Genomic DNA, 131,945 nt, shown 5'->3' with positions numbered 1-131,945 from the left:
GAAACTCGTTTGTGCCACCTAATGTCAAGCGCCGAGCACTGTGCCGTGCCCCACGCGGCCGGCACCCCCAGCACAAAGCGGCACCAGAGGGGGGAGGGAGGGAACTTGGACGCTCGTGGGTCGGGGATTGCTCTGAATTTAGGAGATCACTTAAAAATCACAATAACAAGAATCATCACCAAGGCCTGGCACAGCCGTGAGGACTGATGGTGCGCACCCACAGCCACTCACAGTGATGGGAGAGTGATTTAGTGCTGGGATGTCACACCTGCTCCTGCAAGAAGGGGCTGGAAGAAGCATCACTGGTAGTGAGGAATTACACTGCTTCAGGATTCTGATGAACCGTTCAATACCATTAACAGTTTTTGAGGTTAAAGCATCTTTGCTTGCTAAGGTGTTAGAAGAGGACGTGAGGCTCCCTCTGCCCGCAGTGTCTGAATGACCCAAAAGCTGTGCTCCCTGCAGCAGAACAGGGCCAGAGGAGGGTGTGCGCTTGGAAGCAAAGTTATGGAACCACTCAGCACCATGGGCTCACACGGCCCAGCACAGGGATGGGGGTCCCACACCCAGCTGACTCTGACTGAGGATTAAATTGGTTCCTTGGAAGGGTTTTTAAAGTTTGTCTTTGTTTTTAAGCAGTGGCCTTATAAATTAAGGCCAAGTGAACCCCAGCACGTGTCCATACGGGTCCTTCAGCACCGGGTCTGATCCCATGGGCACAACTCATCCCCTCACCCATCGGGGGAGCCTCCACTTAACGCAGGGAGGTGGCTGTGCATGCAAGTCCTTCCTTGTGCCTTCACACATCCCAGAAGGCACAGCCTCGGGCACGGCCCCGCTGCACATCCCCAAACCCAGGGTCATCCCCACACTGCACTGTGCTTTCCCCTTTCCCCACACCGTGGCCTGCAACCAGCAGACCAGAAAGGCTCCACAGCAATTACAGAGTTAGGAGACGTGAGAGCTGCAGTTCAGATTTTAAGGGCTGATTGCAGGATAAAATTTACTTCCAATGTGCAAGAGCCCATTTTTAAACCACGGCCTTTCAGCTGGTTTCCATTACATATATTCTGAAGTATCAAAAGCAATTAGGGTGGACAAAGTCTAAATGGTAAATAATTTCCAAAATGGACTGTTATTAGAGCAAGCAGCATCTATTTTTGTTAGCAGCAAGATACGGAGAGGGCCAAACTAAATAACTTTTGCTTTCACATCATGAAAAGAAAGCAAGGCTTCTGCTTCCACCCTGAGAGCGGAGACATAGGATTTCATGCAAGAAAACAGCTTTGAAAGCCCAAATGCAGTGTCGAGCTGCAGTGCTGCGCTCCCACCTGACCCCAGGCTCTGCAGGTCCGCCCCGCTCAGCACCGTGCCACAAAGCAGCACTGCAAATACTCTGCAAAGCAGGATTTGTCACAACACACATCTTGCAGCAACGCTGAGGAGCGGGCAGCAGCCTCTTGGTGCTGTTGGCACTGCTGAGGAACCCAACGTGACCCCACGTTCCTGCCCCTGGGTTTTTTTCCCTCAGTTGTGCCATCCCTCAGCATCTGCACCTCGAGTACAAATAATATTTACCCAGCCTCCAAATGCCATTTTTGCACTGATGTTGTTTTCCTTTTTGGCTGAGGCGTGAAGTTTTGTTTTGCATCTCTATCTTTGAGAAGGGAAATAATAATAATCATTGAAAACAAGCCGGCAGATTTCATTAACCAGAACGTGGTTATGGCTAATGGCAGTGTCTCAGCTCCTCTGGCCGTGGCTCTGCCTGGAGGATGGGATCTGTGTCACACCACTGCACCCTGGGCCCTGCGATCTGCCTCAACCAGACCGAGTGCTGCCGTCTGCTGCTGGTGCTGGGAGCTCAGTGCAAAGGCTGTGCTGGTGGGGGGGATAAAGTCAAAATCCAGACAAAAACATGATTGCAGGAGGGACAAAGTCAGCCACAGCTTTTTTCCAGCTCCTGCAAATGGAGTTGCTAACACAGAATTACAAACACTGTGATGTTGTGCTTTGCACTGAGCTCCACATGCATTGTATGGACACAGCAGGTCCTTCCGACCTAAGAAATGCTAATTCAGGGCTAGAACGTGGAGTCTGCAGAAACTGTCCTGCGAGTGTCATGGGGGGATTACCCACCCGACAGCAAGATTACAGCTCTGCATACGTTTAGACCCCATTGATTTCAAACTTTATTACCTTTGATGTAGAGAAGCAGCACAGCAGCAAAAGCTCAGCTCAAGGATGGGGACTGCAGGGCAGATCCTCACCATGGGCAGTGCTGCACCGTGCACATGCAGCTCCCACACCCTGCCCTGCACACAGCCAAGGCAGAGCCCAGCTCCCCAAATTATACAGCCATGATACATTTTAACAACAAAAATCAGGGAGTAAGTGATACTGTTGTATAGCACCCACACTACTGTAAAACTGTAGCAGAAATCTGCCTGGGCTCTTCCTTCTAGGTTACCCAGCTGCCCAGAACTCTGCTCTGGGGACGGAAATGGAGAGCAGAACAATTTAACCCCAGCTCAGCAAAGCAGTGCTTGTTGCATTCATCCGAAATCCAGATTAAAAAGGAAAACCTGCCTTGCCTGATATAGTGAGGCTGCTCGCTATGCTGCACACAAACTTCAACTTATTTCCAACTGCACCAAATTTGTGGCCTCCCTGTGTACAAACTCTGTAACGTTCTTCATCCTTGATGACAAAAACACTTCTTGCTATTTCATGCCAAATATCCTGGGCATTTCCCCAGCCCAAACCCCAGCACGGCAGTAACACATCATGTATCCCAAGGGATGTAGCAGCTAGCTGCAATGCTCAGACCATTTGGACACTGGTGCTGTTGGGTGCTCTTTGCTGTAGCCATGCCTCTTGCTGGCAGCAGAGCTCCAGGGGACACGGTGTGGTGGGGGTTGGTCAGGTGCCAAATATTGAAAAGGTTAAAGCCTGTGTTTATGGGTCTAATGTTCATAGTCTTTCACAGACTATACTGGCCATTAAAATTATGGACAGAAAATGGCAAAGCATGAAGCCATTCTCATGGCATATTTTGCAAAGGCAATGCAATGACTGCAAAGTATTAATTCTCCCCTTTGAAACAGCCAGAACAGAAGAGATGATGCCAGCAACCCAACCCACACAGCTCAGCAAGGAGTAACTGTAGAACTCACCAGCATCGCACCTCTGGCACACACAAGCAGCTGCTGACCACAGGGGAATCAGGAGACCTGAGCAGAGACTGGAGCTTTCCTTCTGTCCTCAGAGTTTGTAAGCTAAAATATAGAAAATAAAACTTTTGAGAGACCCCTGACACACACAGTGCTCCTGGTCTCACATCTAAGCCTGCTTGGACCACTACAGGCTATCCATCCCACTTGTACTTGACAATGGGGCTTATAAACCAATTAAACCCTGCCTGTGCATGTATATATATTTTCTTTTTATCTTTTCTAAACATTCTTCATAAGTCAGCTACAGTACATTAACAAGTGCCCATGGAGATGGAAAATGTCTACTCGAGCCAATGCATCCAGCCACAGCATCAGTCCTTCCTGGACCTGATTGTATGAACACATGGGAAGGACCCTACCATGAAGGAAGACCCTACCACAAGCACAGTTTTGGTAACCAAGTGGAAGCAGTTGCACCTGGGTCTTTGTTTTTCCTGAAGGATTTTAGATGGATCATGGCCATTTTGGATCAGCTTTCCAGTCCTACGCTCTATAGAGTCTTGGTTAGGGCAATATGATGGGCACCAGCTAGAACATCTCAGCAGTTTAATCCTGAACAATTTTACCCAGGAACCACAAAGGTGAATTTTAAAGCAAAATTTGAAGATGCTGCTAAAGATGAAGATTTCCTCAGTGTGAGAAGCAATACAGAAGGAAGTAATGGAGAGGGATGGTTCTTTGAAATGCCATGAGCGGTGATATAAAACCATAAATAGATGGACATAAACACAGAGAGAAAAGCAGGACACCAGTAGACACCCCATACATCATCAGACTTTGATGGCCAGGAAGTGGCCAGAAACTGCAATGGAGGAAGAAGAAAAATCCCCCCCCTCCTGGTAGTGGATTGTATGTTTCAATGTTTCTATCAGCAACAGGAGGGCTCAAAGGGAAACTGCAGCGGGTATTATTGTGTGATCCGCAAAATCACAGAGAGCTGCAGGTTTGGTGTTGCTGTGGCTGCCTCCATTCTCCAAAAGTTCTGTGTTATGAAACAATCAGCTATGAATGTGAAAACCAAACATCTCCTACAGCCTGCAACTTAAGTACACCTGCGGTAACACCTCTAATGCCCTCTGACACCATCACTACACAACTGGTTCACTGCTGCTGCCAACATGTATTTTAGAACCAATGTAAGATGAGGATTAAAACACTGATAAAGTCGAGGCACATCTGCTTTACCTGGATGATCCTGGTATTTGCATGGCTGATGTTGCACCAAGAAACCAGAGTGCTGGAAACTTCCCAATGGCTGCTGGTACCTGCAATGGTGATGGAGAGTTAGCAAAGGCGCTGTCAGAATAGGGGTGAGCTAGCACTAAACAAATCCAACTCTGAAATAACCAAAGCTGGAAAGAAAGGAAGAGAACCAGCAGTAGGTGGGGAGAGGTGGGCACACACAAGGACGTGCAAGAGAGATTAATAGGGGTTTGTCACACAACAAGGCCAGTAACGGCATCAACATTTTGGGATGGTCTCCAAAAGGGAAAGAATCATTCTGCCAAAGGATCCCCTCAGAAGTAGAACAGTGTGTATAGTAGCCAAGGAAGCAGGTGAAGAGCCCTTGCTGTTACTCCTCACCAAGACCTGGAGGTGTTACAGAACAAAGAACAACCGTGCCAGCTGGGCACTCCACTGCTTGAATAGAGTGATGGGGAAGGGAAGTATTCACAAAGCCAGGGGTTTTGCAAAACTTCAGGTAGTATTCTTGTTGGAGGAGCCCATCAATATGAACCAAATCCCGCTGCTTTAGAGCAGCTCTCCATGTATCAAAACAATATATAGACGAAATTATAGAAACAAAAGAGTTATTTCCTCTAAAATCCAACTTTTGACTTGCTTTATGTGCATTAATAACCCTCTTGCTAGCATCCAGCTTCAAGGCAGTGATCCCAGTAACTTCCGCATTGCCATCAATGAACATACAAGAGAAGTTCTGAGTGCAGAACTCAGAAACGGAAGAACCTTAAAAAACACTATTTAACAGAGCAGGAGCCAGTCCCAACTATTTTTCCCCAGAGATGAACAGCACGGCGGGCGGTTGCTGCCTAAGGGCCTGGGGATCCTGTGCCCTGTTAAACCTTTGTCACTGCAAGTTGCTGCATTCATACATAAATTCTCCTGGAAAAAGAATAAACTTAATGTTCCTTTTTGTCCATCGTAAATAACAAAGATATCAGGCAGGAAGCAAAAAACTCCCAGTGAAAAAAAAATACCTTGTGTTCTGCTGAGCTCCTCCAAAAGAATGAACTTCCCTAGAGGAGCTTCTGCTTACAAGAAGCCATGAAAAGAAAACATGCAAAATGAGCAGATTAACTCCTACTATGAGCTCAAAAAATATCTAAGGAAAATCAAACTATTCTTTTCTGCTTTGAAAACGTTTCTAATTCTCATAATGGATAATGAAAACAACAGGTCCTTCAAGCGGCAGTTTTTATAAGCACACGAAAGAAGCTAAAACAACATCAAATACAATGATGTCACTGATATTTGTTTTATTGTCAGCAATAGCACTACTGCAATCTTATTTGTTTTACAATAAAGTATTAAAAACCTATATATGTAAAACATCACATGTGGTAAAGGATTAAAAATGCGGTGTGGGCAGAACAGCAGGATTAGTATTACTTAAATGGAGTTACCTGACTTAAGTTAACTAACACACTGTACCCAGCAGGGACTGAGGTACTGACATGGAAGCAGAGAATGAAGAATTGGGGTTACATGAGGAAATTCACTGAAGTGGGCTACTGTGAGCCTGGTGTCATGAGCCTTGATGAAAACCAGACAAATTAAGGGAGTCCCACAAGGTTTCACAGCCATTTAAGCTCAGTTGCAGGAATTCAGCATTATTTCTTGGCCTGCCTCTGTCACTTGGCCATTGTGCTGAAATATTGAGAAATTCCCAATCAGGGCCGGGCTCCCGACATCCCAGCCCAGTGATGACAAGCCCTGATTGACCTCTGAGAGGAGGAAAAGGGGACGGGAAGGAGAAAATGAGCCCCAAAGGCTGCTAGACAAGAGGTTTCCTGCAGGACAGCCTCACTGCGGGGAGCAAAAAAGGAGGAAAATCCCTAACTGGGGCATGGGATGCTGCACGTGGGCAGTGGGAATTCAAAGAGGAAAATAAAACCCCCAAGTTGGATTTTTTTTTTCCAAAGGGTCTGTTGGAAACAAGCAGAGCTGCTCCTTCCCATGCTCAGAGCACAGAGTACTTGGGCTCATTTGAGAGTATCATCTTTTTAATCTGAAAAAAAACCTCGAGGACTCTGAGCTCGTCCACAGAGAAGCTCACGCTGACCATTAATTTTTGCCTGCTTGCATGTGAAAACACTCATGTGACGCATTCCCATAGCAAATCTGCGAGCATACCGGTGTGAATCACAGCAACGACGAGAATCCAGCGGGGTCCTGAATAGGAAGAGCTGCCGAGCCGAGCCGACAAGCCCACGATGAGACAGAAATTGCGCTTAGTAGCGGTGCTTGACACCGCGCAACGCATCTGAGCGGTACATTGTGCAAACATCTGGCGCTCAGCGGCGCGGAGACGGCGGGGACGTGCGATCAAACAGCGCGTCCCGCAGCCCCGCACGCATCGCATCGCATCGCTCCTCGCCGCCCATCCGCCGGGCTGGGGCTGCTCCGGTCCCCCCGCGTTAAGATGAAGCAACTGGGAAATCAGCAAAGCAGCAAGCTGAGCCGTACAAATTGCTCAAAATTATTTAATGCTGGGAGGCTGAGCTAGACACCCCCTGGTAATACTGTCAATTAAGGGTATGAAATTAATATTAATTATCAATAATGAATTGTTTGCAAGTGTAATAATGAATAGAGAAAATACGAAGAAACGCGGCGCATTTCGGATGCAGAACTGTTGGCTGTCTGTGAATATTTCCTCTGAAATGTGTTTTGGTTCCATTAAGAAGTACATTCATAATTATATTTTCTTAGTATTTGAGTTGCAAATCAGCCTAGACAGATCAGCGAGTGCCATAACGCAAATACACACACTGAAATTCTGTCTGATCCACAAAGTTATATTCATTAAAATTAAAAAAAACAACACACCAAAAATCAGAAAAAAGCCCACAGAGATGCTCAGCGAGTGCAGTCATCTTTGGGAAGGAGGAAATCAGCAGCACTTGGCAAATATTTTAACAAGAGAAGCACGTGCTGGAATATCGCTCCCAGCTCATGCTGATGTGCTGGTGCCTATCAACAGATTGCAGTGAATTCCTTCCTAAGTGAAGTTAAAAATAAAACAATAATAATAATAATAATAATAAAGCCAAAAGGAGAAGGTAGATACAACTGCAGGCAAAGAAATCATAGCATCGTTTGAGTTGGAAGGGACACTGAAATGTCACCTAGCACAACTCCCCTGCAGTGAGCAGGGACACCTCAGTCAGGTGCACATCCACCACCTCTCTGGGCAGCCCATCCCAGTGCCTCACCAGCTATTTCTTCATATACATTCATCTCTAGGCCGGCTTCCTTCCACCCTCACCAGGCTCCAAAACAAGCCCACGCAATACCTGGTGCAAGCAGAGCCAAATCCAACAGCACAGTAACTCTTCAGCACCAATTCTATTATTTTTTAAAAACTTACTGATTGATAGACCGCAAAATAATTTGTTGAGGTGAGGAAGAGAGGGCAATACCTGCTTAGCTGAACTGAAATGTGATGCTGGCTTACAGGTTAGCAAAGCATTTGGTATCCAAATCCCAACCAATTGTTATGGGTTTCCCAAGACTGGGCTCCAGTTCTTTGCTTTTTTTCTTTTCTTTTGCTTTGGTTTTACTTAAACTATTTCAGAGCACCAAACAGCAAGTGAGCATTAAATCCAAAGGGCACAATTTTACCCCCAAAAGAAGACAGAAAAGCTGCTGGGAGGGAAGCCCAAGTGCTGGTGTTCTGGCTGAATCCACCACTCAGAAGCTTCAGTCAGAAATCAGTTTACATTACAAGTAGACGAAATCCTTTGAAATTTATGGACTGAAAGAAAGTAATTCCAAATAATACAAAGTCCTTTGACATTCATCTCATATAATTTTTAAAAAATAAATTGGTTGTAGTTTTATTCTAAGCCCAAACCTTCTGCAGCTCACACTGCTGCCCAAGGGAGAAGAAAAGAAACCTTCAGCTGGTGTAAATGTTGTACACTGGAACTTAAAGGAATTGGGAGCATTTATTTCTAATAAAGGCCCGCTCCAGAGTGCTGCTCCAGATCCTCTGAATCCCTTCTCTTTCAGCAGAGGGGCTGCCTGAACGTCATTCACATTGCCCTTTATTTTTATCCATTAGACAAACAAAATGAATGATCACATTTCTGCTGCGGACAGAAAGCAGACCCCACAGGCTATGCGTGGTTAAAAGAGCTCTTTCTACAGAGCAAGATAATACTTGAAAAGGTGACTGAAAAGATTTCAGCAAGGAGGAAAATGTCCCTGTAGGACCCTTCCTCATTCTGAGCTCTTCAGTAACGTCAGCCTCGCTAATCCATACCTAGCTGCGAGTTCAAATGAAAAATTCATTAACTTTGTGTCCTTTAATTTATTAGGTGTAGCAACACTCCTCATCAGTGGAAGGGCTGCAAGGAGGAGGCAATCAGTGCTCTTTTATTCTTTCTGCAGATCTATGGGCTCACAAAGGGGAAGGGCCGGTTCGCAAGGAATTATACTCTCCTAATTAGAACGGCTGCTGGTTGCTCCGGAGGGCCTGCCCAAGGAAATGCTAAAGCTGCACCAAAGACCCAAAATGGCCACGGGGAAAAAACCATGGCAGGACCAGCCAGCAGCAGCACCACGGTGAACATTTTACTGCACAGTTGTACGCACAGAGGGAATACATTAGGAAGAAGAATAACAATTTTGTTGTTTTTTTTAAACAGTAAATCAGAGCTGAAATCTGGACAGCCCGCACTGCAGCAGGACTAGATGCTGAGTTACACCCGCTGGACAAAGCTGCCAGATACCTCTTGCACTCACCCTACGGCACAGCAGAACTACAAATTGCTCCCATTCTATCACAGTGCTGATGTGACAGTGTGGTTCTTTTCACATATGTCGTCCTTAGGTGACCCGCACCGGTGTCCCTTCCCTCCCTCTTTGGAAAGGGATAAACAATTATCCCCATTTTGTGCCAGGAAACACAGATAGCGAGCAGGGTGACATGGACTGCAGCCAGGGCAGAGCCCCAAGCAGAGCCCTGCCTCTTGCCTGCCAGAACCGGGACCTATTAATGCCTAATTAGTGTTTACAGTTTCAAAGCAAAATGTAAACATATCTGCACCAGCCAATGCCAGCTGGGACAGGATAGCGATGTTATCCAAAAGCAATTTCCTTTCTTTTCACAGGGGCATCTCCAGGAGGTAGGAGCACAAAGCGGGATCCGGACCGCGACACTACACGTGGTACGTGCTCAAAGCAATGGTGCCGGATCTCCAGTTAGGAAACGAGACTGGCGACTGCTTAGACTGACAAATATAGGCTAAGTAATGCAGTAGGGAAAAGTACCCGCAAACCAAAAAAAATACCAAGGGTTCAACAGCAGTCAAATACGATTTCAATTATGGAAATGTAAACTGCCCTGATAACCATCTGGATAAACTCTTTGAAGAAACAAATTATTGATACCAGAATTAATTGTTCTTTGGAGCACCAGAGAACTCTGAACAGCTGTAAAAAATGTTCACGATGAAATCTGAGTCTGCTTGAGGTTAATCTGGGTTTAAATTTCTTTACAGATATTAAAATGGAGTTCAGCTGGGTTGGAAGTCCATGAAATCAGCCTGTTTCTCATGCCCATATCTTACTCACAAAAGCAATACAAAGTCTATGGATTTCAGCCCTCCACTATCCAAACTCATGCCCTGTTGACCAAAATGCCAAAGATTTCCCTCTTTTACCATTGGTACCTCCTGAAGGCTGACAGCCAACTTGCCTTGTTCGCTGCAGCCTGAGTTCTCCCTATGCAAGGACCACGTAGATAAACAGTCAGAGGAGAAATTCACGTGACTGGGGATTTTCTGCAGCAATGGCTGAGAAAGCAAATCTGCAAATATCCTGTCACTGATATTCCTAAAATCTCTGTCACGTGGGTGCTTGTATAGCAACTGCCCGCAGTTTCATAGAGGATGGATATGATGGGAAAGGCTAATTTATGCCTATCAATCACCAAACATCTTTCAGGCTTTTTAAAAAATATTGGAAGTAGAGAATCATAACATCAGCAAAAGATGGAGAAAGAGCCAGCCTTCCTTCTCACAGGGTCACTCTTGGAAGGAAATGTTTGAGACCATAGAAGAACAATCATTTGCCACATAGGAAACCAACCATACATGTTACTTTGTGCCATAAACAGAGTCCTTTCAGGATGGTGTAAAATGGCTATTGAGAACAGCAGAACCAACACAGAATATAGCCAACATGTATATGTATACAACAGAATATAGCCATCAGTGCTTTTCTACAACATCCACGCAGGGGTAGGTTGTGTTTACAAGGTACAGTTTCTTCAAGGATGGAGACTTAAACACGTCTGACATAGTATTATCTCTGCGGCTGAAGACAGCTCTCCCACATTTCCCTAAACGGTGCATAACCTAAAACTATAAAAACTAATCTGGTTTCTTGACAAGAATAAGAGATCATTCAGGCTCAAGTGAGCACTGCAGGAAGAAAGCTTGCAAGAGACTATGAGCTATATCAAGAACAGTAAATAACAGTAACATCCTTACTACTTTCTCATTGTATGGTGGAGTTGAGGTCTTGGTACCATGACAACAAAACTTCTGAAAGCAAAGGTAATGGGGAATACAGATGTTGTCACCTTGGCTATATCAACTTCAAATGCAGCCATAAACATATTACATTCTCATGCAATTAAGAACATATTCATGACTCAAATGTATGCCTGATCTTTCTTTGACTTCTCCTTTAGTTTAAAACCCTGCTGACCTCTTGAAACAAGGAGTTCCACATGTTATATGGAACATGGAGCATGCAGGAATGACTGGACCAGCTAAAAACCACAAAGACAGACTTTGCAAAGAATGCCCTAGTGAAACACAAAAAAGGCAGCAGCTTAGGAGAACAAGACAACACGTGGTTATCTTGCACCTGTGAGGAAAGTTGAAAACCTTCATAGCAGCAGCAATTCTTTTTGGAGATTTACTGCTGTTTGCAGATGTTACCAGATTACTGAGGGTGCAGTGTCAGTCTTGCTTGCCTGTAGAATTAAATCTTCCAGGTGATCTTCTCAAATTCAGTTTATTTTGCAGTGCTGAGGTTGGGCGATCAGTGCTTTTTGGAGAGTAGGTCTCATCTAGAGAAGTTTCTGCTGGAAGACAATACCCACAGACCAGCTCAATAGCCTGGGATGCCATCCCTGCCACTGGCTCCACACTGATGCAATGCAAAGTGCTTACTTACTAGCAGGCTGCACCAAGCACAGGAGGTAAATTGTGCATTTGTGAGGGCACAAAGGTGGCAAATTATTTATCAAGAAACACAACTTTGCAAAGGCTTACCCTGACACCTTTGATGTTTCTGAAGAGCACCGCCTGAGCTTGTTTTTGGAATAAAGTAGCTAGCTCAATGATATCTTCATTTCTTGAAGACAGTTGTTCAGTCTCTTTTCTATACTGTATGTTCCACATTAAGTCATTATCTATGCTGTTCACTCCATTAATTCTGCTAGTTTTATTAGCAAAGTTCTGCTGCCTGGTCCTGTAGCAGTGACAAGCATTTCTAAAAGCTAATCTGACAGATAATGACTCCATTAAGTGTTGAATACTAATTGGTTTACATCAGGGGCCTGAAATTAATTGATGTAAATAAATTAGCACCTGAGCATGCATCACCCCAGCTTTGGATTTTCCTAAATACCAATGATTTTTAAAGCTTGTATCTTCAGCAAAACGCAATGGAATATAAACAGACAGGATGAGTAATTAAAATGTGGCAACAAAATAAGACTATCAAGATGAGCTTAACAAAGATTGTTTACCTATTGATGGAAAGGGTAGTGCCTGCCTGTACAGTCTGTTTACACTGTTCTGACTTGTACAAAAGATACTTTTCTGACAGCTTCCAAAAGATATAATTATCATTACTATTAATAACAGTGAAACTGACCCCCACACCATTACTAAGATTTAGCAAAGTTACGTGAAGCACAGTGAATGCATGCTATTAATCACAACAAACGCCTTCCCCTCCTTGAAAGTCAAGCCTTTGATTATTACTGCAAGGAATTAATAAAAGTTATTTTGTTTTAAAAGGATAAAACCTCATTATAGAGGAGATTTATCATAGAAATGACAAAAAATGAACAATTTCTAACACTTAACCATGCAGAGCCATCTGGGAGCAAGGCTGTGTTTGGGGCATTCCAAGAGCAGTCAACAGGTTAAAAGACACCAACAAATACAGTTTATTTTTATAGAGATGCTTACTATATTTTCACTTCTAGAAGGAAAAAAATCAAATCCAATATAAGCCAATAAAAATCAGAGAGAATACACATGACTTGGGAAAGCAGCTATTGTTTGGTGCAGTAAAGCATGTTCACCTCAGGGCGATGCGTGGGCAGTACCAGGCACTGTATGGGCACATGGGTCAGCCACCATCAGTGAGATGTCCCCTTCCTGTCTTTATGGCAGGCAGCCTGTAGAGAGCCTCTGAGGCTGATCAAGAGACACCCTAGAGCTTCCACTTTGGATTAACTCACTAATACTCACACAAATCTGAGACTGAATGTGCAGACCATTTCACGTGCACCAAAGAGCATGTTGTTTCAACAATTATCACCACTGTGAAGATATTAACTGACTTAAGGTTATCTCACAGAGGATACAATCAGAGCTTCTGGAGACTGGCATCACCTTCCTAAGGTGATTCAAAAACACAAGACTATCAAGGAGAAATCTGTTCAGAAAATAACACAAAGCAGCAACCAATCATCACCAACAAGCTATCTGAGCACCACCACAAGCTCAGCCTTCGCATCCTTTGGGGTCAGAGCCATGGGTGGCTTCACCCTACATATCCCTGGGAGGTTGCATCCCTGTGCGGTGCCACTGTCCCCTACCCTGCTCCCATTCCAGCTTCCACCATGCAGTGCTCCAGAACATCCCTGCTGAGCCTTTGCTCTCTGCAATCAGGCCTCTCTCAACCAGAAAACCCTTCTTGGGTTTTTGAGATTTGCCATCAGGAAACTGAAGCTGAACTGCAAGGAACAGGGGTGAGATCTTTAGAAAGCGGCTGTAACAGAACCAGCCATTTCTCCACTGTGTTGCCCCTAAAGATTCTTTATTTCAGAGCCATTAGCTATTTTGAGTTAAAAAATGGGAGTATTAATAACTGTGAAGAAATATAGGAATGAATATCTGCCTCCTTTGACAATTGTAATAATACAACTTAAATATAGCTGTGAGCGATTAAGCAGCTTTTAAACATTGCCTGAAGCTAAATAATACGTCAGAAACATTTAGCAATGCTGTGTTTTCTGGCACATGCCTCCTTCCAAAGCGCTCACCCGACTAGTGCAAAGCTACGCAGAGCATTACACCTCCTGGATAGCTCCAGACAGCTTCTGTCATCATTCAGCCTTTCAGTTTACACCACTTATGTGCATAATAAGGTTTCACATAACAGAGCAGCTCCAAGGCAGAACCCTTGTGCTGGGCACAAGAGGTGCAGTGGGGTCCATCTCTTTTCTCAGAGCATCACCAAGACAGCTTTAACCTCACTCGTGTAATGATTCTGATTTGCTCCACCAGTGCAACATTGGAAAGTCATCAGGAATTAACCAGTGAAAATTAATTACTGGAATAAAACTTGCATAGGTTTCTCCTGTTACCAGCACTTAGGTGTAATGGACAACAGAGCTATTAGGAGGAATAATGGACAACAGAGTTGAAAGTGTGCTGTTTTCTGATAGTCACTGTACATATGTTTAATGAGAATTCAAAGGACATAATGAATTAGGATTCCCCTGTTGGGCACAGAGTATTTCTTCATTAAATTCTAATGAAGTAGGAAGAGCATCAGGTTTGCTCACACGGTGCATTTTCCCCCTTTTCTGTGGTTATGTTTAGATGCATTTAATTAGCCCTCGTCATCCTCCTGACAAAGAAGTACTGAAAGAACGTGTTTGCTAAGAAAGAAAGAAATAGAAATACATGAGGACAGAAAAGGGAGCAGTACAACTTGTCTGAAATAACAGCTGAGGAATTTTTGCTGTGCAAAACCCCACGTTGCCCCAAAGAGCAGTTTGTTTTTCTCTTCAGAGATCACAGGAAGAGATGGAAACCTCCAGTGATACGATTATGACAAATCTCACTCAGTTATCATTTCTATCCAGTAAAACTCCTTTTCCAATTCATGCTGTACACATCACAAAGTAAGAAACACATTGTAGGTGGATAAAGTTGAGAGACTTCCCTCTACTTCTTCCAGAACTAGGACTAATTTGGAAATCAGCTGTTGCCATTCCACCTGCACATGGGTTGGGAGCAGGGTGGCACTGCCTGCAGAGCCAGCACCTCCCGCACTGCTGCCTCCCACACTGAAGTAAAGGGGATTAGAGCACTTGATGTTCTCATTGGCTGCTGGCAAGACTAGCAAAGCAATTAGGTTGTTATGGCAATTTTATGGTGCTTATAAAATTCATTAGCAGCCAATTAATTACATTTTGTCATTAATAATATAATTATTATTATCATTACTTTTAATGTCTTTTCTGCTTGGGCCTCTTTCTATTTATTTATTTTTTTTTCCCCACCTCTTGCTTTACCTTTTTGCATTTGCCTCCTGGCGTGGCCCATTCCAAGGCAGATCAGCTTTTAGGGCTCAGCTACTGCACAGCAGCAGCAGCCAAAGCAGCAGATTGGGTACAGAGAGCAGGGACAGCCCAGCAGGGGCAGCCCAGCAGAGCTAGTAATGCATGGCGGCATCTCAGGGTGCAGCAATTTGTGCCAGCAAGAGGAAAACTCTCCCAGAGATGCTCACCCCTTCCAGCACAAGCCCAACATCCTCCAAAAGAAGTTCCTGAGGATCTTTCTAGTGCTCAAATATCTCCAACTGACCGCAATTGGCAACATACGTTTGTCCAATTTCTGGAAGGAAAAACAAAGTTTCTAAACAAAGCCTCTTTTCCATGAAATGGTGTTCTAGGTCAAAAAAGAAGTTCTTGTTCTCCTCAGATACCTGTAATGTTTCAAAGCAGTGCTATTTGTTTTATTTTCTTTAAACAGACAACGCAGATAAAAATACCTGTGAAGTGGAATCTACCTAAAGAGGTGGGTTTTGGAGAATTATCATCATTCAAGAGTTCGGAATCAGACCACTTGTTCTCTGTGGACACCAGCCAGCTATTCCTTTTTGTTTGAATGTTTGTATTTCAACTCCACATTGGGAATAATCTCTGAGAGACAGTTCCCTAATATTTTACATTAATTTGAGACTGAAGTGTATTTTATTTGTACCGGAGCCAGGATTTTTAAGTCTCCCTCCCAGGCTCCTGTCCTCTTTTGAAACGTCTCCCGAGACTTCTTTGATGCTCCTAGCATGAGATCCCACACCCCACAACGCAAGAGATGGTCGGAGCTGGAAACTTTCCCAGAGCAAGTTTGCTGGTTAAAGGGCTCTGCCTGTGCTGAAACACAGCTCAGTCCACAGCTCTTACCTCCCCTTGGTATTCCCAAATTGTCATCTAAAACAATATTAACCGGTACCGTGCTGGATGTGCTCCTGTCTCCTGTATGAGAGGCCAAAAGACTTGGCTATTTTTGTAAAATTCTTGATTTTCTGGAGCTGGAGCTCGGCACAGTCCTGGTGCAGCACCGCCACCTGCAGCACGGTTGGCAGCACTGCAAAGCAACAATAATAACGCAATGCAGAATGCACGTTCCGCATCAGATGTACCTAGAAGTATATTGGTCAGGTTTGGGGGTTTATAACTTAGTCCTTGCTCAAAACTTCATCAAGCTTGGAAACTTCGTTTAGGTTTATTTTCATAGTTTAGGCAGTGTCATTTGCTATAAATTCAGACCATCTCCCTCAGCACTGATCCTCACCAGCTGTGCCATGTGTTTGTTTGCTGTGCACCAAAGCACCATGTTCCAGTACTGTGCAAAACAATGGAGAAAGCCAATGGAGAAAGCCAATGGAGAAAGCCAATGGAGAAAGCCAATGGAGAAAGCCAATGGAGAAAGCCAATGGAGAAAGCCAATGGAGAAAGCCAATGGAGAAAGCCAATGGAGAAAGCCAATGGAGAAAGCCAATGGAGAAAGCCAATGGAGAAAGCCAATGGAGAAAGCCAATGGGATTTCCACCAGGCTGCAGGAATCTCCAACCTAACTGTCCTGAAGCTCCTACCAAATGAATCAATTCTCAATTAGTTTTGGAAGCACATCCCATGAGCTGAGGTTGCAGATGTTACAACACTGAAGCCAAAGAACTTGGAGAGGTCTTATACAGTGGCAGGGAATAAAAGCTGAAATCAAACACGAATGTACTATTCGGCAAAATCATGTTTCAAAACAACATTTGGATATGATAAACCTGGTCTCATTCTCACACAGGTCATCAAAGCGTATAACACTTAAACGTACAACTTGCCCGTGTCCTGGCTCCAATACACTAGCAACGTGTTTTGGAAGAAAACACTTGGGCAGGACACGTATGTTGAAAATAAAAATAAAAATCACATCATGTAGATGTTCAGCTTTTATCTGTTGGCACAACTACAAGCTCTCACCCATGGCAGCCACCAGAGAAGTCTCCTCTCCACCATCAGACCAGTAATTCAGGAGTCACAATGCTGTTAAAGCACAAAACACGTAACTGTTGCTTTAATAACAAAGTCATCTTTTTGGCTGAAGTCATTTTAATACAGCATGTTGTTAATTTCAAAAATCATTTGTCTTCACAAGTGATGACCCTTTGTCTGTTAAGTCTTCACTCTGTCCTTCTTAAAGATGAAAGCTTTGTTTTTGATGAAAACTGCCCAAAGATTATTACCTTCACCTTTGGCTCTTTTAGGCGACTGAAATGCAGTTTAACTTATCATTAGATAAGACACACAAAGACTTCACCACCCTACATTACTTGCGAAGTAAAATTTTTAGGAATCCAAAACAAGACCTGAGTGACCCAAGATTTCCTGCCACTGTATAAGACCTGAGTGAACCAAGAGAGACCCTATGATTCTAAGATCACTAATGGAAGATCTGGATGAGTGTTGGCAGCACCAGACCGAGCCATATTCACCTTAAGGGAGTGCTGCAGCCACCTCCATCCTTCATTTTGTTATACGAGATTGCACCAAAGGAAGTAATGCGATGAGCCTTCACTGTTATAGGATAAAAATTAAATTTGCCACTATTACGCATTCACACAAACCCTCGTGGAAAAGTTAGCTTCTATTTGCATTAAGCAACTATATTTCATATTGCATTCGTTAATGCCAATGTCTTTAGAGGTCATCAAACTCAACAGTTAAAAAAATTAATCTGAGAATTTACAGCGGTTAAATACAGCTAAATAATTAATGATGAGGAAATTGAACTTCCCATTGAGATTGGATTAGGAGCCAATGTGGGACACCACTGCTGTAGAGCCTCTTTCCCCGGGGAACCTCCCAGCAAAAATCAGCCTCTTTATTGCTTTCCATATCACTAATAAAATATGAAAGCAGAGAATACAATAAGATTTTCATATCATATTAATGACCTTCAGAATGCAATCAGACTAGCAGCTCTCGCTGAGCAATTTGCTAACATAATATAAAATTGTTAATATGATATGAAGGTCACTAAGACAGTACAAAAATTACTGTAATGGCACCAACGAACCCAGGCCTTTCAGCAAGGAGAACAATTAACCGGCACCTTCATTTTTGCAATTCACACCTCACATGCATGCGTCAGATACAACACCAGCATGAAGTAACGCCGAGTTGTTGGGTTTGAGGGACTTCAGTTCTGCAAGCTTCTAGCTTTGCTTGCTCCAATAGGGCCATGTCAAGCTGGTTCTCTGCTAACTGAGTGCCAAGGAGCAAATGCAAAAGTTAAGATTGACTTTAGCTCTCATTTCTCCTTTTGCAGAACAGAGAATACATTTCTAACAGGTCCTGTCACGCTGACCAGGTGCCGTGAGCCCTTGGGAGTGGCAATGCTCCAGCAACATAGAACTTATGGAAGGAAAGCTTAGATATAAGGGGATTTATGGGAAATAAAAGAACAATAGTGATTTTAATGGAAGGATTCGCTTGAAAATGAAAATAATTAAAAACTATTAATTTTCCTCCCGTATAAACCAATATTTAAACTCAATTTTTTGTTAAACTTGAGAACATCCAGCAAAGTATGCTCTGAAAATATTTTATTTGAAAAATCCTTGATTTTAATCTCTTCACTTTTAAGGCACTACTCTGAAGTTGAATAACTTTGCTTTCCACCTTGTAAACACTGCTGAAGTACCACAGAGTGTGGAGAGCAGCAAGCACCTTAAAATTAGTTGCATTATGTCCTCCTGAAAAGTAGACTCAGTCAGAATAGAAATTTCACCTTGACTTGCAGAGAAACGTCTAAGAGCAGGAACTCCACACATCCTTCTGAAATTCCATCATTAACACCAGCTGCACCCCATGACAGAAGCTGCAGAGGGTCAGGCCAATGTCCCACCAAGCCTTGAACATCCTCTATTCCACCAATAGCACTGTGACAAAGTAATGGTGATGATCATCCCAGTGGCGGATGGAAAAGGGAAATCTCTAAGCAGCAAAGGGAAAGGATAAAGGAGAAATCTCTAAGCAGTAGGAACATCAGATCACAGTTCTGCTTCCACAAACTATTTTCATTCAGGTACTTCAGTGTTTTGACTGGCAAATGCAGCAGGAAGTCATTTTTCAGCTGCACAGCGTGGAAGAGGAGAATCTCCTCTTGGAGACTCATTTCATGTTCTGAGTCAAAGCCCTTTTTATTTGTACTTTATATAGAAAACGATTGGTATTTAATTAAACTACACTTTATGCCATAGTCGATCTTTAATTAAATGCATCCTTAAGCATAGAATTTAGAGCATTACCAGAATGACTTTAAGTGCAGGAAGCATTTTTATGTTTTCCTCATAAACAAGAAACGAGGAAAGAAGCAAATAGCTGTTCAAACCAGAGAGCCTCTCCAGCCAAATGCAAAATGTTTGCAGGGAGCCACCGACCTGCAGAAAGCAACTTCTGAATATTTCCTCTTGGGGATATAGATTTACAGAAGGAAAACCTAAAGCGGCAGCAATGCTTTGAAAGAAGAAGATCCTTTAGCTGCTACGATCTCTGTGAACATCAAAGACTTGTGCAGCCTTTGAAGAAGGAATTTCATTACAAAAAAAAAATTAAAAATAGGTATTACCGAAAACTTCCTAACTAAATGTTGTGATTAATTATTACAACATAAGTTGCTAAATGTTGTCCAAATAATACCCAACAATGAAAAATCCTCAGTATGTTACACTGTACAACTAAAGCCTCTCTCTGTGCAAGCCTGAGAATGCTTTTGCTGAAAAATCCTGAGCCTTCTTATAGAAAAACACTGAACCTGAAGAAGTTTGGTGTCAACATATTTTCCATTGCCTTATAATAGGTGGCAAAGCCCTTGTGAATTTAAAGAATATCTAGGGATTGACTACAGCGGCTCTCTAAAACCCAGAAAAATTACATCCCGTGTCATAAAACCGGTGCTTGGTCGTGTAATGATGCAATAATGCTGCATATCCCATCACAACACTCATGGCTTCAAGTCTGCAGGACTGAATTCTGCCGACTGAACGAAACACCAATATGATGGAGGATCTAGAAAAGTAAGTTACAACAAGAAATAGCTTTCCTCACTCTGCTTATAGATCTAAGTTTGCACCTAGGAAAATAAAATCTCGTTTTACAAGAGGTAAGAAAACAAGTGTGTCCATATGCTGTGATTATTTTTTCAAAGAATTATCAGTTTCAGGAAAGGATGGGTGGGCATCCTTCCCTCTGAGGCTGTGTGCATATCACTTAGGACTTCACTACTGTTTTAGTAATGAACTGAATCCTGGAATCCTAGAGATGGCTTAGGTTGGAAAGGGCTCTAAAGACCCCATAGACCCAACATCTGGCTGTAGGCAGGGACTCTGCCCAGCAGCCCAGGCTGCTCAAAGCCTCATACAGTCCTGCCTTAAATCCCCAACTTCAGTCACAGTCTACATTTCTTTCTGCAGGTACGATGAGGAAGTTTATGAAACTTTTCCAGAAGACACGATCCCAGATGAGGCAACAGAAAAAGACAAGAAAGCAGAGAAGGAACCTGAAGATTTAGACGCTAGCAGTAATTCACCCTCCACAGGCAAGAGCAATTATATACTCTGCAGAGCTAACCATGCAGCAGGGAAAAAAAAGTCATGTAATACACCATAACTAACATACTAACATACTATAGTCTGACCTAAAACATAAGAAATAGAATCCGGACTCTTTCAGAGATCAGATCAATTGTCTCAATTATAAATCTGAACTTCCAAGAGTGAGTATTCAAACGACAGCCAAATAACCATCACAGTACAGACTTTGGGCTGACAGCAGCTTCCTCTGCTATGGGACAAGCCCCTTCTGGCTTTGTCTGAGGCTATTAAATCCATTCTCTGCAACACTGCATTTAAATTTCTCTAGTAAATAACACTTATTATAAGTGTCTCAAATTGAGATGAGTTTTATAAAAAGACAGTCAAGCTGCGACAGCAAAAGAAACACAGAAGTTTCCTCTTTTTTAGACCTAGATTCAATTTTTGGGAAGTTGCCACCAAAGTCACTGATCAAGACCAACCTCCTCTTCCCAAAACCTCCACGTCCCGTGACATCGCACAAGGCATCGAGAAGACGTAATCCCCTTTCTATTAAGAAACAGGTAAGCACCCAACACAGGCCTGGTACACTATGCAGAGGAATGCTATTTGGGTTTGCTTGTTGAAAGGAGGTTGCAGTGAGCTGGGGGTCAGCCTATTCTCCTGCATAACTCGAGATGGGACTAGAGGAAGTGGCCTGAAGTTCTACAAAGGAGAGGTTCAGGTTGGACATTAGGGTAAATTACTTCTCTGAATGAATGTTCAGGTGCTGGAACAGGCTGCCCAGGCAGGCGGTAGAGCCATCCTCCCTGCAGGTTTTCAAGGAACTTGTAGATGTTGTCTTGATGTTGGGGAAATGTAGCTGGTAGGTGGACGGTTGGACTAGAGGACCTTGGAAGTCTTCTTCAACCTTGATAATTCTATGAATCTATGACAGGAGGTATTTTGGGGAAGGAGGACAGCATAGGTGGCTGCCCACAGACCCATCTCCCAGCCTGTGCTGTTGAAGGACACGTTTCACAGCATCCAACACACAAACTCCTTGTGCTGCAGAAATTCCCTCCCTAGCAACAGGCAACAGAGTTTTTGATCCATGAGTCTCATTAGGCTCATCGTTGCCTCAGACATGTTTAGAGCTTGCGCTTTTGTAGTTGTAGTAAACATTTTGCAACTGTCAAATACTTGATCACTAATGGTGAAAAGAGACTCATTAAACTGTCTTGAGGCACATATCCCAGCAGTCACCGTTCTCTTTAAGTGAAAATATTGTACTAGGAGCCTCCCGGATACCACTGTGGTCCAATAACACACACGCATTCTTAAGTATCTCTGCAATTTTCTTTGTATGGCAGTAGGAAAATAATCCCTTGAATTTTAAACCCACGACAGCTCAAGTTTCAGTATATTATAATACTCCTCACAGACTTATGTTTTCTGAAATTGAAGATAGTTGTGGCTGGTGATAAAAAAGACCAGGATGCGACAGTGAGTACCCTGAAAACTCCCAACAAAAGACAGTCGGCAAAGAAACACTCGGTGCGTCTCCGGAGTGCTCCTTCCTCCAGCACCACCTCAAGAGCTCCTCTTAACAAGCGCAAAAATCGCCTGTGATAGCACGTAGGCTGAGCAACAACAGCCAGGAGGAGAACATTAACTGGATTGAGCTCTGTATTTCATTTCACTGCTGCAGACTCCCAGAAACACCACCCGCTGGGATACTCTGATGAGCATTCCGCCAAAGTATCTGAATAAAGGAAATAACCCTCCTTTGTGAATGACATTTTTGTGCTCTGATGGGCAGTGTTAACCATATGTGGCTTTGTACGAGGTATATGAGATTTGCATACAATACCAACAAGCAGTGCCAGCAGTGGGCAGGTAATCTCTTCCAGCTTGATCCTTGCTGGGGAGGGATGATTGCTACCCACACAGATTACAATTACTTGACAAATGGAAACTTCTGTTGGTGCTCACTGAGCGGTCAGCAGTGGAGGAAGCAAGAAACACCCACTGTCAACATAAAATGGCTGAAACTACCTCAATCATCATAAACTCTTCATTTAAATGCAGGCAGCTTCCACCTTTTCAGTGGATGAGTGAAGGAAACATGAGTAAATGATATTCTACCCTACAAACCCAGTAAGGCGCTTTTTAAGTAGGTCCAATCATTTCTGAAGGAAAAAAAATAAAATCACATTACCTCACACAGAAAAGAGCCTTCTATATGAGAGCAGCGTATTTCCTGCATTTTCATACACATTTTCTTGAAAAGCCTTTTCTCAGACATCCCATGGGCAACTGTTCAACCCTTTCCCCAGCTGCAGCCTTGCATACAAATCAGGGCAGCCCCAGTGCTCAGGGTGCTGTCAGAGAGGCTTGGCTGCCTGGCAGCAGTGGCATCTCAGCACCAGGCAAACCAACATCCATCTCCCCTTGGTTCATTTCTGTCAGCAGAACACAAACATGAATTCATTGGGAAAAAAATGTAAAGCCCGTCACTAAATTAAGATGAAGCAAAACACCCACCTGCTCACATTATCCGTACCAATGTAAGATAAATAAGGGAACTGCGTATATAAGTCTCTCCATACTGAATATTTCATGTTAACAAAATACTGTATTATGGAACAACCTATTTAAATGGAGGTTTGTCTTTAAATTGGTTCATATCCCCTAATAGGCAGCATTTAAATAACTGTGATGCCCAAGCACTGTTCTGAGCTTATGTTCCGTTTATGATGTCATCTGCCATGGCAATGGTGTGCCACAGGCACCTGCATGTTGAGAAGCAATGCTGAAAATGTCCACAGAAGGAGAGTAAGTACAAACAGCACTCAGTGGTGCCATGCCTTAGGGGAGCAAAAGGAGAAAAATCAAGTTTGGGGCAATACAGTAATTACTGAACACTGCAAATACCAAGTAGGAATCTTGTTGGCCAGAAATACATGACTTGCTAATCTTAGCACGTAGTTCAGTCTATAGTAATGTCATTTTTTTTCCCTTACAAAAAACCCAGCTACCACAACCCACTTCTGTACCTTACTGCAAAAGGGATAATAAATCTGCGTGTACTGGCAGATCACTGCTAAAATCTAGCCCTGTCATAGCTCCATATTGAAGGCTTTCTCCTAGAAAAGCATCTCAAGTACAACCATTTCTTTTCAAAGCATTGTCAAACATTTCTATGGCTCTGGACTTACAGCAGTAGAAGGTTGTGGGCTCTGCTCTCCCTATTTGGCTCTTTACTGCAGACAGAAGGTCTTGTGGAGCAGCTAAGCTTAGGAATAATACTCCATGAAGAGACCCATGGTTCTCTTGGAAAATAAAGTCTGTCTGAACCATCTAAGCAAGATAATGCCTTCCTCCTTCATGGAAAAAGTGCATCTTCCATGGCCCATCTTATCTTTGTTGTAAAAAAATAACAATCAACAGCCTTTCACTCAGGCTGCAGCACAGTGATCTCATCCTACCAGTACCAAACATTTCCTCTCCCTGAATCTGTTTCCTCACATTGGGTCTCCAGCATGAACAACACAAACAACTGCTGTGCACATGCCTGGCATGGGCAGAGTGCAGGTTTTATTGACATCTCTGCAACAAGGCCCAATGTGAAGTACAGACAATGTGCTTCTGATGAGCCTAGAGCTTTTCATGTTGTAGGTGGTGGAAGCCATGTGTGTATTAAGTTAGCAGAAATTTGCTATTGGTAACACACAGTCCTGCAGCAAATCTTACTACCAGGACTCCTCTGCCCTGTGGCAAAGCTCTGATAAAGGAGCCAGAAACTGCCCAACATCTCAGCAACCTCCTGTCTATCTGACCTACAGGTGCTTTTATATGCTGGAAAAAGCTCAGATGCTGATGCAGCGAACCCAGTTGTGTTCCCCACCTCCATCCAATTCAACCCCCTGATTCTTGTCCTGTATTCAGTTTTATATCTCTTCTCCAAGAGGGGCTACAAGAGAAAGCCATTTTTTGGCAGAGATAGCAAAAGGAGAATGAAAACAGTTGCTTCAATGTGAAAAGAAAATAGGTCACAGGTTTAAGTCATTTTTAACAGATTACAACTGTTGACTTGCTTGACATGGTACAACTCAATCCAGACGTTCACGTTTCTAAAATTGAAGGTAACTTACCTCCTGTGCACTCCTCGTTGTTGGTACTTTGACATTTGGAAGAGCTTTGCACCTGTCAAACCACGGGCTGTGTGCCATCACAACAAGCTTCAGGACAGCCTTGTTTTTTCAGAATCACACTGCAGCACAACAAAAGCCTCCCTGCCTGCCTAAAACCAACCTCCCTGACGAGCATCTGTCTGTGCTCATGTTTCAGCCCTTGCAATATATTTAGTTATTTGCTTTGTTTTCGTGATATTTAGGATTAAGTTATTACATTTCCAGATATTTCCCCGTAGACGTTTTCTTAAACAGCTTCCGTTGAAATAGTAATAATCCTTTGGATGGTCCAGCTGATTGTTCACCTTCTTTTCACTGGGGTAGGTCTGTAAATTAGATCTCTCTTCTCCAAAGTTTTATTGGATGAATGGTTTCATTAATAAGAAAGGAAACAGAAATCAATTCAAGCATTCAAAAGGCTCTGAAGCAAAATGATTTCAAAGTAAAAAGAATTTAGGAAATTTCAAAACAGAGCGCAAAAGGAGTTTTTAAACTAGGATTTATGGCAAACAGATAAGGTATGGAAGAAAATACAGCAGATTAAAGAAACTCGCAAAGAAACTTGCCAAGTTAGATATACTGAAGTACACTCTTGCACCGGATTTTTTAGTGTTCCTTCCCTGATGATGCCTTTTTCTCTGACAGCTTTATCCGACAAGCCATTAAGAAACTGTTTGATCTTCTAAATTAAGTTTTCCTTTCTTAGTTTCATCCAAGTACAAAATTGCGACGGCTTTTTATCTTTGCATCCCTAATAATCATCATCTCCCTCCAATGCTCACACCTTTGGAAACCTGCTAGCAAGGATACCTTCAACAGACCTCCAGCCTCACTGAGCACCTGTATTTTTCTCATTTTCAAAGTTTTTCCTCTTTTATTAAGAAGAAATGCTGCTTGTGGTGTGTGGACCGACCTCTATTATTGGGGTAGCGCCTGGTAGGAAAGATGCTGGGCTTGTACATGCACACCTGTATTTCTGCACATACAAGAAAGGAAAAATTTGGCAGGAATCTGTTTTATGGGCCCTGCTGATTAGCAGGATGTTCCTATAACAAACATCACTGGTAGCAAACCATACAGCCCCTTCTAAGCTCCATAGAATTTGTAAGGACATTTGAAGGAACGTAGTAGGGCGTAAATCATTTACAGTACACAACTGATTCATATGATGTTTAAGTTGGTTCGCTCTGAACTCCAAACAATTACCACTGCAGTGATTTTGTAAAACACCTCTTCCCTTGGGAAGAAAGCATCTAAATCAAGCTTGGTTTCGAGCCACAAAAATTAATGACAGGTATTCTCATCTCAAGGTGCAGGAAGCTACGCATATAAATCCATGTGTCAAGATGAGGTTCATATAATCCAAAGCATTAAATCATTTATCCCTGAAATTGTACTATTCCAAAAAGTGTTGGGTTATATCACTTGAGGTGCTACAGTAAAAGCTGTTGCCCAACCAGCCAGCTGGGATTCAGCACAAAACTGTATCAACATCTGTATTGTTTTCTTCTGCTTTATCCATAAGATCTGATGAATGAGCTGGTGGCTAAGAGAAGAGATTAGCATCAGAGGAAGCAACAACACCCGCCTGACGTGGGTCAGAGGGACACCTCAGCTGGAAGCGTGGCCTCACAGAAGCAGACAGGATGGATGTGGGCACCCAGACCCAGCCAGCCTCAGACCGGCAAGCAGGCAGGTGCCTTCCCTCTGCCCATAGACCACCTGTATAAACATCCACTGCAAGGCTCTGCAATGCACCAGGCTGTGCTCTGTTGCAGCTGTGCCCCCTAGGCTCTGCTAGTAAATGGTCTGGAGCAGGAAAGGGTGATGGCTTAACCAGAAATGCAGTTCTAGGCCAATGGAGCATGGTGTTTAAGGGCTGTTAGATTTGCTTACAATATAACACGCACATAACTGTCATTAGCAGTAAGCAACTTGCCACTTGTTTAGAGCACGTTAGAGAAGTTGAGATCAAATATTGTTTGGGTTATTTCTTTTTTTTTGTCACTGATTTTAAAAGCAACAAGAAACACCACGGCACCCAAACACGCCTAGGCGTAATCACTGTGTGCAAGGTAAGGCTTTCTTCATCTATGTTTGTCCCTGTCTGGATTTCAGGTACCACAAATCCCAGCATAGCACAACATCTATGGAAGAACTTTTCCTTGAAGTTCCTCAAGCCGCGCCGGCCAGGGACGAAGCCCCGATCAAAGCCATCAGAACTACAGGCAAATAGTCTCAAGGCTCAGAACCCAAGACATGCAGAGCCACAGGGAAGGCAGCAGCTCCACGAGTCCACGAGAGGAACAGAGATGACTGGTAACACAATGATTTCCACCTCCCACCACCAGGAGCAGGCTAAGCCTCAGGCCAGCCAAGCAGACCCTACTGCACCAGCATTGCTATCCCAAGCTCCAGGCAGCTCCTGCTGCTCTCATAGGCCTTTGGCAGTGAGCTCACAGACACACCAGACCGAAAGCACAGGACAGCAGCCGCTGCTCTTTATCTTCAAGCAGCAAATGCCCCCCCCTGCCATGGCTGCTGGGGGTCCTGCAGAGCTGAAGCGTTCGGCACCTTTAGAAATGGAAATAGTGCCACAGTGCACCCAGCCAGCATCCATCTCCATGCAGCTGACCCCACAAGGGAATTCTGTCCAGCAGTGTTCGCAGCCCCCAGCTCTGCAAAATAAGGGCAAGTCGGCTCCAGTCACCTGCCAGCCTTCCAGGGTCAGGCAAGTGCCAGTGGGAGCCAGCGTTTCCCCTCCCTGCCTGGAGATCATCTCGCTGAAGGAAGGCTTTGCCATCAAAACCTTTCCCAGGTGCAGCCAAAGCTGTTCGCCTGCAGACCCCAACAGAGCCCACACTGAGCCTCTGCCAAGGGCTACCAAGGCACAGAGCACTCCTGCGAGAAGCCGAGCACCAAGGTCTGTGCCCCTGGTAAGGCTGAAAGGAGGAATGAATTCTGGGTTTCCCCAGGGGCAACCCTCACCTACTGCAGTGGTGTCTGGGTGGGAGGGTGACACGTGCCCCAGATCCTCTACCCAGGGAACTGCATCCCAGAGACCCTCAAATGCCAGCTCCCCAAATGATATCTAAGTGTTATCAAATGTTAGTATTAATTGAGAGCTGATCCCAAGCTTGGTGAGGTTCAGCTCCTTCTCCTCTCCTTTGCTGGAAGCAGGAGGCAAGACAGGTGGTGACACTGGGCCATCTAACTGCTTAAAAGCCTGGGCACACTTATCATTTCTCTTCCACAAACCACCAGGCACTAACAATGGTAAATCCCAAAGAACATAATCTGTTAAGAACTTGAAATCACGCTTATGTACCTACCCAAATATTAATGTTGTTAGGAAAAAAAAAACAAACCCTGACTCTTCTTTTACAGCCTGGAGCCGAATGGGTACACAAAATCCTGTAGTGAGAAATCTTCCCCATCCAGCACCTGGTTCCTGTGAGGATGGCACAGCTTGAAGCACACAGCAGCTCTGCTCCAGCCAGTTCATATTTAAGGATGCTTCCCCCCCATTCATTTAATAAACACAATGAATGTTTATTCGGTGTAAAGGCTGAAACATCTGTCACCTGGTTAAATCCATTTACCCAGACTGTGAAAGAGCACCAATGCTCATAGCACCCTTTCCTTCAGAAGTGGCCCAGGCAAGCCAGGAGGAGAAGGAAGAACTTCAGGTGTTGAGAGCAAGCAGGTGGGTGGTTTATCCACTGGGAATGAAGTTCTGAGAAACCTGGAAAGAGGATTTTGTTTGGTTGGGCTTTTGTTGCTGTTTTCATTTTAGAGTGAATATTGCCTTTCCTCTGGATCACATATTGGCTGCTTCCAAGGATATGGTAACTTTAGCTATATACTCTCCAACATCCCAACTCATCAGAATATAAGGACTCCTACAGGACAGGATACTAAAATTCATCAATACACCGTAAACTGTTCAGCTCTCATTATGGCTAAAAACCATCTCCTCTAACTTGATTTGCAAATACTTGTCAAGAACATGGAAAGAGTGTTAAGGGATACTCACAACAGTTAAAAAAAAAAAAAGAAAACACAAAACACAACAATTCACAACTCCACTAAACCACAACCATCCCCTTCAAACCACCCCAAAGCGGCATCTCACAGACCTCGTTTTTAGCTCAGCTTAATGTTGGGGACAAACAGCAGTTCCCAACAGCAGGCATAAAAACACACTTGAAAACTAGTGATGTATCAAGCTAACAAAATTAGGAAGCAGTTTAGCACTGCAATTTAGGTCACGTCCAATGAGCATTTTCCAATCACTCCTAAAGCAAAAGTTCTGAAAACTGAGCGTTCTCCTAAAAGCAGCTGCACTCTTGAGGCTAAGAAATCAGCAACAACAGCCCTTAATAAAAGCAAAATATCTCTAAAACTCCTTTATGTAAAGCAACAAACACCGTGCAAAGCCCTGGAGGGCAGGCAGTGGTGTGTAGGTGCAAGGGCTGAAGGCCCAGTGCTGTGGCAGCACAGCAAGGCCATGAACACAAAGCAATCAGTGGGAGTGCAGGCTTCCTCTTCAACAATTCGGGGCCATTCTTTTTAATTAAATACAGACGCCTTTTCACGTTTCAGAACATTAATCACTTTTGGCATTTATTAGTTATTCCTTTCTGCTTAAAACATGTTTTATCATTCATTTAAACCACCTCAAAAATTAAATCCTTTGCAGCCCAAGGCCCGAAATATGTTGAAGTAAGAAAATTAAGCACAGTAATAAACAGCGAAGAACCCTGCGATATTAATTCGGCCTGCAGCACTCACAGTGTTTATCCGTGATGATTAACTTGAAACCACGCACTCCTCGGCCCCAGCAGCCGCTCAGCACAGGTGGAAATAGGGGAAGCAGCAAAAGGGAGCGAAGGGCCGCACCGCCCCCCGCCATGCGGCTCCGGCGGGGCACTGCCGCCATCTCGCGGCCACAACGGGACCAGGCCCGGCCGTTCCATGCAGTGAAACGGCACCACACAAGCTATGAAGCGAACTTTAGCGGCCATATAAAGAAAGCTACTCAGCTAAAGCAAGCTCATAAGTGCTTCTGAGAGCTTCCCCCAAACACATTTCCCCACCTTCACCCCCCAACGTCTTTGTACCCCATAAAAGAAACAGGTCATAAAGTTTCTGATGAGTCATAGGCAAGACTGAGCTCTCTTCTGAGAAACAACACTTGCAAGAAAGCAAAACTATACAGAACATACCTATTTAACTGAATCTCATCAGCAGTCCAAGTTCTTCTTAATACAGGCCTTGTCTCCTTCCCCAGCAGCAGCCATGTCCCATTGAGTGTGCAATGAACTCTCTGCCTATGGCCTTAGGGATCTCTCACAACTGTCCTGCAATGGGGATTATTTGCTACACAGCAAACTGTTCTGCCACATACAGTGAGGGCATCCCTGCTTGGCTTCGTGGTGATAGCTCATCTACAGGAGATAAGAATGTTAGCAGGCAGAGCTTTCTTCCTCCTACAGCTTTTTATGACCTCACGTGGCAAATGCTGATGCACTTATTTATCTTTGACTGCCTGTGCAGGTCACTGCTTTTCACCTGACTGCTCTCACTTGCAATCTAAACATATCCAGAAGGGAAATTATTCCCTCTCTTACATGTAATCAAAGCTGAATACCTGAAAGACATACGGAAGGTAGTTCATCCCACCCTAAATTAATACATCAATCCTATCAATAAATGTATGTTTTATTGAAAGTGTGGCATAAAACACTTTACTGTGAATATAAATTTATAAACAGCTCTTGGTGTGAGGTTTTTGGCAAGGCTTACCAAATAATGCAACTCACGTCTAATGTAGTACATGTGCTTGGTAATCTTTATAATGCTTGTAAAAAAGAGTTGTTGAACTTTCAAATCAATTTTTGTCAATTATAAAAATCATGAGTTTGCGACCCTTTCCACTCTTAGTACTCAAGGAACTGCCAGCTATTTAAAACTGTACCTTTATCATCATTCACAACGTCTAACAAAAATAAATACAATTCTGAGGTTGTCTTTGGCATGTTGGAATTCAAGGCAATCATATCTTTTAGCAGCACAGAGCAAAGAAAAACAACATACCGTACAATGCACTATTGGATTCAGCCTTACAAAGAGAAGAGAACGTAGTACAATGCAAACTTTAATGTCAATATATACAGAGCTTTAAAGAAAACCTTTAAAATTAAATGAAATAAATACAATATGATACAAAATCCACAATATGCTTAGAGAAAGAAATGACAGTTACAATATCTGATAACGGGGACCTTTTGTATAGTTTCATCTTTTAAGTACCTCAGAGAGCATGTGATTCATTGCACACCATTTTCAATTAATGCCCTTTCGTATACTGAGATTTATAGCCAGTCACGTGCCAGAATAGTTTGTTTCTTTTCTAATCAGAGTATCAGTGCAAGATGCCAAAGTGCTTGGGATATTATGACAACACAATTACTTAGCTGATGCTGCTTATAAGCCTAATGCAAAACACACAAAAATACTTTGTCCTGCAAAGGAGATCCACCTTGAGCATGTTTTTAGTTCTCACACACACAAAAAAACCAAACCAAGATCCGATGTTATTCAAACTCATTACTGGTAATAAGCCATCTCCCAAATCAACCATTAAAGATCATTTAAAGCTTTCAAAGAAAAGTTGTTTTCTTTACATAGAAAAATCTCAAGAAAGCCAACCACTGACTAATTGGAGGGGGCACTTCTAGTTACATAAGTTACTACAATATTCAAGTCAGCTACAGCTATACTCTAGGGTTTTATTTTCTTTATCTTGCTTTCATTCTTTTATTCTCAAAGGAGAATATAGATGTAACAACGAATTAATTGAGGGGAGTACATTTAAGAAAAGACACTGAGGATATGTAACTGAAGAGGCATTAATGCAAAAGGATGGTACATGAACAACAGTGTACGTATGTTACCTGTAGGTAGCAATACATACTCAAGAAAACCGAGTGACCTGTCAGGGAGCAGCATAAATTAAAGAGCTCTGAGAGCATTACATAAGGACTCTTATAATAACTTAAGAAGCCATTTGAAACCTTTGAGAAACCTGCTCCTCCCTTCTCTCCCACAGACATTAGCAAAGTTTTAGTCTAGATAGATCTAAAAAACTTAAGTGCTACACAAGTACACAAACTCCCCTTGATTGCATTGATGTTTTAGTCTAATTGCATTGATACAAACCAATATACTTACTATATTACTGTCTATTTCATTTAACTCAATCCTCATAAGCTCCCCAGCTTTTTTAATTGCAAAATTTGAGGGCAGAGAGATATGTGTCACTGCAAATGACCAGCGCATACTGCATATAACTTCCTATTGTTAAAATTGACTAGATCTAATTTTAACTACTGGACATTTCAATTGATTTCCGCAATACATACATGAAGATTAGCTTTGGAAAGTGAATTAAAATATGGAAGACTACTCAAGCTCTGCATGAGTGATGTGTGTGAGGTTTTGGATGCCTTCTCTGAACGCTAGAAGAACTTTAAAAACCATAGAACATTGGCCTCAACTAGACAGTATGCTTAGACCATTTTAGGCTTTTTACAGGGTCAGAAATAATTTAGTAGTTTCAGGCATAATAGGAAAAATATACACCCTGCTAACAACAGCATTTAGGCAAGCCACAAAACAGTGGCTGAAATCAATTTACCCATGGTTGATTCCATCTGGTTTGGGCACTCTTCATTATGTACCACTGGTGGATGTTGATGCCACTGCACAGCTTTTGAATACAATACAGGAATACAACAGAGCTCCTCACTTCTCATTAAAAGGAAAACTGAAGATAATAATTGCAATATTGAAGGGGTGAGGTGAAGGAGAAGCAGGTACATCAGGTATGTGCTTCAGCTACAGTTTATGTCTGAGGGTTATCTACTCCCCTTCAGCAAGAACTGTATCAGACCCTGTGCTTGAGATCCAGCACTTAACTGCTATTATCAAAGCCAGAGTAGAAGTTGCCTTGCTGGCAGAAAGACACCACACCCAAAATATAAGATCATTTGATAGTAATCAGTTCTGCAGAAATACTTTAAAGTAATATTTGTACTTTTTTTATAAAAAATAAAAAAGTCACTCTTTTACAAAGTCTGTATTAGATCATAAATAGCTCATAATCCTGATCTGTGCAGAGACCATATAAAACGTTACTGACCTTTCACTCCGAGAGCACGTTCAAGTGTTATTCCATTTCACACTGAACTGACAGTGCAGCCTGTTCATGAGCATTAGTAGTTGAACAAAAGTATGAAAAAGAGTATGAAAAATCCCAAAAGAAATATCAGAATTATTGAAATAAACTCTCTTGTATCCCTGCATATATGACATGTTTCAAAACTGATATGCCAAAATATTCACAGCAAGTTCACTTCCCCCTCACCCCAAAAACAATTTAAGGATTAAAATCAGCATACTAGAGTACACGGGTCTCATTAAATACAATAAGGATGTTACTCCACGTGTTTTCCTTGTGATAAGACAAATCTGTAATGCTGTAGTCACTACAACCTTGCTTCTGCCCCAGGAGTACCATTAGCACTACAGGCTAGTAATGATTAAAAATAAACAGACAACTAGAAAGGATAACCTTACAGATGTTTAAAACTCTTTGCTAAGAATCAGAATACCAACCTCATTTGCACATTTCTTCCTCTTATCACCTTTGTTTTGCACACTGCGAAGAACTTAAATTATCTTCAACTGCTTACAACTGCTTTTGTGCAAAATGCTTTTAAGGTGCTTATAATGTGGTGCTTCTAAGCAAGCTAAAAGAAAACGCCAATATAAACACTGTTAAATGATTAATGAATAAAGCCATTAAAGACCAGCTGCTGCCTTGCAGGAATGCTGAAGACAATTCAAATTTGACATTTGTGTTCCAGTCCTTGCATTACCCTCCAGACCAACAGTTTTTACTGGTGCGTTTCAACCCATGTTATACTTGGGCCTCAGCCAAAACAGCTTATTTCTACCCCTATTTTTCCCCTCCATAGAGTGAACTCATTTTTCTGGTAGTCATTTGTAAATTTGCAGACAGAAATTACATACTGTAGATGAGAATTTCACATGCATTCTTTTGGACAAAGGTCTCTAATAGAGGAAAAAAAAAAAAAAAGGATGAGCCAATTGCACAAGGGACAGATCTAGTACTAAATAATAAGCTTTCCAGGAAGCAGTCATGTTCTTTGATAGCTTTCAAGCATTTCAAACAGGCACCTCAAAATCAGGCACAAATGGCCTCAGTAAGACTCCAACATCTACCAAACGCTCAAGAAATTTAGTATGGGGTATACTCTGCATGATACAAATAGCACACCTATGTTTGCTATATTCATAAAGTCTCAAATCTATATATACTCACACCTAACTATTGGGCCAGATAATTTCCATCTTCCCCCACCACAGCAGAAGAAAGCAGCTTATCTAATAGTACTTCAACCTCAAGTACTTCACAAGTATAAGCAAAAATCAGCCAGCACCCCCTGCATTTTAAAATCTGAGTTACTATCATCACTTTTGGAAGTCAGGTCAGAATTTTCCTAAGAGCTTTTCTTTCCTTTCTGTTTCAAATTGCGGAGTTCTGCCATCACAAATGTCTTATAACTGGCTATCAAAGGTGTCAGTCAACAATGGCCTGAACTGCAATTTTTGTCACTTGCATTCTCAGATTGGTAATAACCCAACTGTTGATCAATAATATACTTCCTAATATTTTAAATGCATTCCATCCTACTGCTGTACAATTTTACTGACATAATGTCTACAACATGTGAAAGTATTTTAAGCTTGTTATCTCTGAATGTATTAATTCCTAGTTTACTCGCAGATGCGAGCCAGCACTGGTTTTGAGTCAGAAAACTCCAAGACAATTCTGGCCCTGAGATTTGTTTCCTTTCTATCACAATGTTTTTTAGAACGAGCTGAAGTCATAACATGAAGACAGACAGGAAGAATGAGTGCTGGCAAAAGGATACTGTCAGTAACTTGCCCATAACTGTGAAATTTCTGGGTCACTGAACTGGGTACACTGCAAGGCTTATTTATTTTTCCCAAGCTACCCCTACAGTTAGGCAAATTGAATTTTGTGTTTATGTTCCGTAGTATTTGTACATGCAGCCAGAGATTCAGGTAGAAGCAATATTCTATAAGAAAAACAAATAAATAAAAAAACCCACATGCCAAGTTCGATATAACAAAGTGTCAGTTTGCTTCTTATGCCAAACAAACTTAAGGTTAGTTATATTCAATGGAAACAACTGCTAAGGAATCAGTAACAGCTGCTGTACAAACAGATATACAGTAACAATTGTTTTCAAACAAAACCGGATGACATGATGTTGTAGTACCAATATTATTTCAGTCCTTATTTTTGTCAGCTTATACACGTATTTACCTTCTTCCAGCTCAGCGCCAGACAATGATATTCATGGCAATAACCAGAAGTGTTTTTTTCTTATAAGAGGCCATTTTTCATAAGTGAACAGATTAAGTTTCCAGGTAAAGTGCAGAACCTTACATGTTCCTTTGCTTATATTTTCACCAACTTACCAATTACTGGCACCATGCAAACACAGACCTGCCAAATTAGCACTAATGCATTTAATACTGGCACAATACATTAGTCATCTTTTTATAATTAAAAAGAACAATGAACAAGTTAAATGAATTAAGTTAAATCAATTTAAGTGCCCAATTACCAAATTAAAAACGTGTCCTTCAAAACAGGGTCTAAATGCACGAAGAGAAGATAAAACTGACACTGACACTTTCTTATGTACAACTTGGTCAGTGGCAACGGTCCCCTAAACCTTCTTTATTTTTTTAAATGAACCCACCAAAACTATACAGAACGCAAAGTATTTGCAACAGATCTCTTAAAGGACAGTGTCAAGAAATTCATCATGGTGTACCTGATGTTTAAATTAATTTAACAGATACAACCTGTAAAATAACACAGTATGAACCTGCGGCATTATTTTTTTTTCTTATTTTTTTTTAAAAAAAGGACTTCTACAGAATTCAAGTAGTGTAGCAGGAAACCATAGATGCCTTTTGATCACAGGTCAGGCAACGTAAAGCCACTTATTGGATTTTCTCCTTGCTTTTGTTTGCTAAGGTGTCCCAGTGGATCTATAAGTCTGTTGACGTTAGCTTTTTCATGCTCCGTCGCTGAGCTAAACTTGAGGCTGCAACAGGCTCTAACACTGGCTGAAATGTCTTGTGATTCAGTGCAGAATATGTAGCAGCCATGGCTCCCTGGAGAACAGTGAAATAGATAACAGGTTGTACAAGTCATTTTTAATCACTAAATAAAATAATTCAATATTAAGTTCTTAAAGAGAAAAAGTAAGATTTATGGCAGATCACACATTTTCTAAAGTTGGTGTTGAATGAGAAGGCATTTATTGCTGATTCCTTCAGCAAGGCATGCAATGTTTCTTTTCCTTTTCTCTGTATTTATTTAACATACCAGACTTAGTACCTTCTAAGCAAGAAATAGCATCAATTTATGAAATACAGGCTCTGAAGTGGCTATCCAGGTCCTGACTCACGAATGCAGCACTAAGACTGGCTCTCACTCGTCCTTAATCGATTTTGTTAGATTAAAAAGCAAGTTGTGTAAGCTGTTTATAGTAGAACATGCTTGAGTGTCATAAGTCAGAATCACAGACACAAAATGAATACATAAAACAAGTGCAAAAAACATAGCTTGCTAATTTATATTGGAAATATGATCTGGTCACAGAATACCTGAAGTGGGAAGAAACCCACAAGGACTATTGTGTCCAACTCCTGGCTCCACACAGGACAATCCAAAGCTCAAACCCTATGTCTGAGAGCACTGTCCAAATGCTCCTCAAGCCCCAGCAGCTTGATGCTATGACCATTGCCCTGGGAAGCCTGTTCCAAGGCCTGAATTTCTCAAATAAGAATGACAGGAGATCTGTGGAAGTTCCAGATAACTGAGATATCTGGATCTTATATGGCCAAAAGCTATCTTCATGAAAGCAGAAAAAAATGAACAGAAAAATTTCTTCCCTCATGTACAGGTTAAAAAAAAAAAATTCAACTTACTTGCTTGAATAACTTAAACGAATATATGCATTACTGGCAAAGAAAAAAAACTAAGTACAAAAATTGGTTCTGTCAGTAAACTCTCAAAGTGATCCCAAATCACTGCACATCCATTAACTCAAGCAACATTCAGCCCTCAGGTTATTTTACCTTTACTAGATGTGGTGCATCTTGCCTGTTTAGTTGATAATGGGGCAACTGGTCTCTGCAGGCTATCCATGAATGTTTTAATACTTGCTCTGCTGTATACCTCTGATGTGGATCTACATGAAGCATATGTGATAACAAGTCCTAAACAAAAAGAGATACATGCTATTGAATTAAATCAATTTTAACACAGGCTATAAAATCATTAATTACAGCAGTAATGAAAAAACATGGCAGAGATTAACATAATACAAACAAAAACATCAGTAGATAAATTGGATCATTTTGTGCCTTGACACTACAGAAGTCTGAAAACAATGTGCTGTACTATAGTCAGTTTAACAAAGCAGGCCTTTATATTGTAAATAAACTTGCTGCTTCTGTGTTTCATATTTCAGTTTGCTCACAATTAATGTACTCTATAAAAGACTAGAAAAACTGTTAAAATTTAGCAAAAAGATTTTATGGAAGAAAACTATTGGCAGATATCCATCCACATTCATATTACACACCTGGGATCTGCTGACTACACATTACAGTTGAATTCATAATGGCTATGTATTAGCAAAGTGTTTTTCTTTCGATGAGGTATATAAAGAATAAAATCAAATAAGAATGGACATTTTTCTTTGTCTATTTAGAAGCACTAGTAATAAGCTATGAATTCAATGCTGGTCAAAAGGTGACTTGAATAGGAAAGGCAGAGGAATAAAGACAGGAAGAACTTGAAAGAAAACTAAATGTGAACAAGCTGACAGAACATTCCTTTTGTTTAGGCACAAAATATTAAACATTTATGACTATTCACAAGTTAATTACTTGTGGATAAGACAGAATTAGCAAACAAGTACTCTGAATCACTCCTATTGAAATGCACAGATTATGCAGTTCCAAAAGATCAGGAAGAGACAGTATTAATGCCAAGACTTATAAAAGGTAAAAAAAAATGGTGACTAAGATACATACAGAGCAGGCCAAGACCAAACTCCTAGAACTTACTGCAATTGTAATTCAGTCTTCAAATAACATGACAACATTATAATCAAGCTGATAAAGATTCAACAAGATATTCAAACACACTCAAGTATTAGTTTAATATTTTAAAGTAACAACAAAAACAGGAAAGACCTGACAAATCCAGTGTCAGGTGAACAAGTTAAAAGCATGAATTGAACTTACACTATTGAAATGAACATATTAATACAAAGCAAGTTGCTACTACAACAAAGATAAATGGAAGAATGACTTTACAATTAAGTAATGCCGCATACATCGGTCTTTAGTCCAATAAAAACAATGAATAAAAAGACTAGGAAAGTCTAAATTGGGATCTATCTTTCTTAGAATCTGAGTTAGTGACCTGTGGGAAGTAACAGTGTGTAACTCTGACAGATTTTCAGTGAGAGCTAACTAGAAGTATACAATAAAAGCTGATAAATTGAAGGGCTGACAGCCAGAAGACTGAGAAAAACCAAGAGATGTTCCACAAGAGATGTTACTTGAAACCAGGAGGAGATTTTTCCTCATTTATGCAAAGCTGCCTGGCCAGGTTGTACAAAAAACCTTTGAGGTTTTCAAAATCAGATGTAAGCCCTGAGCTACCAGCTCTGACTATAAGATGATACTGCTTTCGAAACACAGAATCACAGAATTTCTCAGGTTGGAAAAGACCTTCAAGACCAAGTCCAACCACAGCCTAACTATACTACCCTAACTTTAGCAAATCATGTCCCTGAGCACCACATCCAAAGAGTTTTTGAACACCATTCAGGGATGGTGACTCAACCACCTCCCCGGGGAGCCTATTCCAGTGCTTAACACCCTTCTTTACAGTAAGTTCTTCCTGATATCTAAACTATATGCCCCCTAACACAACTAGATAACTGCAGTAAAGTTCGCAGGTAAGAATAGCAAACTACTGTATTAGACTAATCTATTTTAGAAAGCTCAATATGTTTTTTTAATTACTACAAAGTTACGAAGGGAAAAAAAAAAGCAGAAAAATTTATACCTTTGCTGCATCAGAAACTGTGTCCCAGTTGCCTCCACTTAATGAGAATTTTCCACTGCCTATCCGTACCAGGATCTCCTCAGGAGTATCATTAGGACCATTTGCAAATGGAGTATAGCTATTGAAAGGGGGAAACAACAAAAACCATTTGTAGTTAAGAAACTGTAAGAAATTGATAAAACCTCATAAACCATTCTGTGTAAATATTCCACTGACAGAAATATTACACACTATCAATACTTACAGTTTCAAAGATGAAATGCCAGTACATTTGCCCATAATTATAGTTACATAGAATAAGTGAGAAATGCAGATTGAAAAGATGCTTTAACTTCTTATCTTAATAATACATTCTAACTAGTGAAGACAGAAATTAAATAGAAATGATTCATTAAAAAACCAAAACTATGCTAGACAATAAGCCAGACAATTGAAACCCAGAACAGCACATTAACAGAAAGACTAGTAAGGCCAGAGTAAGTGTTGGGGATGTATGAACAAAAAAAAAGAAAGCTAATGTTTCCTCACCCTGCCAACATTGTGTAAAGGAGAACACCCAAACTCCAGATGTCACAAGCAGCATCGTATCCCTGCCGCATGAGAACCTGGGGGAAAAAAAGTGTTAAGAGACTTTTCATTTATTAAAAACACATCAAGGAAAAGCAAAAAACTCCACACCCCACACACAACCCCAAAACACTACCTGTACAGACACAAGCTATGGATGGATAAGTCAATCACAGTATAGTTTGAGGTTTCATCGTTACTTGTTCAATATAAAAGTTACAGTTACTGCCTACAATATTATTTGCTTCCAGAAAATTATCGTAAGATTCAAGCCATCCTTATTTTTGGAAGGTAAATTCTTTTAAATTTAACTGTTTTAAGGAAGGTTTATTATGAACATATAAGTACTTCTTTAAGACTGGCGCATAACTGTATCTAAGGAAAGCTAGCAGTTTGGGTTTATTTATTAATTTTTAACTATTTAGAAAGGTTATATGTTTTTTAAGTAGATGCATCAAAAACAGCACAGAAAACACATGGCAGCTTAAGATACCTCTGGTGCCACAAAGTTCGCAGTGTAGCACGGAGTTAGAAGTAGCCCATTTTCTCCTCGAAGTTGTTTTGCAAATCCAAAATCACAAATCCTGATAGAATCAGCATTATTTGAATCATCCGTATATAAAATATTACTAGGCTTAAGGTCTCGATGCACTACCTTCAAACAAGAAATTTTAGAAGCCATCATTTGGATGATGTACAAACACACGTGCGTGCATATAAAATATAATAAATAAATAAATATAAAATATAAAAAATAAAAAAATATAAAATAACATATAAAATATAGTCTCTGCATTAATATACCTATTAACACTTCTACATTATTACCCAACTTTCAAGTAACGTAGAAATTCTGTTTCAAGTAAACTCAAAGCCTACTTACTCATAATGCAAATACAATTAACATAACCAACTTGCACACAAGCATAGGTGAATAAATAATATTGTCTATTTCACTACATGTACAAATTAGAATGGCTTGCAGAATAATAGGTAGGATGGGTCGTTAATCAATTTCATTAAAAATAAAGCACGAGTCTTTCTTTCTGCCATAAGAAAAGCACTGAAGATGTATTTGTTAATTCAAGGCAATATGAACGAAGCTATGACAAAAGAAATCACTCACTCCTTGGCAGTGCAGGTAGTCCACAGTCTTAGCGATAGTATATAATACAGCACTAGCCTCTCGTTCTGAGAAGAACTTCTGTCTAAGAATTCGATCAAGCAGCTCTCCTCCCTTCATCAGCTCCGTGACGAGGTATATGAATCTACCATCATCATACACCTGAAGTTGAACAAGCACATTTTATATATATTATATATATATATATATATATATATATATATATATATATATATATATATATATATATACATACATATATACACACACACAACCATATCATCTATAATTACAGATCCTAAAAAATCTGGAAATTATAGACTACACCGTTCACCCATTCATGTGCATGAACATTAAGTGCAAACAGCAGGAACTGTCAAATTTAAATCCATAATTCAAAAGCTTTAAAGCCTGAAGTATAAAGAAAGCCTATATGTTATTCTGTGAGAAGCTGAGATAATAAACCATTAATTCATGACTTAGAATGTTACTTCCCCAGTCTAGGAGGTTCTGTTTGCGAATGAAACTAACCCTACCCAGTCCCTACTCCTTTTCCCCTCCACAGATGGTTTTTAGCTGCTGACACTTGGCATATGTGACACATGCAACTGTATTTTCAGATTCAAGTTACTAACACATATTTGAAATAAGAAAAATATGACTTAACAGGTACATCCTTTCTCATTTAAAATTCATTAAACAATCTTCAGAAAATATTAGTATCCAGACAATTTAGAAATAATTGATTCTTAGCCATACAGAGAGATCAGTACATATATTTTGCTACGTTAAAGAAACTTTATAAGCTTCAATAAACTCCCTATACCTATGTTTATTTATTGTGTATTTTGTAACAAAGTAGGAGACAAATGTACTTACATCCTTCAAAGTTATAATGTTTGGATGTTGTCCATAACGCATGAGAATCTCAATTTCTTCTGAGGGATCCCTCTTGCTTTTATCAATTATCTGAAAAGATAACATGAAAAAAATCTTGGTAACAGCTTCAAAAATTGTAAGAGTTTGATGCTAATTTCTAGTGATTAATTTCATCTAATTTCATCTTCCAGCTTCACATCTGTTTACTCAGTTCTTGTTCTATCCTTGCTACCAGTTAAGATTTGTATCATTAATAGTCTATTCTGCTCCAGTGAGGAAATGAACAAACTTAACTGTTTGAAGCATCACTTCCCTGCAGCCCAGCCCCAATCTAGGGGTCTCACCTAGTTTACTTCAGGTGTGTCCATCATGATACAATATTATCAAGCTTCAAAGCCGTATTTTCAAAGCCAATTCCTCAATACCACAACTTCGCCAACAAAAAGAACTACAGAAGCCTATATGCAATTTCACTTAATGAAGAACACTAATTGTTCACATTACATTATCAGCTATAGTAACTGGAGAACCCATGCATTTAAATTAATACATCTGCTACAAAAGAAGGCAATGAAGTCTATTCAAAATACCTTTACAGCAAACTCCATATTTGTAGCTATGTGTATACATCGCTTGCACACAGAGTAGGAACCAACACCAATATCTTCCTTCAGTTCATATACGTCAGTAAACTGTGCACTGTTTCCATGAAGTTGCTTTAAAAACAAACACATACAAGCTGTCATCTAGAACAACTCTTTACAATAGTACTACTTTCAACACCAAACGTTTGTCTACCCTGTTTGTTTTATTATTTTTTTAAAGCTTGCCACTGCATTCCTTTGATTTGCCTCCTCACATCCCCAGTACTGGAGTTAAAATAGGCACTACTGAAATGATTCAACAGAATTTGTTATAACAGACTCCACTATATGAAATAACAAACAGCAAGCATTATGTAATGGCATTTGAAAAAAAAGTTCACAAAAAAAAAAAGTTACCTGTACTATTGGCAGTATGTTGGTGAGCGGTGATATTTTATGATCTTCTACAGAAGTCGTTGCAACAAAACTAAATCCTTTGAAGAGTTGATGTGCATTTGCACTAGGTGGAACTCCTGGAGAATCTAGTTGCACACACATTGATTAGTATGACTAAAACTTTAAGTTATTTTTTACTGCTTGCATGATAGAAGAAAGACTTCAAAGACAGAAGACAAACAAAAGTAGCACTATGTATTGCATAAGATTCCTATCCTATTATTCCTGTGATCTGCCATGTTTTTATTTTTTTTTTCCTTTCTTTTAGCAAAACAAAAGGGAAGCCTGGACAGACAAAATGAAATTAACAGCTATTCTCATTATAACAGAGCTGGTCTTGACTTCCACCTTTTCCTTGTCATCACCTCTAGAGAAACCATAACTAAAAGAAAGAAAAAAAAACCTCACTATATTAATATCAAATGCTACAGTGACTTAAGAAGGTATTGAGTTTACTTGTTTTATGTTTTACATCATAAAATTCATACATCGCCTGTTCATCTCCTATTTTAGCCCACAATGGAAATACCATATTAAAAATAACATTTATTTGACCCCTAGAAACCCATAGTCCTCACCAACTTAAAAAAAACCAGTGGGTGCATATTTACCTTTTGGTGTTTTTGCTGTAAATTCTGGATCGAAACAAAAAGTATCTTCTGGTTTACCAGAAGCAGGTTTAAACGGGGGTTGAATTTCTCTTCTGAACAGTTTCTGTAGTAGGACGACAAAAGTCATAATTATGAGTGAATGAAACTTCCATGGTTGCTGTAATTTCACCAAGCTAACGGCTAAGCAACTCAAGTGTCACTGCTGTATTAGAACAGTTCTCTGAAAAAGTGAATAATACACAGTAATCAGAAAAAAAACACATATGTATGCAAAAAATGGAAGTTATATTTGTATGTCTTTGATTTGAAACATTAGATGAAATGTTACTTAGCAAGTCAAATAGTAGATCTTTTCTTGCTCTTCTGAATCTGCTTTGTTTACCAAGTCTGCTTGTTTTGAACTAGGATAGCAGGCTGCCACTTATCCCTAGATCTTCTCCCGTTTATTCAGATGAATGGTCATAGCACATCTTCTATCACTGTCTCAGGTCTAATTCATTGCTATTTCAAACAGTTGTTACCATCCCAAAATATCCAAGCTGGAAAGATGTGAGATATGGGATACAGTCCTTGCTTTTGTCTGGGACCAAGAATAAAAGCAACTCTCATAAGTAACAGATATATCCCTTTTAGCAAGGCACTGCCAACTCCCAAAGCAACTACTCCAGGTTTTTCCTGACCTACTCAACTACGCCTAATGAGAGAAGGAAAAGGCTCCTCCTTTACTTTTCATTCAATAGCATTCAGAAAAGCTTTGCCAATGGATAACAAGCCAGCAATATAAATCTAGTTTATAGTTACAGAAAATTTCACATTAAATTATGTCAAAACCCCATGCTAAGCTCATGAAGTTCTGAGAACAATTTTTCTTGGCATTTGTCTTGTACTGTCAGACGTCTCTGCAGGTAACATTTCAGGAAAGAATGTACTTCCCCCAAGCCAAAACCAAGAATATACAAGAAAGAGAGACCTGTATTCATCCCAAAGGAAATGAAATAAAACATGGAAGTGTTCGTTGATGTCACCATAGCCAAATAAATACAGGAGTTAGAGCACTAGAAAGTTACTGAATTTGCTTGCTGGTGTTTATTTCCAGCTCAGTCCCCTACCAAAAAAAAAAACACTCGCTAACTTGAGACCATATTAAAAGAGCCTTCTCTCACTAAGTATATTCACATAAAATACTCCCATTGCTTAAAACTCTGCTGGCTAATCTGGACTCTCTATGGAGATGCTGGGTAAACACAGCTAGAAAGCCAACTTCTGAGAAGTAAATAAAAGAGAAGGATAATGACAATAGGCTTTAAAACAGTTAAGCACAGTATTGACTAGCGTTGCAGGTAGCCTAGTCAGCCCAACTACTGTTCCATCTACCCTTTCATAGACATTATAGCAAAGGAGTGTTTACAGAGTATCTTGTTGCAAATGTTTCTGGGCAACCCATCTAAAAAGGCATCACATCAAGGTGCTTGATAAAAGCATAAGCAGCCATGAAGTTGGTCAGTACTCTGATCAACTCAGAGCACCAGAATCAATACTTCAACTGTGTGGAATATGATTAGTAAGACCGGAATGTGCTATGACTAAATACAGTTAAGCCAAAGACAACGAAGTCACAGTGAGGTTTTGTGCCCTGCACAGAAGGCATAAGACATGCTTCAGCTGGATGGACACTTACTCCAGAGAACGATTCTTGCCAACACCCTCTCCCAGCTACAGATGTTGTAAGAGACAGTTTAAAATTCAGAATGTTGCAACTCTAATTACTGAACAATTAAATGCCCACTTCATAATTAATTACTCCACACCATAAACACTACAGCTCCAGATGCCAAGCAAGCTTACAGTAGAAACCAGAATGTAACCGTCAGCAGTACTGCAGTATTTACTGTGCCCTATTCAGATACGAATACCTATAAGCTATAACACATACAAAAGTTAAAAGAGGTTCATCATTCAGATAGTTTTGTACTTACATTCCAGTCGACAGTAGAAAAAAAAGGATGCCTCTTGATTTCTTCAACTCCATCTGAACCGGCTCCTGAACAAAGAAAGCACTCAATTAAAAAACTCTTTTTGGGTAAAGTCTTTGAAAAGATAATTAGTTTTATTTTAAACCTTGCATAGACCATTTTTTTTCCCCCCAGGAACTGTTAAAATCATAAATATTTCAAAGATACAAAATACTTTACTAAGCACATATGTTTCCCTAATGAGATACATGAGAATAAACAAAGCCCATAAATACACAGTGTCGATACTTGGTCAGTTTTATTTTCATTGCTAAAAGAGCCACTGGTTCAAGAAAACAACCGTTCATTAGCCAAACTCAAGAATTTGTGACCTAAGCTGCCAAGAAATGGCACCAGAAGTCAAATTTTACTGATCAACACCAAAGCTTAAAAAATCTCCAGCAGTTGTTTTCCTTAAGTAACAAACTCAGCCCCTTGACTTTCATTTCAATGACCCAAACAAGCTGACCCACCTAATCTATTTGAGGGGTTCCTTTTAAATAACATCCTCAGAAGACTTTGTGCTTCGGGGCTGAGGAACTGAGGCATACCAAGTTTTGCTCTAAAAGAAAACAGAAAAAGTAAGAAAATGAAATTAATCTCAGTGAAACGAGTGGATACAGGCTTCACTTCATTTTACAATACATTAAGGATTTATTCTAAGTTCAATATGCACATTTAACTCATTAGCTTTTCACTTTCACATTATAAATCAATGGTTACCAAAAGCAAACACACACTAAAATTAAATAATATTCTCTCCAAGCCCCCTAAACAAGTTTTATGCTAAAATCAAGCAAAGCAATTATTTTGGAACATGTAAGCAGTTCAAAAACATCTTCAAGTCACCAGAATGTGGTCACCAAACCACCTACTAGAAATAAGGTCTGTGATGAAACTCATTCCAAATTAATTCTGACTAGTTACTAGCCCCTGAAGTGACTGCAAACATTTCACAGTATCACTACAAACTCAAACTACCATGTTAACAGAGCTGCTCCTCCATCCCTTCCTTAACTATCACCCCCTCAAAAGGCCCAAGGCTCAAATTGCGGTCCAAAGGAAATTCTATGTTAACTAAGCAAAATAAAGGTGAGAACGTTTGCCTAACAGCTTCCCTTAGAAGTTACCAGCTTACCCAGTTAGTCCTGTTAGACAACTTGTGTTGCAACTGAGGTAATGTAATATGAAAATGTGAATGCGTAAGTGCACTGTACATATAAATGTACATAAAGAAACACCTGATTAACTACTGCTTACAAAACAAGGAATTCTGTAACAGTAGCAAGAGAATATATAAAACCATGTGTGGCAAGTAATGCTGTTCTAATACACTGCACTGCTATTATTATTACGCACCTACAATGAAAATACAAGTTCTTCCTTATGATTTTAATTCCTGCAGATACTCAGCAGTATTTCGATAGTTTGGGATCTAACTTTATTTCTACTTGCATGAGGGTGTGGGGAGCTTTTGTGTTTCTGTATTACTTTTAATACTCTCAAGCTAGAACTGTTACATGTTTAAATTACCCTTTAGAAAGTCAAAAAGCATAATAAAATATACTTACTTCAGTATCATATTCATAGTTTCATTTCGATCTTTACCTTGAAATGGTAGTGTACCAGTAAGCATTTCAAACTGAAAAGAACAAATGTTAATCTAAATCAACACTTTTTCCTCCCAGATGCTTTAAGTGCTAAGTACTGTACTCTTCCCACTGCTACGTTAGGCAAACTGGTATGAATTTTTAAAGATAGTAAAAAAAAATAAATCTAAAAATCTAAAAATTGCTTTTAATCAGTAGTTTACATGATAGTGGCAATTGTAAGGTAATGATAATGTTGGAATACCTTACATAAGCCACTTTAATTAGAGTAATAAGATGCCTTCTGTAACCTTATTTTTGATGCTGCTGCACTAGGAAAGCAGCAAGAAGAACAAGTTCTGAAACAGTACTTTACTTTTAACATCAATATGTATATTTCACACTGATGCTCTAACACATCCCATCAAACACCGAAGTGCCAGCATTACTGGCTCATGGCTCTGCTGTACTACAATTAGCCTGTTAAGAGTAATGCCTACAAAAACACAATAATACTCCATTTTTCCTGCATGCTTTTAGGTAGCATGCAAAATAAATACACAAACTGAAGTTTCACACTATGACAGCGTTAAGCTACTAAATGGACCACGTGCATGATTTGAGGTTTTTAGCAAGTACTCCTTACAGTGCTAGGCAGCTAAAAAGTTCCATTCAAATCAGTTTCTATTTCAGTAGCACTTCAGTTGTCAACTTTTCTCTCCCTCGGTTAAGTTGACTTAAATCTGGACAAATCTGTTCTAGGCATTATTTCACATTAACTTCAAACATCAACAGCGTATTTACAACCCTTAAGCGAGGTAAGCAGCAAAGCATACAGTACCATAAGAACACCAAAGGACCACCAGTCTGCACTCTGGTTGTGCCCACGCCTGTTTACTACTTCGGGTGCCATGTATTCTACAGTACCACAGAAAGAATAGGCCTTCTTCTCTTGATCTACTGATTCTTTGCTGAGTCCAAAATCTACAACAACAGCATTACAAGAACACAGCCAGTAAAGAACTTTAAGAGAAAGCAATACTGTAAATAGTTCTTCAATTGCTTTGCTATAGGATGAAACAAGAAACTGCAGATATCCACAGACATCAGAAATCTGGTTTACCACATATCAGAGACATTCTATAAAGCAGCAATTAGCCACCAATGTTACTACTACTCAAAACATCAGTAACTCAAGATTTTAAATATTACATACTCAGAGCCTTACAATAAGCAGAAGTTTACATTCCCTACTTACTACCTGCCTAATTCATACACAAAAATGCAACAAATACATGCCTTTTGTATGTAGATTGTATTACTGAATGACAACAAAAGACCTTAACATTCGTTGCTCTCATCACTCCCTTCAATGAAAAGGGAAGGGATTCCTAACAATTTAGCCTTTGCTTTCAGAAGGAAGGAAGAATTAAGATTGAATTTAAGTATATCATGTAGAATTTTAAGAAGATGCCTTTTGTAAGTTTCCACCACCATTATTTAAGTCTTTGAGAATCTGAACAGCTTTTTTCCCCATTCAGAATCTGACAGCAGTATCTATAGATCAAAACATAAAATGAAATGTATATTAGTTTCACTTTAAACATTTAGAAACGTATAGTCACTTATATTTTCCACATATTCAAATCCTTTAGTTTTGTACACATTACATTCTAGATGATATACTTCAATTGTTCCTCATAAAGCATATTACTCCAATTTCTAATGCTATTTTTACAGTGATAAGCCCAAAACATAATAACAATAATAATCATCTAGAAGCCTTTTTACACCAAGAGCACCTCTTTCTTTTAAAGAAAAAAATAAATGGAAAAGTCTCCACCAGCAACTTTTAACCAGACTCTGGCCTCGTACCTCAGTTATTACTTACAGATCTCTCAGGTTTTTAACTAAGCTTACACAGACACATACACAGAAAGTGCTGTACTAATAAATGTTACCTACCTGTTAGCTTGATATGTCCTGCTTCATCAAGCAAAATGCTGAAAATTAAAATTCACATTCACCAATAGACATAAACAGGAATATTTCATGTAACATTTAAAATATAGTAGTTCATAATTATTATTTTTTATCTCCTCCAACATCCATCATTAAATTAACAAGTCAAGGTTACATTTAAGTCACAGATATATTTTACTTAAAAAAAAAATATCAAAATATTTTAAAATTTTTACATCCCCACAGCAGAAAATGCAAAGCAACAAGCAAAAATACACGTAATAGTGGTAAAATACATTTTACTTTACTTTTCTGGCTTCAGGTCCCTGTATACAATTCCCAAGCTGTGAAGGTGATCCAAAGCAAGGGCCAGTTCTGCGAGGTAGAATTTCACATCTTCCTCTGTAAACATAACCTAATAAGAACTGTATAGATTTACCTTCTGATCTTGTCTTCAATTTTTAAAACTGCAATCTAAAAAAAAGAAAAACCTCCTATCTGCCTTAACTTCAAAACAAGTCTTAGCAGTAACTTATGATATGGTAATTCACAAATTTATCTAACAGAAGTTATATGATAATACACCCTAATCATCATGATAATAACCATCAATTAAAAGAACAACAGTGCAGTACTTAAAAATAACTGCAGTTACCACATAGCATTGGCTAATTTTCAAGGTAATTAATTAACTATTGTATTTGGTGTTATGGACCACTAGGTTTCCTTCAGCCAAGATCCTACACATGTTGCTTCCCACTGCATCCTGAATTTTCATATAAGCAGCTATTTTTCTGGCATTCTCACCACGTGTCTCAACTGACATTACAAGTATTCACAAAGAAATTAGACAGAAGTAAAAACATCTTGTGAAAATAATGGATGAGAAAATTAGCGGCAGGATCTGAAGAGCCCAATCTCCTTCCCCCAGGAAAAGTTAAAAGGCCAGAGCGAGACACTGAAGAACCAACTTAGTAGCTACTAAGACTTAATACCACAGTCATTGGGCTTACTGATCTAGTAGTACACCGATCAGTACTCTGAATTACACAATAAATATGTAATCTGTTGCACTAGTAATAAAAGTATTTCCAATGTCCACAGTATCAGTTTCTCATATTGTACGAACAACACAGTTGTTACACAATAAAAACTGCACACAAAACACATCTTTATCTCCAAAAGGGAAAGATATTATTCTTTGGAACAGCCAAAATGCAAATCTCAAAATATAACAATGCTAAGTGGTAATCCACAGCCTTGGAATAATAATTTCATTTAAAACCTGCTTTGCGTTAAATTAAATATAATGCAAGTCAATGTCATTAAATTTTACCAATGAAAACCTCATTAACTACTTATTTAATTTCCACAGTTGAAACTCCCATACCCGCATTAGAACTTCAACACCAACAAAAGAATTTTAATAACCCCACACTAAACCCAATTAACTTAAAATAATCCTCATATAGAAAGGATGAAATGCTGCAGGGAATTTACATTTGTGTGTATTGTCTACTGTCTTTGTATTACCAGGTGTTTTTGAAAACACCTTTTCTTCATAACAGAAAACAGGCACCATTTCCTCTTATATATACAGCAAATGTCTAAAAGCTACCATAACAGGTAACCAAAGTCTTAAAAAAGTAGAAAATCAGTAAGAATAACCTGATAGTTATTAATTATTTTTATCTAAGGGGAGAACAGAGCTGATTCTGCTGCTGAATTGCCTCTCTTATGGATAAACTTGCAACTTGCATCCCTCAATTTAAGTACAGTCAGTAATCCTAGCTGTATTAGTACAGAACAGTTCTACTATACCAGAACACCCTCTATAATCAGACATCCTATGTCAAAACAGAGATAGCCCCCGTTCCTACCTAGCATTCCAGTGACCCTTTCTACAGTAGGTCTATTCCTTTAACAGAGCTTTTAACCTTTATTTAAGAACTTAAAGTTAATAGCGCTCATTTCTTAGACATGACCAATGTTCGACAAAAGCCAGTTTTCTTATATATATATATATAAAAAAAAAATATATATATATATATAAAGAAATATAATAAATATATTTATATGTATTTTTTTAAACATGAATTTTTTAAACGTGAAGTAAAACTTGCTTTTTTTTTCTTTTTTTTTTTAATAGGAAGAGGGTAGAGTTCATGGACTTATGTACTGAGGATACAATCACCTCTATACCATTAAAAGAAAATCAGAGATATACTTTCCTAAATGAGGAAAAAGTAGGTAACTTCCATATTTACATTGTTTTAAAACACTGGAAAGCTCTTTAAATGCAAGGTTGAAATTTTCCATTAAAAATGTAGAGCTTTATGGATGGTTTGTAGAAAGAAAAAAATCTTAAACACGGTAATATAAATACATATATTATAAAAAATACTTTATGACAAATCTAAAGAAGAGGCAGGCTGTGTCACATTTCCTCCTCCATAACTCTCCCCCAAGAAAGCAACATAAATGAAAAATTATAGTTCCAGTTATGTGCTAAAGTTAGATGGCAGAGGAGTGCCTTCAGAAATGCTCAGATTTCATGAGATTAAACACTGGGATTTATTTTACAACGCAGCAGAAATCTCTCAGAGATGCAGATTTCAAGGAGCGTCTATGCTGAAAACAAGCAGAAGAACTATATAACTGCTTTAGTGACTGTGGAATTTTAACTTACTTCACTTGGGTTTCCAAGCAACAAAACATTCTTAGACAAAAGAACTGGTCTTTGTAGATAGCACAGAACAGCTCAGGCTGCTGGCTAACAAACACCTAAAGTTACAGCTTGTTATTCTGCAATATGTAATGAAAACCCAAGCAAGCCCTTGAAAACTTGACCATGACCAGAATAACAAAGGAAACCAGCATGAAAAAAAAACAACAAAAAAAACCACCCAAATACTGTCAAAGCAAACTTCCATAAGACTGAGTTAAGATAAAATTGTAGGTACTTACCTCTTTGGATAATCGCGTGAATACATCTCCTCCCCTGAGAAAATCCAATATTAAATATAGCTTCCCTTCAGTCTGAAAGGCTTTTAAAAAAGATAAAAATCAACAGTTGTGTGTGACAAGGATGATCTACAAAACACCTGAATCATTTTACAACCTGGAGACGTCAGTGAAACGATGCTTTTGTTTTGGAACTGACATAATTCAGTAGACAACATGAAATTTACCCAAGCTGCTAATCAAGGATTTATTTTAATCAACGACTCCTTGCTTGTTTCTTCACAGAACACAATCTTAGTCATAAAAATCGTTAAAACGCTGTTCTTTAATTTCTCCTTTGCCAAACAGGGAAACACCTGTTGATGTACAACCTAATTGCTTTATTTGTTTTTTGCTGTTAAAGTTTCAGGGTTTTTTTTTTTATTTTTAAATCAGTTTGCTGGGTTAAACCACAATATGTATACATATATATACACAATTTCTTCTCTCAGCGTTGCTATTTAAGGTTGCTTAAACCACTTTAGGTAATGAAAAATGGAAGCAAAATAAATAAATACCAACCATAGTGCAGTTTGACGATAAATGGGTGATTTACTTCTACTAATATATCTCTCTCCATTTTTGTACGAACTCTATCCCGAACTGAGGGGAAAAAAAAAGAGCACCAGTAACAAAACTCAATAGGTGTAATACAAACGGAACAGAAATCTAGAACATCTTTACTGTCCAAAATACTTTTAGCTTTTTAACAGCACAAAGCATTGTTACCATATCTAAGTTCTAACTCTTCCATAGAACCTGCTTTCAGAAGTCAAACCTGAGTTTTCTTTATTACCTGTCTCAGCTTCCTGTTTTACCTAACATTAACTCCTGAAATATTTGTACTAAATATATATGTTCCACCTATTAAGATCATTTTATCCCTCTAACTACTAACACATCCCAATTGTATGTGATTGCCTCCATTAAAGTACCTCCGGAAAGCCAAAAACCCTTAAGTTAACTTACTACGGCATGTACAAAAATTAATGACTTAAATTTCAGCCAGAATAGAGTTTAGATTGAATATTAAAGTTCACTAATTCAGTTCACTAATACAAAAAAAAAAAAAAAAAAAAACCCAAAACAACCAGAATTATATAATGCAGTTTTAAGCTCTGATGAAAAGGACATTTTTCTACATAATTAAGCCATCTGGTCAGACTTGAACTCACATTTTTTTATCTTACATCTTTTATCGAAGAAATATTTAGACATTGAAGAGAGACAGATGCACCTAATACCTGTTTCATTTAAACTTCATAAAACAGCAGACATACCTTTTAAAGAAGCTTTTTTCAATACTTTCATTGCATAAAGTTGTCCAGCATCAGGACCAATTATTTTCCTTACAAGGAAGACCTAGAAATAGAAATGTTGCCTTTTAAAATCATAACTAGAAATATTTCACATATATATTAAAATCACCTTTTTAAACCTAATTACTTTTAACTTCATCACTACTGACAGAGAACATATCCCTACTCCCCATCCCATTTCCCAAAACCTCCACAGAATGAAAAGACGAAACATTGGCAGTAAGACTTTTTGCATAAGCAAGCTTGAACTGGAAAACTACCACAAAGCATTTGCAAGCTTCTTACTAGTTCCAGACAACTTTTGGTACCCTTCCCTAAGCATTCACTTCTAAGGAAAGACAATATTGCACTACCTTGGTCAAATTAAAGGCACATTAAAGTTCTCTGACTATACACTCTTCCCTATAGCCAATAAGTATTTATCAAGTAAAATACCTGGATAGCATGTGTTTTTTACTTTCTTGAAAACAACCACAGTGAGACTATCTGGTCTGCCATTGCTCAGCCTAAGAGATTTTTGAGCTTTTAGACTTGAGATTCAAGTACACATCAGGTTATGTTAATTCTGTAAAAATGGCGAGACAAAGGTAAGGAAGCCTCACTATTTGTGATCAAAGTAACCCCTCCCTCTGAAAAAGAAACAGCAACAGGTTTTTCCACTCCTACCAAAGGGGTTTTCACACTATATGCTATATAACCTAACACTAAGAAACTTATGATGTTAATTAGAAAACACACCATGAATACATGCATCTCCACCAACTAATATTCTAATGACTGGATCTTTCAGTTTTATAAAACTGATTAGTAAGTGCTTCTGTTTTTAATAATTGCTATTATAACAACATTTTAGTTCTAAGTAATCTCTCCTCAGTTTTCATATTCAAATAACAAGACAATATGAAGAACCACCTCAAATTGCCTCTGGTAATACTTATACTCAGATTTTCCTTGATGTTTCATTTATTTACACATATGCTTCTTTAGAAGCGATTAAATATCTAACAATTATTAAGAGGTGTGCTCGTAAGCTGTCTCATTCTGGTATCACAAACTGAAACACTGTCAATGACCAAGTTACACAGGGCTGGAAGAAAGGATTTTTTCTAATGAGAGCTTGAAATAAAAAGCCATATCATATTTCCTGGTTATCAAGCTTTTATTGTTAATGCTTTGCCCAGCGATTGACCTACAGCACTGCCCCACATTGATGCTCAAATAGTCAAGGCAGTAACTCAAATATCAGCAAAGATTAATATACTCACAATAAATTATAAATTAAAACATTAATAAGCCTATACAAATATTCTAATGCTTAATAACTAACAGCTTCTGATCACGCAAGTAATTCATGTACTAGTTGCAAATACCAGCTAATAAGGACCTAAAATAGATGCTGTTGTGAAAATTCCTTTAGCACCATTTAATTCATAGGCAAATTTGCCTAATCCCACATCTCTCACAGAGTGCAGTGATTGCTTGTCCAACAGCAAAGGGCAAATTAACATGGACACATTACTCAAAGCAATGAGCATAAGGTAATCAAAGACCATCTTCAGCAGACTGGACACTGAAGTCTCAGAACATTATCAGAAGATGAACTGAGAAGCTCAGTAAGAGAAATGAGGTTTAATCCTTCATTTCAGGTGTTGTAGCAATACACTGGGTCAGAGGAAACAAGCCTTGTGTTTGCTGAATCCAAAAGAAAAGGCCTATGAGGTATGAACTGCAGAGGAAAACCAAGTATCACCGAGGCAGCAGATGCCTATCTTCATTGTTTGGTTTCTCTCTAAAACAGAAAGCAACAAACACTAGATAAAACTAGCCCTGTTCTGAAATGTAACAGTAACCAGAAGGTTCTTAAAGCTGGTTCTTGAACCAACTACTGCCAGGCTTTAAAAAGCTCCTAAATGGACACCTCGCCAAGCTGGAGGGGCTCTGAGCAAGAGCACTCCTAATACTATCAGAAGTCGGAGAACTGTAAAATGAGAAACTACCTGAGTCGGGGATAGAATGTCTGGTACCAAATGTGCTGAACCCTGAGATAGCTTAAGATGTCTCAAGTTCAGAGGAATAAATGCGTGGAGCCACAATGTCTAAAGAGACAAAGCACAAGAAGGAGTTGAAAACCAACTCCCTCAGGTAAAGAAATGTTTTACAGCTTAAGAAATGTTAAGAAACTACTTTAAAGGCTATTTTCTAACCTCTTACTTATTCAAAGGACGCCTCCCTAATTATTTGAATTATTTTTCCCCTCTCTCATAACTCAGAGGTTTGTTCTCGCCACAAGACAAAAACAAAACCAGCAAAAGAACAATCACCTTTATGTATTTTTCCAAAGGAGAAAATACAGCTCACAAGTGTTGCAAAAATCTAGCTTAAAAGTCTGGCTTTAAAATAAATTAGCTATTTATATAATAGGATTAATAGTCTAACAAGTGTTTCAAATTAGCATTTGAGCCACTTTTAATTTCATTTCTGCAATGTAACAGCAAGAAGTACATTACAAAAAAATACCCTAAGAATTGCCACATTTCTCCTATAATCTATTTAAATAACTTTTTATTTAGTGCCCGTAACCGAAGGGCTCTTGACAAATACAGCAAAATAAAGAAAATGAAACATTTCCAAGGTTATTTACTTTATTGTTACTTCAGTTCAAGTTCCAAACTCCCACAATCATTCCTCTGTATCTACATCAATACAGCCTTCTCATTTCTGGAAGAGTCAAACATTTATACTTGCACCCAATTGCATCACTAAAAGATAAATCATCTCCTCTGTACATGTCTATAAACACTTCTTGCACCACTAGTGCCTCCCAAGCATCAATTAGAACTACAGAGAACACAAGATCACTGAGTAGACATTAATTCCAGTCCATAACTAGACACTGCACAAGAGCCCCAAGACAGCTGAAGATACCATGATTTTATTTCAAATGACCATGGCACGGAGCAAACAGAATGGCACAGAGCTGTTGTGTAAAAAGCACCTCTAAGCCTTCAACCCAAGTGCTAAAGTCTTTTGCTATGGTGTCATAGTTTCCGTGTAGCTGCAGACATCAGTTGAGATGAACAGAGGCTTGTTTGCGGCTCAGTCAAAGCAAACCATAACTTTCTGAGGCAGACTTCCTACAGATCTGCTGCTTGTCCTTCTGCCTAGATACTGATGCTGTTGCCTATCTGGATCTGACATGATTTGATGTCCTGCTATAAATAGCTCTCTCTTTACACCTTTAGATTGGAAAAAGATGGGCTTTGTCAGTTTCTTTTTAAATATTACCAGTGACTCAGCTACAGCACTGTCATTCTTCCTCAAGAGCTGTACTTGATCTCATTCTTCCCAAGCTCGAAGTCTGGACTGGTCTGGAGAAAGATGCTGCTTTTCTAGTAACGTACATTCCTACTAGCATTACCACTAACAAGACAAAGCCGGTTTCAGAGGGCATTAGATGAGAACAAGATTTGTTGTCTTACCTTTCCAAATGATCCCTGACCAAGAACCTTTAGTAGTTCAAACTGTGCTGGATCTGCTTTCTCACATCCTTCTTTCACGTGATGGGTAATAGGAATCTCTTTCACACTTCCTTCATCCTATTATTTCAAAGTAAACAAGATACAATAATGAAAAAGTCCCAAATTAATCAACTCTTATTAGAAATCCAAGTAAACACTTGCTTTTCTTTGATTAAGATGTTTGAAATTGTAATAAGGCCTAAAAGAAAGCTGTTCAAATGCGAAGGTTTCCATCCATACTTCCTAAAACAGATGTATGTTTAAAATTTCTAAACCGAAATCAAATTCTCATCCAATTGAATAGCACGTTTCCTTTAGTCGTGAATGTTACAACTAGAGCAAACACGAGTTTTCCTACACAAAAAGAACAAATGCACAGATTCTTAAACCAAGTCTGAGATGATCTTTCTGTGCTTTACCTTTGCCTTAGCTGCCTTTCATTTTCCCAGTGATTGCTCTTCTCATCCTCCCCTTTCCCAAAATAGTCTTAATGAAAGCTAAATTGAATTTCGTCATTTTACATAATTATTGCTTTTTGCAGCAGCAAGTAATAAATATGGTCATCCACTCCTCTAGCTAAAGGACTCCATGTTGTTTGAAGAGCATAAATAATACATGAATCATGTATTCTCATGTACAGATGAAAGGATTCTCAACAGAAGAGGTGCTCTCTGAGGTACAGGGCTCATGGAAAAGCTTCTGAGTGGCGTCCTCCCTCAGAAAGCTGAGGGCAATGCTGAGAGGTAGGTACAGATTTAACGTCCTGTTGACTTATCCCCTGCTGCTGTAGTCTTCAGCAAAGCAGCTACAAATGTGAAGAGAACCACCCAGGATGAAAACAAGGCAGATTAGTTATTGCAGCTCTGCAAAACTTATGGTCTAAGAAGTTGCTGGAAGCCAAACGACTGAGATGTCAAAATAAGCACCCTTCAAATTACATTCCAAAGCCAGCAACAACAACCTGTTGCTGTCTACTTGCAAGTAGAACGGGCACAAGAGTATCCTAACAAAAATAGCAATACACCTTGCATGTGCAGCAAATAAAACCCTATCACATCAGAAAATCCTACAAACAGAAAAGCAGCAGTACTTTGATGTCTTGAAGGTATCCAAGTAACTGTTAGTTGTTCTCCTGTCTTCTCTTCACCTCAAAATCTTTTAAGTAAGGGCAGACCGGGGAGAAAAAAGAAATCATAAATATCCCACCCCCCCAGTTTACAGTGCATTGCTTCAAATGACTTCAAATGACTGCTTCAACAAAAACCATCTTCCTACAGTTGCATTGCTACGGTAAGTCTTGCAGCCTAGGACCATGCATGAGGGCTTACAATCAACATTCTCAGACTTGACTGAAACATATCAAGATGCAGTTCTCTAGGTCATGTGATGAACAAGGTCCAGACAGAAATCTGAACGTCCAAATGTAGATGCATTTCCTTCAATAATGAGAAAAAGCACGGACAGTGACTCTGCAAACTCACAAACCATAGTGCAGGTGTTACTGCTGGAGTCTTTTCCCCTTCCCAGCAGTTCTTGTTTCACTCTCTTTCAGGGCAAAGGCCTGCTTCCCAAGCACAGGCAGGTGCCAACAGAAGGCACCGCTGCATAACAAAGTGACTTCTCAAGTTCACACTCTAAGCTACTTTACTTCCTCTTACTCCACAAAAAAACAGCTGACATACACTAATGACACAGTGTATCCATCCCAATTTTATTCTATTCATCCATCTTGCTGACTGTGCAGATATATTTATGTTAAAGATTATGTATCCTTTTTAAAACAACCCACAACCTTGGATATAAGGCAGTTTGTATCACCTGATGACAGAAAGCAGCAGTTCCTCTGCTATATACCACACTGAACAAGAACATTAACCACTAGTTCTTCCTATGAAGCATGTGAACTCTCTACTCAGAAGTACTTTTTTACCTCATAATCTTAATTTGTACTGCTTAATACCATCAGCCTTTGCATGAGAAAAGATATTAAAGAGTTCCTCTATTCTTCTTTTTATCACCCACCTCCAGTCATTAGCCTGTGATGTCACATTCGGTTGCTGTGGGCACAGCATTTCTAAATGTGACTGAGGAGAAAAATATTTTCAATGCAAATAAAGACTAACTTGAGATGCATAAAATGAATTATTTTTATAGGTAGTTTTGCCTATACAGTATGTATACAATTTTAGCTACTTAACTACCATTAAAGCCCTAGAAATTGACGTGTCTGAGGTTTAAAAAAAATCTCTACATCATCAATGACAAATGAGCAGATAAAGAGTTAAACAGATAAATAAGCCAGTTTCAGTTTCACTACTGGTTTGGTGTCCATCAACTGCAGATTCAGTTCTGATGTGCTCTGCTGCTCTAGCAATAAATGTGCAGGGTTCAGGTACCTGCTCTCAGTGAGCTGCCTTGCAAAAGAGGTATCTATTCCCAGCAGCTTACACAGAAGACAAAGCGCTGAAAGAAATGCCACAATCAGTTATGGCTTTTTGCCATCTTATTAGTTACAGCCTGACTGGTATGTAGCTCCAAGCACCTAACAAACAAGCTCAGCAATATCCTTCTGGTTCATGTACAGTGAAAGACATGACACAACCCACTGCTCATCTTTCTTCGCTGTGTGGAAGATGATGACCAGGCAGAAGGTTTATTTGCTTACTCCATACCAGGAAACAGACAAGCATCACATGTTTATGTCCCTAAGTTGATTCTCTAAATCACTTAATTAAAAATATATTACTGCAACACAAAGCAACAGGCAAGATTTACTTGATACCTTTTTCCACAATCCTGTTAAAAAAAATCAAGGTGAGTATGCTGAAAAACAGCAGAAAGTTTTTCCATGCAAAGGATGATGATCTTTAGCAGCTCCTGAAAATGCGAGTTACTGAGGCACTGTTTAGCAGAAGTCCCGCTAAACAAGGTCTAGCCAGAATATTCCCACATAAATATGAATTTATTGCTACAAAAATGAATTGCTGTCTTCTACATAAATGTTAGCAACCACATTAAAAGAAACACACCATTGTCTGTTCTTCTGTAGCAAGAGAAGCACTAAACACACAGTGTATTAAAGGTTCAAGGTTACACCAAGTATTTTCTGAGCTTGAGAGATCTATGAATGTTCTCTTCATTACAGAAGAACTGCCCTCCATAAAGCACAGCCTTCTCAAACAAGCCTCTTAGGCCCCCACCCAAATGCTGATTTTCAGAATCTGAGATGGAACCTCTTCATATCTGGTAAAATAAAACGACAAGTTCCAAACCCACAGAGCAGGCAACATACACATTTCACTTCAAAAGAAAGTTATGCTAATGAGCGTCTAAGCTGAACATCTATCAAACATACTTACATGGTAGGAATATGGTTCACCTTCTTCCATAGGCTCATCTGCCATTTTAAGGCCATTTAGCTGGAGAGGGATGGAGGACAAAGAAGAACAAATAGTAAGATGAAATACTTTTGAAAAACAAACACAAAACGGTTCATAATTTGACTAATTCACATTTTAGAACACATGGGAAATTCACTGGTCTTCATTCTGTAATTTACAACTTTAGTCTCAAACAAGAACTACTACTGCTTTTTACAGATCCCTTTGTATGCGTCACTTCAGTGTTATTTCATTGGAGTCAGTTTAAAACTCCTTCTCTAAGAACTGCAGATACCACTCATACAAGATGACGCTAACAGAAAATTCTTCTGCACAAACATCTATGTTTCAGATGCTGATCAATTCCATCTCCATGCAGAAAAAAGTTTACTTTATAAACTGAGCTATCAGGTTTAAGGCTTTACTTCAGCAACAAACAATTTGATGATGTTCAACAACTGAAAAAAATATATATAAAAATCAAAGGACATGCTCTGTTTCAGCATGCAAAGTATTAATTCTAAACTGGAAATACCTGATAAAAATGGGTGAAGCCAGTTATGGATTTTGCTAGTGATAATTGCTAATTTGTTTATGTTAAGTGCTCAGCACAACTACCTTCACGCGGCGCAGATCCCACACAAGAAAATACTAAATAGAAATCAGAAAATAAGACACATGAACTCAAAACTACTTTTTTCTTGACAACAGGAGTTGAAGCAAGTAAGTTCCTGACTAGGTGATGACATATTTGTCTTGTACTTCTGAATTTATCTAAAATACGTGCCTAAGATACCAAAATACAGCACAATTTCCAGTATGCGGATGGGTAAAACACAGGATTACAAAGAATCTCGAAACACCGTACAGACCGTGCCTGTTTAAGGACGGAACAGAAAACCTGACTGACGAGTCAGGCTGAAAGGACAGGTTTATGCTGCTGTGGTTGCGACATCTAAGCAAACCCTCAACTACTTGCCCTGCTCCTCCCACAAGGGCTCTTCGTTTCATGCACAGCTTGGAGAGCTAGGTCCTAAATTAATGACTTCGATAACATCAGATCTCCAACTTCTGTATCAAGATGCTAGCGCTTTTAGACTATATTCTCACTGACAAAAGTAATCAGAGGACACAGTATGAGACTTCGGTTACTCCAGCTCTTCTCTGTATTTCCATTTACTTTAACCACAGATAACAAACTGCTCGCATTAACTACAAGTCCAGATGAGTATATAACAGAAGACCCGTCTGCTTAAACAAGAGCCGGCATATTTAGCACTTGTTCGTCACACATACACATTACGCACTGCACCCCTCACCCCTGCAGGGAATTCACAAACCTCTTACACCAGATGCAGAAGCCTTGCACACAATACAGAAGCCAAAGCATTTCTTGTGCTGCATAACTTCTTTTTGCATGTCTTCTTTCAATTAGATACTTGGGGGGAAAGGAACACCCACTATACTCAGTAATGAATTAACTGCATGATGTAAAAGTTCATAGCAGATACAACTGCCAATCTCATTTCAAATGCCTCAGTGCTATCTGATTTACACTCACAGTTTTCATAGAATACATTCAAGCGTAAACTAACATGAAGCCCATCAAAGTTGTCCAAAAGCCAGCAATGAAAAGGGATTCCACTACAGATATTCATAAATATGATAACTCCTCACTCATGGACTCACACCTCATTTACTGTATGTTTTTACTCTCTTTAAATAAGGTAAATATTTATCAAGTTTTGTTACTTAAATTTAAGCTCTGGAACCAATATTACCGGCCACCAGAACTGCAGATACACAATGAAAACAGCAGCTTAACTGCAGATAATCTCACTGTTGCTGCTGGAACGAGCTTATGCATCAAAAACCCGTATGCTATTTGATCTACTCAGTTTCTGAGCATGCCACGCAAGCACACTTTCAGCTTTATGGCAAATCAAATGCAGTAAGTTACTGGATTTTTATGGCAGGTAATCAAATGTCATCTTAATTAATAATTTCCTCTCATACACTTTCCCCCTTCATTGTTGCTTTCCCCCCATCCGGTCTCTTTACAATTAGAAAAACTGGGACTCCTGCCAATCTTGAGTCCGAAGAATTTTATGTTCAAGCACATAAATCTACTTCCACTGCCTGACAGACACACAGACAACTGTACTGCTGCCTTATTTGTTCATAAGTCCTGGTCACCATCCACTTAGAAGAGAAAAACAAACACCTGTCAGATCACCACTCAAGAGCTACTAGCTTGAAGAAACCACAAGTCGGTTAGTTATTCAATTAAAAAGCATCCAATGACAAAAATCAAAACATTACTACCCTGCCTAGTTACTGCTATTGGCCAGGTTTCAGTAACTAGAAGATTCCAACGCTTCCCATATACTACAAGAAAAAAAAATAAATTAATTCTCAGTTCTCACCTTCACCAAAAAAGTACAAAATTCTGCTTCTTCAGACAAGATCACCTTTAGTGACTTCAACACATAATTATAATCAAACACATAAGGGACAGATCTAGTTAAACTTCTAAGCGTGTAATTCCTTTCCGAACGTCTATGAACACAGAAATTGACTTTATTACCGAGAATTAGAAAGCACTCCCTCTTCATAGAGACCAGAGGAAAGAAAGCAAGTCCCAGTATTCCAGAAGACCCTTTCATCCTTGAATTGTTTCACAGTTCAGTACTTCTGAACTTCTACAATTAGCCAAGCAATCTGAAGATTAACTTGCGCTAAGATACCAACTAAACTCAGACACTGAGGCAAAAGTGAATGCTTTCCAAACAGAAAGTATCAAAATTAAATACCCAGCTCTGTTGATCAGTATAAAAGTGAACAGAAGTCACTGCACAGCAAGATGAAAACAAAGCTGAGGTCAGACAAGGTGGCAGGTAAGAGGCTTACCAGAGGTGCGGGCTGGGACCCAGTGCTGCAGTGCCGAGCTCTCTCTGAGTTAACTCAGTGTAACCTGCCTTCTAATTTAACGCAATGGGTCTCATGACTTGTTGGGACTACACCATATTACCTCAGGAGAATATCTAAACTTCTGAAGGCTAGTAATAGGTTTGCACACTATTGCACATGCTTTCCCTCAGACAATTATGGCAGAGCAGAGGAATCCCAGAATTACCAAAGATCCGAGCCATCTAACTCAATATACATTTTTCACACTGAGGACTTTTTAACTGTTTACATGCTGAATGGATCATGGTTTGAGAGGCCTGTAAATTCAGACCAGACAAACGGTCACCAAAAGCACCTCACTGAAATGAAAACCAGCGTGGCACAGGACACACTTCACCTCCCAATTTACAGAAGTATTTCCTGAAATGCTTATGCCAAGATTTTAAGGGAGTAAACTCACATTACCAGCCCCTTATTCTGAAGGCTTTGAAAAAATGACTTAGGAAAAAAAAGTGTTAAGATGACCACTTTTATTCTTCTCTTATTTTGAATTACATCTGCAAAGAGTTTGCGTTGCTAATTTAACTAGCAGTAAACTGGCTACTGAAGTGCATCTCATGAGACTGAACTGAGAAATGTTGGGTTTCTGTGTACACTCCAGCAGATTGACATTTTAATACTGATTTTAAGCACTGTCTAAAAACTTTAGGAACTGAAGCTTAAAGGAACTCGTTCTTACTATAAGACATCCACAACTTCAAAGTGCAATAGTTTATTGTTATTATACATTTTTATTTATATTTTAAACTCTAGGCGTTGTTGTTGTACATGCATGGGGTTGTATTCAGGGCTCTTATGCCCTCAGGAGGGACAAGGCACACACCCCAGGCTGTGCACTGAAGGCCAGCAGGCCTGGATTCCCCTGCCCTGCCACAGAGGCCAGATAACTCACACCCACTTTAAATATATCAATTGGCACAGGGAGATAGAACCATCCACCCTTAAATAAAGTGTCCCTAATTTCATAATTCCCAGGCAAAGTTACAGAGCCCTTCTCCTGTGGAGAATGACATGTACATTCACACGGGCTAACAAACCTTCAGCAACATATAATTACTGATTTTAAGGGAACATTTTGATCCTCCCATTATCAGATGCAGACCTATGCATGTCTTGTACTCGCTATCACTGCAGCAAGCCAAAACCCCGGCCATGAGCACAGGGACTGCCAAGTTCACCAAGGCCTGCAGCCCCTGACACTGCTGCCTGGCAGGGAACAGGCTGCAGCTGCACAGCCCAGCAAATAAAGCAAAAACACAGTCATTTTTAGGTAGAGCACTGTACACAATGTATTTCAAGTTTTATTCTTGATGCAATGAAGTAGTACATCCACATACATACAGAACTTCTATACATCAGAAGCTAACAGGTTGTACAAATCTAGATGGATTGGGAAGATCGCAGGGACTGAGCTGAGCCCCAGCCCCTCTGGAGACTCAGAACTCCTCCACAGCTATGTTCCAAAGCAATATACCAACCACTATTGCAGCACTTTCCAATGCAGAAAGACATTAATTGCTTTCCATTTAGGAGTATTACTGTGCTTACTTCTCCCATCTTCATTTAAGGCACTTAGTTCTTGTGAATCTTTATAAAGACTGGGCATTGCTGCAATGGCTGCAGGCCCTCAATTCACACGTTATGTGCAACTGTGATTACATTTATTTTTTTTCTCCTTAGCACAACACTGCCTAATTGTGGAGATCTCAGAGATACACAGCACTAGGTAGCTGAGTCATCCACGTCACTGCCAGTAATTACTCACAAAGGAGTTATGCAACTCCTAGCACTGACAAAATTCAGTGGCCTTTGACAGACCACGATCTGAACACTCTTGAAAGGATGAGCTAAGAACATGGACCCAAACCAAAGATGTGTTGACTTAAATTGCCATGGACAGACTACATACAACAACAGCAGCAATGCTCAACTCACGAGCCCGCCTTCACCAAGGCTGCAGTGCCCAATGGAGCCCAGATTTCTAGCTGAATGCTTTTATTCCCAGTCACTTTGCTGTTCCAGCCTTGCCATTCTCGTCACTTGCAGACAATTAGGCGATTAACTTTAGAAGTATTTGCTTCAAAGACAAATAATTGAGTACGAGGTCACCTTTATGCAATTCACACTATTTATACACTCCTCATTTCAAATACACGCAACACCACTTCTATTAAATAAGCAGAAAATTCAAAAATCGCTGCATTCTACTAAATTCTGACTACTTTGGCACTTCATTGGCTTGACCAATAAGATGCTATCAAATACCGTCTTGTCCCTTTGTAGGTTGTTGTTATTGCCATAATCCACTCCAGTTGTCAATAATCAACACCTCTGATGTATTCTTTAATGACAATGAAAATACTCAGTAATCCTTTATTTGGAAGGAAACAAGTTGACTCAATATTTCAAGCTTCAATTGCATGACACTACCTCTTTTACCTATGCTTAAGGAATTACCATAGCTACAGAACTGCTTCACCAAGTGGCACTGTGAAACATAAGGAACATAAGAATAGACAACAACTTCCATGGTACACACATCTCAGCCTCAGTGCTACAAAGAAGCCCAAAAAGGACAAAATAATTCAATCTTTAAACTTCCTCCAAAAGTTCATGCTGCTTCTACACCTCCAAGAGTGAAAGGTTGTTTCCTACCTTCGAGATCACATTCTCCCTTTGCCAACTGTTTTTGGTTCATCAAGTTGTCACAAGTGCTTCTTCACTGGAAACGCACTTATTTCTAATAGAGACAATCTAAATTTAGCCAACAAACAGATTCCTTGGAGAGCACCGTTACTCTGATTCTTCCTCCTACAGTAAAACTAATGGAGACCTGTGCTAAGTGCAAGTAATTTTGTCCTTAAAATATAAAAGCAATTTCTCAGTGATACTATTTGACCATAGCTCCAGCAAGTCCAAGGTCACCCAGACCTATCAAATTGCAAACATATGGTTATATGAAGCATTGTAAGCAATACTTCATTTTAGAAACATGAATCAAATCACCTTCGTTAAATCCTCAGAACCAACTAGCATAGAAGTCCAGCAAGCTGGAAGTGCTACATATCCCTGAGATCCACCTGAGATAAAGCGTTATGACAATAGTAATTATTTGCTAATGTAACCCGGGAACTGAAGAAACTGGTTTTTGTATAAATGAATAGAGGTCTTAAATACCTCCAGCCAAATCTAACAAGGACACGATGTCTCCTTTTAATCACAGCACACTGAAACAGTTTTAGTTGGATACTGTTAGGTAAGCAGTTCCTGCACGAGCTGGAGAAAAGTGCAATTCAATAGCAACTGTTGCAAACACTGAGCTGCTGGTCGGACACCCATCACTCCGTGCACCCCCAGATCCTCCTGTCTGGTGTTCCTGCCAACACTGAACTTAAAGCAAATCCTGGGTCTGATGAATGAGCATGAACTCAGTGCTCTGAAAGCAGCACCCATGGTGGTGCAGCAGTATTTGTCCAGCCAGAATCTGCTCTGAGATGGGCAATAACCACGGTTAAGGCTCCAAGTGCAGCACTTGAACTTCAAGTACTTTAAAGCTGAATATATCGCAATACTCTTAAAAAGCAGCTGACTGGTGCCAAGAAAGTTCTCAGATCTGCAGTAAACCTCACGCCTACTATTTTCACAAAGCCCTAATAGTTACAAGTAAGCTTTAATACTCATGGTGACTTTTTAATCCCTACCTGTAGCTTCACCAGCATAATTAGGATGTCTCTATTACTGAGCTACATGGATCGTGTTAATTATGGGATCATTAGAATATTTAAAGTGCAGCACCGTGTCCAGTAATTGCATTGCTTTAACATTGTAGACACAGCAGTACAAAACTAAAATAAACGCAGAATCTTGGGTTTATTCCTGGCTTCATTCCCACTGTGAATTACTGAGTTTTCCTTTTCATGCACATACATTGATGCTAACAGAGAAGCGAATTTCAACCTGATCTTATAAAGGTGAACACATCACTTGTCCCAAAAGTGAAACACAGGCCTACGTCACACGCTTTGCACACAGTGATGGGCTGCTATAGAGCTCTCACTCATGATAAGACAAGACTCCTGCACCGCAGAAAGCAAGTCCAACCAGTTGGGAGCAGCTCCTTTCAGATATCATCTTCCATGCGTCTAGGAGCAATCTTCCACTTGTCATAGCTGACAACACAGCAATGTAATCCCACGCTTCTGATTTACAAATGCCAAAGTTTCAATACCTGAGCGTTGCTTTCTGCTCGATGTAACACACGACCGGAGCACAGAAGCCCGGCCAGCTTTAAGGCTGCACTTGGCTCTGACTCCTGGGCACACACACTGAGCAGTGCCTCTGAATCCGTCCCTCTTAGTGACCTCTTGCTCTTAGTACAGCACAGAGACACCCAGAGCCACCAGTACGACTAAGCAGGAAGTTGGACTAACTTTCCACGGTGGCTGAGACCACAAAACTGCGCCCGATACCAACCAAAGCTCCCGAGCTGCTCCGTACCTGGCACCGCTCCCTACGGGGACACGCAGCACAGCAGCTCCAGGGCAACTCCCCGCGTGCCCTCAGCGCTCAGCCCCGGGCAGCGGAGCTTTGTCACGGCACCGAGCGCCGGGCACGGCTCGGGCCGCGAGGAAGTGGCGTCGGCCGCGGGCGGAGGAAGCGGCGGGGCCGTGCCGGGTGCGCGGGGGCGACAAGGGGAACCGGCTGCGAGGTGCCGCTCCGTGCCGCACCGCACCGCGCTCCGCCCGCCCTCTTCCTCCTCCTCCTCTTCCAGCCCTTCCTCCACCTCCACCTCCTCCTCCCGCCCCCGGCCCCCGGCTCCCACGCGGCCGGGCAGAGCGGAGCAGGTGCCCGCGGGTCCGTCCGCCCCGCCCCGCACTGACCTCTCCGCCGCTCACGTACAGCTCCATTTTGCGGCACGGCTCCGGCTCCTCCGCGTCCTCCAGCGGAGCGCACGGCACCATGTCCCGGCTGTGCCCTGCCCGCCGCTCTCCTCCTCACCGGGGGAGCCGCCGCCTCCAGCCGCCTCCGCGCATTCCCCGCGGCTGGTCCGGAGGGGCGGCTGAAGGAAAGCGGGCCGTAACGGGCCCCGTGCCCACGCACCGCGGCAGAAGCTCGGGCTACCGCTGCTGCCGGCCGGCGGGGGCGGCTCCGCTGTGCGCTGCCCCGCGCACACCCCCCAACATGGCGGGCAGCGGGGGCGGGGACTGCGCGGCACGGGGGTGACGTCAGCGCGGGACGGAGAATCCCAGCATGGCGGCGGGAGGGGGAACGGGAGGAGATGGGAGATGTGAGGAGATGTGAGATGTGAGGTGAAGGAGCGGGATGGAGCCGGCAGTGTGTTGCGGAGCTGCGTTAAATACAGATTTAAAGCAGGCTTGGTCAGCCTTGTCCATCTTAAAGCTGATGCTTTAAGAAGGATCCTATGAACATTGTGTTCCTTCATCCGGCAACTTTTCCAAGTAAGAATATTCTATTCAGGCCGGTTTCTTCCGTTCCCCTCCTGCTGCCAGTTAATGATATGGAATCTGAACCATGCTGACAATGGCAAGTGCAGCGGCTCCACCCTAGAAAGCAAAGCAGACAAAGCAGAGTGACCATGGGATACATGTAAAGTATCCAGCTCAGCAAGATCTATATATTATATATATATATGTAGACCATATAAAAGCAAAGTCTGAGCAAACTGCCCAAGCCAAAGCTGAAGTTTTTATCCTGTGGTGGTTCTTAAGGTGGTTTTGGGGTGGGTACAGTTAATTTTGTAAGTCGAGTCTATTCAAATTCATCATTATTTCACCTTTAATCTTTTGTACAACACAGTTCAACAATACTTGCGCTGTCTGAGCAGTGCAGCTCTTTCTATCGCATGGATGAATTTACGTGGGTACAAAGCCTGCTTCTGTTAACACAACTTTTCCCCTTCGTGTTAGAGAACAGAACTGTCCCGAGACACAGAGAACGTTGAGTTGTGTGCTTGTGTCTGTGCCAGATCTGTACAGGAGCAGGACCTGATTTACACACAGCTCAGGTGCTCTGGAGGGTGTGCTCTCACTCTGATGTCAAAGAGTGCAGTGTTTTCATCCTCAGTCCAGGGTCACCGTTGTATCTGATCAACCTTTACACACAGCATCATTTGATCTGGTTCTGATAAGGTAAATGTTACAGCAAGATTTTCTTATTTCTACAGACTAATATAACAATGGCAAACCTTTCTATATTCCTTGATAAAGTTACGGAAGAGTATAATCAGAAAATACTTAATCAACGTTGAGTTTGTCTGAATATGCAATATAAATGCGAGTCCATAACCCATTCTATTTATACTGATATTTTAAAAACGCAAATAAAGCCAAGCTCACATATGCACTTACAGAGAGATGATATAAAATACATTATAAACATCTTGATGTTGTTAAACAGTTCATTATGTCGTGTGCCCCACCCTACTGAGGAGAGAGAAGTCAATTACGTGGAAAACAGCAAGAACCACTTTTCTACTCAGTTATGGTTATGCTGAATGCACGAAGTGAAGAGGCACTTACTGAATTCCTGCCTCAGCTTTATGATTGTATTTTTACAATTACATCTTCTGTACTTTTGCAGCAAGTTCTCAAAAAGCCTGTTTATGCATAAGAATGCAAACCAATTTAAGTGATGACGGTCATTGTACAACACCCTGAGAAAGAGCCTTTCCACTTGCTATTTCACTCTCATTTCTCAGGCTATTACAGAGGAGTAGCCAAGTAGCCCCATGAGACAAGTCTGGCAGCAAACTTTGCCACTTTTACCCAAAATGAGCTAAAGAAAATTCTCAGAAAACACAGTACATCTCTGCTGGTCTCACTGCATCAACAACAGGGAGTAAAAGCTGTATGGGCACAGCGAGTGAAACTTCAGCTAGACACTTTATGTAAATTTCTTTGTTTCACTTCATACTTTGGAGTTGTTCTTCATTTCAAAATGTGTTTGGAATTCTAATATCCTACAGTATAAATTATTTTATTTTGTTGTTCTTTTTTGCAAACCTGGGCGAGTGCTTTAAATTGACACATCTCAGACAGTCACATTAAAGATCCAGTGTCCTGTTTCTAACAATGGCCAAGAAAGCAGATGCCAGACAGAAAATACAAACAGAGTGAGCAATACCTCACAGTAATTCTCCAGAGTTTGATTTCAGCCTCCACCAATTCAGGTTTCTTGAGCCATGGATGCATATTATGCAGAATTATTCTTGATTGAGATTTCTTCCATGAATTTACCCAAGCTGCCTTGTATCTCTACATTTTATCAACAATAACATCTCACCAGTTCCACATCTGTATCTTATCTCAAGAGGTCTCAGTTTAAGCCTACTGCTTAATTTCATCTGTTGTTCCCCAACTGTACATTGCAAAGGAGAGGGATTAATCACTCTCTTCTCATTGTTCATGACTGTACGTGTGGTGTATCTCCCACCTTCACCATCCTGCGGTGCTCTTCTCTGTTGCCCAGGCTAAGCTTCCTGTTCAGTCAGCCATGAATGGAGGTAGGGAGTTTCTCAGTACACATTTTCACTAGTGATCTGGAAGTCAATATAAAATAGCTACCAATAGTGTGCACAAATTACAAAGAGAAAGGAAAGTAATGAGCAGTCATTAGCTATCAAAGTCCTCTGTGGGATGACAAGCAACTCAAAGCAAATTACAGACTTACCACAAGGGCTGGATAGACAAGCAGCAATCTGGTGAAGAGGGCGTTTGTCCTATGGATAAGCACTACTGCAGAGACAGAGACTCGGGTTTCATGTATAGTTTTGGAGTCTGTGCTTGGAAAAGCAACAAACCACAGAAATACTCCAGCCTCTACTTACAGACTTACTGTGGAAAAACCAAAAGGACCAGCTTTATCAAACCCGTACTCAACAACAAGAATTTATTGGGTAGCACAGTTCCCTTTCCAAGGAAAGAAAACTAGAGCAACTGTATTTATGGTATAAACACCTGAGCTTCGCTGAGGCAAATGCAGGCCAGAGAAAGTATTTAAACATTGAAATGAGTTATGACAACAGTCTGAACACACCAAGAGATGACGGATCTACTACCAGCAGTTGATCCTACTTTTTGAAACTTACTCTGACTTACTTCAGTATTTTCCAAAACTTGCTTTGTTATTTTTTTTCAGACCAGCCCAATCCTTGAAGCTGAAGCCAAACCTGAGAAATCCAGCTCGAATTCACAGCCAGTTTTACCCCAGAGCCCAGAACAAACCATTATGATGTTCCACCATGCAAATGTATCAAAAATGATGAATACTTGAGGAATTTATGGCATCTAAAATCATCATGATCTCAATATCCATGCAAGGTTTTGTGACAGCATTGTGTTAGATGGTCCGGAGCCAAAGCTGTTGCCAGTCCCTAACTTTAGGTAGGAACTTACATATCAGACCACAGGCTTCAAACCAGTATCATAATCATCTCAGGTGAAAAGAAGTGTTCCCATTTTGGAAGATTATAATTAAAGAAAAATGTCTCAACCTGAAAAATTAAATAGGGACTTAGTAGCTGTCAGCAGTCATTTAGTGGTAGTTGTTTGTGACTTGAGGCATAAATAGACAAATAAATATATTAAATTTAGTAATTGCTTTCCCCTTGCTGTGGAACAAAAGGACATGTCTGCATGAGTAATCGCTGTGTTCCTGGTAATGCAGAGTAGGTTGCTGAATACCACTTCAGTCATACCAGTTTAGGTCTTCGGATAATTGCTTTAAGTCATAATTTCAGAACACTCACTCCTGGAGAAAATCAGCTCACCCCCAGCCCACTGCCTTTCTCCTGGCTTCTGCTGGTCAGTAGAACTCGGATTTATTGCTATTTTTTCTCCGCTGTTATCAAGGTTATTTTCAAGCCATCTTGACTTTGCTCCTGTTCCAATTGGGACACAACTTGACTCATCAGTTCTTTATTTGGAATCCACATCACATTTCTTCACTTCATCACTTCTCCCAGTGAGGTCATTTGTTTGTGGCCATTCAATACTTCATTCAAGTGCCGATTTCTCGATTTGATTCATTTTCATACCATCCTGCGCACAGAGCCTTTCTTAAAGGCACAGTTAAGCCAAGTATCTATTTTGCAGAGGGATGACAGGATATAAACATATGGTAAAAGCCAAGGACGTTCTGAAATGCATTTCAGAACATGTATCTGAAGCCCATATTCTTTTTCCATTAAAAATGGTGAACGTATTCATAATAACATGATCATTCTCTAAGTAATTGCCATCAGGAATTTAATTTAAACCTCATTTGACTGACATTTCTTGTTTGCAAGGTATCTATTTTAGGAATAATGCCTCGCTAGTATATCTCTCTTCATCTTAGTCATGACTGATAACAGAATAATCATCTCAACTACTTTCCTTTTCTTTCCCCACATAATGGCTTCACTGCATTTTTACATACCAAACAGACAAGAATAGAAACAATTAGACAAATAACAGTATTATATGCAGATGAGCAGGTAAGTGAATAGATCTTGCCTGAAACTCTATCCCAGCCTATATATCAGGCTGAGACCCCTTTTTAGTCACATACGGTTTGTTTAACAGACTAAGGGAAGATACATATTTTTCTCTGTAGCATGTCTGTAACTCACATTACTTGAAATTGGCATTACATACTTGTATTAAATCCAGAATTCCTACGTGCCTTAACTCCTTACTGCTCTTTACTTGTCCTTCTGCTTTAGCACGCTGCCCTTAAAGAGCTGACTGTACAGTCTGGTCAGTGCTAGCTGCTAACACTACCGGCAAAGTCAGAGCTATTTACCCCACTCACATTGAGCTTTCCCAAGATAAATCTGAAGCCAAATTTACAGCTGTAACTTGTTTTTGAACACTATCTTTCATACAGGGAAATGCCACAAAATGCTTCACTGTTCATTTCGTTGTTTCTTCTCCCACTTTAATAAAGAGCAGTGGTCGTAGGGCAGCTGGATGCTCAGTTTAAAAAGGACATTACTTGTTACTATTTCCAGTTCTTGGTAATATTTGCTCATTTGCCATAAATCTACAAGGACAAGGAACTAGAAAGACTTTTCAACAAGTTGACTTTGACACTGGACGAGCTGCTTCTCCTCCTAACGACAAGCTGTCACTGGCATTGATCAGTGGCCATGGCGGAACAGATGTAAGCAGTAGAAAATGACAGATGAACAGACTTCTTAATGATAAGGAAAAAATACAGTCCAAACCATCTGAGAGGCAGATTCTCATTGGCTTTAGTGGGAGAGGGTTGTTGTTTTTTTTATTTAGTAAATATTGTGTATTGGCTTCAGTGAGAAATGAGAGCACTTAACAAAGGAAGCATCTAATAGAATGAGGTCAGACTTTTAAAGAATGGCTATTACCCAGCACAGCAGAACATCAGCAGGTCGCTGGAGAGTAAACAATAAATAACTTTCTGTGAACAGGAAGAATAATGCTGGCAGGAGGCGCCCTGAGCACCCTAACCAGGCTACAAAAGGCCAGTTCTGGCCTGCTTTAAGTTTGCAGCATTCATGCAGTCAGTGATGCTTCAATAAGAACAAGCAAATTAGAATTGAGCCCAGTATCTGATACAACAAGACTCAAAGGAAGGAGAGTATATAGAGATGTAGAGTCTTGCTGCTAAAGCACTTCTATTACGCAGACCATATTAAAGGGGATGGGAAGGAGGCAAAGGCCGCATCAAAATTAAATCCTCCAGCACTGATCTGGCAGTGCTATTCAGTGAAACCTCAGTAACTTCACAAACGGGATCTCTCCTTCTCTAGCAGTGCAGGCAAGATGTGATTGCATCACTTTCTTGTAGGGGTAAAGCCTTCAGTCTGTGTCTCCATGCTGCAGCCATGGAAGTGCCCCAGGGCTGGTTTTGCACCTTTTCCCCTCCCCAGCCAGATGGGTATTGCATGAATGGATGCTTAACGCTCTACAGAAACACCAGAGCATCTTATGGCTGGTTAAATAAAATCCTACTTTTATTAAGTGCCAGGTTTTTAAACTTGTAATTCTGAGCATCAACGTTTATGTAACAGATGAACAGCTGCTGCTATTTTTTCTAGCAACCAACACTATTTAGCACCAGTTTTGGAAGGACGACAAAAAGCACCAGAGCTGGACTCTTAAAAAGAGAAGGATCTGATTTCTTAATATAAAAAAAGTAATACTTACTGTTAAAATACGTCAACTGTAACATAAGGAAAAAAAATAAAGGAAAGAATGCTGGGTTTGTGTGGGAAGGGAGTATATTTAAATCCAAAGTGAACGATGTACCTTGTAATTACAGGAGCATTTGAAAGAGATAGTCGGAATTAAAAGACTTTATCAATTTATAAAATGTAAGTGTGTATAAGTGCACACAAATGGAGGCAGATGACAAAAGGCTGAAGTTCAGATCGGCCCAAAGAAAGAAATCTGCCCCATTAAGTGAAAGCTGAAGTTGCTGAGCTCAGCAGGAAGGGCTGTAGGCAGGATGCGGCCAGGACAGCAGTTCTGGAACTTGAGATTTAATGCTAAATTAGTATCTGTAGAGCACCATAAGTGCCTCCCAACGATTCCTTCTTAAAGCACACGAACTCTGAGCTCTTAACAATCAAAAACGAAGCGCCCTTCTAAACTCTGAATTACCGAACAATGGATGTTTAAGAGTAATTATGAAGCTTGCAGCAACAGAAGTAACATATTTCTTCTGTTATGACAAAATCCTCATGGCTTAATGCATTTTTATAAGACAGTTATAAAGTATTTTATGGTTTTACACACGTTTTACATCCGTCTATTAATATTGCTTACTTCTCTTACTGGATGGTAGATATTTTCCCTCAGAGATTATTCTATCTGTTTTAACTGCTACAGATAAACCTGTGTCTCCATTTAAAGTAGGGAGATGGCATTTTTCAAGCAAGGAGTGTGCTTATCTAAACATAGAGCTGGCACAAGACACCTACAGATCCATTACAAAATTAGATAGGATTTCAATGGGGCAAACATTGTCTTCTTTTCCAGTAGAGAAGAACGTGTTACCATAAAGCTTTTTACATTAAAAACTTTCCTTCATGAGACATCGCATAGAGTGCTCAGCATTTCCTCCCAGCTCCCCAAGTCACGCTGACAGCCCTGCATAACACAGTGATAGATAGGAGAATTGTTGCTCCTTGTTTGTTCACTTCTTTGTCCAGCACTAACCCAGCACTTCCAGCTCTTTGCAAGTTGCTTTGAGACTCCAAGAATACTTTTTTTTTTGTGCTATTGTCCAAGGGACATCTACACTTCATTGTACCCTATGGAACTGGGGAAAGGAGAGGTCACCTACAGCACAGGCTGCTGTCTGCTGAACCAGCACTTTACCAAATACTGCTGCGAAAGAGGGCGGTTAACTTGCAGGGATTGGTGGTTCAGTTTGAGAAGCACCTGCTGAAACAGCTGCTAATGCATTTCCCTTCAAAGTCCTTTAAATATTTGTGAGAAACAAGAGCTTCTCCATGGCATCGGCTTCTCTGTGCCTTGGAAACCTCCACCTAAAAGCAACACAGGAATGCTGGGCATAGCCCTGCCTGAACAGACCTCCAAGTTCGCTGACAAGTGGACAGGTTCGAGAGCTTGTTTCATCAGCAAATCCTTCTCACCTTGGGAAGGGTTAAGTTGGAGAACATTTCAGCTTCTTGTTCTGTGTGTGGGTGAGCGCGGGGGCTTCTGTTTTGTTTTTGAGCAGGAAGTCGTATTTTGAGCTCTTACCGACTGCTTTAACCCCCCAAATGACAAGCACATTGATTGGCCCTAATGCAATCCCAAGCTCAAGCTCTTCTACACTTTTATCTTCATCCCACTCTGTATGTAAAAACATCTTTCTTCTGCTTTGTCTCCATAGGAGTGCAATGCTTCTCAATTTTTGTCTTAATTTCTTTTCTAGCCTGCTGAAAATGAAGAACATTGCGTGCTACCGACTCAGCTGTTTTGCCTCCAGACCGTCCATCTTTCAGCTGGCATCGATTTCACACAGAGCTGCTAAAACCTTTTTGCGCGATCCTGAATGTTTCCTGAGAGATTCAACTCTCTGGGGACTTCAAGACTCCAGTCTGACATGTGGGTTGTTGAACCGCGGATACCGTGTATCCAGAAAGCTCCCTGACACAGCACCTGGGCACAAACACATGGTGAGAACAGCAGCGCTTCCTTCAGAAATGATGAATAACTTTGCCAAGGGGAGCTGGTCACTGTCCCTTTGTTTTGATGAACAGTCTGGAATTGCACTTAAGCAGCTGTATGTGGTCAGGATGTTAACCAGCTATACACAAGAAAGCCAGCTCAGGAGATGAAGCAGCAACTCGAAGGCCCTGCTGCAATGCTGACAGCACAGTGACTCAGACAGATGCCACCCACCGAACCTCCTCGGATGCTGGGCTCCACCCCGCAGCCTCCTTGGATGAGATGCAACAGATGCACACGCTTCCCTTCCCATGCACACATTTCCAATTCACACAGAGAGCGATGAGTGTGTATATATACACACACACACACATTATACATCGACATTTAAATATAATATACCGCCAGAGTTCTGATTTTTTAAATATCTGAAGGATGTGGTATCTTGGAAACCAATTGCTTCAAGTTGCCCAAATCAATTACAGAGTGAATCAACACATTGCTTCAGCGTGGGAGTAGCGAGCAGCTGGTGATGCTGCTGTCCCCATCCTCGGGGGATGCGGGGCTCTGCCAGCCCCCAGGTGCCCACCCCCAGCCATGCCCAGCACTGCAGCCACAGGGCAACGGGCACAGAGTGAGCAGCTGCAGGGAGTGCTCAGTGTGACACTGTGGCTGGTGCCTTCACTTGGAAGGTGTGAGGGTTAAAGAGGGGATAATCCATTAAACAGTATACAGAGGTGATTTAACTCCTTGATATGAGTATTTGCGCTCAGCTGAATTATTTCATTACCTGACTGCTCAGCAATCAAACCAAAGCAATCCGCCAAGCATTATTTTCTCATATTTTCTCTACTGACGTCATTCAGGCAAATAAGATTCTGCAAATGAAGTCATGTGTGTTTGTCCTATTTCCTAATGAGGGAACATCATAGTGGGCACTGAGTGAGCTCATAGCACACTGACGTCAGCAGGAGATGACATTTCCAGGGCAGCACCTGGAGATTTATGATGTAGATAAATGAACATTTTAACAGAGCTGAAATCAGAAAGCTGTGGTTCTGAAGCGCGATCCTGAGGCACAAGAAAGGATATCCATTCATTTCTGACAGCCCTGAGCTCAGCCGGGAGGCAGAAGGCAGAGCTAGAAGGGAGTCAGCCTCCAATACAGGGGTGGTCACCAGCTCCTTATTGCAATTCTGAGTGTGTTGGTTTTGTTCCCCTCAGATCGGTTTTGCTTTTAACTAATGGTCCAGAACTGGGATTATACAGCTTGGAGAGTGTGGGATGCTGAGAGAAGAGATTGCTGAGCTAAACAGTTGGCAGAATTAAGAGAACCAGAAAGACACGTGGGCATAAAAAAATAATTCACTATTAAACTGCTGGCAGAATTCATGAAGTGTGTTTGCAGTTGAGATCACAGTGAGCCATTTACTCGCTGTTATTGGAAATAAGGCCCACCAGCAAAGGCAGTTTGCTTACAGTGACTTTGCAAATACGACAGAGCAAGAAGCTGGTGGGTCTTGCTGCTCTCATTCTTCTGCATGCTGCGTGTCCGAGAGCTCTCTGGGTAACTGCTGAGTTAAGTGGTGCAGGAGCAGCAAGGATTCACCTCCTGTTTCATCCGCACAGACGTGAGAGATAAAATCCAAGGGCTGATGCTGTTTTCTGGGTTAGGGCTTTACGTACAGCTCCTCTCGCCCTGAAATACTGCTTCCCTTCAGGAGGAGGCAGATGATGCAGCTGGCCTCCTGCCCAAATACTAACAGTGCATTTTTGTTTCCAAGGCCTTCCAGGCCAAAAGACAGCGCTGGTTCTAGCAAGTGCCAGCACAGGAGCCCTCCCACAGCCCCGTCCCTGTTCTGAAGCCAGCTGTACCCAAAACACTGGTGAATTAAGAGATAACAGACCTTGCACTGACTTTCCCATCGAACAGAAAGGAGCACAGAGCTGCAGAAAGGCTGAGAGCAGGAAAAACCTTCCTGCAAAAAAAGCAGGAGCTCCTGCTTCGCAGCAGCACAGAGCGAGAGCCCCATTTGCCAGAGGGTGGCACGAGAGGCCGTGGGGCAGCTTTTACCTTCCTGAGCAGCACCGGGCACCACAGCCACAGCTTCAATACGTCACCTGGAGCAGCTTCCGGGGCACCTACACCTTCACTTCAACTGTGGAAGCGCATCCCTCTGCTGAAGGACAGCACTGACACAAGTTTTCCAGACCTCTTCCTCGGTTACAGCCAGCTTCTTACCCATACAGCACAAGCGTTGTGAACCACAACAGCCAGAAGCATTTTTCCCCTCTTACTGGGAGTTTTCTGCCGCCAGGTGGCAATAGAACCACAGCCAGCATCCCCCACTACTCCAAAATAAAGAAATAAAGAAACGAAATAGAAGCTAATTTCAGCGTGTCCCACAACCCTGTTGTTGTCGGACGTGTTTTCCTCCTGCTCATTTCTCTGCTTTTCTGACTTCCAACATCTCCTCCACATCCCACCCACATAAGCCCATAACGGCCCCTCTGCACCAATGGCTTCTTGTTTGTCGTTTTCTATGGGCACGTGAGGTCGGATTGGGTCTTAATGCCGCATTTTGGATGAATTCAGTCACTTTCATTCACATCCGTTTTGTAGGTAATCGTAATCACACGGAACTGAAGTTTAAAGACCAACAAATGAGGTGAGCACGCGTGTGCCCGCACAGCACAGAACAGCCAGCCGAAGCTCTGCTGCCACCTGCTTGAAATAAAGCGATATAAACTGCACCGGAGCGACTCCTCACACAGCCAACAGCTGCAAACACGAGAGCGTAAAGTAATTCCTTGGTGCCTTTTGGGGTCCCTCCTCACCATCACAGCACAGGATGCTGCTGAGGAAGGAGGTGCCAGGAATAAGGGCGTCCAGCTTTGCACACGTCGGGCGTTAAGGCGACAAACAGAGAAACCAGAGAACGCGGTGTAGGAAAAGGAGTTCGTTCACCTTTATTTCATTTCGCCACAATCCCAAACGTGACAGACGTAGAAAAATATCCTTGAGTCTCGTAGACAAAGTTACCAGCGCTAAATAGCCCTTTGCTCTGACTGGGCGCTACAGATACGTTTGTACAACGTTCCTTCCTCTCTTTCCTACAGAGGAAAAGCCGTCTCTAACCGAACACATGCATACGGGGTATCTTCCAAATGGAACCAAATCAGCATCGGGAAGAAACAAAATCTCATGGTGCACTTGGAGGAGAAAACAACTGAGAACAACCACAGGAAAGGAGTCATTAACCAAAGACATTTCAAAGCAAATCCTGTGAACCGTCTGTGGGTAAGTTAAAGTCTCTGTGGCACAACTTCTCAGCAACAAATTAAGGCAAAGACCGACATCTTATATAAAAATAGCTGAGCAGGCTTCTGGAGAAGGAAACGAGCATCTCTGTTAATACAGCATCATAAATACCCTTACATGGACTGAACAACCACAAGAAAAGAATCAAGATAAACACATGGTGTTATTTCACCAGGCATCCATCTCTCAAATAAGCCAAGATCGAACATCCTGGACTACAGCAGAGGTACATCAGGTCAAGACTGATAGTGGTTTGTTTTGCTAAACATACAGATACAGATAACAGGGATGCAGTACAAACACTAACGTATTACATTGAGCCACTCGGCCTACAAGCCTTGCCAGATCGGCCCAGAAGGAAATCACCCTCATTTTAGGATTGCTTTTAGTTGGTTAATACAGACCAAGGTTTAAACTTCCTGAAGAAAAACGAAACCCAATTGTGAAATTAAAACAGAAATCATCGCGGCAGAAGATTCACCACCTCTTCATAAGTACAGCAGCTTGTTTATATGCCAGGATCGGGCACCTTGGTTCTGCTGCCTCCCCACGTGTTTCATAGACACAGACATGGGGGCAATGATGGGGACTTGCTTCTTTTTAAGATTACATTAAATGTCTGTGTTTACACGGGAGCTGTAGCTTGCCCTTGACCCATTTTAATGTCACGCTTGCTTACAAGCAAATCCAAATAGCTCTTAAAGGTTTTTATATATATGGTTATTAAAAAAATAAATAAAACAGGAAATGAAGACACCAGAAACTAAAATACGAGAGCGTTCTTTCCAGATGTTGTACCTCAGAAAAAGCAAAATCCTGCCCCTTGTCATCACATCACTGAGACTGACCCGTCCCTCTCATCAGTTCATCTGTGGTGCATCAAGAAACATCACATCAGTCATTTGGTACCAGAGTATTTCTAAGTGTAATATTCATTCCTTACAATAGCTGTACCACAACCCGCACAGCTGGGAAGATTCACTGCGCTGCCCTTAAGCATTAATAGAAATATTCACTACCGTTAACATATGCTGATCTTTTTTCCCCCAAAGATCACATCTTCGTTATTTCCCTGTCCACAGACTGAGACAAATTACATGAGAGAAAAACAGAACAAAACCCAAACCGAATGTTTCACACAACTAAAAAACAGGCACAGAGTTGGAGGATGCGTGTTGGAAATAATTTATTGCCTATAAAAGCTTTTTATTTTATTTTATTTTCTTAATTCACATTTTCTGTGTGGTTTTAAAGGTGGTGTTAACGTTTCAGAGGTAGTGTGTGTAAAATGAAATACAGAACTGGAAAAGATTTACTTCATTCAGTAATACAGTAAAACGTTCACCGTAACCAAAGCTCTGACCTGAAACCATTTTCCTCACAGACATTCTTAAGCATCTTTTATTGAGAATGAATGCATTTCTGCCTAAATCCCACACCCACCACTGCCCCTTTCACATCTGCTGCCTTCTGACCACCGTGCCAGCCACCACCTCACAGACACAAACACTCTAGCCAAGAGTGGAACCCTATTTATTCTACCACTGAAAGCGCTTTGCGGTACCGCTTGTTTGATTTGCTCCTAACTTTTAACATTTGGCCCATGTGCCAAAATGTTCAGCACACCATAAAACATCTCCTCTTTGGCCTGGCATCTGACAACTGATCAACTTATTAAGTGTTATGATGATTTGGGGCAGAAAAGGCGGAGCCCTGAAATGAAGGCTGAACGTCAGGCAGCTGCCAGTCCCCCCAATGCCTAAAGCAGCCTCATAGCTCCCAGCTGATCCGAAGGATCTGGGCAGCAGGACTGGAGGTAGTAAATTAAGCTTTTGGTTGCTACGTTATGGATTCTTCATGGTTCAGATATTCTGTGTGCTATTCCATTTATGCATATTATTTCTGTCTTCTGTCACTATCCTGAGACCAACAGTCAGCTATGACTACAGTACCTCTGGAAAAGTCAGTGTTGTGCATTATCATCTTCAACATCACCAACAGGGCAGTGCTATGGAGACCCCACATCAGATAGCTGATGAATTCTGAGCAGTAACTTCTGCAATAAAGATGCTCATGATACGGCTGATTTCTCCTATCGTTTCAACTCTATCAACAACAGTAGATATTGCTGCCTGTTTGGTGAGCAGACCTGATGAGCTGCTTCCCGAGTTTAGAAGATGAAGCTGTAAGTTAATACATTCCTTTCCTCTTCCTCAGAGGACTGCAGAGCCCATGATCTGCTTGTCATTTTCAGACTTTTTATTGCCTTAGCAAAAAAAGAAATACTTGGAAAGATTAAAGTGCAGTGTTGCTTCAAGAACGAAGTACTCAAGAAATTTGACACTTGTACAGTACATCTGTTCACGTACTTTTAAATCTGCCAAAATTTACCTATTAGAATATTTACTATCGCTCACTCCTGCTAGACCTAAAGACTTGACAGAAGCATCATCTGCAGGGAAATGAAAAGAGGCATAGCTTCAGGAAACAGCTTTCTGAAGTATAAGCAAGCTTGATAGCATCAAAGAATTTCAGTGCTCCCTAAGGAAGGGAGAGCATCCCGTTTCTGTTTTTAAGCGTCTCTTCTGAACTACCTTCTTCCACTTTGCTTTCTTCAGAAAGACACACTTAATCATTCATATTCCTACAGATGCATCAGGAATAAAGAACACCTGCAAAGTCGTCTTCCATGGACAAAGCAAATGAGAGCCATAGCAGAGAGACAATAAGAACATCAATATGTGGCACATCTGCTGTTGTCGCTATTCAAGCTGCAGATCCACATCAGTGAGATAGCAGAGCGAGGCTTATTTCTTTCATCATGACACAACACAATATTAACACTCTCTGTCACATAGTCTACACAAATATGTGTTCTGTGGTCATCCTCTGATCAGAGGCAGTAAACACAGACCAAAACCTTAAGCAAGGCCTGGGCCCAGACAGCTATCACCTACATCTTCCATCTGCTAAAGCACCTTCAGAGCAGACATCAGTATCCTAGAATCTGATGCTTGCCAGCACAACTGCTAAGACAAAGCTGGCCAGGAAAATGGATGGCAACAATGGCAAACTCCCTCAACACTGTTCTAAGGCCCAGTTAGATGCAGGAGATCTGGATTTGGACAGAATTTGAGCAGAACACTTGTGTAGAAAATTGTCTGTCAGGGACACAGGCAAAGAAAAAGAAAACCCTAAATCACAAAGCCACAAAGCATATGTGCTGCTAGTCTGATCTGCAGCACTTCGATATGTACTCAAGGATCGCTATGTTTTATGTAACAGAACCTCCAAGCAAGCGTGTAGCTTTTCAGCCACAGTACTGCAAAACTATTGTTGCTGCAATATCAAAAAACAAATAAAACATAACAGCAATGGTCATACATTGTTCAGATCTTTGTTTTACCTCTGACAGGAAACATACACTGATATTGAAAACAAAAACACCTGAACAAGCAGCTGTACAGTGTTATCCCCTGTATCCTACTTTGTTGCACAGGACTATCATTTACACACCTTCTTTCTGAATTGCTGTAATATTGCCAAATGCTTCAGGGTATGAAAACAGGAGTACTGTGCTACATTTTGGCTTGTCACCATACAGGAGAAGAGGCCCAAAGAACAACATGCCCAGAGGCATGATGTGGGCGCTGACTGCAGCCTGAGTCCCAGCTGCACTTCCTAAACAGCAGTTCCACTCCCTTTAGCAAAGGGACTTGCATAAGTGCTTGAATCTGACAGCAGTTCATTCAGAAGCAATTCCTTCAAGTTGTTTGGCACATCAAATAAAAGCAAGGCAGAGCAAATATGAGATATTATCAATCATGATTTTCTTGTATAAAAGTGGACAACTTAACTGACTGTGGAATCAAGTCTATCCTGCCCTTTGCATTGGGAATTCAAGCAAAAACAGTGGGAAAATTGGGTCCAAATAGTGGTAAATCACTTTTTTGTTTTAATTCTAGCAAAGCTCACAGAGGTTTCACTGCCAGTGGCACAAATGTCCTATCTAGAGGGAGCAGTAATGGTGAGTATTGTTAACTCAGCATACAAAACTCTTTATAAAAGATTTTTTTCCAGAGGGAGCAGAATTACAGTTGAACTCCTTCTTACACTGGAAGGTTACTACTGTGATCTTTGCTCTCAAACCTTAATTACTGTTAAATCGGTGCTCAGTTCAGCAGGCACGTGAAATAATGCTCCTCCTTTGAGTAAGGATATCAGCAAGTAGCACCCAGCCAGGCTGTGGTACTTCAGTGCAGGCAGTGAGCATGTGAGCAACACACAGCTTACACACTGCTTACAGTGCCTTCTCTCTTGGGATACTATTATTGAGTGAATACCTTAACTCAAGCACAGGCCTTACAGCTTCCTTTTGTGGGGTTACTCTGTAAGAGGTTTTTTGAGGACTAAATACTAATTGAATTATAGTCAGAATTTCACAGCTGTGAAACCCTTTTTTTTTTTTTTTTAACCTTTATGCATCTGGCACTTAGCAATACTGTTGGAAATCCCTCACGCCCAACTATTACAGCCAAACAGAAAAAGATGGCAGAACAGAGCTGAGCACAGCTCCTAAGGATACCACATCCGCAGGAGTGATTAGGGAGGAGCAGACAGAGAAAACCTGAACTCATTAGTGAGTTTATCCCAGCATTAAAGGAAAAAAATGTTCTGGGTCATTCCCTTCGTGCCACCATGCCTGAATTTTCTGAGCCTCACCTATGCTGAAATCAATGGGATTACTTACTGCACTGCATGGACAGGGACCCACCAGACTGTGTTATTACTCGGTGTAAAATTGAAAGATCGGGCTTTTTAACAAACTGTGAAAGTAGGTTTCGAATACGCTTGTTGAGGAATATACAGATGAGAAGATACGGAGCATTAACAACATGGGCACGCACTTACAAACCCTATTAAATTCACCCGAATGTGTCTGCACATCCATTTATTCAGATGAGGAAAGGGATTCAATGCGACCAACAGCTGGGAAAGCAGAAACTCATTTCAGCCACCGCCTGCAATCAAGCTCACAGTTTAAAAATGGCAGCTGTGACATGGCAGTGCCAAAGAACTTGTCAGACGAGGCTACTTCAAAACCAGGTCACACGTAGGAAGTCTGTAACGCTCAGTTCTAAACACTTAAATGCCTTTCAGGGCATAACGGATTTAAGAGAGCATCTTGATAAAGGGGAGGAAGGTTTGTTGAAGAGTATGTAAAAGGTACTTAAAACAACAAACAGAACTTCAGCACTGCACCTCAACAAATAAGAAAAGGTAACTACATTCATAGAACCACTAAACCCCGTGATAATCTGTCCAACCCACTGCTGTTGTGAGAGTATAAAAAGGGTCACATAGTGCAGCTACCAGGTTTCCCACATGACCTCACTGGCGGATTGCTTACAGACAGATTCTGTACATCAACAGTTTAGTGATGGTTCCAATTATTCTGTTCGCCTTTCAAAGTGTTTTCAACTGTTTTGGTCACAAAATGTTAAGATTAAACAATCTGAAGTCACGTGATGAAAAACACTTCAGTTTAATTTCAGATCTGCAAAGAGTTCAAGCACAAACTCAAAAAAGCTCATTTTTCTATTTGGATTCTCAGTTCTTTAGTCCACCTACCTGAGTCAAAATGAGGAAAAAATTAAAACCAGGAATAGTGAGCAAATAACTCTGAAAAAATTGGCTGTTTGTGTAACAGGACATTTGTTTTCCACTCTTGGATCCCTGCTCAAAAAGTCTGTGCTACAGAGCAAGTGTTATTCTGGAAAGTCAGAAGTTTATCCTAATCAAGGCCAAACTGCTAAAAGAGAAACACTTCCTCATACAGGTCTTTCCTTTAGCAAAAACAACACTCAAAATTTCTTGACACTGCAAACTGCAGCTGTTATGTACTACAGTCATTCTTCAGGGAGTTCTACCTCCCCTTGGGCTTTCCTTTTTGGGCTGAAGAACACTGTATAACAAAACGCTGTTCTCTTGAAACCTACACATTACGTGAGGTTTCTTTCTGTCAGTTAGAAATAATTACAAAAATGAAGTAAAATCACAAACTGTCTGAGGCATTTTTCTCCGATAAAGACGACAAGCTGAATGAGGTATCATCAGGCTCCGGTGATGCTTGATTGAAATCCATTTCTTCTAATTCAGGAGGTAAGTCTGAGAGCAGTGCCTACAATGAAACAAAGTATTACAACACAGTATTATCTTGTGTAGCAGCAATTAAATGTCATTTAATTGACCAAGTACTCAAGGAAATGATACGCTTTAAATGCAGTGCAGTAAAACTGAAGCCTGGCTTTTTTTCCTGTATCCATCTTGGACCTCACAACAGACAAATCCAACTCGCTCACGCTTTGCACTGCTTGCCCTTTGGTAAAAGTAACACTTTTAAATGTCATTGCTCATCTAAATTGTGAGATCTTTTATTTAACTTTCAACTTTTCTTTGTCTGCAAGATATTCTGCACGTTGCTGTCCCGAAACATGATTTGAGCTTCTGGGCTCTACAGAATAAACATAAGGAAATGACAGAACACAACACGACGTACACCCCCACCGTTAACATCTACTTTGACACTCACCTGCTGCTGCTCTTTATCATCTGATCTAATAGCAAGTATCAAACTCCGCGTAAATGTCTGCAGTTCAAAATACTTCTGTTTGTGATTCTCCAGCTCATTTTCAATGAATCTGACTTCTTCATTCTGAGGGGGAAGATTGCATACAGTTTTGCAAGTAATGAATTGTACTGCATCACTTTAATACATACCAATACTTCAAACTTTCTGTGTGTAAATAAGAAAAACAGCACGTTAGATTCCTTCCAAAGCTGGTACTAAGTCAAAAAACTCCACAATCCTTGAACACAACATGTAGACATTGGATACAAACAGGGGTTCCTGATGGAGCACCAGGAGCATTGCTCTAAACCTACAAACATATGCCATCTCCTTTTTCAGTCTCCTCCAAAAGAGAACTGGAACCAGCTACCAGCTGATTGGTATATAAGACCCAAAAGCTAAATCTATCTACTGATCAGCTAAAATTAATCTTCTCTAGTTATTAACCTTTGGAAAGAACACGTAACCTAAATATGCAGAGTTCACTTTTAAGAACCAAAATCATTGTGCATTATTGCAAAAGAAATCTGCATAGTGGCATCAAATGCACACCCTCCATCAGATAATGATGATAAAAATACCCATTAAAATTATTACTGTATAGAATTAAGGTACACAACACACACAGAGTAAGCATGTAGGTTCATAAATACTTCATGGCAAGTACTGTGTTTACCACAGGATATCAGAGGCAAGAAAATGGAAGATAACAATTTAAAAGAGACAACCCTGAGTAAATTCCAAGCTGAAGTTTATGAAGATTGCTCCATGGTAAAACTGTTCTCACATACTTTACATCCTGTTGCACAAGACCTCACCTGTAATCCACAGACTAGTCTTCCTGTAAGCCTAAACCCTGCTAGAGAGTATATAACTGGAAGGGAAAAGGGAAAAACTTCCAGTGAATGCCTTAAGGATTACTTGAAAATGTGTTATGGTAATCAAGATTTGAGATTCTAGTATGAAGCCATTTTATATTGGTCTCTTGTTCCAATAACATAATTAATAGTTTTTGGACAGAAGGTCAGATAACGTAGCAGAATATTCCCATTTGAAAAAGAATGAAAGAGAGAATTAAGATAAAAAAAACACCACCCTTATTAGGCAGCCACATGACTAATTAGGTTGGCAGCGGTGCACAGAAAACGTTCCTTGTTGGCTGGTTTTGATGGCAGCAAATAGTTACATAAGCAAACTTCAATTTGGGCACTTACATAAAACAAAACAAAACAAAAAAAAATAATCAGCTTAATGTATTTCTTTTAGATGGAAACTTCCAAGATGCTTATGTGGCAGTGGATTTTGGCCAGCCAAAGATGGAATTCAGATTTATGCACAAAAGACATAGCCACAAAGACTAATCACTAATGTCAAGCAACAAAGCAACAAACAAGACTCTGTAGGGCATGCTGTCACAACAAGCCTTTCAGTTTGGTGACAGGTGACATTATGAAAAGGTCATTCCCTATCCATATTCATTCTGTACTGCCCTTACCAGGAAAACACTGCTTGAGGGAGTAATTTTTGTTCCGAATAGATGATCTACTCATTATTTTGGTAACTGATTATCATTAGAAGAGCGTACCTGTTTCTAACTAAAAAGAAAAAAATTAGCTACATACATAAAAATGTGCTCAATACACAATAAAGAGCCGTGGCAACTTGTATGAGAGCTGTAACAAAGATCACCTTTGCCATTTGGGAGAAGACAGCAGCTGTCAGATATCCAACTGATTTTCCTCCAACCCACAACTACCGCAAGTAGTTGTGCTTACAGACAAGTTCTGGGCTACATTGTTAGAATGATTTATTTCTCAGTTCCTCCGTTTCATTAGAAGAGTTCAGCTGTTGCACCCCTTTCCAGAGCTGGCAGCATCATGCTGCATTTTAAATCATGCTGCAGCACTCCAAAGAACAATTCTGGCACAAAACGATGAAGTTTTGTTTTAGATACTGTGTAAATTTGTCCTGGGACACGTGGTGGGAGCTGCAGATGGCAACAGCTACAGTAACACGGCTCCTCTGTAGAAATTGAATTTTTCCTGCTTCCCTCTGCACTAAAATATGGTAAACTTACTTTAAATGGGACGAGGAGATGTGACTGAAGGGATGACGTGTGGCACTGAGACTATCCTGCTTAATGTTTCATAATCTGAATTACTCACCTTGTAATCCAAAAGAGAACTCATTTGATCCACTTCAGAATTACTTATCATATCACTTTCTTCATCATCTATAATTTCTATTTTCTGAAACAGAAGAAAATGGTTCATTCCAAATATGCAAATGTATGCATCAGACAAACAATCCTATTGTAGAGTGACATGATGGGGTGAGGGTAAGAGAAGCTGGTGCAAGCTTGTCAGCAATTTGGAAGCGTGGAGCACCCATTAGATGGCAATCATGCACCTCAGCCACACGATCCAGCAGGAAACCAAATTGAAACTGTGCTCAGGAGCTGATGCCGTGGTGACTCAGGCTGTTTACATGTCACCATGCTTTTGGCATTAAATCGCACACTGCATGTCATTACAGCTCACAAAAGCCTGCATTTTATTCCATAAGCTGCTCATTGAAGACTTCCTAGAGAGCAAAGATGATTACAGTTTATTCTGCTGGAACAAAAAAGACATTACAGCAAGTGACAAGGGAGCCCAAACTGACCTACTTCTTGCCTAAGGAACTGAGGAGGTCCTTTGGCCTACTTTGGTCAGAGGGCAAATCAAATGCCCTAAAATGCATATGAAAACAGCTCTAATTCCATTCACATGGACATTTTCCCCTTAAATCATAATAATTCTTGGATTTTTTTATATTGAGTTTCGTAAGACATCTGAAGTTAAATGTTCAAGGGCAACTTTAATGCTGCTTAAGACTTAGAAATACCATATAATAACCATATAACCATATTAATTTCAACAGTGTGTTTTTCCTCCCCACAGAAAGCTTACTTACATGAGAAAAGTCAACTTAAAACTAACTTCTATAGGAGAAAATACAGAATTTACACATGTTTAGTAAACTGGTGACATTTTTTTTTATATACACATCAAAATTAGATCTCAAACATCCAGAATGAATTTGAATTTGACAACAATAAGAGACTGGCACTTCTACCCAACAATTCAGAAGGATAACTTGATAAAACCAGGAATTTCTGCCTACTTTTGAGAGGGAAGCAATGGTCAGCTAAGAAGAGGATGTTTTTGTTTGGTTTGTTTTACTATTTTTCACTATTTCAGCTGTTGAAAGCATATAACAGAGACTGCATATAACAGGTCAAAGTGGTTTTATGTAATACAGTGTAGGCAACGACTCACACGGACATGAACAGATTCGAATTTCAAATAAAAGAAAGTGTTATGCAAAGCCCAAGTGCAACTGCAACAGCACACATCTTAAGGATTGGTACAGTACTAACAAAACAGAGCATGAAAAAAACTCAGCCATCTCTGCCTCCCCTCTTCAGCCTTATCAAATTATATAAGGCCGGAGTTTAGGTGGAGAACTGAGGCTCTTGGACATCCCCTTTGCAAACCTCTTACCTTTGTCATTTTACATTCTGCATCTCCATGGCAAACATGTCAGCCTGAGTGATTATATCTAAGGTCACAGCAGGCTGCTATGGTAAACAGAAAGGAAAAAGGAGCCGCTTCTATTCAGGCGAGCCACAGAACATACAGCCCTGGGATTTTTTTATCCAAAAGCTGGCCATACACAAACAAAAGAAATAAAAAAGGAATAAAATGTTCTCCACATATATACGCCCATAGAGGAAAAAGAATCTCCTGTTCATCAGCTCATTTCAGCTTTTGTGTGATTAACATAAGAACGAATGTAAAAACAGAGCTGGCTGCAATGGCTGTAACTGGGGCCTGTTCATCCTGTAGTGCAAAGCAACACTGTGCTTTGTGCTACAGGAAAATAACACTTTGTTATGGTATGGAAAAATGTCCAGTATTCAGCTTCTAATGAACGTGTGTAATTGTCTCCTCTGGAACTCTTAGCACCATTTCTTTCAGCACTCAAACAATATGAAAAGACACTCCCAGAACTAAGCTGAAGTTTTTACCCAGTGAAAAACATGGTGCCGGACACCAAGTTCAACATTAGACATTAGTGAAGTCGTATCAGTGAAAAGGAGAGGTGTACATACCACATTATCAGCAGATACTGGATTCCGGTCATCATCTTTGTGATGAATTTCTTCATTTTGAAGAGCTTCATTTGTTTCTTCTGCAAAAATAAATGAGTTTTTCAGATTTCCTTCAAATTTTATGCTTAAGGAATATGAGTTTCCCCTATGATTAAATATGTCACATCCACTAGATACAAAAAATGAAAATCATTATCAGAAGCTACACAAAAAAATAAAACCCTACGTCTCATTAAACAAGACATTGCACCACAAGCATCTCAGGCTATGCCAACTGCTAGTTGAAAAGACAGAGAAAACATCAGTTACTCTCTCGCCATGTACCAAAACATTCCTAGTTTTAGGTTCAGGTTGGAATATTCAAAGGTGACAAAGTGTTTCACACATCAGAGTTGCTCAGAACTTAATTTTTGAAGGAATTAATATATGAAAAACCCAGCATGCCCTGTAATTATAGGGTACATATCAGAATCCTCCTACTTGCAGGCACTGGGTACCTTTGAACAGAGCAGCGATCAAGTAGCTTATTTCCTTCTTGTAAGGCAAACTATTTATTTCTAATAGGTCTAGGCTTGGTCTGCTCTTTGTACAAGCGAAGTACATGCTTGAAAACAGAGCGAGTCTTATCCTTAACCTCAGCACTAGATGATTCCAGTAGCCCTGACTACTGCTGGAGAAAGATAAGATATTCAATCCTACAATTAAGTACGTTTCTCAGATTTACTTTATTTCTCCACATTTAATACAACGACCTGAAAGAAGCAGTTTAGAGAAACAGCAAATAAATAAGCAACAGCGGCAAGAGTGCTCTGGTAAGAAACCTAAGTGAGGGCATTAACAGTGAGGCCACTGATGGAAGCACACAGTGCCAGGTGCCCGTGCAGCCCTGTGCTGGCAGCATGAGACAGGGGCAGAGGGGCAGCAGTGGGACAAGGCGTATCTCCTCCAAGCACGCAGAGCAGTAACAGGATTTAGCAACAGGATTTAAATGGAGACTACCAATGCTTGCTGAGAAAGGATAGTATCTGGGCCAGGCCATAGTGAGACAGTTATTGTTTTCTGCCAGTAGATTTCTCTAAACTCAACAAACGTTAAATAGATTTGAAACAATGCAGAACAATCTGCTATTGGCTGCACTTCAGAGGATAATTTCTGCAAGAACAAAAGCAAGTGGTTCCAAACGGGAAAAGTGTGAGGCAGGAGCAACCCGGGTATCTTAGTGCTTAATTCTGCAGAGTATAGCCTTCTTTTTTCTTCTCCTTTTCTAATACTTAAATGGTACATTTTAAAAGCTAATGCCAACACTTTCACTTTAATGAGGCAATTTAAAATATCCTTTCTTTAAGAGTTATGGGTTTTGTTTGTTTGTTTTGTTGTTAATTAGGACTGAGAGTTACATTAAAATAATCCCATCTGTGGTTGAGCAGCGTACAGGATGGTCAGTGTGACTATTTTCAGGAAGTTCTTAGTAATCTGAGCAGTGAAACCTACTGGTTTGAACTCCAGAAAGTGAACAGAAACAGTTCTAGTGGTAGAATGGAAGACAGATTCCTGGGTGCTATGCAAACCCCACAGATTTCTGATACTTCGTTACACTTTGACTATACTCATGCACTCAAATTCCTACACTGTGTTGTAAGTGAGCCTCGTTCAATACAAGCAATGTTATTTTTCACTTTGAGCTGCAGAAAACTGAAGATTCTTCCCCCATCACCACTTTCTTTCAAACCAGTATGACTAAATCAGTGCCTTCCACACCTCAGGCAAATTAAGGACTCCAATTCTGCATCTCATTTGGCATTCAGTCACTTGACCCATTTCTTTATCATCTTATTCTCTTTACAGTAGGTTATGACAAAGCAATCTCAAATTCATTCCCATCAGTTCTCCATTTCTCTAGTTCTTTCCTTTAAATTGTTCAGACAGAATGACAAGATCAAGACTGGCATATTAAACTGAAATTGCGTGCACTCGATCAGACTTTCTTTCAGTTTAGACAACAAAGGTTTTATTGATCTCTTCTAATCGGAAGCACTGGGAGCAATTAGTCAAGGTTGCAAAGCTGGTGAGAGGACCAGAGTGGCAAATCATGCCCTCGGCCCAGAGCATAAGCAATATGCTTATAATACAGGAAGGGAAGGCAGAGGTTTGTCCCATGTGGTCAGATGGTTCTGTGAGGTGCAGTAAAAGGGAATTAAGTTCAAGACACTTATCACTCCAGAGCATGGAATTCACTGTGAACAAACACACACCCTGTAGGTGCAGTTCTAAGGCTTCCTCAACAGTCCCCAGCTACTGACTTTGATCCTTCCTGCGGATTCATATCAGCCTGTCAAAGCGCATACACACACCTGAGGCAGCTTAATGACACAAGTTCTGCCATGCTCTGACACAGTCTGAAGCTCTTTTAGGGCAAGATGGAGTTGGAGCTAATGTATTTTCTGAACTTATCATTTTGAGTTTATTGTGGAAACCGTAACTGCACAGTTCTGGTCACCTCAAAGCCAGCAGCTTCACATGCATCAGTGCTTGTTTAGCCAAGAATTGTTGATGTGACCCTAACAGGAATTGATGTTCAAGTTGGCTGAGTAGAACTGGTAAGTCACCAGAGAGCACTTGTAAACCTCAGCTTCCTGGGGAAAGGAGACCCATCCACTTGTACTGTCTGTACATCTCTCGGCTGCACCAGCAAACTGTGAACTTGTTAATTAAATTCTGAGGAATCTGGCAGAAAAAGAATCTTATGACAGAAAGTTTCTGCAAGGTATGCGATAAAAGCACCGGCAGCATTCACAGAGTGAAGTAAGAGACCAAACAGTACTGTCAGTATAGGAAACAACACTCCTTCAGACATTTCTGAATGCGTACAACAGAGAACCCAAAGCATGCACACAGTACAAAATTAAAACACATGCACAGCGGTGACTGCATTTTCAAATACCTTGTGAGCTTCCTTCAGATAAGCAGATTGATACTTCATCATTCCTATCATTATCATCCCCCACTTCAGTAGCTGTTTCCTCTCCTGGATTAAGTGCTGATTTAGAAACAAATTCAGATTGATCAGAGAAATCAGCAGGACCTCCTCTAGGGGGTGGGACCTCAATCCCCATTAAACGGTACTTCCGTCTTCGATTCCCAATCCACGTCTTGCAAGAGAAATAAATAGGAATTATAACAGAAATTGTAACAAAAGCAGCAGACCCACAATCAAGTGAAATTAGCACATCTGTACTCTAAGAACAGGAGTATGGCCAGCAACCTAAGGGAGGTGACTATTCCCCTTTATCTGTCCTTCATGAGGCTGCCTCCTGGAGTACAGTGTTCAGTTTCAGACCCCAACACAAGGGAAAAGGGAAGGAAAGTGCAGAGCCAAAGGAACAGAGGCAACAGCTGCAAGTCGCAGCAAGGAAAATTCTGACTATCACTGCTTCAGCACAGGAGAAAATATTCAAGATGGTGGCTTTACATTGCTCCACTTTATGAAGTGAAATAATCCCAAAACAATATTATCTTTCCCTCATCTCTAGTTGAAGGACGAGCATTTAGGAAAAGAAACTACAGAGCTTCATAACTGTTAATTGACTTGCTTTCTCTGATAAATTCTAAAGAAAAAAATCATACTGAAATTTTTAAAGACTCAAAAAGAGTTCAATGTGATGTAGTACGAATTGTTGGCAGCTCTTTATCTCAGCTCTCTTCTTTTCCTTGCATCATCCAGGCTTTCAGTTCCACTTATCAGCTCTTGTTCACAGACACTTTGTTCCATCAAAATCAGTTTCTCGCTGGCATCCAAAAACCCTCCTCAGAGCCTGAAATCAGCTTCTTCGCCTGATTGTAACTTCTAGTCTTCTTGCCTTGGCCCTCCCCCCCTCTCCTCCCACACCCTCCATGTTCTCAAAAGTGTTCACCAAACACTTTCAAACATTAGAGGAATTTCTACTTCAAAGATACATGAAACAACATTACTATGGCCTTATTTTGGAAATAATTGCAACGTTTCTTCTTCCCAATCCACTCCATTTAACTACTGTTCCAAAACGTAGCAAAGTAAAGATTTGCAATAAACCTATTGCTTATAATTCCTCAAAGAGAAAAAATAAGAAAGGTGAACTGCGATCCCAACTATTATACTGTCATGCTGCGCTGACCTTGGGGAAAACACAATAAAATACGTTAAGCTGCACCTTTAACTCAGTAGAAGATGGCATGGTTAACACTGGTCTTGGCAAACCATTTTTCCTACGTGCTACTCGCCTTTGCAGCTCTAATTTTCCGCAGTGACAAATGCAAAACAGGTACAAAAAAAGCTACCTAGAGATTTTTGTACAATATATAGCATTTGGGGTGGCAGTAAATAGCACTAACAACTACATGGTTTAAGAATCAATCTGCTTTTTTTTTTTTTTTTTTTTTTTTTTTTTTTTACTAAAAAATTCTGAAAAAAAGAGGCTCCTGGACAAGATAGATATGACCAGTCCTTTTATGTACTTCTCAGAGCAAAAATTCTTTCATTCAACCTACTGAATATGTCACAGAAAATGAATGTATTTTTATGGTATAGCAAAATGGGAAAGAGAAGTTCTAAGCTTCCACACAGAGCACATGCTATGCTTAAATGTGAGTACTCTGGAGCCATACAACGATGAGAGCACGAGCAGAACAGTATTTCCCTGTAGGCAAAGAGTAGTAATTCCAATTATATCCTTAAAATATTACGTCCATAAAAACTTCAAAAAACACCTGTAAAGTAGATACGATCAGACTCACTAAACCCACTTACAACAGCCAATAACAAACTCAGCAGCAGCTTCCCCTGATGACCAGGAGGAGGTAAGGAAGATAGGACAGAGGCTGGGCAGAAGCAGCCAGTGTATGTTTGCTGTGAGTAAGCCTGTAGGTAAGTAGGCTGACAGGGAGACAACTAAAAGTATGATTATAGCTCTGCAGTGATTGAGGTTAGCGTGTCAGTGCACTAGGAGAGATTCTAGGTTGGAACCTTCAGAAAACCTTCAGAAAACCCACGTAATGGAAAAAACACAGACTGAACACTCCAAGTTTTTTCACATTGTTTCTTGATCATAAGCTGGATCTAGACTATGCCGAGGCCCCCAAAAGAAGCTGTTAATCAGATAGGATTAAGCAGCCCTTCTGCTGCGTATTTCTGCATAATTACTAATAACAAACTGTCAGTAGTGCAGCATGAAGCAGGACCAACCTAAATCTCACTACAATTGTATGTCTGTCAGTATAGAGAAACCTGAGGCAGAGGTTAGTCTGATACTGGTAACAATAATAGTTACTGTGAATAAAAAGAAATTTTAGTTTGCTCATCCATTTATGCGTGCACAAACTGCAGAGTTTGATGGAGTTCATCTGAATGTGCTACAGTGGTCCTGAAGACAAAAATATTTCAAAAAGATACTAATAACATCTGCACAAAACTTCATACTGCTGTTCTCTGTATGCCAAGAAAGGAACAAAGGGAGACTAAACAAGTGTGTTGGTTTTCCTCTTATCCAGGAGACCATTTTTGCTGCTTTCAGTGGAAACAGCTTCACTCTTCAGAAAGTGAATTGAAGAGCTTAGAGAACATGGAAAAGCTTTGCTCTCTACAGAGAAAAGAACAGTTCCTTTAAGCCTCCAAAAAAGTGCAACTTCATTTTTTCCTAATTCAGATTCACTCAGGAAAACATGCAATTCAATAGCCAGAGTAATGTTCGCTATTGAAACTAATTTGGTACCATATTGATAGACCAACCCAACAGATCTTCACAAGAGTTTCAAATAAAGGCTCTCATCTCTCCTGTTTTGGTAGCGTTTCATCTTTTAAGTACAATCATTTTATCTTCTATTAAACAAAAAAATTGTCATGCCTTTTCCTTGTATTTTTCATACACTTCTCAGGAGTTTGATTGCTGTCATCCTCTTTTCCTTTGACTTCAGGTTTTAAGGGGGAGATGGAAAAAGAGCAGTCTGAAGGCTGAAAGGAGCAGTCACAACTGTCATGCCCATTAAGATTGGAAAGGACGGCTCTAATCATATTTTTGTGCTGACTTTCAAAGACAGTCAGACTATTTTCTGAAGAACAGAAGCACTGAGTGAAAAAGAGACCAGCGGTTTTAGAGTGATGTCTGGTAATTGTGAATACAGTGGCAACTATATTCAAACTTCCCCACCTTTGGAGCAGACAGTGCAGAATGACTCTCAGCAAACAGGGTATCTACACTGAACATGTGCTTCCTAAAGCAACCCTTCCTTAAAGGCATGGACTATCAAATTGAAAGGACCTAGAATTCTTTACAGTACCCCTCACCCTCTATCACATCTCAACCCAGCTTCAAAGCAGCCTTGGAAAATAAATTTTATTGCTTAAAGTTATTTTTTCCTATAAGTATTGAAAAATATATTTCCTGTAACTCCAGGAGGACTTTTTTGTATCTTAATCCCAATATAAATGACAACACTTCTCATTCACCCAGGATATCCCTAAAAACACGCAGGACTTATTTAAAACTTCACTTGAATCTAAACAGAACGTCAAACTGTTTGGAGTGCTACTCCTAGTCCTGATCAATAAGACTCTTACCTGAGGGCTTTTTTCTATATATAGACTACAGAAAGAGCAAGAGAACACTTCCCAACATGGTCATTCATTATGTAACATGTGAAATCTATTTCAAGCTTCCTCATGAAATTTTTAAAAGCTTTCATCTGTCCTATTTTTGCTTCTGCTCTGGATTTCTTACCCGCACTATTTCACAGTCAACGTTTAATTCTGCAGCAACAGCTTCAATTTTCTCTCTGCAGACTGAGCCCAGGCTGGTCATGCCATTGTCCCAGTATTTCTTTAGGGTCGCTAAGTCTCGGTCACTAAATTGGGTGCGGTCCTGTAACTGTAAGATAAAAAAAATAATAGAATACTGTTAGATTAAAGATCCTCATACTGTTCATTTAATTTCAGGAGGTCTTGCATACGCATGTTACACTGTCTCAGTGGCTTTTCTTCTAACTCACCCTTAAGTATATTTAAGTTCAGTTTCTTATCCAGGCCAGTACAGCACACCCTGGGATTTACCTGAAAGGCGGTTGCAGTGTTAAAGTGAGTTTAAAGCACTTTAGCTTTGCTCCAAACTCCACCTGATTTTTTAACTTGTTTTATCTCCCTCTAAAAGGTCTTACTGAAAATAACTTTTTCCACTTGTGCTGTTTACTCTCTCCACCCAGTTTATGGAAATTATTCCTTAAGGCTTTTCAAATTTCTCACCCTCCCCCACCTAAAGTTCTTTTATCTTACTGCAAACTACAATACATGCATAATTCAAAGGATTCTGAGCTCCTAAAGGGAATACTTTAATGTTTATTTGGTGAGCTTCAGAGTTTAAATTGGTTCTACAGTTTATTTGCAACCTCCCTACCTCTTTCTGTATATTTATCAAAATAGGTGATAGTACATTGCTGATAATAAGCAGTGAAACCGAGAAACAAAGCCTAAACTTCCTGCTAATTCTTCCTACCACTTTTATGGGCATCAGTCTAACATAGCTTTAAAGCTTTATCACTAGCTCTTAGCCCAGAATTTTAACTAACATTTCCAGTTTCTTTACACCAGCCCATGTTTGTTATCTCTCCGGCCATCAGGAGCAAACAAACTCAACTATAAAGTGCATTAGTAAGTAGTCATCACATGTGCCGAATTTGTCCCCATTTCAGCTGAATTTTGAAAGAAATAATCTTCTCTCACCATCCAGCCACTGACATGCTGGGCAGGAGCCCAGCAGCACCCAGGCAGCCAGTGCTGGAGCTGCAGCCATCCTGTGCCCAGCAGTGCCTCAGGCGCACTCCCGCATTTCAGGGCTGATGTAGGACAAGCAGCAAAGTGCAAGGAGTGGACCTCACCTTGTGAACACACTGCTGAACTGAACTAAATCCCTCATGCACGCTCACTCCTAAGAAGATGCTGGTTATCCTCACCTGACCTATGCTCTGACTACCTACAAGCCACCTTTAAAGAATGACGTGGTCATTTCCCAGATCACTGTGACAATCTCTCTTCTTACAGTGGCTGGCAAAGCAGATTGTAACTTCCGAACAGAGCTGCATGAGTTCTCTCGTTCTGCATGGAATGGTCAGGGAGAGGCAGCCAAGCACTGAGAAAAGGGAAGGTAGAAAGGAACGCAACAGCAATGCTCACTACAGAAGGAGAAACAAGACACTCTGGCCTCCCCCACTCTCTGTGATGGACCAGAAGCTTAGGGCAAATTCTTCTTCTGAGGCATATTGAGTGTTTATTAAAAATAAATAAATACATAAAAATCACTTGTTATTGCCAGAAAATTCAATGACAGCCCTGCTGCAACAATTCACTGCTCAAAGAGCACTGTATGATTTTCACTGAGGTTGGAAGTGATCTGAAAGCCTAACCAACCCCAACACCTGCCATGGGCTGCTTACCCCCCACCAGCTCAGCCTGCCCAGGGCCCCATTTAACCTGGCCCAAAGCACCTCCATGTACATGGAACCCACAGCACTCCGGGCAGCAGTGCCAGGGCCTCACTGCCCTCCCAGTAAAGAATTTCTTCTTATAGTCTAAGCTAAACTTCTCTTTTAGAAGTTGCTCAGCTTTTGCATGCTAAATACACGGATACAGTTTTTCCTCATACTTGGGAATAAGATGACAACACGTATTTTTGCTTCCTGGTTGCTCTTGCAGCTGCTGTCACATCAGGTACTTTACCCTTCCTCTTTCTGCTGAAGGACTCATGCAGCAGCGCATGAATCACACTGATACCAATCGCAGGTCAGACAAGGGAATGGAGAACAAGCTTTTCCAATCAACTGATATGAATGAAAAACAACATGCATGCGAGAGTCCAGAAAGCAGCAGCAAAACTGAGAGGAAAGAAGTTTGAGTAAATAAATGGTGATATTCTTTAGAAACACATGAAGTAGGAAACAGAAGCTATAACCATAGAATTGTCTGAGTTGGAATAAATTGACCCTTAAAGGTCATGTAAGCCAACTCCCCTGCAAAGAGCAGGGACACCAGCATCTCCATCAGGGGGTTGAGAGCCTGGTCCAGCCTGACTAACCTCAGTATCTCCAAGGGGAGGACTGAAGCTTGAAATCTTACCAGTGCCCCCTATCAAAAGACATTTGGCACCTGGGGGCTCAGTCTGACCAACAGGTCACTATGAGTAGCAGATCTCTGCACATTAAACAGACTGCAGAAGCTGCCTGCCTACACACTTGCTCCCCACAGACGTGGGCTACACTGCACCAGCGAGCACAAAGGAAGATTCTATCCCTGACTTACACTGCTCTCACTGCTGGGATCCACCTCAGCCCATAGGCTTATTAAATGTACATAACATAAAGCTTGTCCAAAACTCAGATCCAGACTGACTGCTTTCTGTAAGTGACCGTGCAGTGTCTTTGCAAGGATTTCTTACACAAATAACATTCAATTACATTATCATCCCCTTGACAAATACTATAAGTTTGACTTCTGCATTATACACTAACTCAAGATTACTTAACACTTTCACGAAAGGTGGTGTCTTTTGTGAGGAAATAAAGAGCAGAATTCCTACCATGAGCATGGATCTACTTCCATCAGTTTAGTTAATACTCCTATTTAGTATCATCAGAGAAATGGGGGAAACAAAGAAGAAAACATACAGCCCTACAAATACCACAGCACTGACGGTGATGCACCAGTTGCCACAGGGAGGAGAAAAAACAATTAAACAAAAAGGATAACACTGAAAAGCTTCATCTTCAGGATGAAGACAATAACTGAAGACAAGTCAGTAATTCAGTTTCTAATTTTAACTTCATTATTACAAATACTGTGAATACAATTCTCACGTCCTTTCTTCAGACTCACTAGTTGCAGATTTGAGGCCCAAATTTACCCCCGAGAGCATCAGCTGTCTGTGAAATACTTCACATTTGTCCACACTTTGAAAAGCAGAGAGAAGCTTCTTCCAGCAGAAAATAGCCCATCAGCTCACAATGAAAGGCAATCCTTGCGAGCAAATTGAATCAGCAGTTCTGCCAAGCTCAGGGTTAAACCCCGCTTATCCCCTGACCTCCCGAGTGTAATAACAACATTCTTATAAGAGATGACCCAGTTTATTATAGGCATCCCTGGCACTTGGCCAGGCCCCTCATAATACCCACCATGCCTGCAAGATTCGTGGTGCAAATGTAGGGTCTGTAATTGGTACGAATAATTACATTTCAGTGAAGTGCCCTTAGCCCTTCACTTATTAGCACCTGCCTTTTTTATATCATTTTTTACGTGTCGAAGTGTCTTCCAACCTCAAGACAAAGAAACACACCTGAAGGCCCCCAGCAAAACAGCTAGGAGTGTGCTGCTAGAATTGTTACCACCAGTCTCATTCATAGAGCAGAAGATACAGAGAAGGACACAATCTACAGAGCCTTCAGATGGGCTCATGCTTAGATATGGACTGCAAACCATTACAGCTCATGTACCGCCAGTATGCAACCCCAGATCTCTGGAAGAGACTTTTTGCACCTTGTTCCACTATTTCAGTAAGCCTGATGTTTGCTCAGAGGGAGGCAGGACTAATAAATATTTCAATGCTGGCATACGGTTTTAAAATAAAAAGGCTTAACAGAAGTGCACTTGGTTTTAACCCCTGTGGGTTCTCATTTTACTTTGACAGCCACCCAGAGATATACTTTTTATCGATGGCTGTAGTTTTCATGAGCTTTTTAGAAAACACCCCAACAAGGAACTTTCTTCAGCAGCTCTACTGACATATCCACACCACCAGCTGCCAATGCCCTGTTACCCCAGCAGTGCAAGTTCAGCTGGTGGCAGGACTCACAGCAAGATGGAGCTGGATCTGGTACTTTACCTGATCCAAAGTGTACAACTGTACTGTGACAGACAGAACTTTAATGGCAGAGTCTCTAGAATTTGATTGAAATTGGCTATAATAGCCCAGTGATCTAAAATCAAAATGCATATATTCAGGACTGAAGCCCTCCACTTACTTCATAGTACAAAACTCCGTGTTTTTTGAAAGCCATTTACATGAAAAACAGAGTGATAGTTCTATACTAATATTCACTACAGTCAGGATTACATCATTCTACAGCAAGAGTTTCTGTAGAACTGCACAGTTATTTGACTCGATGCAGCTGAAGGACAAGGAGATGAAAACAAATTACAAGGCAGAAGATTAAAACAAATTCAAAGCATCTAAAACACAATCTTCTCTATTTTAAACAAAATACAGATCAGCCTTTTTGCTGCTTGAATGGTAGTAATTGCCATAATCACAGTTCTACAACTCCGTGTGTTCTATTTCTGTTTCCTTATGTTCTTTCTTCAAAAGAATCTCACATTTGAAACTGAAGTTTCCTAAGAAGTAGGAGATTTTCCTCTTGTTTCCTTACACCCCAGTACACGTATCAGTTTTGGAGCACCAACCCCACAACAACCTGGCCTAATTTTTCTGTTCACCTATTAAAAAAATAAAAGTTCTGAATAGCAACTCACAAACCATCCAGTTCCTTGACTGCTTATCAACTCACTCTACGTAGATTTGTCTATGGAGAAGTCCAACGTCCCAATTTAAATCAGATAAGGGTAAATACTGCCATCAGAAGTAATTTATCTGGAGTGACTGACAGAAAGGGGGGATGCTTTCTGTCCTGCACAGCAAAGGAGATACTTCATTAATGGTTCACTCTGTGCTGCGGAGATGGGTGCCTTGAAGTCTACCCGCTGCCTTCTCAGTCGTAACATAACCTTCCTGAATCATCTACTGCAATCGCTTACATCTGCATTTGCCAGTTGGGTTCATCCCCAGATGGCAGTGCAGCCTTCGTAGAGCAAAAAGAGGGGAAAATAAATAAATAAATCAGTCTAGTGTTGCATCCTGGTTGAAAGGGAATAGGAGAAGTAAAGAGAAAAAGAAACAAATTCATCTACATAGGGAATTCAGAGAAGAAATTGATTGGAAAAAAAAATGGTTTACATTGTTAAATAGGTGATTAAAATTACAGTTTATGGAGAGAGGCAATGCTTAAGCAGCAGCTGATGTTAGTGGAAAAGTCTTTCCCTTAAGTGGTCCAAATATCTAAAGCTCAAGCTGGAGAAATGCAAAGTTGCAGCGCTTACCTCCAAAATAAGAGTGGGAGTATGGTGCGCTGTGGGGAAAGACAGCTATCCTTGAAATGCCAGAAGGAAGGGGAACCACCAACCCCCTCCCAGGAGACTCTACCCCTGGAGAGATCTCACTTGCAAACAGTGAACAGACTGGTACTGTAACTTCCCCTGCTACAGAAGGAATCAGTCAGCAAATCTGTAGCTCATTAGGAGGTAAAACGTCCCAGATATCTGCAAGAAAAGATGTCAGCTGCTCACTGAGCTGCTCATGTGCCTGCCCAGGCTTCAAGAAATCCCACACCCACATGTGTTTTCTCTCACCCTTCCCTATCGTACACACACTATTCACACTGAAGCCTAAGTGGCAAGCCAATTACCCAAAGTCCAAGCAAATGCTTTGTGCCTCATTAGTTTGTACATACAGAAAAGAAGAAATTGATAGGAAAAATGTAACACACTCAATCATTATTCCCTACTGAAAAACATTTCTGAGTTTAAGTCTGTCTGTTGTGAACATAAAGTGTCACAAAGTCTGAATGATAGCAGAGAACAGATAAGTCTTCTCAGAAACAAATTCCATGTTTAGAAGCATTCCTAAACTATACTTTTACTGACTGTCAAAAGTTGACGATGTCCTGCCTGAACATTATCTACTGACATTAAACTGGGGACACTAGGAGATTTGGCGTTACCCCCAGTAATGCTGTGACCAGGACATAATGTGCCACACATGGCTGCAGTCAGCATCAATAACTCTGCCTTCCTGCACCAGCACTACTCATACCACCCAGGGATGGAAAGCATACAGGAAGGGGCATTTTGGCACTATGGTGTCATAATGAAGTAAGAGTGCCAATGTAAAAACTCGCATCTGGTTCTTGCTGCCCCACACTCCTCATTGCTCCCAGCCACACAATCCTGCTGCTCATCTGATCCCAAGTACGTTCAGCTCTCATCTAAAACCTGGAAAAATACAAACTCAGCAGTAGGAAGCTCAGTGGAAGAGATATATGTATCTGACAGGTCAGATGCTTAACTTGAATTACCTGCCATTAGACGCCAGCACCAGCGCTACGGCTGGGGTGGCAGTGCACCTGCAGGGAGAGGGGGTGGAATAAATTCCTCCTTTCCAACAGTGAAGTGTTGTGAAACCACCTCAGCCAGCTACTGAGACTGTACTCGAGGGCACTGCCAGCCTGCTTGATGTTTGAAAAGGTCATTAAGTGATAGTGGGATGGCGCCTTGCAGAAAAAGGATACAATCTCAAGAAAACTTGTACATGGAAGAAAAAAAATGATGGAATGTATAACAAGACTTGATATTTCTAAAAATGCATTTAGATAAACTTCTCATTCCTGTGTTTGACGTATTAGATGCTTGAATGGAAATATACTCACTGCTCTTTTTCTGGAACAACCTGTAATCCAAGGCACAGTAAGGTTTCCTGAAATCTGTAGAGAGGAAGGGGAAATCAGAACAGAAAACAACAGCAGCTTAGGTTGCAACAATAACAAACAGTGAGCAACGTTCAGAAGACTTCAATACTGTGCATGTGGTTCTGATAACAACATTTAAGATAAACTCTTTAAGATTTAAAAGCAAAACAAAGCCACACTTAGCATTACTGTTACAGGACTAAAAACAGAACTGCTTCTTCTATGAGAGTGACAACACAACGGCAACTCAGATACTTATGTACTTTTGCTATCTCAAAACTTACAGTTCAGAACGCAAGTTTACATTTCACAGCTGTACAAAGCTTGTAAGATTAAGCAGACCATTGTTAGACACAGGCCTGATGTTTAACAGAACTGTTGTATCTTTCAATTATGAGAGTTAAACTTTCAGAATGAACAAGAAAACCAACCCACCAGGACATTGGAAACTGAATTATCCAATGTCAAACACCAGGAATCTGCAGAGTAGGAGAAAAGCTAAGGACATGAGGCTAATGAAGGAAGAGGAATGGGTATGAAGGTGAAGGTTAGCTCCCTTGCTTCTCATTGCTCCTCCATCATTCTCAGACATCAGTCTGGTTAAAAAATAAAATCTTTTACTGTTTTCCCTGGACATGTGCAGTGTTTTATAGCCTGGAATATTTTAGGCTTATTTAGGATTCTATGTCAGCTTCTGCTACAGACGAGCAATGCTTCAGAGAATAAACATAGCTCGAGGGATTAATCAATCTCATGTCATTACACGCGCTGTACATGAAGAAGAAAAATCTCCTCCTGATGACCGTATCAGCTATGCTAAAGTTTCTGTATTAGGGAAATTCTCTAATAATGAACCTTTCAGCATGGGTATGATTAAATATAGAACACCTGGTACAGTTTGTCTATTGTACAGAACCTTCATTCTCCCAGCTTTCAGATGAGTGCTGAGGGCTACCCAATGGCTGACTCTCATTGCAGCACAAGGAGAGTTGAGGAGAAGAGCTAGAATTTAACACTTTTCCCTCCTAAGAGGAAGCCTGCGGCAGCTTCCATGTCTAAAATGGCACTAAAAGTGATTGTGCAGTACAAGGTTGCTGCACTGCCTTTTCCCAGTTCACCTGTGGATTCCCTGTCCCAAACTCTCAGCACTGGGACAATTCAACAGCCCCCCACCACCCTGAGCTGCTGCACATCCAGGTGGAAGCAGAGGCAGCAGGCAGTGCTACTGCAGCCTGCTGCTTTCCCCAGCATTCCCACGTGCTCTCTCTGATCACACCTCTGCAAGCATCCTTAAAGCGAACCATAATAATAAAGAAATCTATACTATATATATCCTACTTTGCTGTACTTGCTGCAAGGCTTAGAATTTTCCCTAGAAGAGCATGGGGCTAAATTAGATTACCATTGCTTCAGTGTGTGTAACAAAGTAATTAAAATAAACCCACACCCACACTTTCAACAGTATTTTTGCCCCTTAGGGCTGGGGAATGAAACTAAGGACAAATCCCTATTCAGCCCTGAGGAGCAGCAAGAACAGCCTCCTGCTCAATGAGCTCAACGCCAAACTAACAGAAGTCAGTAGGTTGAACAATTTGCTTAGCAAAACTGCTCAGGCATTAAAATCAATCATTTTACTAAAAATTATTTCTAGGTTACATTAAGATGAATTTGATTAACCAGCTGAATTAGCTCATTGCTAATTAGATGGCCCACCAATGTACAACAGTAATTACTTCATCAAAACACACATCACCCGTTCCTGCCTTTAAAGAAACATCTGCTTGGATGTTTAACTACTCTAATGATCACGTAACTCAGGTTTAATCTATTTTTAAATTGAGGAAGACGTCCCTGTGTTAAGGGTTTTCACTGTTGGTGCTGCCCTGAAATGTACTAGAACTCTCAACCAAGGAATGCAGTGATCTGAAGTCAGAGTCACCATTGATTCAAGGCAGTTCAGGATCTGTCCAGGTTGCAGGCCATTTTTCCTCTGCTGTTTCTACATAACCATGACATGCCTTAAGACCAACAGAACCACGACATGCCTTAAGACCACAGCTTTTGTCTTCCCCTATAAATTCTGATATTGAAAGGAGCCATCAATATTTCAGAGTGGACTGCTACAGCAACAAATGCATTAATAGCATCCTTCCCAGGTCTTCCAAAGTTTAAGAGTGCATAAGGGTAATGGATGCCAAAGGAAATAGAATTTCCCTCATTCCAAGGTATATTCCTAAATCCAAAGGGCAAAGGGTTTGTGAAAGACTCACATGAAAGTCAAATGGTGTAAAGAATTCCTCACCAGACAATAGGTACGTCATTGTAACAGAGGGCAAAAGCATCAAAGAAACAACAACAAAATCAAAGAGCCATCCCTGATCTGATTCATACCATATCACATGGCCAGATAGAATGGTTCATGATAGGTGACATTTTATCTATAGAGTGATTCGGGCCCTTTCAAGTACTCAACTTACAAAAGGTCACAAGTAAGGAGTGCCAGTGTCCTATTTACTGCACAGAATCCAGACCAGAGCAGTTCTGGTGATTTCTGGTGAGAAGGGGCACTTACAGACTTTCTAATTCTGACAAGACATAGGAACAAGTCAGAAAGAAGAGGGGGGAAAAGAAAGAGACAGAAAAAACACCATATATTGTATTGTTCCCTATGCTACTCAGCAACACACATTAAAATATGATGTATTTCTACGTGGTTCATTTTCAGGATAAATTAAAACAGAAATAGCATGGAAAAGCAATGAGTAATATAACAGCCTGTCAGTCATAAGACAGTGTCAGAAGAGCTAATCCAACTTGACATTAATAAGGGCAAGCAACTGTACAGCACATGGATGACGGTGTGATCCCACATTCTGCCCTGCGCCACATGCAAAGTATGTCTGCAGAGGACCAACAAAGGGTACAGCTGTGACATGCACTGGTAAGGCAAGTCAGGACACATGGCTTTAGCACGCATCAGCAATCACAGGTATGATCCCCCATATAAATAAAGTTTACCCATTGAATACAATAAGCCCACACTGATCTTCAGTATGAGACTACCCACTGCAGCCTCAGGCTCAGCTACCCAGACAGAAGTGCTACAGTATTACAGTCCTACCTTCACTTTTAATAAGGGATTTCCTCTGCTGAAAGGCAAGTTGAGCACAGCCTACAGAAATACAAACCTACCACTTATTAGCTCACAAATTCCAAAGACAACAGTACTTATCTACGACCTCATCTTCAAGATTTGCAGTCAGATAATTGACACATTACCTGGTAATTATTTTGGTTTTGTGACAGCCTCAGTTGATTTGAAGATGTATAATGAGGAGAAAAAGTACTTCTTGATGTATTAGCACTGTTGTACAATGTACTGGATGTGTGTAATGAGGTCCGTGCAGGCAAGTGGTAGTCTCTGCTGTGATACAGCACACTGTCAGGCACGTCCCTGGCATTCGCCATTTGAGAACTACAACTCACGTTTCTTCCTGGCCCAGACAAGGTTGCACTTTGGTTCTCCACTCGAACAGAACTGCTGCTTTCACAGTATCTTGAATAGCTTTGTATTTGCGCTCCCATGGATGCTAGCTCCTCTTCTCTAGCATATTCATCATCCACATCTCCAGTTTCCATTGCGATGGACAGAGAGCTGCCTTCCACTGAGCAATGCTTCTGTGCTGTACTTCCTCCCACTATTCTCTGAGGTTGATCTGTAACTGCCAGAGAAAACACCTCGCGGATCTCCAGGTTCTGTGTGCTACAAGAAGGGTCCCTGGCGTTAGCCCTTTGTCCAGGGGGCACATGCGATGCAAGAGCTGCATGTTCTGGTTTTTGTAACCTCTGACATCCCATGAGTTCAGCTTTACAGGGTCTGTGGCATATCATTGGTTTCTGAGGTAACACCAGCTCTGCAGTTTGTACTGATGAACCACCATAGCTTTTTTTCGTGTGGCTGTATATGGAGTTGGCAGAATTCAGTACGCTTGTTTGTCTAGATAAAATAATAGTTTTTTCCCCTACTAATAGGGAAGCATTCTTACAGTGTGGTATTTGTCTCCCTATAGGGATGTGCTGCTGCTGAAAGTCTGCATCGCTTTTTCCCGGTAGTCTTGAAATAGAGGTTTTATGTATTTCTGCCATTGAAGCATTTGTTTGCTTGGTGGATCCTTGCCTACTGGATGAACTAGCAGGACTGTATATACCAGTAACTATGACATCGTTATTAGAAGAGGTCCAAGAAGACTGCTGACTTTGGGATCGAGCAATATTTACCACATTTCTAACCGTTGCTTCTGGTGGTACCGAGGGAGCAGAAGGGGCGGTCCCTGGGGGAGCACCTCCAGATTCTACAGCACTCTTGCTGCTCATCTTCCTTCTTTTATTGCCAACCCACGTCTGCAAACAATAACAAAGCACGAAATAAGCAGAAAACATTAGGCAATTTTAAGCAGATCTGATGACATGTTAAGTGTTGAAGTTGAGACCTAAGTTCACAGACCCATAAATCATTTAATTATGCAGATTCTGAACAACTCAAGGTAGAAATCCACGTCTCTCATGCTTGGGACTGATGTAGCAATACACGTGAGAAGCCATTTTGACTTCAAATCTCCAGTTTCTCAAAATCCCTGAGACTGCATCATGCCTCCTATCCCAAAGTTATCCCTAAGATTAATTCCACTAATTCCCCCAAGTATCAGTTTTTACATGTAGCACTTTGGGATGCCAAACCTTCACTAAGATATACCACTAAGTTTACTTCTAAAAGAAGGAAGATTCTGTAACCAAATAACTGACAGACACAACTCTCAGAACTGCCTTGACCAGAAACTGTTGCTTCTTGAATTATGTCTAAGAGGAAGAAGAACAGGAATGAGTCCTTCTGATAAAACACTTCTGTCAAATATTCAGACCTACAACAGATTTTCTGGAGCAAAATACACTCCTCTGTTTTAAAGAAATATCTTGAAACCTCTGATCCTCTTTACTCGTTCCTTGTCCAGTTTTCCAAGATGCCTAATTTGAAGCATGGTTTATTGCATCAATCAAATCTCAGTTACTTGTTTTAGAATCCTGCTTTACAGAACCAAGTTTAAATACATGAAATCAGAGCCACGAGTCTCAAGTCATTTCCTTTTATTGCTTAAAACAAATTTAGAAGATCAAATTTATTTTTCATTATTTCTTCTCAGTCAGCAAACTTTTAAACCAGAAATTATTATTAGAGACACTGCAGATTTTGAGCCAGGAAAAGAGACACCACCCCCTGAATTTCAGACTGCCCCATAATCTACATACACCCCAACAGAGAAGTCTGAATTAGAGAAAGGTAAGATCATTAAAAAAATATTACAAATAGTCTGTTTCCACTGCAGTTAAGAAGGAAGACTATATGTTACGGAAAGAAGGGCTCAGCAAAGGAAGACAACTAAAGAAAAAGGCTATGACACATCATTGCAGTGAGGGTAATAGAGAAGGGAATGGTAATAGGAAGATGGAAAGTGAATGAGGAGTGCAAACAGAGGAGAGACTGGCTGCCTCCTCTATGTCTTTGAATCAGAATAAAAATAGAAAAATAAACTACACCACCAGCAGCAGATTCCTGTTACAACTCTCTGTCTGTGGCACTGAGTTAGAATCTATGGGTGACTTTCAGAGCATCCCGAGCTGAGAACATAACCTGAATATTTGCATGGAATTTTGAGAGAGGGGAATCTGGTTAAGAATTAAGGGGCAGGAGGGGCTGTTATTCTTAATACACCATAGGTACACATCTAAGAAGAATTAGACTGGTCTCACTTTTTCCTCTTTGATGCCCAGTGCCGCAGCACCTACTGCTAGCTGCACAGCCACTGTCACTCTTTCAGTTTATGCTCCATGATTTCTATTTCTCCTCCAAGACAACAGCCATTTTATTGTCTAGTGTTTCATAAAAGGATTCTTATTTCCCTTCCCACGGGATTCACAGAATGTAGAAGAGCTCCTGTTAGCACTGCCGATGTTCTACAAGAAAACAATGTACTCGCTGTAAATAACAACATGTGACACAATATTTATGACTGTGACACGGAATATGAATGTGGCAGCGTTTTGTATGAAAAACCTTGATATTTTTCCTCCAAACACATCAGATCATAGAAATTGCTTTACCTTTAGAATAGTTTTCTACAAACACGACCTTTCTTTGTTACAGTGCACTGCACAAAGTTTCCACAGGGCAATTCCATTTGCAGTTTAACTTAAAAAAAATACAACCAACAAGAGACATCAATGAGAGACAAAAACAGAGAAAAATGAACACAAACCAGAACCAACAACCAAACAAACACTCCTTGTGCCATCCAGGCACCTGCTTAACACAGCAAACACGTGATGACATTTCAGAGAGAACAGGCTATAAACAGGCTCAATGGATACAAATGCACACGCCATACAAGTGTGTAGTCTGACTCACAGACACACAGGAAGACACTTCAGCTCTCTGAAGGTATTTGATGCAAAGGAATGAATGCATATAACTTGAAAATAACTAACTTACAAGTAACTTACACACAAATTTGGAAAGCCTCAGCACTTACCCTGACCACACTGAAATCCAGTTTTGTTTCTTGTGCACACTGCAATATGAGCTGAAAGCAATTTTTACTTTGATTCGTCATTCCATTTTCATAATAACGCTGCAATATCCTCTGTTGTTCTACAGTAAACACAGAACGCAGATTCATCTAAAAAGAAAAGAAGATGCTCAGAAAGTTGGAATACACACCCTAACACCTGCAAAATGCACAAGCACTTATTTATCCTTGTGATAATGTTAAGCACTGACATCTTTGCCTTATGCAATCCTTTACCAATACTTTCATGTCCTTTCAAAAGTAAACAAAAACCCCTAAAACAGCAATACTGTTACAGTCAGTATTCCTCCGTGACAGACTCAAGTCCAGCAGGTGAACTACATGTTTGGAACACCACTGGCAGAATTCCATAAGAAAGTATTATATCGTACTGCTAAATCCAATAGCTTCCAATGTAAGACAAAATCTTTTACTTTCACTTAAAATAAAGAGGAAAAAAAGGCATTAGGCAAAACAGAGTAATACCAGCCATTCCAGCAATACTGGCAGATGTGTCCCCTCCACTAACAAAAAGAGATACATGATCTGAAAGAAGAATGAAGGTTACAGTCTGGCACCAGGAGTTCCCAGGGCCAGTCATCTGTACTGCTCCTGCTGTGTCAGCACTGGCACTTTGCAGCTGCAAGGTCGAAAAGATCAGGGACCAGAACTGAAGACCAACTCGAAAGACAACCTCAAACTAACAGAAAGGTTGTATGGGGTGTGGACCAGCTCCCTGCCTGGGAAGCCACCGCTACTTGGGGCTACGGTGGAGGCCCAAGGGCCCAGGCAGCTCTTCAGCAGCAGTTCAGTGGCTGTGTTAGACCAGGTACAGCTTCATCACACATTAACATCATGCCTAAGATTAAAAAAGGCAAACTGCATAATGTTACCATGCGCAAATGAATTAATACAGAAGAGATTCCATAGTGGCAAAGTGAAGTTTCACGTTAGTTATGTGCTCTGTGGTTATCTATTCTGATTGGAATTACTGCAATCAGCAAGTAAAGCCCCTCGCAACATTTCCAAAACAGGCCCTTTATTTTGTCTTAAATAGAATGGAGCCAGCTGAGACAATGCACTCCACTGTCCAGAAACAGCCCACATCTGACTCTGTGCTTTGGGAGGAAGAAGGGGAAGAAAAAAAAGCCATCACCCACAAGTTATTTTTAATACTTTAAATATTCACTTCGAAATAAGGCAGAACGAATGGAAGACTCCATAACATAATCTTGCAGAAAATAAAGTGGATGGGGGGGACCCTTTGTAGTTACCAAGCTTCTAATTGCTATTTTTGGACATTTCAGATGGAAAGTAGTAGAGTGGAAATAGGCCTAATCCCTGCAGAACATCTAATGGAGCAAATAAAGAAAATCATTAAGGGTTTAATATCATTAAGGGTTCAAAAGCACAGGCAAAAATTACTGCGTTCTTTTCAGTTCAAAAATCAAAGATGGTTTTGTAATCACATTTTTACCTCTGTTCCTAATTCTTACTTCATATTCTCAGTCAAGTGCATGACTACCAAAGTAGGGCTTTGCCAGTGTTATGTGCTTCCCACAATCTGTATTTTAGTTACTTTCAAGCTGGGCAAAGGAGAGACTTGCTTTGAACGTTGTGCTGTTGAAAGGCATTGGTTGAATAACAAACAAATAAAGCTCATAAAAATCTACTTCATAACATTAAGATCAATATTCCAACCTCCCACGAGGATACACAGGATGATGCAATCACCAGCTGATTTATGCTACCTTTAAAGAACAGCATCAGGGTGTGTAGAGTTGGAAGGGACGCACACGGAGCACTGAGTCCAAACCCTGGCTCCACACAGGACCACCCAATATCCAAATCCTGTGTCTGAAAGCATCGTCCAAAAGCTTCTTCAACTCTGGCAGCTTGCGGCCCTGAGGAGCCTGAATGTGAGCTGATTTTGACTCAATGCTGACCCCCTCCCGGGGGCCCCAAAGCAATTGGCATGGCCCACATTACACTTCTGTGGCTACTACTTTATGAATCTCAACTACTGAGATTTTGCTAAATATGCAATCTAATGTGATGTGTGAGCTGTTCATAGCAGGGCAGGAAACAGAAATTCTTGCAAAGACCTTAGATTATATAGAACAAGAGGATGGAAATCAGGAATCATGTTAATCAGGTGGTTAAGTCATTAGCTTTCTCCTTTTAACTTCCTAATATCTTCAAGAAGTATTACCTGTTGAGCATCAGTTTCCATAGCTATACAGAACAAGACATTAATTCTTACATTTTCTTTAATATCAGCATTTCCTGACTGTTAGTAGAAATATACGCAAACTGGAGATAACTTATAGAATGCTGACATTACTTAGCAGTAATGCAGCCACATTACCATCAAGGGAATCAGTGGTTCTATGTCTCCATAATGGATTTGGTATCATTCAGGACAATCTCTGTAACTCCAAAGGATCCTTTTCCCAAGTTGTGTACCTACAAAGTACACCAGTTTGTTTAGATGTCTCACCTTTATCTTGAACTGCAGGGCTCCAAGTTAGAAATCCACATGGATTCTCATCATTTAATCTTCACTCGTCAAGCTTAGAAAAGACACATTGGAGCTCTTCAGAAAGGCAGGTGTCCAGCTGGTGGGCAACGCATTGAAACTGAAACGAGAGTTAGTTTCAGAAGAGAATGAAGATGGCAATGTATTGCCCTTCAGTTCCTTCAAGATTGCTGGACATGAGCCTCAGGAAGCATAACCCTACTGACACATTTCAGCCTGTCACACTCGCTCCTCATCAGAGGAGCTGAAGGTTATTGCTATGGCTGAACTTATGTGGACAACAGTTCTTTTCCCAAAGGATTCACCATCTCTGCCTTCCTGTGGCAAGAGTAGGAGTGGGGGGGGACGTGGAGGAGTAACGTTGTTATGAGGTAACACTGCGTTCTGTTTATGAGCCGTACGCTGTGTGGAACTGCTGCGCCCCACACAGGGATCAAAGCGGGCAGACCCAGAGATACACTTTAATTACATCCATCTTTACATGATAAAACCGCCTCGGTTTAACACACAGACACGGCAGGTCACAGCTGCTTTTAGCCGCTTTCTCGCTCTCTTTTCACCCGAGCATTACTAAGAACACGAACACCACGAGCACACACCGACCGCCCACCCCCAGCGCCGCTGTCCCAGCCTGCAGTGCGCATTGCGCAGGCGCAGCCTTCCTCCCTGTGCCGCGGCCCGGTCCCGCTCAGTCCCGCCGGGAGAGGCGCAGTGCGCGTGCGCGGCCGAGGCGGGTCTGCGCGAGAGCGAGAGCGAGCCCGCGCTGCCGCCCTCCCCCACCGCCAGCACAACGGGCCGGGCCCAATCCCGCCCGCACGGCCGCACCGCGGTCGCTTCGCGGGCCCGGGCCCCCCCCGGCCGCACCCCCGGGCCCCGGGATCCGGCCGCCACCCGGCCCCGCTTACCGTGCTTACCGGGGGGCTCCGGATTCAGCCGGTTTCGGCTGGGTCGGTCCCGGCGTCACACAATGAAATCAGCGCCTCCGATCATTAATTCTCATCATGATCGTGACGTCAGCGCAGACAGCGGCCAATGGCGGCGTGAGATCAGCGCCGGCCGGGACGGTGCTCGCCCCCGCCCCCCGACCCGGGGGGAGCCGCCGCCATCAGCCCCTCAGCAACCCGCAGCACCGGGACCGGCCGCAGCGCCACAACGGGAGCGGCCGGGGGAGGGGTAGAGAGCGCTGAATGGTGGCAGAGCGGCGTTGGTTGCACTTTGCAGCCCTTGGTGCAGCTGTGCGGATGGGGAGGTGTGTCCCGTTAACATCTATAAGATAGCAAAGGATTGCCATTACGTGGGGAAAAGAACTTTTCATAGCTTAACATCAGTACGTGTCTCATTGAGAGCCCGCATGTGCAGCACTTGGGTACCTCACAATGCCCCAGCAGCTTCACCATCGTCACACGGTGCCTTTGTGCCAGTGCACGGCATGAAGGCAGCACTGCCGGCTCTGTCTGCAGGCCCTGTGTCCCTGTAACACAAAGCTCGACGCCCTCAGCCGTGCCATGGGCTGCGTGCTGTGGTGCAGCACGCTTGGAATCACGTCAGTCTGCGTGTATTGGCTCCGATAGAGCAGTGAGAAGCCACAGATTCAAGGCCCTGTTGTATTAATAGATGATAACCTTCGGGCTTCCCCCGTCGCTGTCTGGCGTAGTTCACAGGTCCTGATGTGAAATGAATGCAGTTAATTTTGTGCCTCGATGCTAATGTGGACTTGTCAGATGTGCAGGGCTGAATCACAAGAAGTGGCAGTGGCAGGGAGCAGGGAAGCAGTCAGTACGTGTGTACAGCTCTTGGAATATTACCATCACTTACTCACATTTTTAAACCAATTCTTTATATACTTAACTCTGCTTCTGGCCATCAATGTTCTCTCTGGGTTTCCATCCAACAACAAGCTGTGTGTCCACTCACACATGAAGTTTGTCGTCCAGGAGTACCTTTCTGTAGTTGAATAGTTGTTCATGTTCTGTCCACACTGAAATTACTTTTCCTTTACCACGTTAGAAAGTCAATCAATCAATTCATAAAGCTTAATTTAGCTAACGATTTTATGTTACTGATAGTGTTTTCAGCAAAGGGTCAGTCTTTACTTTGGCTTGTGTCATAGTTGTGTGGTGCAGCGGGAGCTGGGCTGATGGAATGGCCCAGCTGAAGATTAAAAAGAAGCAGAGCATCCCTATGGGCATGAGCTCCCAGTCACACTGAATGTGATGTAGCACTGAACACCTTAGTTTTTTAACAGGATCTTAGGGATGGTCCACGTATTTTAAATCCTAAGTCTTGTATTATGCTGGTGCTTCTCCTAGATATGTTCCCCTTCTGGTGCCATCAACACTCTGGTTGTGAAAAGTAAATAGTGCAATCATGAAAACACTACATCGCTTCTGCAGAAAACATCGATAGGGAATTTGCTATGGAATGATTCCAGAGAAAACTGCAATGTTTTCTTGTCACATTGTCTGGAATTTAGGAAACAAAAATGGTGAGACGTTCTCAAAAGCCATTTGAAAAAGATACAGTGATGTTTGATAAAATACAGCTTATTAAACTTTTTCAACGATGAATAGGAGAAAGCACTATTTCAAAGGCTCTTTTCAGGCTAACAGTGGGCTCACGGGTGCTCCTTTCTACAGCTGATATCAAAAAGCCATGGAATCATTCTTAAAGAGGACTTCAGCTGTGTATTTACATTATCAAAAGGCAGAGTTGTGACCACACAAAGCATGTACAGATCCCAGTAACAGACGTTTGTCTCAGTGAGACAGGTAAGACCAAGAGCTGAGGCAGAAAAATCTATATTCAGCAAGAGAAAGGGAATTTAAAAGAGAAAACAAATCAAAACCCTGTAATAGTGAGGTAGAAGAGGTGCGCTCAGTAATTCATAGGAGTCACTTTAGAAAAGTACACTGAACATTCAGGTTAAAAAAGGGGCAAGAAAGAGACAAACAAGCTGGAAGGCTCCTGCTATGAAAGCGCGGGGACAGGCTGGGAGCATCTTGATGACTTTTATTTAGAAGACCTTAAGTCAGTGCTATTACCAGAAAGCATTAAAACTCTGCAGAGCCCGAGGGGACTGTGTACAGCAGCTGAGCGACCAGCTCCAGAAAAAACTGCACTATTTATGTCCTTCCCTGGTAGCGCGACTTCCCTCTCAGCGAGACAAACCTTGAGGGAAAAGCTGTGACAGGATGAAATCAAACAAATATCCTTCTCTTGCAACCAGATCCGTGCGCTTTCTCATTCATTAATAACAGACTTAAATTAACAGAGGCTGGCAAATTGGTCCAGTGGTTTGAACAGCAGCCCGGGACATAAAAGGACTCCATACATGAGGGAATTAGCATCAAAGCGAGACTCTGATGTAGCTACTTCATATTAGCTCATTAAACTAATTAGCTCAGCTTACTGTTATTTACTTGGCTTAGTCTGGGTTGTTACTTCTACATGGCAGAAAGAATTTGTCAGCAGTATGTACACTGGGCTGAGCTGGTGAGCTCTGTGTGTACCCCTGCGTAATGTGCGTACTTAATGGCAGCCACTGGGTGTGACTGTCACTGTTCCCATACTGGATATGGAAAAGCCCAGCTTTGCATTCCCAGCCAGGAACCAAACTGTAAAATCACCCCAACCTTCTCATCCTCCATCCCAAACTCATCCCCTTGGCTCTCTGCTGAGTCTGGGAAAGAACAGGATGAACCGTCACTTGAAATGGCAACAGCGGCATTTCTCTGATTTACAGAAATGCTGTGAAGACACACTAAAGATTGGAAGGCACGAGAGTGAAATTAAATACCTGCTAAATCAGGAGGTTTCTTGTGGAATAGGGAAGGAGAAATGGTTACAGTGTATTGGTCTTCTACCCATTAGTATCTTAGTATCTATTAGTATCTTAGTACCAGTCTGCTGCTTCAGACCTTTATTACAGAATTCCTGAAAGGAAGAGCATTTATTTTCCTAAGCAATCATGCCCCACAACCAGAAAGTCTTTCTGAAGCTATTCCCTCTCCTTTGGATGCCTTCACGACTTGGCTTTGCAGGGCAGGGTGCAGCTGTATGTTTTCAGTTTGAGGGAGCTGTTCAGTCGTGCTGCTGCTCAGAACATTCTGCTCCTTTGAGTTTTCTCACATTACGGTCTTCACAGTTTTTATTTCCACTACTCCAAGTGTTGTAAGTCCAATCTACGGATGCAGAGATGCAGTTTGTTCTGCCTAATCCTGCGATTCTCAATGCACTCAAAGCACAGCTGTTCTACGCGGCGTGTATTGTGCCCCAAGAAGGAGTGCTGCTGGCTTAAAACCTGGAGGCTGCAAACCAAACACACTTAAATTCTTGCTCACGTTACACTCAGTATCTTTATTAACTCCACCATATGCCACCTTCAGGAGGCTGATTGTGTGTCACACCGATACGCCTCTTGACATTGTTGGAGGTGGAAAATCAGCTGCATTCCTGAACTGGCAGTTCTTCAGTTTATTATTTTTTAAAGATGTTTGCTTTGCCTTTTGCTTTTTTTTTTTTATTATTATTATTTTTCCTTTTTTTTTTTTCTTATTTTTTCAATATTTTTTGATTCTCAATACAACACATCCTTAAATGCTTTGTCAAAAATACTTACTTGTGAATTCTGAAAGCACAGCCTGGTTTGCAGAGTGTCCTCCTTGGGAGAGAACTCTTGTCTTTTGTACAGAAAAGTCCTGCTTTGTCCAATGCCATCACACTGCAGATACTGTGCAAAGTCTGTGTAAGATTGAACCATATCACAAGCTGCCATCACTCATTAGAAACCTGTCTTCTTAAGAAACATGTTTACAAAGCAGCCTTCTGTCTCTGAGACAATACAATTGAAGTACTGATGATTTGATGGCAAATAATTTCCCCTTTCTACTAAGCCTGTCATATTGTTTTATTTACACACAGAGGGAACTGGTTAAAGGTGAATTGGTTTCAGGGAAGAAACCAATCATTGCAAAGCTCTGCAGGTACTTTTGCAACAATCGCTTTTTGTTTAAACAATTTCTTTAGGTTCTACTTGTGGTAGAACTTCGTTATTGATTCCCATCTCTTTACTGCATACGTAGAGTCATCTTGAATCTCAGTCCAGATAAAATGGAATGATGTAGCATTCAAGTGAGAATATTTTAAGAGGAAGCGGTGGTTACATTGCCCAATCACTGTAACTATCCACTGGTAATATAATTTGTACTGTTGGGTTCCTAAAAGATGCTTCTTCATGAACAACCATATCTAGAAAATGCCCTTTAATCTCTCCTTAGTCAAGACAGGATGCCAAATCTCCTTTAGATACAGGTCTAGCTGCTGTCACCAGAGCTTGTTATCATCAGGCAATGCTGCTCTGGTGATGCACTTGGAAGCAGCATTTAGTGCAGAAATAGAGTCGTCTCCTTTCAAAAGCAAGATAAGAATACTGGAGCAGAGGACAAATGTTTTGGGTAATATTAAAAGCCTTTTGAGCCTTGTGTCCTTTCTCTTACAGTGGCTGACTCTGGTTGATTTGGGTTAAAGAACACACATAGAGTGATCTACTCTTTTGTAATTCAAACAATCAGTGGTTTAGATAAATACAGCTTCTATCATATTTTGATGTGCCAAAGATCAGCTGCTGTGAGAAATGGAGTCTCTTGACAGTATCAACATAATGCTGTTATTTGCCACATGCCTGCTGGCCAGGGAACGTCTAGCTATGGAACCTGGGATATTTACTAGAACGTTTCCCTTTCATGCTGTTGAGTAATTTACAATGTTCTTAATTGACATTAATCTCAATCATATGCCCTTTCTATTATTAGATATATTCTAGGAGAATATTTTATATTGCTTGTAATGACTATAATAAAACAAGCTGTATTGCTTTAGTGGATGTATCAGTTTCAGCAATGATAGGAGTCAGACTTTTTTATGCTGAAGGGAATAAACTCAGGGCAACCCTACATAACATGAGCCTTATATACCATTGTTCTGAAAACTGTTTTTTTCCTAAACAGGTGAAAAACTGCAAAACCAACCGAACAAAGCATAAAAACAAACACATGAACAAACAACAACAGCGGCAAAAGATGTAATGAGTAGATAGAGCTAATAATGTGTGGTGAAAGATGTGCAAACTGCTTGCTCCTTAGTGGCATTCACAGTGACAGGCGTAGTCATGCCACTGTTACAAACTGCTCCTGAGGACTGTGGTTTGGAATGCATTGTCATGACACCATATGTTCGAATGCTGCAATTTGGGGTCAGAGTGAGGTCTGCACCACTAACGCTTAACGATTCGCTCTTTAGTCAGCTTGTCACTTGGCGTCCTCTAAAAATACTAATAGAAAACTTAAATGTGTATTTGTAACTAGCTACCCAGCAACTCCAGGTTATGTTTAACCAGGTGCAGTGACAGTATGTGTACTAATAGATGGACAGCACTGATTCATGAGAATGCTTTAGTTCACCCAGAATGACTCCAAAAATGATTTAAATTAAAAGTCTGAAGCAGAAAAAGGTGAACTCGGTGGCATCTGGAAACACAGATGGTCATAGTCGGGGCTTCCTAACGTGAGGGTTAAAAAGACACTGGCCCCGATCAGCCCCTTGGGGGCCACCCCATAGCCCAGGACAGCCCCTGGGTGCCTTGGTCCTGGAGTAAGCCCCTGCCCCATGCAGGTCTCCAGCTCCTGCTCTGCCCTGTCATTAGATGAGGAGCAAAGCAATCTCTTTTTTTAGGTATAACATGAAAACAAAGCAAAACAAAGACTCCACAACAATGGCTGTTAGCAATCTATTTCAATAAATATCCAAAAACAAAACCAGCAGCAACCTCTTCTGCTATGCAGTTGATGGATCTGCTCAGTGGACCCAAATCACAGTGATTATCTTGGATGCACAGCTAAGAGGAAAAATGTAGCATGCTGCAACCCATCAAGATTAAACTTTCATTAAGTCATCAGTTTCTAATTCTGGGAATTAAAAAAATGAAGAGTGAAGCCAGCAGTCAACACATTGCGCTTGTAGAGTTTCAGAGGGAGCATTGCTTCAGAGTGGTTTTCAAGCAAAGCTGTTTGCTTCAAAGCAATGTGTTAACTGGACTACAGACGAGATGTCAAATGTCAATTTGCTTTCTAAGGGAAAGCAGAGCAATGAAACAGGACCTTGAATGTCTTGGAAGAACTCGTCTGCTTTTGTAAATATAAAGCATGGAAGTAAATAAATTCATAACGTTTGCCATCAATCAGATGTTGTAGGCACAGTGCAGCAGACTGCATGGCTCTGATGCCTTGCAGCAGGAGAGCTATCCTTTGTGTGTCATAGAAAGGGGACAGAAAGGTGGCTTTGTGCCACCACAAACGTATTTTTTTTCCCTAGGCTACTTGATACATCTGCAGACACGGCTCAGTGTTGTGCAGGTATGTCATTGTAGTTTGCAAAAGCAGTAATGTAGCACTGTTCTCAGGTTAATTAGCTCTGCCCTTCAGCAAGGATTAGAAAAGATTCGAAAGCAGGTAAAGCCAGGGAGGATTCAAGAAAAGCAAATAGCCCAACTTCTGTGGCATACTCCATTGCCTGGGATTGTACATAATCATGATCTGTGTCAGCTGTGCTGATAGACCTGAATGTAAGTCATTTTATTTTTAGGTAAACATTTGCAAATTAACTTTTTGTATTTGTAGTGTATTTGTAGTGCCCTTTTGGGAGGATGGGGGTGGGGGAGATGGGGAGAGAAAAAGAAAGCAAAAAAGGAGGAGCATCTAGTAGTTATATAACCAGCAAGGCTGTTGTCTGAACTGTACAGAAACATTTAGACCTTTCAAACTAAATGTCAAGTTGTTTCCATTGAGTCAAATTCTAGCAAATTTAAGCTAATTAGCATAACCACTTTCCAAGCAAAACCAGCCACTTATGCTTTCCTTAAGTGGTTTTAAAGCAGGAATACATTTTAATTGACACAGACCATCATTTTCATCCTTGTAGAAAGGAAAGGGAAGCTATAAGCCCAAAGGACTTTTTACTTCAGGCAACAAAATTCTTCATGGACATGAATACGTCAGAGGAATTCTGATGAGTGCTTCTTTCATAGAAAGTTGCTAATAAAGATAATTCAATATAGAAGAAATTGAAAGAAAGCCAGCAAACTACCAGAAGGAAATCTGTGACATTCAGTCTTGGCCTCCAGACCAGTCACTGCCTGCATGGTCACCCTGGCCTCCCTCTGGAAAATGACTGCTCAGAAGTAATAAGCATAACAGTGGAAAAAGAAACCATTTCAGTACAAAGCCATGTGCAGGGAAGGTAGGGCCCAAGTGCATAGGAGAAGTTGACTGCAGCCCATTTACACTCTCAAGCAGAAATGAGATTGGGAACACAATCACAGATTTGTCTTCTGTTCTGAGTCTGTCCCAAATGAAGTCACATATATAAGGGTTCTGCCATCCACACCTTATATAAACTGTACAGAGAAATATATTTTATTATATGGTTTTAGAAATTTCTTGCTTATTATTCAGATTTCATACATTTGTATGTCATATTTTTATACAGATTTTCACCTGATTTTATGCATTCAAATATTTTCCACGTCTAACAGTGCATTGACTGGCTAATTATCAGCTGACAACTTTCTGAAATAAAGAAATAAATCTGCCTAACCCCAAATGAAGTACATTGATTAACCTTTGAAATGCCTTTCAAAAAGCTAAGAGGTGCTGTAATGCGTTAGTAAATTCTGTTTTCCTCCTGTGTTGCATCCTTTATGAGACAAGAAGAAATGGATAAGCAGGTCAGCAGAACTGCTATTTTTGGATCTAGCTAGACTTGCCTTTGTCTCTCTCTCTCTCTTTTTATTTAGCAAACCTAAAATAGAACATCAATTAAACATTTAAATAACAGGAGATTGTAGTTAGTTATCTGCTTTGGCATCCTAAGAGCGTAGATGTGCAAGTCTTTGGAAAGTAAGTCTGCTGGTTGGATATTTTTAGATAAATGTCATTTAATCAGTATACAGCACTCTTGTCTTTGAAATCTTTTCTATGACAAATCCTGGCAAAACACTAGTTTCTAATCAGATTTTGTGCCTGGAAAACCAGGCACCAGCTGTGTGGACGGCCAGTGGCCTTTTCACATTCTTCAAGGCAGACAGCACATCCTACAGCATTGAGCCAGCTGGGTCAGAGGCCTCAGCCAAAACATCCACATACCTCTGCCTAGCTGTCAGCTCTGCAAATGGCCTCAGTGGCCACTTACACTGGTATCCAGGGCTCACAAAAAGAAAATGATTTAACAAATGTGGACAGAACGCCATGATTCCAGCTTCCAAAATATCTATTTAAAATACTTGGACAGCAGTTAGATAAAATACATAGACAATATAGCCCATAATTATCTATAAAATTCATTTACCAAAGTAATTGCTGCACAAAATTGTACTGTTCATTTGGCAACTCGAAGTAGTGGCTCTCAAACACTTCTTAAATTTTTTTGTGTGGCAGGATGGCTTCAGCATTTATGCAAAAGTGGCTGTTTTTCTGGAGAGGCTCCTTAGAAATACTTCAGCCCATAACCTCAATAACTGATCTGAAATGAAGTTATTCACGTAAAGGATTCCTTTTGAATATCTCAACTGTATTTGATTTGGATATGGTAAGCTTAAAAGAAAAGTCTCAGATGTCTAAAAAGTTATTTAAGCATTTGAATGAATGTAAAATAAATTCAGATTAAACAGCTTCTGGCTGAATGAAGCACTTGAATAAAAGAAAATATGCAAGGAAACTCTGAGCCTATGGAATCAAAAGCAAGTTTTAAAATCACCCCTTTTCTAGAGATCAAAACTGGAAGAACAGCAAAGAGCACATCACAATTCCTAGAAAGTTTTGATTCCACTGTTATTTTAATAGCAAAAAGAATGAACTTTTACCTTCTGAGCATATTACAGTTAGGAACAGGTCAGTGTCCTACCTGAAAACTTGTCAAAGATGTATTAGCAATTACATTGCTTTCTACCATAAATAAATGCATTTCCAGATTAATCTTCCCTTCTGTTGCCTTTTCATGTTTCAGACTGGTGTATAATTTTCATTGTGTAAAATGATGTAATTTAGAATTTAGGAGGAGAGCTTTCCACAAAATGTTCAGCCTGAACTATATTTTATCTTCATGTTTTCCAGGAATAAGTAGAAATATGAAAGTAAACTGTGCTTAAAACAAACAGACAAACAAACAAAAATCCCACAACAAAACAGCTTTTCCCCCTAGGAAATTTTAAATATCAATATGCATAACATTCAAATATATTGAATTATTCAATGTCCATAACATGAAAAATATTCTGTTAAATTTCATGATGATGTAGTGTGAGAAAGCAGCAATACAACAAAATTAGTGATGTATAAAAAAGCGTAAGAGCTTCCTTAGAAAGATACATGGCTGTGGAATCGTAGATGTTTATTGAAAAGATATGATGGAGAAATGATGAGAACGTGGCACTTTGTGAGTAAAGCTTGTAGCCAGCATTAAACACAAGCAATGGCGTGTGTTTTAGTTTAGAATGAAAAAAATGAATTTATAAATAAAAGATGGAACTTTTTTCACAGTTCATAGTTATATAGTAGTTATATAAGTATTCATAGTTCCATAGATAGATGAATGAAATCAATATTTTTTCTAACTCTTTCAAATGAATTTAGGTTGGCTGCACAGTTACACCCATTCATCTAAGCAGTGAGAAGATGTTAAATGGGTAGCTTGTACAATGGAAGGTTATTATTCTGAGATTAGCCTTGGAGAAACTATGAAAACTCAAGTCATACTGGAATATAAGGCTTAGGTGTGTGTTTAAACTTGAACTAGTTGCTGCAGGTGAGAGTGACCATGTCTTAAGCCACTCCTGCTGCTCCTCTGTTCTTCTGTGTCTGCTTGTGAACTGCAGAACTGTCCCCATTCCAAATAATGGAGAACTGGGACCAATGTCATGGTGAGAGGAGGGTGAGATGAGCTGAGGAGTCAGGCAGCAGCAGTCCTCATGTCAGCTAAACCCAGGGAGAAGTTTTCAGCTACATTTACACTCATAGAATCATAGAATGGCCTCCTTTAACCTCCCTAGTAATGAAAAGCAGACCCAAGAAGCCACAAGGATTTAAGTCTGAATCCATTCTGAAAGTTGGGGAAACAGGCAGTAAAATCACTGTGCTCTACCTGAAGGAAGGCATAGGGCCCTCTCTACAGGGACCATTAAATGAGAGTTGGTACTTAGAAGAATTCCTGTTTCTCTTACCTTTTCAAAGCACTGACTTGCAGCACTAACCACATGCAGAGAGGTTTTGTAGACAGAAATGTCTGCTGCTGCTACTGCCCTGACCTAAAAAAGACGAAACATAAAACCACACACACATACACACACACACACAGAATAATAAAATAAATAAAAACAAATGGCAGGAGATGTTTTCCTACAGAAAAAGAACTTTGTTTTGCAGCTACAGAAGACTGAATTCTTCTGGGAAATGAAACAGAAGCCTGAGGAACAAAAATAGTAAAACTCAGTGACACGAGAAATTGCTGATGGACACGTAGCAGCACCTCCAAGGGCAGGGCTGGGTCTCAGACATATCTGTGCTACTCGCAGCCATTAGGGTGCATTTCTGATCTTTCTCCTAGGCCACGGACAGTCTCCACTAAGAGCTTAAAACGCAGGTTCCTGTCATTCTGAAGTGCCTGTGAAAGAGAAGACAGACTCCATGTGCAGACCCAGAAAGAAAATAGCTCTTACAAGGACTCAGAGGACGGGTCCTAAGGGAACACTCAGCAGTTGGCTGCCATCGCAAACGAGAGCATTTAAAGGGTTGCTGTAACTATTGGAAACCCCTGAAACAAAGAAAGATTAAAAGATCGCTCCCAGATTTTAACACTAGAACTGTGGTTGCTCTTTGTTGGCAGAGGACGTGTTGTGAGCACAATCCTGTACTTCGAGGGAACAAATGGACTGTTTGGCTGGAGGGCTGTTAAAACACCTCATGGAAGTGCCATGGATCGGGAGGAGGAGGAGCGAGGAGAAGGAAATGCAGATGGCCAGAGTTCAGACACAGCTTTTAGTATAACTCGGACTTCAGAAGGGCAGATCTTTTCTTTGGAGCTGATCTCACACAATTTGTAGCTGCAGGAGAAAGAGAAGTGAAAGCTGGCAGTACCACAGATACAGAGCCTTTCAGTTCTTCACAATTAGTTTAAATCTACTTCCACCTGGTCAGGGCACGTATTGTCACCATCTAAAGGGTTTAAGGTTGCTCAAGTGCATTTTGACAAGAAAAGGAAAACATGATGTTGTTTCTTTCCCCAGATCTTTAAAAACAAAGCTACCTTTGCGTCTAAGAGAGAGCAGAGCTGTGTGAAATGAAAAGAGCTGAGGAAAAGTCCTGACAAGCAAATTACTGGAGGAAAAGCAGTTAATGATACAAAGGCTCGTGGTTAAGAGCAAAGAGTGCACTGGTGGGATGTACTGGAAACCACAACAGGAAACACCACCGCCATCTTCTTGATCTCTTTCAATGTTAAAGGGACATAATCCAGGGAGACAGACAGGGAGAGAGATCCTTTTACCTTCTTATGTGTCTATGTTGTGTCTACATCACTGCAGCAAGAACCAACAAATCCCAGCCCTGCATTTAAACCCCATGCACTTAAACCTGGCGCTTCATCCACCTGTCATTCACAGAGCAGTACAGGAAGCTTCACAAAATGAGTTCCCCCAAATAAACATGCTGAAGGCTGAAAGGAATGTCTGGACATTAGATTAGTCTGACAGGTATGAGCAGCCAACATGAATTTCCTTTTTTTTTTTAGCTTTCAGATTATTATTTCTCTTTTTCTGTTCACAATATTAAGGCAAAAAAGAAAAAAAAGGAAGAAAGAAAAAAAAGTCTTTAGTCATGTGATGGGAATATCTCCATGGTCACTGCACAGCCTGTCCTCCAGGCAAATATTTAGTCTAACTAAACATCATGAATGAAGAGGCTATTGGAGTATAAAGTAGAAGAATAATCTCTGAGGCTTTAACCAAGGCATTAGAAAGACCTAATAATAAGAGAGCTTTGCAGAGATGCTAAGATAAAGCAAAGGCCATCTTGAGAATGCCTTCGAGAAAAGCTTTGCCTGTCACCATTCACTTGGCAATGTGAAAGACAGGCTTGAATTGTGAATCACACAGGAAAATAAAGTTGGCATAATAATAATTGTTATAATTTTATGAATCTGACATCCTGTTTGCCAACACATCCTGAGTGACCCCATCAGATATCTCTGCAAGGCAAAAATGACTCTTTTAATATTTAAGCCCATGTTCAAATATTTCTGTAAGGCAAATTTTACCACGGAATGACACAGAAGAAGATGCTGAAGAGCAAAATAATAAAATGCCTTTTCTCAGTGGAATACTACAACACATCATCGCCTTGATTATACTCCAGTGCCCTTCTGTATGCTTGAACTTGAGCTTTTCTCTCCTCTACCACTGGTGTTCTTCAATGGCAAGTCAGGCCCGTTTGCAGTGCTGCTTTCTTCTGACAATAAATGTCAAAAAATACATGCAGGCAGAGAAGTATACAGGTCACATTTTCCAAAGGCATTAGGAAAATCAACGGGAAATTTTATTTCAAAGCCTGCTATCCAGCCAGCAAATAATGAATAACAAGGGAACCTGGTATCAACAGTTTGGAAGTTTTATTACTGTTGTCAAGTTTCCCATTATTGCTATTTTTTTTCCAAAGTAATATGGTTTAGCTAATGTAGTGAGAAGCAGATGGTTTATTGCTTATACATGGTTATCTGATTCTTGCTGAGGAAGTTTATTAAGCAGTTTTTCTGTCTTTATCAAATAATTAAATATTTTCAATTTATTTACTAGAAGAAGGGGAAAGACAGAAATAAATTATATTGTATTATGAATAATTACGGACATATCGGTAGGGAATGAAACATATTATTAATAAATATTCTAATATTGGAATAATAACAATGGAAGAAAAAAATCTGTGGGATATGGAAAAGAGGTCTGGACACAAAGGAACACAGGAATGCTGTCAGGGTCTGCAGGATGAGGGAGGCTCCTGCATGCCCCCTACACTCACTATTGCTCATTGAGGGGTAGCAAGGTTGTCACCTTGCAAGATCCTGACATACAGGTCCTACAGCTTTCCCCTGTCATTCAGGCATCATAATATCAGTGTTGGTAATTGCTTGCCCTGGATGGATCTTAACCAGCTCTGCTGATGCTCCCTGCATCGTCTACCCCATGTCTACCTAATGCAGTAGGTCCCACCCTGGAGGTAACAAGATCCATTTGAGACTCAAATAGACTTGCTACGAGATATTCCTGTTTGGGATTAATTTAGTCACAGTTTCCAGTCAATTCTGAATTTAGCAAAACTTTGTAGCCATTTTTTATATAGAAGAATTACAAGAAATGATCTTTCTGTACTTGTTCCCTTTTTATGAAGCAGATGATGGCAAGCTGAATACATTAATTATGCAAGTTTAAGAGAGAAATTATGCAGATGAGATACCTGTATAATCAATCCTCTCTGTTTTCCAGCAGCTGAAAGTTAAGACTTAAGTATCTGTATCCTCATAAAGTTTCTGTTCTGCAGGGAGGTAGAAGTGACTACTTCCACTGGTTCAAGTCTCTGTATAAAAGCATCCATATGAAAAGTGACAAATGCGCTTCTTCAAGGTACCTTCTTTCTTATGTCTGTGCTTTGAAGATTGTCACAGTGGTTCACAGGTTTGAGAGTGCCAGCTTACAGGAGCTGTTTAGAAGGCTGTAAAGATGTTGGTGATAATATCAAGCAGGCTAAAAATAAAATACACGTTCCTGTTTCCCTTCATATGAAAACATTTCTGTACTCTTTTCTCAGAAAACCATTTGCAATCTTAGTCAAGCAACAGCTAGATCATCTTCTGGGCAAAAAAATATATTCCTGCTCTAACTTCACAGCGTCTTCACCAAGGTCAAAGTGTTTACACTGATGAAGAACTATAATCTTGATGGGTTTATTTTGTTTTTCTTTTTGTATGGCTTTAGTTATCTTTGCTGTTAACACACTCAGAATATGATCGAAACCATGAACATGTCCTCAAAATGTGACCTTTCTATCTTTTTTCTTTTTTTTCCCTGGGAATGTATAGCGTAGAGAATCCATCTTATATAAAACACTACTGATGTCAAAGCATTGTAACAAACCTAAAGGGCAATTTCAGAGAAAAAATAGTTGATTTTATTATGATAAAAGTGATGGTAACGTAGGATGAGATTTACACCGTGTCAGTCCATCCTATACCTGTTTTGTGACTAAATGGAGGGCTTCAATATCCAGGGATGTCAGAGAAGGAGTTTTCACGAACACTAAAACAGTAAAAAAAAAAAAGCACTGCACAAAAACACCTCAGAAATGTCAAGACGTATTTTTCACTAATGATTATAAAATGATTCTCCTATAGTGCTGAAAATGGCATATTTTCTGCGTTTTTGCAAGGCTAGCCCTGATTTCCGAGCTATTTTAAGGGTGTTTTAATACTAAATTAACGTAAGATATCATTTATTTTCACTAACAGTCATTAATAAAACAGTTATATCACCTAATGGAGCATGAAAACTGTAAATTTGTTATGAAGCTCCATGTAAAAGCTGGAATATTAGTACAGTACCTCCAACCGAATAACAGAGACTGCAGCAAGTTCTTATAATGATACTACAAAATGTACTAATAGCAAATATTTGCAGTAAATATTAACTGCTTTCTTCCTGTTTTATAAGGCAAGAAGATTTCTTGCTTTCAAAGTTCCGGATTTCGGTGACATTTGCGTTGCTGAGAAGCACCAGGGGAACACTGCTGGCCCTCTTTAGGGCTTCATCGGCAGGGAAAAGTCTGGTGACAGACGGCTGGATGGCTGTCAGGTCACGCTGCCTCTCTCCGGAGCGGAGCCGCGGGTGCGGAGCCAGCAGATGGCAGCCAGAGCCGCTCACACCGCTCGTGGCTTTGCTCCGCAGCCCCCGGCACGGCCGTGTCGGGGCTGGTGCCCGCAGGACCTCGGCTGGTGCCTGCGCAGGGCAGAACGAACCCCCGGCACCAGCTGCGGTGCCTATCCCATTTTTCAAGTGAGGGGGGTTCTCCATAGAAGCTTTAGTGCTGTCTTACAGGTGCACCAAAGGCAGTTTTCTTGCCCTCTTGACTTTGAACCGAAAGAATCTGAAGGGTTACAGTGGGAAGAGATTGGGTGAAAGTAGCATCAGGAAGAATCGAGCTTAGAACTGAGCAAAACTAATAATTGAGATACGTTCTGTTTTGTTTTGTTTTTAAAGAAAAAGTTATTTTAAGCACAAAGTAGCTGTCTAGTAAATGAAGGATACATGTTAAAAATGTTTAATAATAACCAAGAGGTCAACAGTCATTTCCATAGCAACTTTGCTATATATTTGCATTAGTGATTCAAAGCATATGTAGGTTGCTCTGAAAGTAATGCCTCCTATTTATTTCCGTGGAAAAGACAACAGATACAAGGAGCACAATAACACTATTCAGTAGACCAAATTCTCAGCTACAGAACACTGTTTTATGTCATAGTCATCATTATTATTTGATTCACATGGATGAGACACTCATCATTTTGTGGTGTGACAGCTGTGCTTGGCTGTCTGGAACATGGCTTGTCTTTCATGTCGTCAGCCTGGAGAAGAGAAGGTTGCGGGGTGCCCTCATTGCAGCCTTTCAATACCTGAAGGGAACTTACACCCAGGAGGGGAGTAAACTCTTTGAAAGGGCTGACAATAGCAGGACTAGGGGATCCAAGTTGAAAGAAGGAAGATTTAGGTTGGATGTTAGGGGGAAGTTCTTCACTAGGAGAGTGGTTAGGCCCTGGAACAGGCTGCCCAGGGAGGCTGTGGATGCCCCGTCTTTGGAGGTGTTCAAGACCAGGTTGGACGGGGCCCTGGGCAACCTGATCTAGTAAATGTGTATGTTTGGTGGCCCTGCCAGGCAGGGGGGTTGGAACTACATGATCCTTGAGGTCCCTTCCAACCTGGGTCATTCTGTGATTCTGTGTGATTCTGTGATCACCACTGCTGAAATGCACCACCCATCACCTTACTGTGCTGTGCCCACTGTTTCGTCTCTATAAACAATCAGTGAGTACTGGTTAATGTCAGTGGGTTCTTTTTTTTTTTTCCACATGGAGGAATTTGATTCCACCCCTTTGCTCCATATGAACTTCCATATCAGATCTGTTCTGTCAGACTGACCCTCTGCTGCCATCTGTCACACAGCAACAAAATCTCATGGAATACTGGTGGGGACATTCAGCCTCTACTGCCATTCTACCAACGTCTGTCTCTGACATCATGGGCCAATATAATAAAATGGAAGGCATTACTTTCAGAGCAGCCTATGTAGACATCCTTAGCTGTATTAAATTCCACTTTTTGAGGGCATCCATGATTTATTTAAGCTGAAGCCATATGCTCATGTTTGCCATAACAGCTTTCAAATACTATTACAAGATTTTCTTAAGCTTACTTGCCTGTAAAAATGTATCTCACAACATACAGGTGTTTCTTCATCAGAGGATGTGAGAATAATTCTTACTAAATGAAAAATGTAAGAAATAGAAATGATAGCTCGATGTGTTAGGCCAGCTAACTGCTGTACTGTGTTTGAGCATAATCATTAATTGGAAAGTTATCACCAGCCACGAACTACACAAGAACATTTAACTGCCTCCCATGGTGACCATGAAAATACAGAGAGTGATGGTTTAATTAGTAATCCCAGAGATACCAGGCAATGCTGAAGAGCTAAAGAACAACCAGCATTAGTGTGGGGAAAAAGGAGTGACTTGAAATCTTTCCACCCGCCTGTTATGTCTCAGGCCTTCGTTGGCAGAGATAACAGCAGTGATTGTGACCTGAAATTACTGGATTATGTTCTGCAGGCCTTTGACAACAACTGTGCACCATACAGTGAAAGGTCTGTTCCCTGCTTCAAATGCTTTACTTTGCTCCAATGCCTTTGCAGACTTCAGTCAGAAAGTATTTCTCATTTACATGACCTAGATAGAATAATAGTGAGAAAGATGTTCCTTGATCTTTTTTTCTGTTGGTTTGCTGTATTCAGCCTGGAAGAAAAACGTAATCATGGGAATGCATTGTTTCTTTTATGTTGGTATTAGGAAACAATACAAGAGAGACTGGGGGATAGATCCAGGCAGAAGTCTTGCAGTAAATGGGCAGAAAAACACATGGAATAACTTTAGAGATTAGAGAGTTTTGATTGCATTTTTTAAAGTTTCTTGTTTAACGAGTTTTCAAACTTGATTTTTATTACACTGACCTATGGCTGCCAATAACTGTACCCTGGCCAATTTAACTCTAGCAACACCATGTTGAGATCTGTCAGTAATAAAAAGGATAACTCAGTGGATGGCTTATTCCTTGCTTACTCGTTTCAGAGTCATTACCTCAGCTGGCACACTGGACAGTCTGTATTAAAAAAAGCAATGCTCCAACTTGAACTGTGCTTATTGAAACAGCTTGAACACATCTTGGCTCCATTTGGCCTAAACTATTGCTCAGTTATATTCCTTAATGAGCTTCGTGGTTGGTCACAGGGATTCCATTTCTTATCTAGACAAGGCCTTCCCATGTCCTGTTTCTCACATGATAGGGTGTGAGAAGTAAATCTGTGTCAAATTAAAAAAAACAAAAAGCAGAGTAAACACCCAGGTATGGTTTTCCATGTACTTTCCCAACATACATATGCAAAGAAGAAGTCGGAGGAGCCTTTTTGGAGTTGATTACTGGCAAGCTGCAGCCATGCCCACTGATCTATGCACCAGATAA

General features: G+C 40.8%; 4 protein-coding genes and 1 long non-coding RNA gene across 28 annotated transcripts; 3 read left to right on the top strand and 2 right to left on the bottom strand.

Moving 5' to 3' along the window:
* The first annotated feature begins 17,937 nt into the window (after positions 1-17,937).
* On the top strand, positions 17,938-22,384 carry LOC146760958 (uncharacterized). 2 transcript variants are annotated; one of them, XM_085544605.1, is made up of 4 exons: positions 17,938-20,102; positions 20,499-20,623; positions 21,048-21,181; positions 22,065-22,384. In XM_085544605.1, the coding sequence occupies exons 1-4, from the start codon at positions 20,083-20,085 to the stop codon at positions 22,227-22,229; spliced, it is 444 nt and encodes a 147-aa protein (XP_085400731.1). In that variant the 5' UTR covers positions 17,938-20,082; the 3' UTR covers positions 22,230-22,384. The 2 variants fall into 2 exon arrangements, with proteins under 2 accessions (XP_085400731.1, XP_085400732.1); XM_085544606.1 differs by having other exon boundaries at positions 22,042-22,384.
* A 4,379-nt stretch (positions 22,385-26,763) lies between these two features.
* LOC107312803 (uncharacterized) lies at positions 26,764-28,348 on the top strand. 2 transcript variants are annotated; one of them, XM_085544637.1, is made up of 2 exons: positions 26,764-27,716; positions 28,181-28,348. In XM_085544637.1, the coding sequence occupies exons 1-2, from the start codon at positions 26,887-26,889 to the stop codon at positions 28,248-28,250; spliced, it is 900 nt and encodes a 299-aa protein (XP_085400763.1). In that variant the 5' UTR covers positions 26,764-26,886; the 3' UTR covers positions 28,251-28,348. The 2 variants fall into 2 exon arrangements, with proteins under 2 accessions (XP_085400763.1, XP_015716004.2); XM_015860518.2 differs by having other exon boundaries at positions 26,771-27,729.
* A 2,589-nt stretch (positions 28,349-30,937) lies between these two features.
* On the bottom strand, positions 30,938-68,227 carry RPS6KA6 (ribosomal protein S6 kinase A6). 13 transcript variants are annotated; one of them, XM_015860512.3, is made up of 22 exons: positions 67,931-68,227; positions 60,060-60,119; positions 56,662-56,778; positions 53,144-53,225; positions 52,386-52,466; positions 51,828-51,907; positions 49,300-49,334; positions 48,864-48,901; positions 47,740-47,882; positions 46,881-46,951; positions 45,783-45,871; positions 45,274-45,338; positions 43,298-43,400; positions 42,648-42,772; positions 42,237-42,362; positions 41,647-41,736; positions 40,771-40,929; positions 40,138-40,299; positions 39,606-39,682; positions 39,078-39,195; positions 37,070-37,210; positions 30,938-36,100 (listed from the first exon to the last, which is right to left on the bottom strand). In XM_015860512.3, exons 1-22 carry the CDS (start codon positions 68,009-68,011, stop codon positions 35,975-35,977), a joined length of 2,169 nt encoding a protein of 722 aa, XP_015715998.2. In that variant the 5' UTR covers positions 68,012-68,227; the 3' UTR covers positions 30,938-35,974. The 13 variants fall into 13 exon arrangements, with proteins under 13 accessions (XP_015715998.2, XP_015715996.2, XP_085400752.1 ...); XM_015860510.3 differs by lacking the exon at positions 49,300-49,334 and adding an exon at positions 49,169-49,275; XM_085544626.1 differs by lacking the exon at positions 49,300-49,334 and adding an exon at positions 49,169-49,262.
* On the top strand, positions 68,158-80,301 carry LOC116653401 (uncharacterized). Its single transcript, XR_014945176.1, has 2 exons — positions 68,158-68,509; positions 75,975-80,301. It is a non-coding gene; the product is annotated as an uncharacterized LOC116653401 (long non-coding RNA).
* Positions 80,302-80,701: 400 nt separating this feature from the next.
* Positions 80,702-114,072, bottom strand: HDX (highly divergent homeobox). Of its 10 annotated transcripts, none has more exons than XM_015860514.3 (11): positions 113,971-114,072; positions 113,027-113,165; positions 110,491-110,637; positions 107,186-108,307; positions 103,868-103,921; positions 97,069-97,215; positions 93,261-93,468; positions 90,320-90,399; positions 88,329-88,412; positions 86,125-86,247; positions 80,702-85,713 (listed from the first exon to the last, which is right to left on the bottom strand). In XM_015860514.3, exons 3-11 carry the CDS (start codon positions 110,635-110,637, stop codon positions 85,588-85,590), a joined length of 2,091 nt encoding a protein of 696 aa, XP_015716000.1. In that variant the 5' UTR covers positions 113,027-113,165; positions 113,971-114,072; the 3' UTR covers positions 80,702-85,587. The 10 variants fall into 10 exon arrangements, 6 of the variants coding, with proteins under 6 accessions (XP_015716000.1, XP_015716001.1, XP_085400759.1 ...); XM_015860515.3 differs by having other exon boundaries at positions 113,980-114,072; XR_014945169.1 differs by having other exon boundaries at positions 85,062-85,713; positions 86,125-86,328.
* Positions 114,073-131,945: the final 17,873 nt, after the last annotated feature.

Source organism: Coturnix japonica, chromosome 4 (genome assembly GCF_054131305.1).
Source record: "Coturnix japonica strain WE chromosome 4, WE-NBRP24, whole genome shotgun sequence".
Taxonomy (NCBI): domain Eukaryota; kingdom Metazoa; phylum Chordata; class Aves; order Galliformes; family Phasianidae; genus Coturnix; species Coturnix japonica.
This window is presented reverse-complemented; position numbering and strand designations above follow the sequence as displayed.

Excerpts from the sequence above, each read along its gene's own strand:
- LOC146760958 (XM_085544605.1), top strand. The coding sequence starts at position 20,083 with ATGATGGAGGATCTAGAAAA. Across the intron at positions 20,103-20,498 it reads ATGATGGAGGATCTAGAAAA|GTACGATGAGGAAGTTTATG; the intron begins GTAAGTTACAAC and ends TTCTTTCTGCAG. Across the intron at positions 21,182-22,064 it reads CCCTTTCTATTAAGAAACAG|ATAGTTGTGGCTGGTGATAA; the intron begins GTAAGCACCCAA and ends CTGAAATTGAAG.
- LOC107312803 (XM_085544637.1), top strand. The coding sequence starts at position 26,887 with ATGTTTGTCCCTGTCTGGATTTCAGGTACCACAAATCCCAGCATAGCA. Across the intron at positions 27,717-28,180 it reads GCGAGAAGCCGAGCACCAAG|CCTGGAGCCGAATGGGTACA; the intron begins GTCTGTGCCCCT and ends CTTCTTTTACAG.
- RPS6KA6 (XM_015860510.3), bottom strand. The coding sequence starts at position 68,011 with ATGGTGCCGTGCGCTCCGCTGGAGGACGCGGAGGAGCCGGAGCCGTGC. Across the intron at positions 60,120-67,930 it reads TGTACGTGAGCGGCGGAGAG|CTAAATGGCCTTAAAATGGC; the intron begins GTCAGTGCGGGG and ends ATCCCTCTCCAG. Across the intron at positions 39,683-40,137 it reads CGAACTTTGTGGCACCAGAG|GTTCTCATGCGGCAGGGATA; the intron begins GTATCTTAAGCT and ends TTTTTCCCCCAG.
- HDX (XM_015860514.3), bottom strand. The coding sequence starts at position 110,637 with ATGAATCTGCGTTCTGTGTTTACTGTAGAACAACAGAGGATATTGCAG. Across the intron at positions 93,469-97,068 it reads TTGACTGTGAAATAGTGCGG|ACGTGGATTGGGAATCGAAG; the intron begins GTAAGAAATCCA and ends TTCTCTTGCAAG. Across the intron at positions 86,248-88,328 it reads GTTCTCTTTTGGATTACAAG|AATGAAGAAGTCAGATTCAT; the intron begins GTGAGTAATTCA and ends CTTCCCCCTCAG.